Below are 144,179 nucleotides of genomic sequence, written 5' to 3' on the forward strand. Positions count from 1 at the left end.
CGACGCTACTTCCTGCTGCTCGTCGACGATCTCTCCCGTTACATGTGGGTGATGATCCTCGGCAGTAAGGGAGAGGCGGCGGACGCCATCAGGCGCGCGCAGGTTGGTGTGGAGGTGGAGAGCGGCCGCAAATTGCGCGTGTTGCGCACTGACAACGGCGGCGAATTCACGGCGGCTGAATTCGCGTCGTACTGCGCTGATGAGGGCATCCAGCGCCACTACTCCGCGCCGTACAGCCCGCAGCAAAACGGCGTCGTCGAGCGGCGCAACCAGACGGTTGTGGGGATGGCTCGGGCTCTCCTCAAGCAGAGAGGGATGCCGGCTGTCTTCTGGGGAGAGGCGGTGCTAACAGCCATCTACATCCTCAACCGCTCGCCTACCAAGGCACTCGACGGCAGGACACCGTACGAGGCCTGGCATGGGCGGAAGCCGGCGGTCTCCCACTTGCGGGTCTTTGGCTGCCTGCGTTCGCCAAGGAGCTCGGCCACATCGGCAAGCTCGACGACAGGAGCACTCCGGGAGTCTTCATCGGCTACGCGGAGGGCTCAAAGGCCTACCGCATCCTCGACCCAAAGACACAGCGTGTGCGCACGGCGCGAGACGTCGTGTTCAACGAAGGGCGAGGGTGGCAATGGGACAAGGCGGTGGACGACGGCTCGACGCCGACGTATGACGACTTCATTGTCGAGTACGCCCACTTCAAGGAAGCCGGGGGAGCAACCAGCTCCTCTTCGCCGGGCACGCCTACTGAAAGATCGTGGATGTCGCCTAGAGGGGGGGTGAATAAGCGCTTTAAAATAATTACGGTTTAGGCTTGAACAAATGCGGAATAAACCTAGCGGTTAATTTGACAAGCACAAAACCTACAACAACTAGGCTCACCTATGTGCACCAACAACTTATGCTAAGCAAGATAAACAACTAAGTGATAGCAAGATATATGACAAGAAACAACATGGCTATCACAAAGTAAAGTGCATAAGTAAAGGGTTCGGGTAAGAGATAACCGAGGCACGCGGAGACGACAATGTATCCCGAAGTTCACACCCTTGCGGATGCTAATCTCCGTTTGGAGCGGTGTGGAGGCACAATGCTCCCCAAGAAGCCACTAGGGCCACCGTAATCTCCTCACGCCCTCGCACAATGCAAGATGCCGTGATTCCACTAAGGGACCCTTGAGGGCGGTCACCGAACCCGTACAAATGGCAACCCTTGGGAGCGGTCACCGAACCCGTACACTTTGGCAACCCTTGGGGGCGGTCACTGGAACCCGTCAAATTGCTCGGGGCGATCTCCACAACCTAATTGGAGACCCCGACGCTTGCCCGGAGCTTTACACCACAATGATTGAGCTCCGAACACCACCAACCGTCTAGGGTGCCCAAGCACCCAAGAGGAACAAGCTCAAAGGTACCAAGCACCCAAGAGTAATAAGCTTCTCAACTTGTAACTTCCACGTATCACCGTGGAGAACTCAAACCGATGCACCAAATGCAATGGCAAGGGCACACGGAGTGCCCAAGTCCTTCTCTCTCAAATCCCACCGAAGCAACTAATGCTAGGGAGGAAAATGAGAGGAAGAACAAGGAGAACACCAAGAACTCCAAGATCTAGATCCAATGGGTTCCCCTCACATAGAGGAGAAAGTGATTGGTGGAAAATGTGGATCTAGATCTCCTCTCTCTTTTCCCTCAAAAACTAGCAAGAATCCATGGAGGGATTGAGAGTTAGCAAGCTCGAAGAAGGTCAACAATGGGGGAAGAACACGAGCTCAAAGGATAAGGTTCATTGGGGAAGAAGACCTCCTTATATAGTGGGGGGAACAATCCAACCGTTACCCCCCACACCAGCCCCGCAGAGAGCGGTACTACCGCTTGGCCAGCGGTACTACCGCTCCCCCCCCCTCGCGGTACTGCCGCTGGGGCCAGAGCGGTACTACCGCGGTGGTCAGGGCGGTACTACCGCATACGAGCGGTACTACGGCCCCCACTGCCGCGGCTAGTACCATAAAACCCGACACGAAAAAGACCCCTCGAATCGAGGCGGTACTAGCACGAGACCGCAGCGGTACTACGGCTGGGGGCTACCAGCAGTACTACCGCTCTGGAGCGGTACTACCGCTTGTAGCACCCAAGCGGTACTACCGCTCCGGCCCGCGGTACTACCGCTGGGACCAAAACTGCCATAACTTCTGCATGTGAGCTCCGAATTGAGCAAACTCAAGCTTGTTGGTTATAGTAAGAAGAGGCAAGGAAGGTATGCCAACAAATAGAGGAGTGAAACCTCCAACCGAGAAGAACCGGCATAACCTTCCAACATCGAAAACATCATAGAAGATGCGAGTGAACTCCGTTTTCGATGAACTCGAGCTTGTCATCAAGATGACCATAAGCTCCAAAACTCACAAAGAGAAAAACCAAACAAGAACCAAGAAAGATGATGCAAGGATGCAATGGTTTGAGCTCTCTATGAACGATACGATCAAGCTACTCATCGAGAGCCCCCCTTGATAGTACGGCAATCGATCCTATAACCCGGTCTCCCAACTACCATCATGAGACCGGTAAAATAGAAAACCTATCAAGAGCAAACCTTTGCCTTGCACATGGTCCACTTGAGCTAGATCATGACGATCTTGACTCCCTAAAGATGGACCACCTTTCTTGATTGCGTTGGCTCGATGAAGACTAGTTGATTGCTCCCCCATACTCCACTATGGGTGAGCCACCCGTCCACACATCTTCACAAATCCATTGTCACCACAATGGCTTCAAGCATTTGATCTCTTCGTGATGCTTTACTTGAACTTGCCCGCTTCACTTGAACTTGCACACCGCAACCTAACCCCACAAAGAACTCTCACAAGGGCCATGGGTTAGTACACAAAGCGTAATTGACAATGCTTACCATACCATGGGATCGCTTGATCCCTCGGTACATCTTGTGCGCTTTGTGTGTTGATCAACTTGATTCACTCTTGACTTAGTCTTGATCAACCTTGACTCTTTCCAACTCTCTTCATTTGGATGATGTCTTGAAGGTAAACATGAATGATCACACAATCTTCTTCTTCAAGACATGCTTGCAATAAGCTCAACTCTCACATGACCTATCTTTGGATAATTCCTTAATAACACCTTGGTCACCACATAAACTCCTTGAAACCAACACATGGACTTCAAGAAATGCCTATGGACAAATCCTTCAAATATAACTCAAGGCAACCATTAGTCCATAGAGATTGTCATCAATTACCAAAACCAAACATGGAGGCACCGCATGTTCTTTCACCTAACCCGGCCGCCAAAACCACATCGACTCCGGTGCCTGCTACGCCGACGGCACCACAACCGGCGAGGCCGCACACTCCAGCCCGGCAGTCACCACCCCGGGCTCATCTTCATCAACACCAGCTCACGCAGAGCACAACCCGACGAAGTTCGCTTCTCCGCTCACTCACGACGAGGAGCGGATCGACGCGTATTATGGCGGCGAACCGCTGCGGTATCGTACGATGGAAGATCTACTCGGCGACCAGCCGGTGCCGAGACTGGTGCCACGTGACCTGGAGGCGCAGCTACAACTCGCGTGTGAAGACGGCGAACCACGGTCTTTTGCAGAGGCCGAGAGAGACGCGGCATGGCGCGCCGCGATGCAGTTGGAGATGGATGCGGTCGAACAAAACCGCACCTGGGAGCTCGCTGACCTCCCTCGTGGTCACCGCGCAATCACCCTTAAGTGGGTGTTCAAGCTGAAGAGGGATGGAGCCGGCGCCATCATCAAGCACAAGGATCGCTTGGTGGCCTGAGGCTTCTTGCAGCAGGAAGGAGTCGACTTCGACGACGCCTTCGCTCCCGTGGCACGGATGGAGTCCGTGCGACTTCTCGCGCTGGCTGCCCAGGAGGGCTGGCATGTCCATCATATGGATGTCAAGTCGGCATTCCTCAACGGCGACTTGAAGGAGGAAGTCTACGTGCATCAGCCACCGGGATTTGCGATCCCTGGCCAGGAGGGCAAGGTACTCCGCCTGCGCAAGGCTCTCTATGGCCTACGGCAGGCACCTAGGGCGTGGAACGCCAAGCTGGACTCCACGCTAAAGAAGATGGGATTCGAGCAAAGCCCGCATGAGGCGGCCGTCTACCGACGGGGCAGTGGAGGAAACGCCCTGCTGGTGGGCGTCTATGTTGACGACTTGGTGATTACCGACACCAAAGATGCAGAGGTGGCAGCGTTCAAGGAAGACATGAAGGCCACCTTCCAGATGAGTGATCTGGGGCTCCTCTCCTTCTATCTTGGGATTGAGGTGCACCAGGATCACTCCGGGATCGCGCTTCGACAGTCCGCCTACGCCAAGCGCATCGTTGAGCTAGCTGGGCTCACCGACTGTCACCCAGCTCTCACTCCGATGGAGGAGAGGCTGAAACTGAGCCGTGACAGCAAGGCGGAGGAAGTGGATGCTACGCAGTACCGACGCCTTGTGGGGAGCCTTCGCTACCTCGCCCACACACGGCCGAACTTGGCATTCTCCGTCGGCTATGTCAGTCGGTTCATGGAGCGACCGACGACGAAGCACCAGCAGGCAGTGAAGAGGATCGTCCGCTACGTAGCAGGGACCCTCGACCACGGCCTCCACTACCCTAGGTGTCCGGGGGCGGCACACTTCGTCGGATACAGCGACAGCGACCACGCCGGCGACATCGACACCAGCAAGAGCACGAGCGGGATCCTCTTCTTCCTCGGCAAGTGTCTCGTGAGCTGGCAATCAGTCAAGCAGCAGGTGGTGGCCCTGTCCAGCTGTGAGGCTGAGTACATAGCGGCCTCCACCGCCTGCACTCAGGCGCTCTGGCTCGCTCGACTGCTTGGTGATCTCCTCGTCCGAGACACCAGAACGGTGCAGCTCCTGGTGGACAGCAAGTCCGCCCTGGCCCTGGCAAAGAACCCCGTTTTCCACAAACGGAGCAAGCACATCCGACTGAGGTACCACTTCATCCGCAGCTGTGTGGAAGAAGGGAGCATCGAGGCGAGCTACATCAACACCACGGACCAGCTCGCAGACCTGCTCACCAAGCCTCTTGGGAGGATCAAGTTCCTCGAACTCTGCTCCAGGATCGGGATGATTCAACCCTCCCACAAAACGACGTGGGGAGAATGATGGATAAGTCTATGTACTAAGGTCTTTGTGGGGCTGCAGCACATGGTCCTTTGGCTGCAGCACATGGTCCTTGTGGCAGTTAGGATAGAATCCCTGACCATCAAGGACTGGCAGTTAGGATAGCATCTTAGACTAGCATCTTAGCATATGCTTGGCTGGCTAGCAGCCTATAAGTATGAGAAATAAACCAACGAAAATTGCCCCAACTCTCCTAGTGTCATCCACAACTATGAAATGCTCAGGCTGAAAGGTCTAACACTTCTCAACCAGTAGAATATGGTTCTGCTGACAGTATCACCAAGAACTGCAGAAATTAGTGTCTCCATCGTAAACTGCAAGCAAACAGGAACCCATCCCAGCCTCTCACCATAACTTGAAGGAGTTAGCAAGTTGCTGACTCCATGACTTTGAATGGTCAGCTAAAGCTTCAGAAAGCAATTATGCTGTAGCTTCCAGAAAATAGGCCTTCTTATTGACCCATTCAACAAAGGCGATGTTGCTCTGACAGAAGAAGAAAAGTACCTGTTATTGATTTAGAGGTTAACATGGTGGAAACTTGACGCTGCATGTTTGCACCATTTGAATCAATAGCCAGATCATGTTTTTTTCTTCCTCCGTCATTTCTAATACCTGCACAATCAAGAAGCGGTTGTTCCTTCTCAGCGTGTTCTTTCAATTGTTATCCAGCACAAGCACTGAGCAGTGCGGCCGTTCACTGGAAACAAGGTACCAGCAAAATATATCAGCTTGGCCCAAAAGTGAAAATAAAGTCCGCAGAAATATCAACTAGATTTTATTCCAAGGCTTTGGTTACTGAGATGAAGAGTATACAGGTGATTACAGACACATCTCTACATGATGACCGATCAGTCTAGAACCAGATCACATAAATGAAACACCAACATTTATAACAGCAAGCAAGGAAGTCTAATACATACCAATCTGGTAGGTCAAACATAATAGATCGAGTATACAAGAAGTCAAGAACAGAACTACGGTGTGGTGTTCTTGTGCTGCACAAACTCGCAAGCATATATGTAGTTATAGTATGGTGGTATGAGAGACCTCCAGCACAAGACCTCAAATTTACCCCGCGGCACAGTGCTCCATCTCCTGAATAGAACATCTGCCACTATTATCCTCGGAACTTCGCCCTGAGCAGCAGGCCCATTTTGGTAACTATGATGTACAAGAAATAGCTTAAGATCCTCAGAAACTCGCTGTGTTTCAGAAATGCGCAAAGCATACTGAGACTTACCACATCATAATATTCACCGAGCGATAATGCATTCTTCTGCATGTACTTCCTATTGGTTCTGAGAACCCTGCACCAGAACCAGGCACTGAGATTTTCCCTCAGTAAGGTAGCAACAAGATATACGGAGCTGAAAGATCCATCCATCTCGAGGGCCAGCTCCATGGCTATGGAGGTTAACCTTGGGTGCTCCTCCGGGTCAGTGCTTCCAAACACGAGCATCTTGAAGAAATACCGGTAAGCTTCTTTAGACAAACAATTTCGCTTGATGGCTTCGGTTGTTCCAAAACTGCCTAGCTAGATGGTACTCTGAGCTCGATGGAGTTAGGAAGTTGCTGACTTGGTGACTTTTAACAGTCAGTAGCAAGCTTCAGAAAGCAATTGTGCAAAATATTCAGAGAATAGGCATCTGACCCAGCCAACGAAGGTGACACTGTTATGACAGAAGAAAAGTAATGTTTCTGATTAAATAAAGGTCAGTGTGGTGGAAACTTGAAGCTGCAAGTTTCCCCTGTTGGGATCAACAGTGAAATCACTTTTTTCTTCTGTTCTTTTCAAAACCTGCACAATGGCAGTGGTTGTGTTCGTTCAGTCTGTTCTTTCAGCTGTTGTTTCATCTTGTTAGCTCCAGCTATCTGTGTTGCTTTTCACTTGTGGTACTGATCTTTGTAGCAAGGCATGCAGGTTGCCTAACCTGAACTCCGCAGACTCGTGTGCGTGATGTCTTCTTTGACAAGACACCGTTAACCAGCATCATGGCTGAAAAGTGCCAAACTTCACGGCAGGATCTGCAGAGGTTGCACCAGCTGCTTCTGAGGATCTGTGCCGATGTTGAGGACGCCCAGGTTACTTGTCCTTCGTCGCCCTCTCTGAGTGGTGCCGTCGTTCGTGTAACCGAATCAGGCTTCTCGAGTGGTTGGAAACAACGCTAGATGTTAGTACTAGCAAGATATGTCAACCTTATACAGTAAGTGAAAAGAGAGTCAGAAGAAATATCAGCTACTTAGTCATGGGCTTGTTTATTCAGATGAAGAGTACACAAGTTATTACGGGATATTCCCTTTTGCTCCTACGTGCACAATCAGTATTTAAGGAGCCCTATGTACTGGGTATCAGTTACAATACTCCATAAAGGATCGAGTGAAGACTCAAGAACCAGATCAACTTTTAGACCAGCAAGCAGTCTCATCTACCAATCTGGTGAGCCTTGGTTTGTAGACAAGAAGATAACCCACCAGTAACTCGAAGCAATGTCACCACGGTGCCAAAGAGTGCTTCCCTTATTCGTCTATGCTGTGGTACTTCTCGTGCCGGACAAACTCGCAGACAGTTGTGTAGCTGTAGTACGGTGGTATGAGAGACCTCCAGGACAATACCTCAAATTTTCCCCGTGGTATAGCGCTCCAGGTGCCGGATAGAAGATCCATCACTTTTATCCTCGGAATCCCACTGTGAGAAGCAGGCCCATTTTGGTAGTCACTACATCGCAGAAGGAAGTTAACATACTCAGAACCTCGCCACCGTTTGGCCAAGCTGCAAATATAACGAGGCTGATCTTCCTCAGCAGGATATTCACCTAATAACAAGATATTCTTCTGCCTGTGCTCCCTAAGATGTCTGAGAACCCTGCACCAGAACCGAGCGCTAAAATTTTCTCTCAGTAAGGCAGCAACAACATATGCGTATATGAAAGATTCACGCATCTCTAGGGCTATCTCCATGGCTATGGATGTTAGCTTTGGTTGCTCCTCCGGATCCGTGCTACCAAACACGAGCATCCTGAAGAAATACCAGTAAGCTTCTTTAGACAAATAATTTAGCCTGACGGCTTCCGTTGTTCCAAGACTGGCCACCTTCTCTGATCGGCTAGTGATTATGATCTTGCTCCCATGTGGCATGCATCGTTCAGAAGAGTGCAGCAGCTTCTTCCATACTCCTTTGTCCACGTCCCCTAAGAGCTCAATGACTACCAACGACTTCTCTTCATCCAAGGAAATATTTTGATGCTTGATCACGCAATGATCTCTAAAAGTTGTCATCGTTTCATCTTGAAGGTTGTTTCCAGTGTAGAGCAAGATCAAGGAGAAGTGATTCCGTACACGCTCATCGTTGCAAACATGGTCCACAAGAGTGCTCTTTCCAACACGTGCAGGACCGACAATTGTAAGAACACCCACATTTCCATTCCCTGGAGGCTCAGCTTGTAGCAAAACGCTAATGGATTGTTCCCTCTCCATTTGGCGGCCAAACATATACTTGTCCACAAATAAATATGCGCCATAGGGTTGGCGGTACATGCGAGGGTAGCTCATCAGAAACATAGCAAACTCTTTCATATCAGCAACCATGTTTTCTAGGCCAATAACAACCTGTTTCAACTTCTGACTGCTTTCTCTACCAATTACCGTGCTCTCAATCTGAGTGTTGCTAGAAAGAAGGCGAAAACGCTTAGCTGGATTGAAATCGGATTGAGCAAACAAGAAGCGACTCGCCTCCTCATCATTGGTCTTCCTCTCTCTGCACCTGAAGGCATCGAGAAGGTAGTACCCTCTGAACATTTGCTGTCTCATCGTGCTAGCCTGATCTATCATCCCTCAGTTTGTGACACACCGCCCCTCAGCCTCCTCGACAACAGCACTTATCCTCAGAAGCAGCTGGCGCAGCCTCTGCAGATCCTCCTCAGCAGTTGTCTGCTCACGGCGCTTCTTGATCACGAAGGATATAGCTCTGCCGACAAGATCACCAAGAACCGCAGAAATGACTGCCTCCATTGTGAAGTGAGAATGAACAGGAACCCCTCCCAGCACGTCACTGTATGTATGGTGCTCTTAGCTCGAAAGACTTTCGAATTTGTTGACTCGATGACTTGGAACAGTCAGGCGGAAGCTTCAGAAGGCAATTGTGCTATAAATTTCAGAAAATAAGTGTTTTTGTCTCCTAGTCTTCATTGACCCATTCAACGAAGGCGACATTGTTTTGACAGAAGAAAAGTATTTTTTTTATTCAGTAGATATCAAAATGGTGGATATATATATACAGCATGTGGGAGCTCAGTGATTGTGAAATCACACAGCCATATGTCCTACAACTACAAAGAGATGAATAAATAAATAAACATACAGAATAAATGAGCATGAACTTCAACCAGATTCATAATGCTAGAACAAGATACTTTTTACTTAAATTTTTGGGGAAATGCTTTCATAAACTTTGTCAAGTGACACTGGCAAATTATAAAGGTTCAGAAAAACAGATACTAGACCGGCATTTATCACCCCGTTCCAGAACTTAAGAATGGATTATTACCTAAGAGCTCTAATACAGTTCATTTGATTTGATGTAGAGAAAAATGACGAAAGTGGGATCTGAAAACATGTCTGGAATTTAGTATGTGGCATCATCATCGGTTCACACACTATAATCATGTGATCTAATATGCCCTTGAAGCTTGATCAATCCATGACCTATGTTCTCAGAAAAGCATGATTAATCCGGAAAACGATTAAAGTACAACCAAATCCACCATGGATTACAAAATCATTCATTCATCAATCATCTGCTATCAGTATCCGAGCATGGTTGCTCAGCTGAAGAAACAATTGGTCATACACACTAGACTACAGTTGATGTTCATCCACAAGCCAACAATACCAAAACAAAATCACTATGTATTTGGTAGCACAACACGGTTACTGATACAGAGGATGAGTAATAGACCTTGGACAATGGCTCTCTCAGATGGTGTAGTCGGACCACTGCCTTATGAAGGAGGTGTGATCCATGGACTCTCCGGGCATGTCCTCGTCCTTGTCGGAATCGCCCTTCCTCCCTCCAATCAGCCTGGCAGGGTTGCCCACCGCCGTGCTCCTCGCCGGCACATCTATCAGCACCACGGAGCCAGCCCCAATCTTGGCCCCGGCTCCAATCATGACGTTGCCGAGGATGGTAGCGCCGGCGCCTATGAGCACACCGTCCCCAATCTTGGGGTGGCGGTCGCCGACCGCCTTGCCGGTCCCGCCCAGGGTGACGTGGTGGAGGATGGAGACGTTGTCGCCGACGACGGCGGTCTCGCCGATGACGACGCCGGTGGCGTGGTCGAGGAGGATGGCCTTGCCGACGACGGCGGCGGGGTGGATGTCGACGGCGAAGACATCGGCGACGCGGGACTGGAGGGCGAGCGCGAGGGGGCGGCGGTTCTGCGCCCAGAGCACGTGCGCGACGCGGTGCGCCTGGATGGCGAGGAAGCCCTTGTAGTTGAGGAGGCAGTGGGAGAATCCGACGCAGGCGGGGTCGCGGGCGCGCGCGGCGAGGAGGTCGGCGACGACGGCGGCGCGGAGGGAGGGGTGCGCGGTGAGGGAGGCGAGGAAGAGGTCGTAGAGGAGCGTGGAGAGGAGGGTGGAGGAGCAGAGCTTGTTGGCGAGGTGGAAGGAGAGGGAGCGGGGCAGGGAGGGGTGGGAGAGCACCGTGGCGTAGAGGAAGGAGGCGAGCGCCGGCTCGGCGTCCGCGTCGCGCCGGGCCTCCGCCTTGATCTGCGTCCACACCCAGGACTCGTCGTCCTCCGACTCCGGCGGCGGGTAGGCCGGCACCACCTCGGACGGGAGCGCGGGCGTGGGGGGCGGCGGGTGCGGGTGCTGGGGGCCGCCGTCGGGCTCGCGCGCCTGCGGCTGCTGGCCCGCCGGCATCGCCGCCGGCCGGAGCTGCGAGGGATGGATGGATGGATTGCTGGTGGGCGAGTGGGTGGGTGAGGGTTGCGGGCCGCCTGCGGATCAGATTGCGGGGGCAGAAAAGGCCGAGGCCCAACGGAGCGCACGAGACGGGCGAGTGGGGCCCCGAAAAAATAGGAACGGGTCTGGTCAGGTGGAGTAGAATAGAACCTTTGGCGACGAGGAGATGGGATTCGGAGTGCAGCCGTCGGAGACTTTTTCTGGTTCCATTTGCCTCCAGCCGCCGTGCTGTCAGCGTGATTTGTACGATCTTCTCCGGCGACGTTTTCACAAAGGATGCGATGAGAATAAGCCTCTCTTTGATTCTTTGATTCTTTGATTCGTAGGATTCTTAAAAACACAGGATAGGAAAAATAACGGATTGGAGTGGCATGCCCATTAGCTTCAAAAAAAAAAGAGTGGCATGCCCATTTAAATCTCATAGGATTAACAAAGTGTTTGATGTCAAAAAACAAAGAAAGTGAAAACAGAGGTTGGAGTGGGTGCTAGATTTCCAATGAAATCCAGTACACATGATTCCATATAAAAAATTCCTATAGGATTCAATCATATGAATCAAGCGACCAATGTAGGAAAAATATACTAAGGATTCTAATCCTTCAAAAATCGTATGGAATTCCTTTGAATCAAAGGAGCCCTAAAGGGATTCTGATTCTTCAACCGCGTTGGCGGTGTCTCATCGGGCGTTGTCATGAAACCAGGGAGCTTGTGTTTTTTAAGATTTGGTGTGTCCGACCTTGCAGGTTTCAGGTTTATGTCCTTGCAGATTCGTTCCCATGGATCCGATGAGTCTGTGTTAGCCTTTTTTTTTTTCTTTTTGCCTTTGTTGGTATAATCCCTTTCTTTGGCGTTTTGGTGAACATCTTTTGGTTTCTTCTAGAGATCGTCCCAAGCCTAAGTGCATTCAACATTTATGGCTTCCCATCCTTTTAGATGGACAATTTAAGAGGGTTTCTAAATATATATGTAGTCAAGTTTGTGCAGATGTTGCCGCTTCGATATGATTCTGGCATCTTCACTGTAGTCGTGTTATTATTTCTTGTTGCAAAGATTGATACTATGAAGAAGATGTTTCTAAAAAAATCCCGGCATTGCCGCCGGAGCTGGTGGGAGTACTTCAAAAGTGCTCATAGGGGTAGAACGTAAGAGGTGAGTGTATATGCGTGTTTATTATCATATGCGATTGGTGTTGTATTAAAAAGACATATGTATAAGAGAGAAAACGAACAATTCGTGGCGAGGAATAGGGTTCCAAGGGCAGCCGCTGGAGACTTTGCTCTTCTCGCCTTCGGCCGCCGTGCTGTAAGGTGAAAGGAACCCTCAATCTCTCTTTGAGTATGGAGAATTTCTATGAGCGTTAATTTTATAATCTTCCTCGGCAATGTCTTGACAAAGGGTGCAGTTTCGTCGAGAATGAAGGTATTCTGATTCTTCTTCTGTTGTGGCAGTGTATCATCGGGCGTTGTCGTGAACCCAGAAAGTAATTTATATGTCCACAGATTTCATGTGTCCAACCCTGCATGTCTTTAGGCTTATGTCCTTGCAGATTTTGTTTTTCTGGATCTGATGAATCTGTGTTAGCACTTTTTTGGTTGCTTTGTTCATATACTTGTTGTGACTTCGGAATCCTTCTTTGACGTTATGGTGAAGTCCTTATTTGGAGCTTCAGTCTGATTATGGTATCTTCAAAAGTCTTGTTAGTTTTTTTTTTTGCAAAGGTTGATACCACGAAGAAGATGCTTCTAACAAATTTTCTTGTAGTTCTTAATAATAAGAGACTTTGTAGTCATTTTTTAATCTGCATCATCTGTTGGAGCACCGTTTTGGGGCATTTCTGATGTAAAAAATCAGTTATTATTTATAGATCATATACGGGAGATGCTCTAATTACAATCCAAATCAATTGACTACAATCTACCCCTAATACTGCTGGTGGCACCCTGTACCAAGTTTTCTGTTTTTTCTTTATAGGGTACCGACTTTTCTGTTGCAGCCGTGCTCACCGGTCTCTCTCCTATCGAGCCGGCACGGGCGCACCCTGTACCTGACAAACAAATCAAGCTCCACCGTCCGTTCCCTTCACACACACCTCCGCTGGCCGTCTGCCCGACGAATGGCACCGTGCCACGGCCGGCCGCGCGGCGGGGCCCAGGCGGCCAGATAGCCCAATTCATTCGCTCGGCCCTCCTCCGCCTCCGCCTTGCCCGCGCACGGAGCACGAGACACGCCACGCGCTGTCCCCCGGTCACCGCCACTGCCACCGCCACCAGTCCACCACCACTCTTCAGCCCCATTCCACTCCCCGCCGCTTTCCAGCCTTCAAGCTCCCCCCACCCCACCACTCGCCCCGCCTCTCCCCACTCCCCATGGCGTGCTCCGCGACGGCGGGCGTCGAGGCGACCGCCCTCCTGTCCCCGCGCTGCCCCGCCCCTTCTCCGCCTGACGGCCGCTCCCGCCGCCACCTCGCCCTCGCCTCCCGGACCCGCCACCGCAGCCTCAGGTACGTCTCGCCCCCCTAATTCGGCGGCTTCACTCGTGAGATGTATATACAACACTCAAAGGGGCTGACTTGGATCCACATATTTCATGCTATGGTTAGATTTTATCTTAATTCTCCTTTCGTAGTTGTGGATGCTTGCGAGAGGGGTTAATCATAAGCGGGAGGCTTGTCCAAGTAAGGACAGCACCCAAGCACCGTTCCACCCACATATCAAATTATCAAAGTAACGAACGTGAATCATATGAGCATGATGAAAACTGACTTGACAATAATTCCCATGTGTCCTCGGGAGCGCTTTGCTTTATATAAGAGTTTGTCCAGGCTTGCCCTTTGCTATAAAAAGGATTGGGCCACCTTGCTGCACCTTTTTTACACTTATTACTTGTTACCCGTTATGAATTATCTTATCACAAAACTATCTGTTACCGATAATTTCAGTGCTTGCAGAAAATACCTTGCTGAAAACCGCTTGTCATTTCCTTGTGCTCCTCGTTGGGTTCGACACTCTTACTTATCGAAAGGACTACGATAGATCCCCTATACTTGTGGGTCATCAAGAACTTAAGTTTCCTCGCAAGCTTTGTCTGGTAGAACTCACTCCATTTCGTCCTAAGTTTTGGCTTCCGTGACTGAGCAACGATCCTTCGAGTTAGTACATCAGTGGTGCTAAGATTACTTTGTTTTCGCTGCAATTTTAGTCCACAAGTGCATGCTAATTTTCAACAATATTGACTATCATTGAAAGAACAATCTACATTAATCAAATCTGAGGTGTGATCCCTGACAGGTAACCCAACCCCCAATACTGGTAATGGTCTTCTTCACGATCTATGTGGTGGTGGTGTTGCGGCATGCAACGACTTCGACGGCGGAAGGCCTAGCCTTGGGTATTGGGGTAAAGTCCCCTAGTCTTTTTTGTGGCAACGACAAGGTTGTGGCCTCCCTTTCTCTCCTTGGGTGTCTTCCTGGCGTGACAAATTGCTATCAGACTAGTGGTTGGGGCGCCACCCGGTGGCGCCGTTTGACAGGAAATTATGCACACGTTTTCATCTATAATTTATAATATCTAAATAGTTCATCCCCACTACCTTATTTCTCTAAACATGCAAGGTATCCACATCAACATCTAGCCACGTCATCAGTTCTCCACCAAGCAATGCGTCTACATGCATCCGTGAGACATGCATCCTTTGGGCCATCATAACTGCCATGCAAAAAATGCAAAAGAAATGGATTCCAGACTTATTTATACTGCACAACGAAGCCCAATCGTCTCATTAGCAAATTATTCTGAAAAAAAAGGAAGCCCAATCGTCTCATCTAAGCCTGATCTAAAAAATATCTAGCCCTGATCTGAAACAAAGTAAGCCCAACCGTCTAATGTTTTTTCCACGCCCTGCTTCCGTTTCCATCTTTCTCTTCTCAATAAAGAAAGATCAATCTTTTACCTTGGCTGGTTTTGTGGGTGAATTTGTCAGAGTAAAAGTGGAGCTCAATGTTCCGAAGAAACTAATCAGGTTTGTTGGAATAACAAAGAATGAACAGAATATCTAAATAGTTCATCCCCACTACCTTATTTCTCTAAACATGTAAGGTGTCCACATCAGCATCTAGCCACGTCATCAATTCTCCACCAAGCAATGCGTCTACATGCAGCCGTGAGACATGCATCCTTTGGGCCATCATAACTGCCATGCAAAAAATGCAAAAGAAATGGATTCCAGCCTTATTTATACTGCACAACGAAGCCCAATCGTCTCATTAGCAAATTATTCTGAAAAAAAGGAAGCCCAATTGTCTCATTTAAGCCTGATCTAAAAAATATCTAGCCCTGATCTGAAACAAAGTAAGCCCAACCGTCTAATGTTTTTTCCACGCCCTGCTTCCGTTTCCATCTTTCTCTTCTCAATAAAGAAAGATCAATCTTTTACCTTGGCTGGTTTTGTGGGTGAATTTGTCAGAGTAAAAGTGGAGCTCAATGTTCTGAAGAAACTAATCAGGTTTGTTGGAATAACAAAGAATGAACAGAATATCTAAATAGTTCATCCCCACTACCTTATTTCTCTAAACATGCAAGGTGTTGTTGGGCATAAGCCACCGCAGGACGCGTCGGGTGCGAGCCAAGGCGCGCCGGGTCCGTGGCCGTGTGTGTGTGTTAGTTAGACGAATGCGTCGGGGTGTGGCCGCGCAGGGCGCTGGACCCGGTCGCGTCCCGTTAGGCATATGTGCGCGGCGGGCGCGGGAGGCCGTGGAGCGCGGGGTGTGGGCAAGTGGGCAGCGGGGCTGCAGCGGGAGCGGACGCGGGCGTTGGTGCGTGCGCGTGTATAAACCCCGTTCCCTGCGTGTTGTAGCAAGTGCTTGAGTTTGTGGCTTGAGTGAAAAAGTGGCTGTTCGTGCAGCCGGGCGCGCGTTCGTGCGCCGGATATATCTGCTGTGTGCGCCTCGTTCTTCTTCCTCCTTTCCTCTAGTCCTGAGCGAGAGAGAGTGAGAGCTCCGGTGAGAGGCACAGTGAGGCTACGGTAACAACATTTGGTATTAGAGCCACTGGTTCGGGGGGCGGCCGTGGCGCGCGGCGGCGTCCGCGGCGCGCGCGGCGCGCTCCGGACATGAAGGTCTCGGCAACGCGCGGCGAGTCCACGGCGGTGTGGCGTGATGCCGAGCGCGCGGCGAGCGTGTGGCGTCGGCAACGCGCGGCGAGTCCACAGCGGTGTGGCGTGATGCCGTGCGCGCGGCGAGCAGCGGCGGTCGCGGAGACGAGGAGGTCGTGGAGGACCTGCGTGGTGTCGCAGAGGCCGCGGCGGCTCGGCGCGACGACCGTGGAGGCGCTGCGCTGCGGTTGAGGGCGCAGCGATGCAGGGCAATAAGCGCGGCGGCGAGCCGGGCGCGACGACCGTGGAGGCGCTGCGCTGCGGTTGAGGGCGCAGCGATGCAGGGCAATAAGCGCGGCGGCGAGCCGGGCGCGACCGGTGCGTGTTATGGGTGCGCACCGGACGCGTCGGGCGCGTCGGGACCGCGGGAGTGGACCGCGTCGAGGCGCTGGACCTGGTTGCGCAGACCGCGTACGTGCGCGGCGGGAGCGCGGGCCAGGAGCGCAGGGACGTGTGCAGTGCACGCGAAGGGCACGGTGGCAGGCGTGGCAGCGACGTCAGGGCGGCGGCGGCTACAACGACGTCGACGGCACGGCGGAGGCCGCAGCGGTGCGGTGCGACGTCCATGGCGACATCGACGACGATGGACTCACCTGCTGTAGTTCGTGGCTTAGGGGGGTGAGTGTTGGGCATAAGCCACCGCAGGACGCGTCGGGTGCGAGCCAGGGCGCGCCGGGTCTGTGGCCGTGTGTGTGTGTTAGTTAGACGAATGCGTCGGGGTGTGGCCGCGCAGGGCGCTGGACCCGGTCGCGTCCCGTTAGGCGTATGTGCACGGCGGGCGCGGGAGGCCGTGGAGCGCGGGGTGTGGGCAAGTGGGCAGCGGGGCTGCAGCGGGAGCGGACGCGGGCGTTGGTGCGTGCGCGTGTATAAACCCCGTTCCCTGCGTGTTGTAGCAAGTGCTTGAGTTTGTGGCTTGAGTGAAAAAGTGGCTGTTCGTGCAGCCGGGCGCGCGTTCGGGCGCCGGATATATCTGCTGTGTGCGCCTCGTTCTTCTTCCTCCTTTCCTCTAGTCCTGAGCGAGAGAGAGTGAGAGCTCCGGTGAGAGGCACAGTGAGGCTACGGTAACAACAGGTGTCCACATCAGCATCTAGCCACGTCATCAATTCTCCACCAAGCAATGCGTCTACATGCAGCCGTGAGACATGCATCCTTTGGGCCATCATAACTACCATGCAAAAAATGCAAAAGAAATGGATTCCAGCCTTATTTATACTGCACAACGAAGCCCAATCGTCTCATTAGCAAATTATTCTGAAAAAAAGGAAGCCCAATCGTCTCATCTAAGCCTGATCTAAAAAATATCTAGCCCTGATCTGAAACAAAGTAAGCCCAGCCGTCTAATGTTTTTTCCACGCCCTGCTTCCGTTTCCATCTTTCTCTTCTCAATAAAGAAAGATCAATCTTTTACCTTGGCTGGTTTTGTGGGTGAATTTGTCAGAGTAAAAGTGGAGCTCAATGTTCTGAAGAAACTAATCAGGTTTGTTGGAATAACAAAGAATGAACAGACTGAATTCTATCAAGTCCAGTATGAAAAAATACCAGAGTTTTGTGGCAACTGCGGACTGATGGGGCATTGGTATCAGGAATGCGGTACAGGAGAACATGATTTAACCAAACTTGAATGGGGCGATTTTCTGCTTGCTGATGGAGGCAGAGGCAGAGGTAGAGGCCGCGGGGCTGGTAGAAATCCTGGACGTGGAAGAGGTGAGGCTGGACGGGGGGACCCTGCTTTTGGTCCTGGCCGCGGACGTGGGGCTCCTCCTTCTGTGTTTGCCGGAAGGGGAGCAACACAAAGCTGGCGACACAATGCACTCTTCAATCCGGATGATACAGAGATGGAGACAGATCAAGATGTGCAGAATGGTATGAATAGCATGGAGGCTAGAAATAATAACATGTTGGGAAAACGCACGGCGGCTGATACCCTACAGTCAGCGCCGGAACCAGTTAATGCACTAGCATTAGTTCCTGGAGCGACTAAATCTTCAAAGGTCGCTGCTATGGTGGGTCAACTAGAGGGTGATATTCTGCCAGGGATTACATCAGTGGCTGCTAAGTGCTAACACACCTCAGAAAAATGCTAATAAAAAGAAATTCAAAGCAGTAGATGGGGGTGCAGTGGAAAACCTGAAAGGTCAGCAAAATAATGAGATATCGGCGTCCTCCCGTGAGGGGGATGACCGGACGCAATGAAAATACTGGCTTGGAACTGTCGGGGTCTCGGGAATGCCCCGGCAGTACGTGCTTTGCTGGATGTCCAGCGAAGATGCAACCCCGAGGTGATGTTTTTCTCGAAGACGCACCTTGATAGCTATCCGGCATAGTGTCTTCGAAAGAGATTGAAGATGGACCAAAAACTAGTTTGTCCGATTAATGGTAGAAGTGGAGGTTTAGTTCTTTTTTGGAATAATAGTGTCAATGTTCATAGATTAGCTCTTGATCCTATGTTCATTGATGTAACGATTGAGGATAATAATAATTCTGTTTGGCGTTTGACTGGGATGTATGGAGATTTTAGATGGGAGAACAAACACTTGACGTGGTCTCGTATGCGACGACTACACCAAGCTCATAACCTACCATGGCTCCTGGTGGGTGACCTTAATGAAATCATGTACCTTCATGAGAAAGAAGGAGGCAATCCGTGCCCGCCTCCAATACATGCAAGCATTCCATGAAGTTGTTGAGGACTGTGAGCTGCATGATCTTGGGTACCTCGGTGATCCATATACATGGCGTCGAGGTCGGATCAGGGAACGTCTTGATAGAGGGCTTGTGAATGATTTGTGGTCTGCCCGTTTCCTCCACGCGGCACTACAGAATATGGAGTTCAATCACTCAGACCACAGACCGCTCCTTGTGGATACTGAGTACTATGTACAACCACCGAGTGGAACGAACAATATTCATGCCAAAAGATTCGAAGCTCGGTGGCTGAGGGAAAAGAAATTTGATGAAAAAGTGATGAATGCATGGAACGAGGCAGGGATAGATCCCAATGTCACGAACATACATGAAAAACTCAATAAAATGCATGCTAGCTTCCATGACTGGTGTTAAGGCATATCTCTCTAGATGTAGTTTTGGTGATTGATGACAACAAGTTTGCGGACTAATCGTGTGCTTTGAGCATTTCAGAGATTCATCATTTGGCACGAGACGATTTCTTTCCCCTCGGAGTGTCATTCAAGACGGTGTAGCTCTTTCGCTTCTTTTGGTGGATTAGTTTCGTAGGAGTCACCGTACTATCAAGAGGGGGTCCGCTTTGGTAAGGCTAGGGTGGAATCAACACGTGCACATCCTCTTTACACCCTCTGAGCCTTTCCGCTTCATTGGAGATATCTTTCCTCTCTCTTTGGGCTGAGTCTGGTCCCAGCGGTAGTACCGCGGTACCCAGCGGTAGTACCGCTTAGGGGTCACAGGCGGCAGTACCGCTCCGGAGTGGTAGTACCGCCGGTGGGTCCTCAGCAGTAGTACCGCTACGGTACCAGGCCCCTACCGCGTCGACTCGAGGGGTCATTTTTCGTGTCGGATAGTGCGGTACTTCACAGCGGCAGTAGGGCAGCAGTACCGCTCACGAGCGGTAGTACCGCCCAACCACCGCGGTAGTACCGCTCGGGTCTGTAACTCTCCTGCCCTCCAGACTCCATGGTAGTACCGCCCGGGGGAGCGGTAGTACCGCTGTGATCAGCGGTAGTACCGCTGCCTCCTACGGTAGTACCGCCCTCTGCGGGGCTGTTGTGGGGGTAACGGTTGGATTGTTCCCCCCACTATATAAGGAGGTCTTCTTCCCCAAAGTTGACCTACCTCTTCCCCCAAAAGCTCCATTGTTGCTCCAAGCTTCATTTTCGCCCGATCTCTCTCCCTAGCCAATCAAATTTGTTGATTTGCTCGGGATTGGTTGAGAAGGCCCCGATCTACACTTCCACTAAGAGAAATTTGATTCCCCCCACTTATCCCTAGCGGATCTTGTTACTCTTGGGTGTTTGAGCACCCTAGACGGTTGAGGTCATCGCGGAGCCATAGTCCATTGTGGTGAAGCTTTGTGGTGTCGTTGGGAGCCTCCAATTAAGTTGTGGAGATTGCCCCAACCTTGTTTGTAAAGGTCCGGTCGCCGCCTTCAAGGGCACCAATAGTGGAATCACGGCATCTCGCATTGTCTGAGGGCGTGAGGAGAATACGGTGGCCCTAGTGGCTTCTTGGGGAGCATTGTGCCTCCACACCGCTCGAACGGAGACGTACTTCCCCTCAAAAGGAAGGAACTTCGGTAACACATCCTCGTTTTCACCGGCTCCACTCTTGGTTATCTCGTCCCTTTACTTTCGCAAGCTTACTTGTGTTAAATCCCTTGCTTGCTTGTGTGCGTGTTGTCATTGCATCATATAGGTTGCTCACTTAGTTGCATATCTAGACAACCTACTTTGATGCAAAGTTTAAATTGGTAAAGAAAAGCTAAAAATTGTTAGTTGCCTATTCACCCCCCCTCTAGTCAACTATATCGATCCTTTCAATTGGTATCAGAGCCTCGTCTCTTTATTAAGGACTTTACCGTCCGAAGAGTATGGTTGACGTCGTAGATGGTGTGGAGGAGCACTCCGGTGTGAATCCGGTCTCGTCTACGGGAGATGGGGGAACCGCGGTCTCTGGTGAGGAATTAAATGTGGCGTTGGACACATTGAAAACCTCCATGACTACCGAGGTCGAAATCGTGTTTAATAAATACTTAGAAGGGCTTAAACTTTCCACCGCACCGTTGAAAGTGGGTGATCCCGCCAACAAGGTGACGGATGCTACCTCCGACAAAGGGGAAGCTACTAGCGAGAAAACTCCTTCTAGTGGTAAAAATGGCACCGGCATCTTTGCCCATGTGGAACCTCCACCTGTCTATGGTGGACCTGTAACATCCCAAATTTTCAATTTGGAATGTTATACATTAGATCATCATTGCATAGCATATTTTATTGCATTTTGGCAAATCCTCGAAATCCTAAGCAACTCAAGGACCCTAGGAGAGAGTTGGGGATTTTCCCGGTTTTCATATTTGATTTTTTTATCAAATAATGAAACGAGGATTTTGGTTTTAATTATTTTTCTCTCCGGAAAATATTTCATATTAAAAAAATGAGAGGAGAAAATATGACTTCTCCGAAATAATTGAAATATTGGAGGAAAAATATTAAAATCAAATATTTGATTTTATTCGGATTTTATTTGCAATTTTATTTGCATTAGAAAAATTTCACGTTTTCAAAACTGCATTTTGGGCTAAGAAAATGTTCATCTCGTTCTAATTATTTTAATTAGACGGTGAAAATTTATTTTGGCATTTTTAGATTTTATTTATTTTTCTAGGATTTTTTTTAGGTTCGGCGGAATTATTATTAAAAAAAAATCCCGCGAGCGCCGACTGGGCCGAAGCCCAGCCGAGCGGCCCAACCCAGCTCCCCGTCGTCTTCGAGCTAGAGACGTCCGCGCCGCCGCCCGAGTCCCGATCGACGCCGCCTCCCGCCGCCTTGCCCCCTCCCCCACGGCAGCCGCCCCACCTATATATACCCCGCACCCCGCCGCCTCCCTCACCCCGTCCCACCCCGACCGAAGCCCGCCGGAGCCGCCCGACGCCGGAGCCCGAAGCCGCCGACGCTAGAGACGCCGAACGTCGCCCCTCGTCGCCTCCCGTCGCCACTCGCCGCCTCCCGTCGCCACCCGCCGCCTCCCCGCACCCCGCCGCACCCCGAAGCCCCGCCGGAGCCCGTCCCGCCCGCCGGAGTAACCTCGCCGGAGGTAACCGAAGCCGCCGCCGCCGAGTCCGGTTTTTTTAAAACCGTTTCGGTTTATTTATTTTTTTAGAAACCCTAGGTTTATTTTTTTTCTTTGGTTTAGTTAGTTAGTGAACGTTCGCCGGTCCGTTCGTTTTAACGAACGTGTTCACCGTTTAGTTGCTGTTAACGAACGTCCGTTCGATTAACTGTTCGTCAGTTTTCTTTTTCGTCGGATTATTCGCGATTATTCCAGATCGCGATTTCCGATCTGTTTTTCGTTTTAGTTTAACTTTTCGCTCGTTTATCGGAATCAGGCGATTCAAGCGCCTAGAGTTTTGTTTCGAAATTCTCTTTCCGTTTAACCAACTCAAACAAGTTTTTCTACTGTAAAATTTGACTTAGATCCAGATTAGTAAACAAAGCCTGTTTCTTTTGCCGTTTGACTTTCGTTGCTTCGTTCGATTTGATTCTTTTTGCAAACCAGAGTTCTTAAGTTGAACTTTCTGGTTAGATCTTTTACTTTAGTTTTACCTGTGCATTAGTTGAGTGCTTATTGTATGCTTGTTTGTTATCGATAGAGTAGCCGGAGTGCGCCGCTTGCTACTTCGAATCTCTAACTTTCACGGATCATCAGCAAGGCAAGTAACACTTTGATCATACCTCTTTTACTACCCAGTTTTATTGCATTAGACCAATCCTCAAACATTGCATGATTAGGATCTAATTAAATTGTGGGTATTGGGAAGTAGATGAGGTAGTACCTATTGCCCTGTTTATTATCAAACCCTTGGGAGTTACTTCTACGTTTGCTCATGTTGCTATGCTATGCTCGTAGACGTGGATTGGGTTTGAGAGTATTCATGACAGATGTGAGATTGTTAATTAATGGTTCAACTTAAGGTGGCAACTTGAACACACATCTGGGTGGATTGAGGTACCTGGGTATTCCAGGATTGCCTGTTTTTCTTTGGACCGCCACCCAGGCTCAAAGGGATCATGAGATTATTCATGCTAGAAACTTCCGTGTGCAGCCGCAAGCTATTATGGGCTCTAGCATAGTTGAATAGGTTGTGTGAGCTCTTGAAGAGGTAGACTAGCAGAAGGGGATGTAGGTGGTACTGTCTACCCGGAGTAGAGAGTTAACGCTTCTGAAAGATTGTGTCTCGGTCATCCGTTTCTCAAACACCATGAAGTGCGAGAATCCCAACGGAGGAGATCGAGTCTTGTGGGGAAAAGTGCACATACCTCTGCAGAGTGTATAAACTAATCATGGTTAGCCATGTCCCCGGTTATGGACATCTTGAGTATCTAGTACTTGGATTATCATGTGAATCTCATCATGTTACTTTAATTAATTTTGTTGGGTTAATGATGATACTTAATTGGGATTGAGATGCTGTCAACCATCTCAATGTTTAACAACCACCATGATAGTTAAATAAAATTTATTCCTTTGCAGTAGGGAAAAATTGGCTTTTTGCAAAACTGTAACCATAGAGCTTAACACCAGCCATATATGCATGTAGTATAGCATTATTCTGTTCATTACTCTCTATGTGTTATTTTGCCAGCATATTCCATGTGCTGACCCGTTTTCGGGCTGCAACGTTTCATGTTGCAGACTTTTCAGACGACGAGTAAGGTGCCTTAGGTTGTGGTCTTATACTCAGTGATGCCATTGGAGTTGATGGACTCACTTATCTTCCAAGTCTTCTGCTGTTATCGTTTTAGATGGCCTTAAGCCATATTTGTCATATTTATTTCTCTCTTGAGATACTCGTTGTAATAAGTGTGTGATTGCTACTCTGTTATAAATCCTCCAGGTACTGTGTGTGTCAGCATTACTGATCCAGGGATGACACTGGTGCACGGTAGATCAGACTGTTTGAGGTCTGGTCGCTACAAAGATGGTATCAGAGCACACGTTGACTGTAGGACACGACCACTAAGCTTAAACCCTAGAACACTACTCTCTTCTCATTTCTGACTCCTCTCCACTTTCTACTCTTTTAGGAATGGCGGATGCAAGGAACAAGTTCATGCAACCGGATGAAGATACACCTTTTGGACGACACTTGAAGGAAGTCACTAAGTACCTGAACATCGGAATACCAAGCTTCACCGGGACCTACAACGCCACACTACCAGAAGAGGAGCGCTGGAAGATTCAAGTTCAAGTTCCAGGAAGGACGTTTACGCCAGTCACTGAGCCTATAGAGTTTTCCTTTGATGCACCAACCTGGAGTTTAGGGAAGAGCATGGCAGCCCACATCACTATGGGACGCATTGGAGAAGTCTACCACAGGGAGCTTAAGGATACTACTTATCAGATTTGTGGACGCCGAGATGAGCAATGGGAGATGATCAGCACCAAGAAGGATGGATCAATTGCAGCTTTCATCCAGGAGCAAAAACAACACATTCGTCGCCAGGAGAACCAGATGTGCGCAGACATGATAGATCTGAAGAAGGCATTGACCAAGATCACGGAGTTGGAGGAAGAGCTCAAGTCTACAGGCGAAGATTATATGGAGGAAATCGTCGCACTGGTGGAGAAGAATGACGACCTGATAAAGAAGATCGAAGTATTCATGGGAGACCCAGCACCAGGAGGAGATGATGATTGCACTTGCCCGGATAACTACATCATCATCGACGACACCGACTCAGACCCCAATGAAGATGATTTTGTTGATGAAGCTGGAGCAGATATCATGGAGTCTTCGACCGATCAAAATTTCTAGTAGACCACCATAATCAGTAGTAGTATTCCCCCATGTATATAGTATAGTCCGAGCACTTTGTAACGATAGTTAGATCGATTGTATGCCTTGTTTGAATTGATTGAGTGATATTGATTGTGTTTGTCTCATGAGCATATGGGTAGTGTTTTCTCTCTAGACCTCATTCTATTCTAAATTCTCATCTTTTCTAAACCTATCAGATGCCTCCGAGACGCGACACCGGATTTGTTTTCCCACCGGAGATCACTCAGTTGATTCGGCAGCAGAATGCCCTGATGCAAGTGTTAGTACAGAGCCAAGGCAACAAAAACAAAAACAACAACCCACCACCACCACCTGTTGATCACTTAGCCCGTTTCTTGAGGCTAAATCCGCCGGTGTTTTCCAGCAGCACCGAGCCGATTGTTGCAGATGATTGGCTCCGCAAAGTTGGAAGGGAGTTGACCACTGCAGGATGCACAGATGTGGAGAGAGTGCATTTTGCCGCACATCAGCTTGATGGACCCGCAGCATCATGGTGGGAGAATTACACAGCCACACACCCTATTGACACTGTCACATGGGACCAGTTTCAGCAAGCTTTCCGTACTGCCCATGTCTCAGCAGGAGCTATGGCTATGAAGAAGCATGAGTTTCGCAACCTACGCCAAGGAGGACGCACCGTAGGCCAGTATGTGGAGGACTTTAGTAAGTTAGCACGTTATGCTCCAGATGACGTTGCTACAGATGCAGCCAAGGAGGAGAAGTTTCTGGAAGGACTGAATGATGAGCTGAGCATGCAGTTGATGGTAGCAAACTTCAACAACTACCAGGAGTTGGTAGATAGAGCTCTCATGATTGAAGGGAAGCAGCAGCAGATTGAAAACCGTAAAAGGAAGTATGGACAAGGGAAGTACAATTCTGGAGCTCAGCAGAAGCCACGTTTTACCTCGAAATCGGGAGGACCATTTCAGCATACCCATGGAGGAGGTTCGCACAACCATAATGGCCCCAAGAATGGTAATGGGAATGGAGGAAGCAACGGCCAGAACCGTACCAACCCTTCAACCCCAGCTAAGAGAGACCTGAGCCAAGTCACTTGCTTTAAGTGTCAGAAGACTGGACATTATGCCAATGACTGTCCTGAAGCCCAGAATGGAAATGGCAATGGAATCTCTGGGAAGAAGCCGAACCCTTTCAACAAAGGACATGTGAACCACGTTAGCGTGGAGGAGGTTGAAGCTCAGCCAGATGCAGTAATAGGTAAGTTTTTGGTTAAGTCATTTACTGCACTCGTTCTTTTTGATACTGGTGCATCGCATTCATACATATCAAGGGGATTTGTGGATAAGTATAAACTGCCAACCCAAGCCCTTAGGTCACCCATGTTAGTAACCTCGCCAGGAGCAGAGTATATGGCTAGTTTATGGTGTGATCGGTTACCATTAAGGATTGGTAACTACGTGTTTCCCTCGGAGCTAATAGTACTGGAATCGCAAGGATTGGATGTGATATTAGGCATGGATTGGTTATCGAAGTATGGAGGGAACATTGAGTGCGCCAGTAAGTCGATTTTGCTTACCACCCCAGAAGGAAGAAGGATTAAGTATGTATCCCGGCATATGCCAAAGAGGACTCAGGTGAATTCCTTATCAGGAGTTGTACAGGAGGAAGTACCAGTGGTGAAGGATTACCCGGATGTATTTCCAGAAGAGTTGCCAGGCATGCCACCGGATAGAGACATTGAGTTTTTGATTGAGCTTTTGCCAGGCACAGGGCCAATATCTAAGAGACCGTACAGAATGCCCGCAAAAGATTTGGAGGAGATTAAGAAGCAGATTAAGGAGTTACTGGATAAAGGCTATATTCGCCCAAGTTCTTCACCTTGGGGATCACCCGTACTTCTAGTGGAGAAGAAAGATGGATCGTTGAGGATGGTTGTTGATTATCGTGGATTGAATGAAGTGACCATCAAAAATAAGTACCCACTGCCGATGATCAATGATCAGTTTGACCGATTACAAGGAGCTAACGTATTTTCCAAGATCGATCTACGATCAGGATACCATCAGTTGAAGATTCGAGAGCAGGATATACCTAAGACGACTTTTACCACCATGTATGGGCTGTACGAGTATACCGTTATGTCATTTGGTCTGATTAACGCACCTGCCTATTTCATGAACCTGATGAACAAAGTGTTTATGGAGTTTCTGGATAAGTTCATCGTAGTGTTCATTGATGACATTTTGGTTTACTCCAAGAATGAAAAGGAGCATAAGGAACATTTGCGTTTGGTACTTGAGAAGCTCAGAGAACATCAGTTATATGCCAAGTTCAGCAAATGTGAGTTTTGGTTGAAGGAAGTTGGATTCCTCGGACATGTTATATCCGGAGAAGGAATAGCAGTAGACCCCGCCAAAGTCGACACTGTGACAAACTGGGAATCACCCACATCAGTTGGAGAGATCCGGAGTTTTCTTGGACTTGCAGGATACTACCGGAGGTTCATTGAGAATTTCTCGAGGATAGCTAAGCCCATGACAGAGCTGTTAAAGAAGGACACCAAATTCAATTGGACTGGGGAATGTGAAGCTAGTTTCCAAGAGTTGAAGAAACGTTTGGTTACATCACCAGTGTTGATTCTGCCAGATCAGCGCAAGGATTATGAAGTATATTGCGACGCTTCACGTCGAGGTCTTGGAGCAGTGCTAATGCAGGAGGGAAGAGTTGTTTCATATGCTTCACGACAACTTAAACCCCATGAGAAGAATTATGCCATGCATGATCTGGAGTTAGCAGCCGTAGTACATGCGTTGAAGACGTGGAGACATTTTCTCATCGGAAATCACTGTGAGGTGTACACGGATCACAAGAGTTTGAAGTACATTTTCACGTAGAAGGAGTTGAATCTCAGGCAAAGGAGATGGTTGGAGCTCATTAAGGATTATGATATGAGATTGCATTATCACCCAGGGAAGGCTAACGTAGTAGCTGATGCGTTGAGCCGCAAAAGTCATGTCAACACATTCATGATCGGAGAATTACCCAAGAAGTTAGCCGAGGATCTTCGCGAACTACGTTTGGAAATAGTTCCAAGAGGCTATGTAGCAGCGTTGGAGATTCAGTCTACCTTGATGGAAAAGATCAGGGAAGCTCAGAAGACAGACAAGGAGATTGCAGAAATAAGGAAAAGGATGAGTAAAGGAAAAGCCAAGGGATTTCGTGAGGATGAGCACGATACCTTATGGTTTGAGGACCGCGTTTATGTGCCCAATGATCCGGAGATCAGGAAGTTGATCTTGCAAGAGGCCCATGATTCGCCTTATTCGATTCACCCAGGAAATACCAAGATGTATTTGGATTTGAAGGATACTTTCTGGTGGACCGGAATGAAGAAGGATATTGCGGAGTATGTAGCAGTTTGTGATGTATGTCAGAGAGTGAAGGCAGAGCATTAGAAGCCAGCAGGATTGCTACAGCCATTGCCGATACCCGAATGGAAGTGGGATAAACTAGGCATGGATTTTATCACGGGATTGCTCAGGACTCGTTCAGGCTATGACTTGATATGGGTTGTAGTCAATCGTTTGACGAAGGTAGCTCATTTCATCCCAGTAAAGACCACTTACACCAGTGCTAAGTTGGCAAAGATATACATGACTAAGATCGTATGTCTGCATGGAGTTCCGAGGACCATTGTATCAGATAGAGGAACCCAGTTTACTTCAAAGTTTTGGAATCAGTTACATGAAACTTTGGGTACCAGGCTAGAGTTCAGTACAACCTTTCACCCACAGACAAACGGACAGACCGAGAGAGTCAATCAGATTTTGGAAGATATGCTGAGAGCTTGTGCGCTAGATTATGGATCTAGTTGGGACGACAATTTGCCGTATGCAGAATTCTCTTACAACAACAGTTATCAAACCAGTTTGAAGATGGCCCCTTTCGAAGCTTTATACGGAAGGAGGTGTAGAACACCATTGTTATAGGACGAAGTTGGAGACCGCCAGTTGTTTGGACCAGATTTGATTAAAGAGTCCGAACAGAAAGTGAAGTTGATTCGCGATAGGCTCAAGGTAGCCCAGTCGAGGCAGAAGAGTTATGCGGATTCTAAACGCAAGGAGACAGTTTACGAAGTCGGAGATAGAGTTTACCTACGAGTATCACCACTTCGAGGAGTGAAGCGCTTTGGAGTTAAGGGAAAGTTAGTGCCACGTTTTGTAGGACCATACAAAGTTTTGGAGCATATGGGAGAAGTTGCCTACAAGCTGGAATTGCCTGAAGGATTGTCAGGAGTTCATGATGTATTTCATGTTTCCCAGTTGAAGAAGTGCCACGCAGATATGGCTGATATACCACTGAGAGATACGGTGCCATTGGAAGCGATTCAGTTGGATAGTGACTTGACCTATGAGGAGAAACCAGTTAAGATTGTGGAGTATGCCAGCCGAGTCACCCGCAGCAAGGTTATCAAGTTTTGCAAAGTTCAGTGGAGTCACCATACCGAGGACGAAGCCACCTGGGAACGAGAGGAAGATCTACGGAAGGACCACTCTCACCTATTTTCTAGCCAACCCGAATCTCGAGGGCGAGATTCCTCTTAAGGGGGTAGGTTTGTAACATCCCAAATTTTCAATTTGGAATGTTATACATTAGATCATCATTGCATAGCATATTTTATTGCATTTTGGCAAATCCTCGAAATCCTAAGCAACTCAAGGACCCTAGGAGAGAGTTGGGGATTTTCCCGGTTTTCATATTTGATTGTTTTATCAAATAATGAAACGAGGATTTTGGTTTTAATTATTTTTCTCTCCGGAAAATATTTCATATTAAAAAAAATGAGAGGAGAAAATATGACTTCTCCGAAATAATTGAAATATTGGAGGAAAAATATTAAAATCAAATATTTGATTTTATTCGGATTTTATTTGCATTAGAAAAATTTCACGTTTTCAAAACTGCATTTTGGGCCAAGAAAATGTTCATCTCGTTCTAATTATTTTAATTAGACGGTGAAAATTTATTTTGGCATTTTTAGATTTTATTTATTTTTCTAGGATTTTTTTTAGGTTCGGCGGAATTATTATTAAAAAAATCCCGCGAGCGCCGACTGGGCCGAAGCCCAGCCCAGCGGCCCAGCCCAGCTCCCCGTCGTCTCCGAGCTGGAGACGTCCGCGCCGCCGCCCGAGTCCCGATCGACGCCGCCTCCCGCCGCCTTGCCCCCTCCCCCACGGCAGCCCCCCACCTATATATACCCCGCACCCCGCCGCCTCCCTCACCCCGTCCCACATCGACCGAAGCCCGCCGGAGCCGCCCGACGCCGGAGCCCGAAGCCGCCGACGGCGGAGACGCCGAACGCCGCCACACGCCGCCTCCCCGCACCCCGCCGCACCCCGAAGCCCCACCGGAGCCCGTCCCGCCCGCCGGAGTAACCTCGCCGGAGGTAACCGAAGCCGCCGCCGCCGAGTTCGGTTTTTTTAAACCGTTTCGGTTTATTTTTTTAGAAACCCTAGGTTTATTTTTTTAGACCGGTTTATTTTTTTCTTTGGTTTAGTTAGTTAGTGAACGTTCGCCGGTCCGTTCGTTTTAACGAACGTGTTCACCGTTTAGTTGCTGTTAACGAACGTCCGTTCGATTAACTGTTCGTCAGTTTTCTTTTTCGTCGGATTATTCGCGATTATTCCAGATCGCGATTTCCGATCTGTTTTTCGTTTTAGTTTAACTTTTCGCTCGTTTATCGGAATCAGGCGATTCAAGCGCCTAGAGTTTTGTTTCGAAATTCTCTTTCCGTTTAACCAACTCAAACAAGTTTTTCTACTGTAAAATTTGACTTAGATCCAGATTAGTAAACAAAGCCTGTTTCTTTTGCCGTTTGACTTTCGTTGCTTCGTTCGATTTGATTCTTTTTGCAAACCAGAGTTCTTAAGTTGAACTTTCTGGTTAGATCTTTTACTTTAGTTTTACCTGTGCATTAGTTGAGTGCTTATTGTATGCTTGTTTGTTATCGATAGAGTAGCCGGAGTGCGCCGCTTGCTACTTCGAATCTCTAACTTTCACGGATCATCAGCAAGGCAAGTAACACTTTGATCATACCTCTTTTACTACCCAGTTTTATTGCATTAGACCAATCCTCAAACATTGCATGATTAGGATCTAATTAAATTGTGGGTATTGGGAAGTAGATGAGGTAGTACCTATTGCCCTGTTTATTATCAAACCCTTGGGAGTTACTTCTACGTTTGCTCATGTTGCTATGCTATGCTCGTAGACGTGGATTGGGTTTGAGAGTATTCATGACAGATGTGAGATTGTTAATTAATGGTTCAACTTAAGGTGGCAACTTGAACACACATCTGGGTGGATTGAGGTACCTGGGTATTCCAGGATTGCCTGTTTTTCTTTGGACCGCCACCCAGGCTCAAAGGGATCATGAGATTATTCATGCTAGAAACTTCCGTGTGCAGCCGCAAGCTATTATGGGCTCTAGCATAGTTGAATAGGTTGTGTGAGCTCTTGAAGAGGTAGACTAGCAGAAGGGGATGTAGGTGGTACTGTCTACCCGGAGTAGAGAGTTAACGCTTCTGAAAGATTGTGTCTCGGTCATCCGTTTCTCAAACACCATGAAGTGCGAGAATCCCAACGGAGGAGATCGAGTCTTGTGGGGAAAAGTGCACATACCTCTGCAGAGTGTATAAACTAATCATGGTTAGCCATGTCCCCGGTTATGGACATCTTGAGTATCTAGTACTTGGATTATCATGTGAATCTCATCATGTTACTTTAATTAATTTTGTTGGGTTAATGATGATACTTAATTGGGATTGAGATGCTGTCAACCATCTCAATGTTTAACAACCACCATGATAGTTAAATAAAATTTATTCCTTTGCAGTAGGGAAAAATTGGCTTTTTGCAAAACTGTAACCATAGAGCTTAACACCAGCCATATATGCATGTAGTATAGCATTATTCTGTTCATTACTCTCTATGTGTTATTTTGCCAGCATATTCCATGTGCTGACCCGTTTTCGGGCTGCAACGTTTCATGTTGCAGACTTTTCAGACGACGAGTAAGGTGCCTTAGGTCGTGGTCTTATACTCAGTGATGCCATTGGAGTTGATGGACTCACTTATCTTCCAAGTCTTCCGCTGTTATCGCTTTAGATGGCCTTAAGCCATATTTGTCATACTTATTTCTCTGTTGAGATACTTGTTGTAATAAGTGTGTGATTGCTACTCTGTTATAAATCCTCCAAGTACTGTGCGTGTTAGCATTACTGATCCAGGGATGACACTGGTGCACGGTAGATCAGACTGTTTGAGGTCTGGTCGCTACAAAGATGGTATCAGAGCACACGTTGACTGTAGGACACGACCACTAAGCTTAAACCCTAGAACACTACTCTCTTCTCATTTCTGACTCCTCTCCACTTTCTACTCTTTTAGGAATGGCGGATTCAAGGAACAAGTTCATGCAACCGGATGAAGATACACCTTTTGGACGACACTTCAAGGAAGTCACTAAGTACCTGAACATCGGAATACCAAGCTTCGTCAAAGGCCGGACTTCCACACCTTGTCCTCAAGTGAAGTGTTGGATGAGTTCGTTGCTATGAGCATCTTGGACAAGACCGCCGACAATGCTGTTCTTCGCTCTCAAAGAGTAAAGAAGCCCAACCTTGCTCTAAAGGCCAAGGTTAGTATGGAGGAAGGGGATGAAGAGGAAGAAGAAGAGAGCAACCTCGAAGATACGAAGTATGCCTATCATGAACATATGGCTCTTGCTTCAAGGCAATTTTGGAGCAAGAAGAACACATGGCCAAACTTCAACAAGAACAATTCAAGTGGCGCAAAGGGCAAGCAACGAGTAAGGACTTGTTTCAATTGTGGCAATGTGAGCCACTTTGTTGCGGAGTTCCCTTACGAGAAGAGGGAAGACAATGGTGGCAAGCTCATTCGACAGGACAAGGCCAAGTCGTTCCGCAACAAGAGCAACTTCACCAAGAAGACTCCTCCCAAGGAATTGGTGGTACAAGAAGAGTACAATGAGGATGATGACGATGATGATGATGGTGAGTCGGTTGCCATGGCCTCCGTTGCCATTGCGATGACTCCACGGATGTCTCTCTTCGACTCACCCAATGAGAACATCACCGCCAAGTGCCTCATGGCTAAAGCCACCAACAAGGTAACCCCCAACATCAAAACTACCATCATTAATCATCCTTCTTCGACGGATAGCATTGATGAACATGAGGGGACAAATGTGGAGGAAAATGAGTTTGAGACATTTATGGGTAAACTCAAGGGTAAATCCAAGAAGCACTGCGTTGCTCTCTTGGAACAACTTGGTGAAGCCAATGACATGATCGAGGCTCACGAAGACACCATCTCTAAGATGGAGGGGCATAGTCGTGACTATGCCGATGAGATTTCGGATCTTTCCAATGCTCTTGACGAAGAGCGTGGTCTTCGTTTGGCTCTTGAGGAGTCATACAACGATGATTATGCTAAGTTAAAGAAAGATCTTGATCATGCTCTTGTTGTCTCGTGTGCTAAACTCCGAGAAGGCAAAGCTTGGGGTTGATCTTGCTAGACTCAAAGAGGAGTTTGACATTCTCGACAAGGCTCACAAAGTCTTGAAGGGTGTTCATGCTAGCCTCAAGGAGTCTCATGATCAACTCCAAGTGAAGCTAACTAAGGAGAAAGCCACCTTTCCTCATATGGTGTTAATTGATAATGCAAATGCTACTAACCCTTGTTGTGAGCATGTGCATCTTGTTGAGGAGAATGCGAAGTTGAAGGAGCAACTTGAGAAAGGCCTTGTGTCATGCATACAAGGTGAGAATAACCTCAACGACCTTTTGAGAAATCAAAAGGAAGTTGTGGCCAAGGAGGGGATTGGGTTCGCACCCAAGCCCAAGAACAAGAAGAAGAATGACAAGACCAAACGACCTCCTCCTCTCAAGCAAACTTTTGTGAAGGAGGGAGAGGGTGCTTCCAAGGAGAATAAGAATAATGCGAAGGGTGGCGGTGTCAAGAAGGGCAATGCCACCTCTTCCAACAAAGCCGGCGACTTTAATCCTTCTTATGTGCTATGCCGTGCTAGTGATGGGCATGTTTATGCCAAATTTGTTGGTTCTCCTCATGAGTATATTGAATGGTCTATTTGGGTTCCAAAGACCCTTGTTACTAACATCAAAGGACCCATTACAAAATGGGTACCTAAAACCAAGCATTGATCTCTTGTAGGTGTTTGCTTCCGGTGGGGGATCATGGTTGCTCGATAGTGGAGCTACAAATCATATGACCGGAAGCAAGGACTTGGTGGTGGACGTGCACAAGATTCCATCTATGTGACGCCCGGATAGTTAAGCTACAGTAATTCCCTGCTAATGATGCCACGTCACCACGGTTACTGTTGTCGATCTCGCGATGGTAAATTTAAATTTAAAATAGAGGCAAACAATAAAAGTTTTCAAATAAAGAAAACTAAACTAAAAACTGAAAACTAAAATGTTTAAAATTTAGAAAATAAATCATGGATGATTGTGGTGGAGAAACCACATTTTGATAAAATGTTTAGATGCAAGAAATTAATTAAAACAGGGGCTAAACAATTACTTAAATGCTTTTAAAAAGAATAAACTATTACAAACCATTTTAGTTTGAAGAGCTAAATTAATAGTGGCAAAGGCACAATTTGTAACACTAAGTTAGGTGCCACTTTTGTATTTTATTAAAACAAAAATAAATAGAAACTATAATAGATCAAAAAAGATAAATAAGAACAAAAACTTAAACAAAAGAAAAGAAAAGAAGAGAAACCCCCCTCCCACTTGGCTTTGGCCCAGCAGGCCACCAGCCCAACTGGGCAAAGGCCCAACCAGCCAAAGGCCCAACCGGCCAACCCCACTCCTCCCCTTATCCCCTCACCCCCCGAAACCCTAACCCGTAACCCTCGCTCGCCCCCCACTACTCTCTCTTTCCCCCCGATCCGATCTGGATCGGGGCATCCCTCGCGCCCGATCCCGCCTGTCGCCGTCCTCCACCGCCCCCAACCGCTCGCCCGTTCGTCCCACTCGCCACTACCCGCGTCGCCCACGTGCTCACCGCGTGCCGGCGCGCCCGCCTGCAGCCGTGGCCCTCCTCCGCCTCCCTGACCTCCGCCGCGGTCACCCCTCTGCCGCCTCCCCTAGCCCTGGCCGCCGGCGCCGGCGTGCGCCGTGCGTGCCCAGCGCCCCTCGGGCATGCGCCCGTTCGGGCTATGCCCGTTAACCGCACGCCCGAACCCACTATGGCCCTTAGGGCCTATGACAGCTGGGCCCCGCCCCCTATGACAATGACATGTGGGGCCCATGCCCAGAACGTTTTAAATAAAAAAAGGAATTAATAATAATAATAAATAAATAAAATATCAATTAATTAATGAAATAATTAACTTAATTAATTCTGTTTAAATTAACTAATTAAGATTAATTAACCTAATAACTAGTTAACCTAATTAACTACTGTTAATTAGCTAAGCAGTCCCTAACAGGTGGGACCCACCAGTCAGGTTAACCAGGTCAACGGTCAACGTTGACTGCTGACATCATGCTGACGTCATAATTACCTTTTTCTAATTAAATTAATTCTGTTAATTCTAGAAAAAGATAGAATCCTTTTTAAATTAATATAAAATGAACCGTAGCTCGGATGGAAAAACTTTGTACATGAAAGTTGCTCAGAACGACGAGACGAATCCGGATACGCAGCCCGTTCGTCCGCCACACATCCCTAGCATAGCAAACACGCAACTTTCCCCCTCCGGTTCATCTGTCCAAAAACGCGAAACCCCGGGAATACTTTCCCGGATGTTTTCCCCCTTCGCTAGTACCACCTCCTACCGCGTTAGGGCACACCTAGCACCGCGTATTGTCATGTCTTCCATCGTCATGCTTATGTTTGCATTATATTTATTGTTTCTTCCCCCTCTTCTCTCGTTAGACAACGAGACCGATGCCGCTGCTACCCAGTACAACTACGGTGTTGACGTACCCTTCTTGCTAGAGCAACCAGGCAAGCCCCCCCCCCTTGATCACCAGATATCGCATATTCTTCTCTATACTGCTTGCATTAGAGTAGTGTAGCATGTTACTGCTTTCGGTTATTCCTATACTGATGCATAGCCTGTCATTGTTGCTACAGTTGTTACCCTACCTGATATCCTACTGCTTAGTATAGGATGCTAGTGTTCCATCAGTGGCCCTACACTCTTGTCCGTCTGCCATGCTATACTACTGGGCCGTGATCACTTCGGGAGGTGATCACGGGTATATACTATATACTTTATATACATGACACATGTGGTGACTAAAGTCGGGTCGGCTCGTTGAGTACCCGCAAGTGATTCTGATGAGGGGGCTGAAAGGATAGGTGGCTCCATCCCGGTAGAGGTGGGCCTGGGTTCCTGACGGCCCCTGACTGTTACTTTGTGGCGGAGCGACGGGGCAGGTTGAGACCACCTAGGAGAGAGGTGGGCCTGGCCCTGGTCGGCGTTCGCGGATACTTAACACGCTTAACGAGATCTTGGTATTTGATCTGAGTCTGGCCATTTGGTCTATACGCACTAACCAACTACGCGGGAACAGTTATGGGCACTCGGTGTCGTGGTATCAGCCGAAGCTCTTTTTGACGTCAGCGACGGAGCGGCGCGCGCCGGATTGGACTGGAACGCCTGCTAGGCTAGGTCTGCTTCCGGCCGCCCTCGCAACGTGCAGGTGTGCAATGGGCGATGGGCCCAGACCCCTGCGCGCATAGGATTTAGACCGGCGTGGTGACCTCTCTGTTGAGCCTAGGTGGGGCTGCGACGTGTTGATCTTCCGAGGTCGGGCATGACCCAGGAAAGTGTGTCCGGCCAAATGGGATCAAGCGTGTTGGGTTATGTGGTGCACCCCTGCAGGGAAGTTTATCTATTCGAATAGCCGTGTCCCTCGGTAAAAGGACGACCCGGAGTTGTACCTTGACCTTATGACAACTAGAACTGGATACTTAATAAAACACACCCTTCCAAGTGCTAGATATAACCCGGTGATCGCTCTCTAACAGGGCGACGAGGAGGGGATCACCGGGTAGGATTATGCTATGCGATGCTACTTGGGGAACTTACCATCTACTCTCTTCTACATGCTGCAAGATGGAGGTGGCCAGAAGCGTAGTCTTCGACAGGATTAGCTATCCCCCTCTTATTCTGGCATTCTGCAGTTCAGTCCACCGATATGGCCCTTTACACATATACCCATGCATATGTAGTGTAGCTCCTTGCTTGCGAGTACTTTGGATGAGTACTCACGGTTGCTTTCCTTCCTCTTTTTCCCCTTTCCTTTCTACCTGGTTGTCGCAACCAGATGTTGGAGCCCAGGAGCCAGACGCCACCGTCGACGACGACTCCTACTACACCGAAGGTGCCTACTACTATGTGCAGCCCGCTGATGACGACCAGGAGTAGTTAGGAGGTCCCAGGCAGGAGGCCTTGCCTTTTCGATCGTTGCTACTTTTGTGCTAGCCTTCTTAAGGCAAACTTGTTTAACTTATGTTTGTACTCAGATATTGTTGCTTCCGCTGACTCGTCTATGATCGCGCACTTGTATTCGAGCCCTCGAGGCCCCTGGCTTGTATTATGATGCTTGTATGACTTATTTATGTTGTAGAGTTGTGTTGTGATATCTTCCCGTGAGTCCCTGATCTTGATCGTACACATTTGCGTGCATGATTAGTGTACGATTGAATCGGGGGCGTCACAATCTATGCCCACCAATGTCGAATGGGGTGATGCCTCGTCTTCTAAGGTATTGGGACTCGGCAAAGTAGTCATTTCTCATGATCTCATGATCGAGAAAGTCATGCTTGTTGAGTCCCTTGCATACAATTTACTTTCCGTTCGTCAACTTGCAATTATGGGTTTTTCCACCTTCTTTGATATTGATACCGTGGCCCTCTTGTGGAGCAAGACTCTTAAAGTAGCCTTTGTTGGGCATGTCGAGAACGGTCTCTATGTGATTAACTTTTCGGAGCGACCCACTAAGACCGCGACATGCCTAATGGCTAAAGTTGACGTGGGATGGCTTTGGCATCGCCGTTTAGCCCATGTCAATATGAGATCTTTGCAAAGTCTTCTCAAGGGGGACCATGTCCGTGGACTAACGAATGTTAGTTTTGCTAAAGATCGTGCTTGTAGTGCTTGTATCGAAGGCTCACCCTCCCATGACTCTCATTTACTCGAAGAGGCCTTTGGAGCTCCTTCATTTGGATCTCTTTGGGCCTCCATCCTTTGATAGTCTTGGGGGTAGAAAGTATTGCTTGGTGATTGTGGATGACTATTCAAGATACACTTGGGTGTATTTCTTCAAGAGGAAATGAAGCCCAACGTGAACACAATGCAAAGATCTTGACAATAAGAAGTGACAACGGCACCGAGTTCAAGAACTACACCTTGGATGAGTTTCTTAGTGATGAGGGGATCAAGCATCAATATTCCGCACCTTACACCCCTCAACAAAACGGTGTTGCGGAGAGGAAGAACCGGACGTTGATGGATGCCGCAAGGACCATGATGGCGAAGTTCAAGTCTCCATACAACTTTTGGGCCGAAGCCATCAACACCGCGTGTCATGCATCCAATCGGCTCTACCTCCGCAAGGGTTTGAACAAGACTCCATATGAGATACTCACCGGTAACAAGCCCAACCTCAAGTACTTTCGGGTGTTCGGGTGTAAGTGTTTCATTCTCAAGAAAGGTGTTCGGTTGTCTAAATTTGAGGCTAGAGCATATGAGGGCATATTTGTTGGTTATGCTACAAACTCTCATGCTTACCATGTCCTCAGTAAATCGACGGAACTTATTGAGGAGACGTGTAACGTGGAGTTTGATGAGAATAACGGCTCCCAAGTGGAGCAAAGTGGCACTTGTGATGTAGGTGATGAAATTCCTCCTCAAGCCATAAGAAGAATTGGTGTTGGTTTTATCCTACCCATTTAGGAACCCCTTGTGGCCGAAGGAGAAGGACAATGCTCCACTCAAGTGGAGCCATCACCAACCCAAGGCCCACACGCTTCCGAAGAACAAAGTGAAGGCCCTCAACCTCATGAACAAGACCAAGGGCAAGATCATGCTCAAGACGGTGGAGACACACCAAGTGATGCCCAAGGTCAAGTTCTCTCCTCCGAGCGAGTTCAAGATCAAGAACAAGCTCAAGACGGCGCTCAAGATGATCAAGTGACCGCTCCTCAACTCACCTCTGAGGAGGAATTGGAGCGTCGTGCCGCCAAGATTGCTTCCAAGCTCTCCGCCAAGGGTCATCTCATGAAGAATGTGCTTGGAAGCATTCAAAAGGGGGTAAGCACTCGTAGACAATTGGCAAACTATTGTGAACATCACGCGTTTGTCTCTTGTGTGGAACCCCAAAAGGTATATGAAGCTCTCAAAGATCCGGATTGGCTCAATGCCATGCATGAAGAACTCAACAACTTCGAGTACAACAAGGTGTGGAGATTAGTGCCAAGGCCAACGGGGAACCACAATGTCATTGGAACCAAGCGGATATTCAAGAACAAGCAAGATGCTCATGGGACCATCATCCGCAACAAGGCACGATTGGTGGCACAAGGCTACTCCCAAGTCGAGGGTATCGACTACGGTGAAACCTTTGCTCCCGTTGCTCGCCTTGAATCTATTCGTTTGTTGATTGCTTATGCTTCTCATCACAACTTTAAGTTGCAACAAATGGATGTGAAGAGTGCTTTTCTTAATGGTCCTATTAATGAGTTTGTGTATGTCAAGCAACCCCCCGGGTTCGAGGATCCCTACTTTCCCGATCATGTGTATCAACTCGATAAGGCACTCTATGGCCTTAAACAAGCCCCACGTGCATGGTATGACCACCTTACCGAGTTGGTACAAGATCGTGGGTTTGAAGTTGGGCTAATCGACCCCACTCTTTTTACTAAGAAGGTCAAAGGGGAGTTGTTTGTGTGCCAACTATATGTTGATGACATTATCTTTGGTTCCCCTAACAAAGCTTTCAATGAGGAATTTGCCGCACTCATGACCTCAAAGTTCAAGATGTCTTCCATGGGAGAGTTGAAGTTCTTTCTCGGTTTCGAAGTAAAGCAAAGAAGAGAAGGAACCTTCATCAACCAAGCCAAATACACTCAAGACATGCTCAAGAGATTCAAGCTAAGTGATGTCAAGCCGGTGTCCACTCCAATGCCCACCAAGTGCCAACTTGACATCGATCCCAATGGTAAAGCGGTGGATCAAAAGGTATATCGCTCCATGATTGGTTCATTACTTTACCTTTGTGCATCTAGACCGGATATCATGTTGAGTGTGGGAATTTGTGCATGTTTTCAAGCCGCACCTAAGGAAAGCCACTTTGTGGCGGTCAAGCGAATCTTTCGATATTTGGCTCATACCCCAAACTTTGGCTTATCATACCCAAGAGGAGCAAACTTCAAGCTTGTAGGGTATTCGGACTCGGATTGGGCGAGAGACAAAGTGGATAGGAAGTCCACTTCCGGAGGGTGCCAATTCCTTGGTTGCTCTTTGGTAAGTTGGTCTTCTAAAAAGCAAAGTTGTGTGTCTCTCTCGTCCACCGAAGCGGAGTATGTGGCGGCCGGGAGTTGTTGTGCACAACTCTTATGGATGAGGGAAACTTTAAAGGATTACGGTGTCATTTGTGACAAAGTGCCTCTTTGGTGTGACAATGAAAGTGCCATCAAGATTTCTCTCAACCCGGTGCAACACTTCAAGACGAAGCATATTGAGATTCGGTATCACTTCATCCGGGATCATATTAGGCGAGGGGAGATCGAGCTCAACTATGTCAACACTCATGATAACCTTGCAGATATTTTCACGAAGCCGTTGGATGAAGCAACATTTCGCGAGTTAAGGCATGAGCTAAATATCATTGATTCGAGCAATGTTGCTTGAACACTTGCACTCCCCACCATACTCACCTTGTTATCTTGTTTAGGTGTAGGCATGGACATAGGGGGAGTGTTGTTCTCTTAATGAACTCTCCCTCCCCTTATTATGCATAAATTGATCAACTCTTTCACATTAGCCATTTTCGATGGTACTTGTGCTTCAAAGATGAGTTTTGGTCATGGGCCCAAGGATAATTCTTCGTGGTGCCATACCAATTGACTCAAACATAGGTGGCTCCGGCCACCGCCCTCTCCTTTGGAGAGGCTGTGTCTTGTGGTTGGTCCTCGTTGTCTCTTGCTTCTCTTTCTCTCTGCCTTGTCTTAGTCTCCTTTTCTTGCCTTTTTGTTTTTCCTTTCTCTTTGAGCTAAGCCTTTTGTGTCTAGTCTTTGGGGTATTGGCTGGGCGGTACTACCGCTGGTGGTGCGTGGTACTACCGCTTATGTTGACAAGTGGTACTACCGCCCACCCGAGCGGTACTACCGCTGGGGGCGGGATCAGGGGGTTATGTCGGGGCAGGGGGAGGTTTCTCCTCCCCCATACCCATTCGCACGCCCCCTCGTCCCTCTTCCTCTCTCCAGCGACTCCTCGCCGCGGGAGGGCTCCGGCGGGCCGCCATCTCCGGGCCATCCCTCTCCATTCCCTTCGGTGGAGTCGATCCCCACCTCGTCCTCTTGCCATGGATGCCGGTATTGCCCTCGTTCCTTCTCTCTTTTTGTCTAGTTCTCAGATCTAGCATTTTTGGGGCAATAGTGGTTGCATCTCTAGATTTTTGGCTAAATCTCGGCTTGAGTAGTTTGGAGAAGGCGTCTAGACTGTGTGGATTAAGTTTTGGTAGGATTATTTTTGAATTTGGCAGTCCGGTAGTGCCGGATCTGACCATGGCAGTAAGAACCGCCGGTTCCCAGTCTTGCGCGGTACTACCGCTCCCGCTGGAGCGGTACTACCGCTTGCGCGGTACTGCCGCCTATGGCCAGCGGTACTACCGCTGCCTGCTAGATTCCATCATTCCTCTACCACTGTTTGATCCATGTTGTTTTGTTTGGAGGCTTACGCTTTTTCTTTCGTGTTGGTTTTTCTGTTCGTGTGTTTGGTTCCAGGTGGTGAACGTCCTGAGGAGCAAGTCCGCCGTGTCAACCCCGGTCATGCAACATCAAAGCGCTACCGCACCTCTGAGTCAGTAGGTGCTTCCTCAAGTGCGGCACCTCCGCCTCCACACCAGAAGAAACTTGCCAACAGGCCGAAGCCAAGGGGCAAGACTGTGACTAAGTTGTCTGCTAAGGAGTTCTGGGAAAGGCGTCGCCGCAACCCCTATGCGGAAGACCAAGAACCCAATTTTGTCAACCGCCCGTTCTGGAACCGCTTTCAGTTTGCCATCTACTTTGATGTGATCAAGGCCAAGAAGAATCTCTATGTTGATGTTCACTCCATCGACACGGATGCCATGGAAAAGGATCCTGAATACTTTGGTGAAGCTCTTCAGATGTGTGCTCAGCTAAGCATTCTCAGAATCATGCAGTTCAACAAGGACTTTGATGCAGATTTGGTGGCTCAATTCTATGCTACTGTCCATCTTGGCACTGATGAAGAAAGGACTCTGACCTGGATGAAAAATGGCAAGTTACTGTCTGTCAAGTGGAAGGCCTTCATGGAGTTACTTCAGGTGGAAGATCGCGGTCTTGAGACTCCTGTCGGCTTACGCCCTCACCGCAACGTCAACTCCACTCACAAGCAAGCTCTCTGGCCCTACTGCACTGTGAAGGTTCACCCTGTGACTAAGAAGGAAACCTATGAGTTGTCTACCTACCTGGACATCCTTCATCGTGTCTTTCGAGAGACCCTCTTTCCTTGCATCGGGAATCTGGATATGGTCCACTCCTATCTCATGGATATGCTTCTCTTCTGCCAGCATGAGAAGGAAGCAAACACTGGCGAGTCCCTGGACATTTCTCATGTTATGTGGTCTGAACTTCTCACTGCCATTTCTGAGCGCAAGTGCCCGATCTATGGTCCATTCATCATGCTGCTCATTGAGAAGGCCTGGGCACGTGTCCATCCCTAGGTGATGCTGGAAAGTGGAGAATTGGTTTCTCGTGAGATCAAGCGTCTGAGGAAGAAGGACAGTTGGGGCGTCCCAGCCCCTAAATCCGGGGGTCCATCTACTGCTGCTGACATGGAGACCGAGGACGGGGCTGAGGTCGATGATGACGATGAGGATTATGAGCCTTCTGGAACAGAGCCCTCTTGGGCAAAGAAGATCAAGCGCAAGATGAAGAAGCTCTTCTGCATGGAGTCTCGTGGTCAATACATGACTCATGTGGCTGAGAAGAAGGCCAGGGGCGTCACAAGGAGCTCATGCGTCAGCTAGGTGCGACCGTTGTCAGTGGGTCTGAGGGCCAGATCACTGAGGAAGAGGAGTGTATTCAGCAGCATTGTCCGTGGACCGATTCCGACACCGAGAAGTTTCCGACTGAGGATGGCAGTGCAGATGACCCTGCCGGGATGTGATGAGAGAGCTCCTCAGTTTGCCTTCACCTGGAGCCGTAGCGTCACTCTTTGCCCTTTTGGTGTCTCGATGCCAAAGGGGGAGAGAGCTTAGGGATTTGCTTTATGGTGTCCTCGTTTTCTTTGTTGTGTCGTTGTGTTTTCTCGCGATTTGCCTTGTTTGGTTGTGTGCCAGTGAGACCTAAGTTCCAGACATATGGTGTAAGACATATGCTACCTTATCTTTATCTATGTCTTTCTAGTACTTTGGTATCTTATGAGTTGCTTGTCTATCCTGTTATATTACCTGCTCTCATGTATCCTATGCTTAGGTTGTTGGACTATAAAATATAGGGGGAGTGTTGATCCTAATGTATGTGTCCTACATTCCAAAGGCACTACTAACTAGGTGCACACATTCAGGGGGAGCCCGTCTATATTTTGTAGTTCTAAGTATCTGTACTTTCATGATATATCCTTGTGCAAATCCCTGGTTGTCATCAATCCACCAAAAAGGGGGAGATTGTTAAGGCATATCTCTCTAGATGTAGTTTTGGTGATTGATGACAACATGTTTGCGGACTATCGTGTGCTTTGAGCATTTCAGAGATTCATCATTTGGCACGAGACGATTTCTTTCCCCTCGGAGTGTCATTCAAGACGGTGTAGCTCTTTCGCTTCTTTTGGTGGATTAGTTTCATAGGAGTCACCGTACTATCAAGAGGGGGTCCGGTTTGGTAAGGCTAGGGTGGAATCAACACATACACATCCTCTTTACACCCTCTGAGCCTTTCCGCTTCATTGGAGATATCTTTCCTCTCTCTTTGGGCTGAGTCTGGTCCCAGCGGTAGTACCGCGGTACCCAGCGGTAGTACCGCTTAGGGGTCACAGGCGGCAGTACCGCTCCGCAGCGGTAGTACCGCCGGTGGGTCCTCAGCAGTAGTACCGCTACGGTACCAGGCCCCTACCACGTCGACTCGAGGGGTCATTTTTCGTGTCGGATAGTGCGGTACTTCGCAGCGGCAGTAGGGCGGCAGTACCGCCCAACCACCGCGGCAGTACCGCTCGGGTCTATCACTCTCCTGCCCTCCAGACTCCACGGTAGTACCGCCCGGGGGAACGGTAGTACCACTGTGATCAGCGGTAGTACCGCTGCCTCCTACGGTAGTACCGCCCTCTGCGGGGCTATTGTGGGGGGTAACGGTTGGATTGTTCCCCCCACTATATAACGAGGTCTTCTTCCCCAAAGTTGACCTACCTCTTCCCCCAAAAGCTCCATTGTTGCTCCAAGCTCCATTTTCGCCCGATCTCTCTCCCTAGCCAATCAAACTTGTTGATTTGCTCGGGATTGGTTGAGAAGGCCCCGATCTACACTTCCACCAAGAGAAATTTGATTCCCCCCACTTATCCCTAGCGGATCTTGTTACTCTTGGGTGTTTGAGCACCCTAGATGGTTGGGGTCACCGCGGAGCCATAGTCCATTGTGGTGAAGCTTTGTGGTGTCGTTGGGAGCCTCCAATTAAGTTGTGGAGATTGCCCCAACCTTGTTTGTAAAGGTCCGGTCGCCGCCTTCAAGGGCACCAATAGTGGAATCACGGCATCTCGCATTGTGTGAGGGCGTGAGGAGAATACGGTGGCCCTAGTGGCTTCTTAGGGAGCATTGTGCCTCCACACCGCTCCAACGGAGACGTACTTCCCCTCAAAAGGAAGGAACTTCGGTAACACATCCTCGTCTTCACCGGCTCCACTCTTGGTTATCTCGTCCCTTTACTTTCACAAGCTTACTTGTGTTAAATCCCTTGCTTGCTTGTGTGCGTGTTGTCATTGCATCATATAGGTTGCTCACTTAGTTGCATATCTAGACAACCTACTTTGATGCAAAGTTTAAATTGGTAAAGAAAAGCTAAAAAATGTTAGTTGCCTATTCACCCCCCTAGTCAACTATATCGATCCTTTCAACTGGGATCAGAGGGTCCTTAAGAAGCCAAAAAAGCACCTTCGTAAAGCACAAAGGGAGCTTGAGAAGGCTATGGCAGGCCCTATGAATGATGAAAATGATGTACAAAGGAAAGAGTTAGCTGAGTTAATCGAATACTTGCTAGAGCTAGAAGAAATACAGGAAACGCAAAGATCCCGAGCAACCTGGCTAACAAGTGGTGATCGCAACACTAGTTTTTTCCAGGCTTATGCTTCAGCGAGAAGGAAAAGGAATTTTATAAAGAGACTGAAAGATGTTGGAGGCAATTGGCTTGAAGGTATGCCAGAACTGAACTCGCATGTATTGAACTGCTTTACACATCTATTCACGTCAAAAGTGCAGCACACAGACCCAGAGATTTTACACAAGGTACAACACAAAGTCACTGACCAGATGAACAATTTTTTGATGGCACCTTATACTGCTGATGATGTTAAAAAAGCTGTGTTCAGTATTGGGGATATTAAGGCTCCCGGTCCAGATGGTCTCCATGCAATATTCTTTAAAAAGTTTTGGCATATTTTGGGAGATGAAATAACAGAGGAGGCACTTCTTGCAATCAATTCCAGAATAATTCCGGCGGACTGGAATGAGACTACAATTGTGATGATCCCCAAAACTGACGCACCCGAACTGGTAACACAATTCCGCCCTATAAGTCTTTGTAATGTTTTATACAAGATAATCTCTAAGATGCTAGCTTTCCGTCTGAAAAACATTCTGCCTGAGATTATTTCTGCCACCCAAAGTGCCTTCATCCCTGGGAGGATGATCACGGATAACATCCTGATAGCGTATGAATGTGTGCATAAAATAAAGAATAAAAGGGCCGGCCAAACAGGTTTATGTGCGGTAAAGTTGGACATGCATAAAGCTTATGACAGGGTGGAATGGTCGTTTTTGCATGACATGATGGTTGCTCTGGGTTTTCATAGTCAGTGGATTGAACTCATGATGGCTTGTGTTAGCTCTGTTTCCTACAGAGTAAGATTCAATTCCCAAGAGACAGATAAGTTTACCCCTACTAGGGGTATACGACAAGGGGATCCTCTCTCCCCATACCTATTCCTTCTCTGCGCGAAAGGTATTTCCAGTCTATTACAGTATGAAGAAGAAGCTGGTGGCATAGAAGGAGTTAGAGTGTGCAAAAATGCACCGTCAGTATCACACCTCTTATTTGCTGACGATTCTCTAATTCTTATGAAAGCAGATGTTTTAAATGCAGCTTCCTTATAGCATGTTCTGGAAACCTACTGCCAGAGTTCGGGCCAGTTGGTGAGTTTGACAAAGTCAAGTGTTTTCTTCAGTCCTAACACTTCTGTGGTGGTAAGGGCTGAAATATGCCAGGAACTACATATTGATACTGAAGCATTGTCTGATAAATATCTTGGGCTACCAACAATGGTGGGGGCGGATAGAAGTGACTGCTTCAAACATTTTGGTGAAAGAATTAAAGAAAGACTGGAAGGATGGATGGAGAAGGTATTATCTATTGGTGGCAAAGAGATTCTCATAAAAGCGGTAGCGCAGGCTATCCCGGTCTTTGCCATGTCTATTTTCAGTATACCCAAAGGTGTTTGTAAGGATATCACGGACTTAATTTCCCAGTATTGGTGGGGTGATGATGAGGAACATAAGGAAATGCATTGGTTTTCTTGGTGGAAACTATGCTACCCCAAGAGTGAAGGGGGCATGGGATTTAGAGATTTATACTCCTTCAACTTGGCAATGCTATCAAAACAGTGGTGGAGGTTGATCACTTGTCCTGAATCTTTGTGTGCTAGAGTGCTCAAAGCAAAATATTTCCCAAATGGTAGTCTACTCTAAGCTAGCTTAAAAAATGGAGCATCGGTTACTTGGCAAAGTATCATGAAAGGATTAGAGACCTTCAAGCTGGGATACATATGGAGAATTGGGACAGGAGAGCATGTGAACATTTGGAGGGACCCGTGGATCCCAGCTAGCCCGGACAGGAAGGTGATATCATTGAGAGGCCACTCTATTCTTTCCACTGTTCAAGAGCTCATCGACCCCAACACCGGATTATGGGATGAAGACTTGCTTCGGTCGATCCTAAATCCGGTAGATGTTAACAGGATCTTACAAATCCCGTTAAACTACAATTCTTTTGATGACTTTATAGCATGGCACCCTGATCGGAAAGGGGATTTTTCTGTTCGCACAGCGTACCGTATTCAGTGGATTCGAACTTTTGGGGCTCATGCAACTGCACCGACACATCCAAACAGATCGAATACACCGGCAGTGTGGAGTGTACTCTGGAAGCTTTGCATCCCACGTAAAATCCAAATTTTTTGCTGGAGAGTGCTGCACGGGATATTGCCGCTTAAATCCATCCTTACTAACAGACATATAGGTACAAATGGTGCATGCCCGATCTGTCATCATGGTGCGGAGGATATTAAGCATTTGCTATTTGATTGTATTCACGCAAGGGAACTCTGGAGCAGATTAGGCATCTCGGAAACAATTGCCGAAGCCCGGTCGGTGAATCGTTCGGGTTCTATCATACTGGAACATTTACTCCTCGGTGGACCTAGCCCGGCTCCTTTGAAACCTAATTTGGATGTCAAACAAGTCATAGTGGTGGGAAGCTGGTATCTATGGTGGATCCGTCGGGAATTCACTCACGATGGATCGCCTCCTCCTACTTTTAAATGGCCGATGTCCGTATTGGCGATAGCAAATAATTACCATCAGGCTAATGAAAAGATGATGAATACTACCGTAGAAAAATGGAGGATACCAGAACCCAGGTTTGTCAAACTAAATGTTGATGCCGCCTTTTTTGTTGATGAAGGCTTGGGTGCTACAGCAGCTGTGATCAGGGATGAGAAGGGAACATTCCTAGCGGCGCAGTGTAAATTTATACCCCATGCAGCTAATGTAGTTACCACCGAGGCCCTTGCGATGAGAGATGGATTGGCTTTTGCAAATTCACTTGGTTTCCCCGTATTGAAGCAGAATCGGACTCCACAACGGTGATAGAATCATGTGATGGCCAAGCTAGATGGTGGGATGAAGCAGCAGCTATTTTTGCCGAGTGTGTGGATCTCTCTTCGTTGATCGGGAAGGTCAAATTTCAGTACTGCCCACGTTCTTGTAACCAAGCAACGCATGTGCTAGCTAACTACAGTTATTGTAATAAGATTTCTCTTAGTTGGACGGATGAGCCTCCGGGCTTTCTCGTTTCGAACCTTGTGGATCATGTAATCCCTATTTTCAATCAATAAATCTAATCATGATGGCCTTTCCTAAAAAAAAAATCTTTTACCTTGGCTAAGTAGGGCACGACGGCTAGGAGGCGATCCCCGCGTGTGGTATGTTCTTGTGGCACGGACGCCGCTCCCCGTCGCTTCCGGCCGATCTGTATGTTTTGTCAAGGTTATAGTCTTGCCGGTGAAAATTGGCATGGTCCCTGACTACCCCTGTAGCATCGCCGACATGGCAGCTGTGCTGTTGCTTTCACTTTGGTCTTCCACTCCTCTCTCTATGCTCAGTCGAACCTAGCTCCGGCGCCGTTGAGGAAATAGTGGACGTTCGTTCCAGTAGTATCCAGTGGGATTTGTACAAGAGTCATGTGATGGCTTCCTTTTGGGTCTGGGGGGACGAGTAGGTGGAGAGGCTGGCCAGCCAGCCAAGGCCTCAGCCGTGGCATGAAGAGTCACAGAAACTGCTTCGTGGAGCGTTTATCATTCAACAGGGTGTGGCCGCACCGGATGGGTCTTCCTTCTTCGGCCATAGGTTTGTCTCGGTGACACAACGGCAACATAGTTTATATCAGGATTCAGGATCCCTTGAATGGAATTCACATTGAAAACTTGCTGAAGGATTTCTGTGCTCTGATTGACAGTGTCATCATAAGGTATCGTACAGTAGACAAAGATGCCCACTGTCCTCTAGCCTCTGCCACTCTTCCTTCCTATTGTCATGGTGATATTATCTATTACTTTGGATTGTTCTTAACCTACCTTTTAATTTGATTTCTGTCAGATGTGTGTAGTTAGATTGGAGTGGGTACGTTAATTACTAGGTGTGCATGTTCATGCCCCATAGGTGTTCTTTTCCATTGGTGCTTTCCTCCCATTGATTTTTTTTGCCATGCTCCGTGTATCCTTCAAGTCAGTGGATCCTTTTTTATTCTTGATTCCTGCACACTCGGTTGTTGCACTTAAGTTCTTATTTTAGCTTTTCACTAATCTTTGTTGTTCAGTAATCTAAAAGGAGAACTTCTCGAAGGCAGAAAAATTGTATTTGTTGCCATGATTGGGGATAATGACACATGCAAAATATGGCTGTACGATGAGTAACGGTTTCCACTTGCTTGCATAGTGCAGTATTTTCATAACAATTAATCTTCAAGGTCGGTGAAATTTTCAATTTATACGCATTATTATCTCAACCAACCTGTTTAGCACATTGCACATATTTACCTCAATTTACAGAAAGGCAAGCTAGACAGGTTTTCATCATGGTGTGTTCAAACGTTCTAATATTTATTGGGACAATCATATTATTACATATTAATCGGCTGTAATCCCAGTCAACTTTTAATTGGATAATGTGATTTCTAGGATAACATGTTAGGAATTTAGGTGTAAAAAATAAAGATTGTGAATGACCCATACAATTGTTTATGACCAATTGTCAAATTTTTACATTGTTTTGCTCCATGCGCATCTCTTCAATTGGTATTTTGGAACAAATGTTCCGCAGCAACGCGCGGGGAATTAGCTAGTTTAAAGAAATACATGTAGTCCTCACCTCCATCTAGAAAAAAATTTAAAAAAAATCCTCCCCTCCATCTAGAAAAAGAAGTAAAAAGGAAAAAAAAACACTCATCAACGCGGCCTACCAGCGAGCGCCAGTTTGCGTATCCCTCCATCTAAAAAGAAAAAAAAATATTTTAAAAATTTTCTCACCTTCATCTAAAAATAATATCCTAAAAGCTTTTCACCGCAGCCAACCAGCTTGCGCCACGTGGCATAGCTGGTTGGCCTCCCTTCACGCGTAGCTTAATGAGTTTATTGGTTGTTACTCCTCAATCGCAGCGGCGTGCTCTCTGCCTTGTGTATATTATACACAAGCTTGTATGATCTTGGCTTTTTCTCTGAGGCTTGGCCCAACTAGACCTTAATACGACTACATCCTTACCACATAATATAATGTCAAGACCTTAATTGAGATGTCTTGTACTGTTGAAAGTTTTTAACATAAATCCAAAGCCTTATTTGTAAAAAATACTCAAACTTCCCACTTGCACGGTTGTACCCTAAGAACATCTCCAATAGATGTTGTATTTTACATCATCAAATTATGGTTCGAGTAAAATATACATCATCTAAAAGTGCATCTTTTTTATATCACCAAAGACTTCCAACTTCGATAGATGATGTAAAATAGCTAGTTCTCGGGTAGGCGATGTAAAATACATTAGCCGCACAACAGCTGCTCCACAATTCTGTTGTTTTGGGCGACACCCGCGACAAAGCTAGTGCACATGGAGCAGCAGGCCGGCGACACTGCTGATGAAGATGAAGCAGCAACAGCAGCAGCAACCGCCGTGGTGTCCTTCGTCTTCTTTGCCGGGGATGAAGCCGTGGCGGGGTCGTGCGGTGGTTTTGTCGTGGCTGCCTTCTTCCTCGCCGGCGGTTCCAGTCCGACAATGGCAGCGGGGCGAGGGGCTGCAAATATTTGCGCAATTTGGGGGAGGCATGGTGGTGACGGCGACGCCTGGACCGGCGACAGATGCAGAGGCGACCATCGCCGAAGTGGCTCTGGCGGCCGCGGGGTCGGAGGAGGTGTCCATGGGGACCGGCGGAGGCGGGCGACGGCAGGAGGGTGCTCAGGCATGGCGCGGGAAAGTTCGGCGGGGCAGCTACGCATGCGACCGCTTGGATTTTACTCGAGAGGCACAAGTGATGCAAACAAGCGCCCTATTTTACATTTAGAGCAAATATGAAGTGAACTTTTTTAATCAACATCATCTGTTAAAGCACCGTTTTAGTCCATCCACGATGTAAAATAATTAATTATTTATACATTATCTGTTGGAGATGCTCTAATTACAATCGATGGACTATAACCTCTGGTGGCACCCTGTACCGACTTTTCTGTTGCGGCCGTGCTCACCGGTCTCTCTCCTCTCGAGCCGGCACGGGCCGCACCCTGTACCAAACAAATCAAGCTCCACCGTCCGTTCCCTTCACTTCCACACATCACACACACCTCCGCTGGCCGTCTGCCCGACGACGAATGGCACCGTGCCACGGCCTGCTGCGCGGCGGGGCCCAGGCGGCCAGATAGCCCAATTCGTTTGGCCCTCCTCCTCCGCCCCGCCTTGCCCGCGCGCGGAGCACGAGACGCGTTGACCCCCGGGCACCGCCACCGCCACTCTTCAGCCCCACTCCACTCTCCGCCACTTTCCAGCCCGCCGCCCCAAGCTCCCCCAGCCCACCAGTCGCCCCCGCCTCTTCCTCTTCCTGTTCCTGTTCCCCATGGCGTGCTCGGCGGCGGCGGGCGTCGAGGCGACGGCCCTCCTGTCCCCCCGCTGCCCCGCCCCTTCCCCGCCCGACGGCCGCTCCCGCCGCCGCCTCGCCCTCGCCTCCCGGACGCGCCACCGCAGCCTCAGGTACGTCTCCAGCCCCCTAATTCGGCGGCTTCGCTCGTGAGATGCATACATACTGAAAATCTGAAACCAAGGGGTTGGGGTTCTAATTATTAGCAGCTAGTATTACCTGGTTACCCTTCTCTTGCTCGGTGCGTGTCATGGTCCGTCCGTGTGCGCGAAATGCTATGGCCATGCCTGCTCGGCTCAGCCATTGTGGAGATCACAACTGTGAACGCTCAAATGTGTGCTGGTGCATGCTAGGTGACATTGTCGTGTCTTCGACCATGGTCAGATCCATCGTGTACATGCCGCTGGCATTCCTTATGTCTGGATTCTGCGAGTATGTCAAGGAATCGGAATCTGACTTTTGTTGTCTTGTCCAGGGCGGCCGCGCAGCGTCCTCACAAGAGCACAACCGGCGCCGACCCCCTTAACAACAGGGCAAATCCAAGGAGCGACGAGGCAGCGGTTTCCGCCGAAAAAGAACGGCAAAGGGTATGTGCATCATGCATTTTAGCAATCTACTATATGTTTCCAAATATGTTTGTCGCACGCGGAGTGACGCGACAGTAGATGCCGATTCTTCTTTTCCAGAAAGCAAATCTGGGGCTTGGCTGCCACTGAAAGGCAATAACTTGCTCATATGAATTTCCACCTTGTTTTAACATAGATGCATGAATTTAAATCATTTTCTGAATCTACTACATGCATCACTTGCATCTACTGGCTTCCAAGTGAATTTCTCTTGTAACTCAAGATGGCCAAGATAATCTAATTTTAAGCTATACTGCCAGCCAATCATGGGTCGTATAATGTTCTATTCATATGAGTGAAAACAATCTTTTTTGCTGTCGTAAGGTATTTCCCCTCAAATACTTCCTCATATCATGTGTATTTGTTTGACGGTTCCATAATTAGTGCTGTATTCCGTGTTGCAACACGTTAATTGGGATGTGGAGGCCGTCAAAGTAGAGTTGGGACACTACTATTGTATTGCTCTATATAAACTGATGTATGAGTTAAACCAATGCCCTTGTAAAAATGTAAATAACATTGAAAATGTCATATGCTTATTTTAATATGCACTTTCAATGTACAGCAAAGGTAAACCCTGTAGGTGTAGCAATTACTTGTGAATCATTGGTTACAAGTTACAACTGTTCATCATGAGATAGTTCTATCGTGTTATCGTGTAGGTCCAGTAGTTTATCTGCTAGATCTATCAGGCTGAGAGGTTACTTGGTGTGAACATGTATAAAAAATCAATGTTGCATATATTTTGCCATTTTAAAAAGATCTTAAATTCTGTTTTTGTTAAGCTGAAGCGAAATGCATCATCATTTTATTACTTCAATAATCAATAGTTATTTGATAAAGGTACAAAGTTGGCATTGACATCTATATTTTAAACCAAATGGCAGCCAAGCCCTATTTCTTTGAGAAATACAGCATACAACAGTTAAACAAAGTTAACATTCGATCAATTTTACTCTGAAATATAATCACTTTTAAATTTGCTCATATTAGTTACTGTTGTTACTTTTAAGAGTTTCTAGGTTTTGTGATTTTCCCCACAGAAATACAACGATGGAGATGGCATATCAAACCTTCAGCTGGAAGATTTGGTAGGACTGATACAGAACACCGAGAAGAGTAGGGGATTCCTTCTTTTTGAATATCCGTACAGTTTCCTAAAATGCATAGAGTTGTAAGTATGTGCATAACAAACACTGAATTGCAAATTGATTTTTTTTAGATATACTTCTTTTGAATCAAGCTCGTCTTCAGGCAATGGAACACGCTGATAAAATTCTTAAAGAAAAGGAAGCCTTGCAGAGGAAGATAAACATTTTAGAGACGAGGTTGTCAGAAACAAATGCACAACATAAGCTTTCAAGTGAAGGGAATGTCAGTGACTCTCCACTATTATTGGAGTTTGATGTTCTAAAGGAAGATAATATTCTACTGAAGGAGGACATAGAATTTTTCAAAACAAAGCTTATAGAGATTGCCGAGACAGAGGAGGGCATATTCAAATTGGAGAAAGAGCGTGCTCTTTTAGATGCTTCCCTTAGGGAGCTGGAGTCCAGATTTATAGCTGCCCAAGCAAATATGATGAAACTTGGTCCTAGGGATGCCTGGTGGGAGAAAGTAGAAAAATTGGAAGACTTGCTTGAGACCACAGCAAACCAAGTAGAGCATGCTGCTGTGATATTGGACCACAATCATGATCTGCAGGATAGGCTTGACAATTTAGAGGCATCACTGCAAGCAGCAAATATTTCAAAGTTCTCTTGTTCTCTTGTTGATCTTTTGCAGCAAAAGGTCAAATTGGTAGAAGACCGCTTCCAAGCATGTAACAGCGAAATGCATTCTCAGATTGAACTGTACGAGCATTCAATAGTGGAATTTCATGATACTCTTAGCAAACTAATAGAGGAAAGTGAGAAAAGATCACTGGAGAATTTTACAGGAAACATGCCTTCAGAATTATGGAGCAAAATTTCCCTTCTAATTGATGGATGGTTACTGGAGAAGAAAATAGCTTACAATGACGCAAGTATGTTACGAGAAATGGTTCGGAAAAGGGACAGTCGCCTTCGGGAAGCGTACTTGTCATACAGAGGTACCGAAAACAGGGATGTTATGGACAGTTTTCTTAAGATGGCATTACCAGGAACCAGGTACACTTTCTTCTTTGCTAAAATGTTTATGGGAATCAGTTGGTCTGTAATCTGTATTGATTAATGCAGTTCTGGTTTGCACATCGCCCACATAGCAGCAGAGATGGCTCCTGTCGCAAAGGTGGGTTTTAGTATTAATACAGCCTTTCATACGTGCATTTGAAATCTTCTACACCCTCTGTTCCTAAATGTAAGACGTTTTGGCAGTTTAAACCAAAACGTCTTACACTTAGGAACAGAGGGTGTATTTGATATTTGGACAAGTCACTGCGTAGTATAACTACTATTTAGGGACGCTTAGAGAGAACATTGTTTTTAAGTACTAATATTCTGTAAATTAACAAAGTATTAAGTTTTCCAGCGTTTCACATAAATTCGAGCCTATCCACATAGCTTACATGTAAACAGTGAAGCACTATTTTAAGATATTATGGTTCTCCTCAGTTGTGCTCAGTTAGGCCATGATGATCCAAGGGCTAATTCAAACAGAGGTAAAACTGACAATGTTGAATGTGTGCTCTCATGCTTTTCTGTAAATGGATGTAGCCTTTTACTGTTAAAAAAACTGTATGGATGCCCTTTTTTAGCTTATAAATTTTGATTGTGGAGTCATGAATAGTGAATAAAGCTTGGTTGTACCAAAGGTGGTGAAATATCGACTTTCATGTTTCAACAAAGTTACAATCTGCAAAAAATTGTCTAAAAGCTACAGATATCTGTCTGTCGATTATATGCATACAAGTTGTAGATTGATGTCCTCCAAGTGCTTATATTTTAAGTTGTTTCTTGAGAAATTTATCGAACTACTGATGCTGATGCAATGGCTAGTTCATTTGGATTCTGATTTTTTGTCCATTCTGATTAATTTGATTTCTATTAGCCATCTGTAATATTTCTTATATGCTTGTTTAGGTTGGTGGCCTGGCAGATGTGATATCTGGTCTTGGGAAGGCACTTCAGAAAAAAGGGCATCTAGTAGAGATTATTCTTCCCAAATACGACTGCATGCAGGTTGACCAAGTTAGCAATCTAAAGGTATTGTTGCAATGCTGCTTAACGATGTTTCGGTGGGTTCTTCTGTTAGGGTAAGATTGATATCATGTGATTGTGCAGGTTTTAGATGTTCTTGTGCAGTCCTACTTTGAAGGAAATATGTTCAACAACAAAATCTGGACCGGGACTGTTGAAGGTTACAAGCAACTCTCAGTTGTATCACTGTATAAAATTTAAATCTGCATTGACCTAATTAAATTAGCATATGCAGGCCTACCCGTGTACTTTATTGAGCCACAGCATCCAGCGATGTTCTTTTCGAGGGCTCAGTACTATGGAGAGCATGATGACTTCAAACGTTTTGCATACTTCAGCCGTGCGGCACTAGAATTACTTTACCAATCTGGGAAGAAAGTTGATATAATCCACTGCCATGACTGGCAAACTGCATTTGTTGTAAGCGCCAAAGATCATTTGGCAGCATTGACTCTGCCTACTGAACATTGATCTGTTTTCTTGGTTAATTTACAAAGTTGATTGCACCAAGTTACCCTTTTACATTTAAACTCCAGGCACCTCTTTATTGGGATGTATATGCAAATCTAGGCTTCAACTCAGCTAGAATTTGCTTCACCTGTCATAATTTTGAATATCAAGGAACTGCTCCAGCTCGTGATTTAGCATGGTGTGGCCTTGATGTTGAGCACCTAGACAGACCAGACAGGATGCGGGACAATTCACATGGAAGAATAAATGCTGTTAAGGTATCAGTTATGGCAAAATGTAGCAATATATTTTGGAACTCAAACTAATAGCTATGGTATCAAATATGCTGATCTGGATTCATATTATTCAGGGCGCAATTGTGTATTCAAACATCGTAACCACTGTCTCGCCAACATATGCACTAGAGGTTCGCTCAGAGGTAATATTTCTTATGATTTTTATGGACGTAGACTTTTTTGGCTACTTTTTAATCGTCCTTCATAGTCTCACTAGTAGCCTTCAACTTATAAGATTCATCTGCGAAAGTAGATAATTTCAAAGCATGTTGCTCAAAATGGCTATTTTGGAGGCAACCATTTCTGGAAGATGGCAGCAAGAAATTGCACAAGCTGTAGGAAACAAACATGCATATTGCTGTTACCTTTGTTTGATCACTACTGCTAGACATATTCATGTTTCTACATGGATTGGGCACTAAAGAGATGCTACATGAAGTTTAAATACTTGAGAATACCCTAAATCAAGATATATTGACATGCATATCCATATAGGGCTCTAATGGTCATAGTGTTTCTAGTTACCATTAGTTTAACGTGTCTTAATCTGCCTCTCAACTGCAATTTCATTTTAATAGTTTCAATTTGCAAGTAAATCGTTTCCATTTCTTTTGTGTGCTGATAATGCTCTTATGGTTCCCAGGGTGGGCGTGGACTCCAAGATACACTTAAAGTACATTCCAGGAAATTTCTTGGGATACTTAATGGAATCGACACAGATACATGGAACCCTTCCACAGATAGGTATCTCAAGGTCCAGTACAATGCTAAGGATCTCCAGGGAAAGGCAGCCAACAAAGCAGCCCTCAGAGAGCAACTAAACCTGGCTTCTGCATATCCTTCACAACCACTGGTACGATTATCAATGCTGTTAAGCTCAGTTCCCAATTACTGGTAAACTGGATATATGAAGGTTCACCCTGTGCTTGAATTTGAACATTTTCCATCTCTTTATTCTCGTCAATTTTCTTCGTGGAGTAGTCTGTTAGCTATATGGTTCTATTGTTTGTCATTACATTTATCGGGGCATGGCCCATGTAGTCTGAAATGAATTACAGCAGTTCTGTTTTTCGATTGTTTTGTTCAGTTAGCTAGTATCATTTTCTGATCCCCTGCTGTATGTATTCACCTCCTTCCATTTGTCTTGGAACTTGATATTGAATGTTAAACTAAATAACTGAAATTTTCTCAAGCAGGTTGGTTGCATTACCAGGCTAGTTGCTCAGAAGGGTGTACATCTTATCAGGCATGCAATATACAAAACAGCTGAATTAGGAGGACAATTTGTCCTTCTGGGTTCAAGTCCAGTACCAGAAATTCAGGTGCGTTTATGTCATAGTATATACCTGTGCAGATATTTTGATCAGACATGAATCTCCAAAGTAACAGAAGAAAACCACACATCAGTACCTCATGAACAGTTTATTTATGACCGAAGGAACATGAGTCTGAAATAGTGTATTTTTGTCTGTGTTTTATATTAAGCACCTTTTTTTTGCCTATTTCTGGAACAGTGAACATACTTGCTTCTTGTTTTGTGTACAGAGAGAGTTTGAAGGTATTGCAGACCATTTTCAGAATAACAACAATATCCGGCTGATTTTGAAGTATGATGATGCGCTATCTCATTGCATATATGCTGCGTCTGACATGTTCATTGTCCCCTCTATATTTGAGCCATGTGGCCTCACTCAGGTGTGGCTTCTTTCCATACTTTGATGATAAATGCATATCACGTATAGTTTATACTAGGCACACATGTAGGAAGCCGACATCGTTCAGTATGATGCGTAATTTGTATCACTTGCTGAAATATATGCTTCAGTTGCCGTGATCATTTGGCACTTCCCTAGAAGTAATTAAACAAGTGCAAGTCTGACCTCTTTTGCTCCTATCTGATATTTGATGTGCGGCCTTCTGATGCGCAATTTTGACATGCTTTCTTATGCTTAGATGATAGCCATGAGATATGGTTCTGTGCCGATTGTTCGGAAAACTGGTGGGCTGAACGACAGGTAAATATTGAACCAACCAAGTGTTCCTCCAAACATAGTCGTCACATCCAATCAAAGCAAGAAGTGTAATGGCATGATTTGTGGTTTCAGTGTCTTTGACTTCGACGACGAAACAATACCCATGGAGGTGCGGAACGGCTTTACATTTGTCAAGGCCGACGAGCAGGTAGGTCCTGTTTGCGCGCACAGCCCGAGAAGGGGAAAATCGTAGTCGATGGTTTCTGGCGGGCAAAACACAACTCATCTGGATGTTTCATTTTGGCAGGGCCTAAGCAGCGCGATGGAAAGGGCGTTCAACTGCTACACGAGGAAGCCCGAGGTGTGGAAACAGCTTGTGCAGAAAGACATGACGATCGATTTCAGCTGGGACACCTCGGCTTCGCAATATGAAGACATCTACCAGAAGGCGGTGGCTCGAGCGAGGGCGGTGGCGTGAGCACACACACACGCTAGTTGGTTCCCTGATGCCTCTCTCCCGGGCCCTGCCCTCATGATGCAAACGGCACTAGACGAAATCGGGGAATCATGAAAACAGAGTCATATAGGAAGCTCCATGCTCTCAGCACGCATCTCCGGTAAGGGCGCGACGGTGTGTCGTTGGTTATATCGCTGTTTCTTGAAGGAAGGCAGAACGCGAGCGAAAAATAGAGTAGCTACTGTGAACTGTCAAGATCTTAGTACGTGCACTGTTGTTGGCATAATATTGGTGTAAATTGTAGTGGGCTGTATATTTTCTTGAGGGGTTGCAACGGAGCTGTGTATGTGCAGTGCAGGCTGCAGAGTCGTATGTATTATGCAGAAATCTTTATGGTCCGTGAGATGGGAGGAGCGAGAATTTCAGACACCTGGACCGTAAGCATCTGTTAGAAAATACGTTGACTTTCTTTTCTTTGCAAAAAGATATTAAAAAAATCCTTGAAAACGTTACAGCATTTTCTGGCCATTAACTCGCCACTATTCCACTGATTTTTTTCCCTAAAGAAGTTGTCAGTGGCAGATGGAGCCAGTGGCTGGGCTCCTTCCCATGGGCCCGTTAGGCGGAGAGGCTCAAGGCTCTAGCGAAAGTGATGATGGTGCTTGAGGGTGTTTTTCTCTTTCTTTGAGGCATTGTCGAAGAGTGATTCCTCTGTTGGGTTGTATCGGTAGGGGCGTAGGGCAGGGCACGGCTCCAAACCAAACAGCCCCTAGTCTTCAAGGGAGTGATGATGGGGCTTGAGGGTGTTTTTCTCTTTTTTTTTAGGCATTGTCGAAGAGTGATTCCTCTCTGTTGGGTTGTGTCTGCTCGGAGCCGTGGATGTCATGGCGGCTTTTTTTGTGTGGCCGGACTCTTCCTCAAGGTTTGGCAGGATAGTTGTTTGTAGCTTTTGGCGGAAGGTTGGTCTTCAACAGGGTCAATATTGATGACGACAATGTTTGCTGACGCCATCTTTCTCCTTGGAGGCGTTTTCAAAAGATTTTGCTCACTACTCCCCGGTCGGCGATCATGTTGGTGGTGATCTAGGTAGATGTTTCTCTTTCTCCTTCTTGGGTTTTTGCCTTAGTTTTCCTCATAAAAATCGGCCCACTTCGTATTTATTTGCATTTTCTCCATCTATCTATATGAAATCGGCATTTATTTGCATTTTCTCCATCTATCTGTATGAAATCAGCATCGGCAGGACGCCTACCTTGGATCATAACAAAAAAGTTGCCCACTTTAAAAACAAACTTTGTCCGAATACTCAGTACACAAATGTTGTTCTAGTGCGATCGTAACTAGGTAACTAACGCATTCCAGTATGTAATGCACAACGAACTTAGCGAATCTCGCAGAGAGTGGGGTGGGGTATTTGCAACAAGATGATGTCTTGGCATTTCTTCACCCGTCGATCGGCAGCCAGATTTTTTTTTTCTTTAGAAACACAATGCAGACGCAGACGCTCACAACACGCGCACACACCTTCTACGAGAGCACCCATGTCAAGTTTAGGACTTGAACCTGGATGGGGAACCTAGTCGTCTAGGCTAGCCATATTGATGTTGTACTCAGGTTTCCCCGTCGGCGTCTCCTTGGGCCCCAGGCGGCAGCGGAAGGTCCGGAACATGGGGTCGTTGGGGCACACCGGCAGCTGCTGTTGCAGGATGTCCTGGGGCTCGAGCACCGGCGCCGGAGGGGGCGCCGGAGGGACCGAGTTTCTGTCAGCCAGCTGGAGCAAGCCGCCGGGTTCGGCGGGGTTGATCGTGAAGGGAAGGTCCTTTCTTTCGTAGTTGGAGCATGGGCTCCCTGAAATCCATCCGCCAAAGAGATCGAGTCAGACTATATATTTCATTCATTGTGCGTCAGGAAGAAGAAGATTTAACCAAGCGTCCATGCTGTCCATCAAGCAAAGCAGATACTGCTACTTACTGAAGTATGAAGCTGCAGTGGCAGGGAACTCGGTCACGATCCCATCGGCGCCCACCGACAACGTGTCCGTGGCGATCTCCACCAAGGGGTCGGCCCAGTAGTCGAACGCGAGGTTCATGAACTCATTCTTGAGGACGCCGACATACACGTGCAAATTGCCCGCATGCAGCCTGTCGACCAAGGAATTGGTGAACCCCTCCAGGAAGAAGCCGTTGACGCGCGCGGCAGAGCTGCGCCTGAGCTTCACCGCGTTTGCAAACTCTAATATCTCATCCACCGAAGGCTTGGAGGCGTCGCTTATGTCGAACTCGATCGTCAGCACCCGCTGGAACTTGGGGAACGTCTTGAACGCCGCAAGCACCGGGGCGTCCTCTGACTGTATGAGCACGCGCTGCTTACAGGTCTCCTTGTCATACCCGGACTTGACAAGCGCTTTGGAGACCGCATCCACCACGTCAAGGCTTCTGGCTATAAGGTACGTAGCATGCTGCACTCGGTAGGTACAAGACCTCTCTTGATCAGTTGGACAGAATAACAACATAGGTAACAGGAGCGAGCGAGAATGAATCATGTCAAAAGTAGGATGCTATATATGCTGTCTACCTCTATGCCGATCAGTATGCCAGTGATGTTGCTGGCTTTTGCAAAATCAAGGAACTCAGCCAGTGTCATAAATTTGCCAGCGTTCTTCGCCGCAGGATTTCTCTCCAGGCGTGCGTCTGCGAATGGACCGACAAGGTTGGCTGCTCCGGTGAACAAAAAACATGTGACATCAATGTTAGTGTATGCAAATCTTTGGCAGAACAAAATAAGGAGTATGTCTTGCTTCGCACGTTTTAAGGTTTGGATCTCGCTCCATAAGAGATCAAACGAGAAAATGCCCGACTTGTTCTGTATCTCATTGACAGTTGTCATTTTTTCCAAGAAAGTTGTGGCTGCTGTCGTGCTGCTGTTGAGATCTGTAGAGCCCAGGCAGAAGGCGACCCCGTCTTTCGACATCCGGACCCAGCAATCTATTATGTCCGCGCCATCTTTCACCGCTTGTTGGTAGGCAAGGTCCGTGCTGTCTGAGAAGACGCCACTCGCACCATTGTGGGTTATGATCAGTGGCCTGGTGTTTTCTCCTCCTCCTGCTTGAGTGGAGGGATCAGTATATTGTGTTACAAGATGATGATAAGTTAGCAAAGCAACACCATGGATCAAGAGAAGATTGCCAGCTTACCTGGAGGAGCTCCAGCTTTAGCAATAGGAAAAACAAATGCATTGCCCTTGGTATGTGCCATGCACACTGCAATTAAAGGATCCTCATGAAGATGTTGTCAAGGAATCAAAAACGAAGAGCTAAATTGTACGGGTACGTTCCTATCATGTATAAAGTAACATTTCAAAATTTTCATCAACATCCATTTCAGCTATAGCTTCTTCCAGCATGGCACACATGTTTCTTTGTTCTTACCTATGGCTCCTGATGCGGTAGGTGGATTGTCTGTTAAAACGCCGTCGACCGAGAAGTCTGAATTATCTATGTACTGCAAGATTTCCGCGCTGGGATCATAGCTGTAGTTGTAACTCATACAGGGATCATCATTGGCAAATCCAGATGCGTACACTTCCAGCCCTAGGGCATGTGCATCTTTGACCAAACTGGTAGACGGCTCCAAGTACATATCCTTGTTCTGTGGCCAAATAAATTGCTTGGGAACAAGAATCCCCGATGCAAAGGCCTTGATAGCTTTCAGGTCTTTCAGAAGTTCTCCATATGTTCTCTTTGTCGTAGGCTCAACAAGGTCTTCACGGAGAAACCGGAAAATCAACTTTATATCGCTTCTGACCTTTCCACTGAGACTTTTTAAGAATGCAAATTCTGGTGAGGAGACGCGGGTGACAGGAAATTCTTTTGGTAGTCCCAATATGTAATCTTCGCCACTTAATCCGTGCTCCAGAAAAAACGAGTTGTACTAAAGAAAATATGAACTTCTATTAGATAGAGAACATGGTACAGTACAAAGAGATCCTTGGTGAATCTTTGAATGTTAGTGAAACCACATCTACCTCTATGTTGACCCAAATTACATGAAGCTCGCCTTTTTGAGCCAAGACGCTTTGAACCACATTGTCAAGCGACAACAGTTCCTGTGTTCTGTCAAATGTATTTGAGCGAGACAAAACATTCTGAAGCACTGAGGGATAATCAAACCACGTGACAAGTCAATACTTTGCAACAGGAAGAAAGAAGAAGAATTAAAAACAGAACCTAAATGGAAAATCAGAAATGACTTCAAAGGATCAACCATTTGGAAGAAAAAAAAATTCAAGGATCCATTTGAACCTTATTCACTCCAAATATGAAAAAATATATGTGATTTTAACACGTTTGCAATTGCTAACTTGATCATGGAGCATGGATAAAGTACTTTGATTTTACGGTTACGATTTTCAAGATAACCAAGATTATTTTTTCTGCTTACATAGGACTCTATGTAGCTCCTCTGATTTGAAATCCAGAGAAAACCATCCTTGAACATCTCGTCCATTCACTTGATAAGTCGAGCCCCTGTCAGCGAACATCTCAGCAATATTTGACGAATTGTCAAGTCTCAAGCTGCCATGGCAGAAGCCCACACCATCGCTGGAGAATTGCAGGTCGCAGAACAGAACCACCTCACACAAGCTACCTCCCATTGCCATGCTGTATGCAAGCTGGCTTGACTCAGGCACTACTCCAGACAACCCCCCACGAGCAATGACTAGAGGACGATGACCTGTAGGACAGTACTAGAAAGATTAGCAGCACGACAGACAAACCATAATGTAGGCTGAAAGAACATACTTTCTAGCTCACATTCTTCTATACAAAATACGCGCTTTTCATTTGTCGCATGCTAAACAAAAAAAAATCCCAATTCATAACTCAGCAATGGGCTAGATGCTTACCACTCAGAGTCAGCCATCCCGGTACTGGAGGATCAGGAGCAGCCTTGGTTCCATGAAGAATTAGGAGGATCAAGAAAACGAGAGGATATCTTGCTCCCATTCGGGTTAGAGACGAGCACCCTGCTGCATCACACAAATTTCACAACAGATGCAACATACGTAAGTACCATGCGTTCACAAGAGATGCAAGATAGACAAATCTGTGTCTCTTGACGAATCAATTCAGACAATAATCACAGAGGCGCAAGCAAAACAGTTGCAGAATTAAGGGAAAGGACGACAGCATCTCACCAGACCTTGTGGGGAAATTCAGGCTTCAAATGTGCTAGCGCGACGGAGTGGGTTTGGGGAAAGGGATCTAGCACCCACAAAACTAGAGGAACTAAATTGTGGATAGGAGGCAGGCAAGGCATGCATGCAAGGTCTCTAAATCAGACTGTGGAGAGGAGGCAAAGGAGGAGGCAGAAGACGAGGCGAAAGGCTTCTAAAAATAGGGGCCTCCCGGACGATGGACAGGGTTTTGACATGGCATGGATGATCATCTCTCACTCACTTGTATGGCGAGTCTCTGCTCCACCTCAACAGCCAGAAAAACCTCCCCTTATATATATAAAAATGTAAAAGGGAAAGAAACAGAGAGATGGTTTTCTTTTCGTGCCATTGCTGGAGTCAGAGGAACTCCATCCAAGGACCTTAGACTAATATCCTGGACGTGTTCGGTGCCTTCTCTACGCTCCCTTGCTGAATCTACATGCATATGTTCAGAATTCAGATAAATTACATGGGACCAGAGGCAACATATATGAGATGAAAATTGCACAATGCAGTGGTTAATTCAAGAAATCTAGCAAAATTTACAGAAATAATTGGTCATGAGAACATAAAAGGCCAGCATTGGATCTGAGGCTTTGACCTCTGTATGCTTTTTCCCATTTCCCCAATTAGAGACGGCCGCGAAATCTCACCACGAACGGAACGGACTACGGAGGCTGTGCGCAGGAGACGGGTCGAGCACGACGGAGGGGAGGAATAACGACGAGGATATAGAGTTTTCTCCGACGGAAGTAATGGATGGACGGGGAGGCGGCGGCGCTACGGAGCCCTGCATGCCCTAGGCGCCGAGAGGAGGAGCGCGGGGAGACGGCGGCCCTCGCCATCCGCCGCGCGCCGGTGGGAGCGGCGGGGATGGGTGGTGGAAGTGGCTGGAGTTAGAGGGAGAAGGCGGCACGGCGCCATTGGATTCCGGCCGCCGGCAGACGGGACGAAGGCGAGGCGGCTGCTGAGCGGCGGAGCGTGCATCGAGTACAATGAAAACCAGCCGGGTTAATATTATTTTTAAAATGATGAAAACCGATGGATTTCTTGAACCGGAAATCCACATATACAATGAAAATCCGAATTGACAAATAGGAGTAAATGATATGATAAAAGATCATATTATATTTATCTAATATGAAGTATATATTTTTTTGAAATGGAGGGAGCATTTTTAGGTGTCGTGCATAGAGAGAAAGGCGACCAGGGAGTGAAGCCGCGTTTCCACTCCTCCCGTCGGAGGGGGCGTGGATCCCTGCTTCCTCCCGTCGCTCCGGCAGCGTGGGGAGGTGGGGATCTCGTTCTTCTCATCACATTGTGTAGATAAGGTTAGCTTAGTCCCCGACGCCGTTGATTGGAAGGGATCGACATCGTCTAGGGTAAATTATCCAACACCTCCCTTCAGATCGGTGTTGCTTCAGGCGGCGCTGAGATGAGAGTGGCATGTCCTCCTGTCAATCCGCGGATCCGGCGGTTTGTATGCTCCTGCGATGGCTGACGTCTTGGTGTTGGCTGCTGTTCTCCAGTTCTGGGCCCTCTCAGGCGCTTCGTGGTTGCTCTAGTCTGTGATTTGTCGGTGGCAGCAGCAAATCGGGTGCAACCGGTGAAGCTCGATTTTGCTCCACATGGATCCATGGATCCCACGAGTTTGTGTTCTCTGATTTCTTCAGATATTTGTACGGTGTCGACTTCAACGACTTAAGCTCATGCTCGAGCATGTTGGTCCTCAGGACTGTAGCACGGAGACTTCCCATCCGTGTTTACAAATAAAGTTTGGTCGACCGAGTCTGGGGAGCAACGATGGCGGCGCGTCTGCGGCTCGTGATGGAGCTTCGAGCTGATGTGCATCTCAGGGACATCCTTGTAATTTTCTATTTATGTGAGGTGCTTTGTGTTGATGTTTATTCTCTATAATAGATCTGATGCTTATTCGCAAAAACGGAGGGAGCATTTTTGTTTGTAAGTACGGGCTGATAACGAGATGTTCGGCTCTTGTTATCCTAATGAGACAAAATTTAAACTCAATTTGGATCATTAAAAAGCTTATGAGCGCTCGCGAACGCTGGTTACCGCACCTCATACGTCCAACACTAGTGCCATCGTGCCATGAGTGTGTTTCATGACGACAACTCGCCTAATCAGCTTTGCAACTATTCAACTGCGAGGCATACCAACACAAGATTGGTGTCGTGTGATGCGGGCTAGCCAATTGTAATCAAATGGTCTAGACTCGAGCTATTAAGATACTCTCTTCGTCTTAAATTAAGTGTCACAAATTTAGTATAAAAAAAATTAACAAGCTACTCATGAATCTCAATTGCTAGGAACTTTAGATAAGCTGAAAACAAAGACAGACTCGACAAGTAGAAGCGAGCCGACTGAACGAGCGCTCCTTAAAACTCGTGATGCTTCGAGCTATATGTCCACTCGTGTTTGTAAATATCTACGTGCAACAACTTGTTACTTGTGCGATTTTTGAGTCTAGTTTTCTTTATAAATTGGGCCACTCTATTAGTTTTTGATCCTACTATTTCCCTTATAAACTGGATCAACTCTTTTCTTCTATAATGCAATGCTAGAACACCTGGCCACCTGACGAGGTTCCATAAAAAAATAACTCGTTACTTGTTTTCACCGGGGACCTGAGCTTTGAGTTCCTTATCAAGCACATGCATGCTGATTGGATGAACGTAAATTTCAGCGACCGACAACAGTAAAAAGGAGCTCGAAACCAAACCAATATCATCACAGTTATCTACTGCACCTAGTGTATGCACCACTCTATATATTGATCTTTGCAACAATATGTGACTTTTTTGCTCCTAGGTGCATATGCATCCATTGTCGAAAACACACATTTTGAAAAGTTGAAAAATTCGGAACAAAAATCCCGCGTGTATATCCGGATATTTTATGTCCGTTCACAAGGTTTCGGTGAAAAACGACGTTTTTTGTGGCTTGTGTAAAAAAGATAAAGAAATGCCTCGTGAATAGTTAGAATGAAGCATCAGAAATTGTCTTTTTTACACAAGCCACAAAAAACGTCGTTTTTCACCGAAACCTTGTGAACGGACATAAAATGTCCGGATATACACGCGGTATTTTTGTTCCGAATTTTTCAACTTTTCGAAATGTGTATTTCGACAATGGGTGCATATGCACGTAGGAGCAAAAGGGAATATCCGATGCTGGTACCTCCTACTGTAATCTCTAAACGTAGGTATGATCCCGGTTCCAGGTCTGGTGTGTTGTGCTTTGAATTAGTTGCAACCTCTAGCTAGCTCTACTATATACGGGCTCTTGAATTTTGTGGTAGATGAACTAGCTAGTAGGCAGATGACCTTGCTAGCACTGTAGATGTATAGCAGCAGAGGTGATCACGTACGATTTTCTTATTTGTCTCCTGTTTCACCCGATCTGGGGACTGGGGTACTATCTTTAATGCTGTGCTGCACGCTTAGTGGTAGCTTGAACAAAGGTATTTTGCATGATTTAAAGTCCATCCCAGAGAAATTGTTAAAATTTCACCCGACTCAAAAGGCCTCCTCAAAACCCCTTCTTGTAGTAGGACATTTTTTTTGAGAATCAACCGGGGGCGGGGGGGGGGGGGGGGGGGGGGGGGGGGGTTCCCCACCTGAATATATTGCTCAAAACGGTTGTAGAGACAGCAGGTCCAGATTACATAGGCACGATGCATCGTGCAGAGAGGTAGGAACGCCACGAGGAAACGTCCTCCTTGTCCCCCGTATCAACAAGACGGTGTGACCAGAGATCCAAGTCCGATAGAATGTTCCTAGTTGTTATTACAGAACATTGATCGACATTCTTAAAGAGCATGTCATTTCGCGCTGCCCAAATATTTGAGAGTAGCGCGAGGAGGACTAGGGGCCATGCATTTTTGGGCAGGTGTTGAGGTAGTGGAGCATCCCAAAGTTCATTAAGGTCAGCTTCGTGTGGCAGAACACCCATTCGTTGCCAAATTCTGTTGGCAAGGGGGCATGTGATGAAGAGGTGAGTGGAGTCTTCGGGTAGCATAGCACACCGTGTGCATAAGTCGGAGGAGATTATATTCTTGTGGGCAAGATTGACGGCGGTGCTTAGGCGATCTTTGAAAAGAAGCCAAGCGAAGATTTTTGTCTTACGAGGAGCCTTGGTGTTCCAGATGAGTGGAGCATTGAGGTCCGTTTCTGGCCTAGCCATGATGGTGCCGTAGGCCTGCTTGGTGGAGAAGGCATGACCCCGAAGGAAGAACCGTTGATCTTCTTCTAGCGACGGCACGAAGTCCTGCAAAACAGCCAAAAGCGAAACCAGCTCTGTTTCTGCTGTGAGAGAGAGACGATTACGGAGGTTTGTTTCAATGCCGAAACGCAAGATGTTAGCCACTTTTACCAGCTTTTGTGTTGAGTGTGAGAAGAGGTGTGGGTAGGTGGTAGCTAGGGGTTTTGGGGTGAGCCAGGTATCTAACCAGAAATATGTATGTGTTCCACTGTTTGTCAAAACGAAGGAGATTGATTGTAGGGTTGGGATTTGTTGCGAAATCGTGTGGCATAGAAAGGATGTTTGGGTTCCCGAAGAAACTAGGGCATTGGGATGTTGTAGTTCTAGCCAGCCTAGCCATGGTGATTCTGTGGATGATAGAGCTTTGATAGCAAACTTCATTAGTAGACAGTTATTTTGAACCAGTAGGTTCTTCAGCCCTAAACCACCGAATTTTTTTGGCGTACACACATTTTTCCACGCAATCAGGCATTTAGCTCCCGAGCAAGCGTCCTCACCAGCCCAAAAAAAAGATCTTCTCAGGGAATCAATAAGCTTTAGGGTTTTCTTGGGGACTCGAAAGACAGACATAAAGTACGTAAGAATGGAGTCGAGGACTGCGGAGATGAGTATGAGGCGATCACCCCTGTCTAGTAGCTTTGCTCGCCAGCCGGTGAGAAGTTTGCGAGTACGTTCAATCAGCGGGGCGAATGCATTGGATGGTGGCTTGGTCGGGGCGAGGGGGAGGCCGAGGTAGGTTTGAGGAAGGGAGGCACGCGTGCAATCCATGGCAAGGGCAATGCTGGCAGCTAGGGTTCCATTTGTATGCAGGGTTGCTAGGGTGGTTTTTGAGAAGTTTATGGTGAGGCCAGTAGCCTGGGCAAAGTGCTGGAGTATATTCTTGAGTGTGGCAACAGCGTTGGGTGAGGCAGCAGCAACGATCAACGTGTCGTCAGCGTATTGAAGAATGGTAGGGGGCAGGTGGGTGAAGATGGGATGGTGAAGATTAGGATCAGGGTTTTGAAGGATAAGTTGTTGGAGCAGATCGGCAACAATTAGGAAAAGGTAGGGGGAGGCCGGGTCTCCCTGGCGCAGTCCATTCTTACATGGAATCCATCGACCTGAGATGCCGTTTAGGAGGATGGCAGTCTTGCCAGTGTTGAGCATATTCTGAATCCAGTTACGAAAAGTTTGGGAGAAGCCACGGACAGCCAGGATTTTGTCTAGGGCGTTCCAGGCAACCGAGTCGAAGGCTTTCCTGCAGTCAAGTTTGAAGATCATGGTGGGGCGTTTGCGAGAGTGGCAAGAGCTGATGAGATCTGCTGCAAAGACATAGTTTTCGGCAATGTTCCTCCCAGGAATGAATCCAGTTTGATTACCGTGTACTAGAAGTGGGATGAAGGGTTGAAGTCGCGATGTGAGAACCTTGGCAATGGCTTTGACCGGGCAGTTTTGCAAGGATATGGGCCTGAAGGCATCAGGTGAGGTTGCAGAGGTAGATTTTGGGAGGAGGGCAATGTGGGCACGGTTTAGACGCTCCGTATCTGCAACACCCTGGTGGAACTGTGCGAAGAAGGAGAAAATTTCCTGTTTGATAGAGGGCCAGCAAGATTTATAGAAGGACGGGCCAAAACCATCGGGGCCAGGGCTTGCTTGTGTTTTCATTTGAAAGAAGACCTGTTTGATCTCGTCTTCAGTGAAATGTGCATCAAGAGCATGGAGCCCAGGCACGGGGTGAGGATAGATCGATTCTAGGTCAAATGGGCAGGTTGTGGAGGTAGTAGAGCCGATTAACGTAACAAAGAACTCTCGCAAGATGTTAGCTTTTTGTTGGTGTGAGGTAAAAACCGAGCCGTCTCGGGTGAGGGAAAAGATCTTATTCTTACGCATCCGTTGTGAGGCAGACATGTGGAAGAATCTGGAGTTTCACCGCCATGAATCGCACGTGACACTTTAGCACGCCATTTCCAGTAGGAAACTTTTTCTAAGATGGTGCTTTTTAGGAGAGAAACGATGATCTTTCGGTGAGTTGTTCTGGGCTGGAGAGGGGCCTAGATTCTTCTACGTGGTCTAGAGCAGAGATGGCTGTTTTGCAACGTGACTCACGGAGGGGGGCGGGAACGCGCGAACGAGCCCATTTTTTGAGTGCGGCTCGGGTTTGTTTGAGCCGTGAGGTGAGGGAAGCGACGGCGTTAGGTGGTGAAGTGGGCTGAATTGCGGCCCAAACCGATGAGACTATATCGCGGCAGGGTTGTAGTTTGGCCCAATCAGGTTCAAATTTAAAAAAGTTTGAGCGCGGGATTGTTGTGGTGACGTTGATGATGAGGGGAACGTGATCTGACATGAAACGCGTGAGAGATGTGAGGGAGGAGTTGGGGAAGGCATTTGCCCAAGCTAGATTGAAGAAGGCGCGGTCAATGCGTTCGAGGGTGGGGGTGTTTCTATTGTTTGACCCTGTGAATTGTCGGTCGAGAAGCAGTAGTTCGATGAGTGCCAGATCATCAATAGTTTGGTTAAAGGCGTTGGCCTCTGTCTGTCTAAAAGCCGCGTTGTTTTTGTCTGAGGGGAACCGAAGGAGGTTGAAGTCACCAACGAGAAGCCAGGGTGAGTCATCTGGTTGGGCAATAAGTAATAATTCATCGAGGAATTGTTGCTTGAGAGCGCGTGAGGAGGGAGCGTAAATGTTAGTGATGGCTATGTTACGGTCGTTTATCGTTGATCGCAAGATCAGGGTTGAGGAGAAGGAGAGGTGTGAGAAGGAGATTACTTGAAAGAAGGCAGGGTTAACGGCAGAGATGGTGCCGCCCGCAGAGGCTACAGCTGGTAAGGAGAAAACTTGATCAAGGTGGCGGGGCATGAATGACCATAGCTTTTGGTCGGGTAGCGTTTCAAGTTTGGATTTTTGAAGAAGGGCGATATGTGGGTTGATTGAGATTAGTTCCGAGAGGATGTCGGAGCATTTGTCCTGATCACCGAGACCGCGTACATTCCACGAGCATATAGAGAAGGTTGCGTTACTCATGAGAAAGTTTCGTACACCAGAGATGTTGTTAAGACCGGACTACAGCAGTTGCACGTAAGCAAAAGGTACACCGCGGCAAGGGGGCAGTACATGGTTGGGCGATCACACGCGAGGGTCCAAAAGTAGAATGACACGACTGACATAAGTAGAGCACGGGGTACTGCCGGCGGCGGTAAGGCACACCCATCCGAGCGTAATGGAGGCGTGCTGATCATGGAGAATCTTCAGCACCAAAGGCCGAATCGTCGGCCTCGAGGATGGCATCAACGTGGTCATCATCTGCTCCGCAGAGCAGGGCAATGGCGGCGAGGTCTTGGGCTGAGGCAGGAGGGCCGTCAGCGGCGTCAAGGCGAGCCTCATGGATGCCTCGGTCGATAGCCGTGCCCACGCCAGTAGCGGAGAAGCGAGCTGCCTTGGCCTTGACCGCCTTGGCAAGCATGGGCGAGTACTTGGCCTCCTTGCCAGCAATCCGCGAGGTGCGGCGCAGCTTGTCCTTGGAGCAGGACTGATCACGGGCCGTCTTACGGCGTGCCTTGCGGATGATACTCTCATGGGTGTCCATATCATGGAGGGGCAGCGCTGCATCAGATTTTTCATGGGTGAGGGCAGGTGTGGTAGTATGTATAGGAGTAGATTCAGCAGGAGACTGGGGGGTTGAGACTTTACTAGCAGTACGCGACGATTCACCGACCGAAAAGGTGAAGTTGGGGTTGATTGCCTTGTCGGGATCCGCCGGCGCGACCGCCGAAAAAGCGGAGGTGTCGGAGGGAGTGAGCAGGCGGTCAGTGGAGCCAGCGTTCGCCAGCAGCGAGGGCGGGGGGGGGGGGGGGGACGACGGGCCCAACCCTAGCAGTTGGCCGGATAGCAAGTGCGCCCGGTGCATGCACCGCGGGTGCATGCACCACGTTCATGGACGTGGGCTGGCCGCCATGCAGAAGCGGCGCATGCATGTCCTCAGAGCCGGCAGATTCGTTGTCGGAGATGATAAGGGGCTGACGCATTGAGCCAAGTGTAGGCGATGGAAGGAACAGGGCAGATCCGCCCGAGTCATAACCCGAAGAGGCCGGAGTCGCTTGCGCGAGACCTCCGGCAGCCACAGGCCGTGTGCCACCGTACGTTGGGTGTGATGACTGGGGTTAGGTGATCTGGGGAGGCGGGCCGAGGAGAGCCACGTTGAGAGAGAGGGGCGGAGTCTCCGTCAGAGGAGTCGCTCCCAAAAGGGTTGGCGCCCTCGCCGTGGTGCCAGCGTGAGATCTCTACCACTTTGGTGATCTTGATTTCGTTAATGGGAGGGAGCTGAATGACGATGCCGGGCGGAGCTGGCTTGCCTGACTGGAGTAGGACTAAGGCACGGACAGAGGTGTAGTCAATGCCGTACAGGCAGAAATCATCGACATCACATACATCACCGAGGAAAGCCAAGGCGAAACGAATGCCGCCGTTGTGCCATAGTTCGCGCGGAAACTCGGAAACCTCGATTTCTGCGAGGTCAGTGAAGATAGCAATGGAGCGGTCGACGTGCTCGACCGGCTCGATGGTGATGGAGTTACCTTCAAACTCTATGGGGCTACGGCGTACCACATCATTGCGGGTAGCGGGGGTGTGGAAAGTGAGGCATGCAACTCCACGCCATGAGCCGCCCATGATGAAGGATGGGTTGCCGCACGTAAGCTGAATAGCACGGCGGATGAGCGGAGTGGGGTTATGGTCTGGTGTGCGGAGGTGGGCAAAGGCGAAGCGGCGTGGGCAGTGCACTAGGCAGGGTGGAGCGGCGACGAGCGGCATGTCCCCGTAGGGTGGCAACGGCCCGGCCTCATGGAACGGACGAGGCAGGTCCTCATCTGATGTGGAATCAGATACATATGATGTGTCTGTGTTGTGCTGTGAGGCGCCGAGCACGTCAGCGAGGCGAGCTCGCAGTTCATGGGTGTCGAAAGGAGTGGAGTGAGTGTGCATGGGATCATGGGGTGGGGTGGTGGGGGTGGAGGGTGGTGCTACGGTGTGTGGCGGCGAGGAGGGAGGGAGGGGTACGCCGTTGGCACCAACAGGTACGCCGTGGAGGATGAAAGGGGATGGCACACATACAACCGGGAAGGGTTCGGAGAGGAGGACGGGGATCTGTCCGATCATGAGGGTGCGCGGGTCCGCAGTCGCCGCGGACGAAGAGCTGCCGGACGCCATTCTGTGGATGCAGAAGGCTGGATTAGGGACGGAAAAAGTATCTGGGAGGGAAGAAAGGCCAGATTCGTCGGTACCTGCAGTCGCGGCTCCGGTGGCCGTTCCGCCAGCAGCGGGCGCAGCGGACGGGATCCCGACAGGCCTCCACACAGTGGTCTAACGCAAGACAACGAAAGTAGCGGCGCCGCTTCTTGGTGGATGGAGTAGGGAGGGAATGGAGATGAGGAGGGAGGAGTCGTCGTGGAGTTATATAGGGGGTGTGTGGGAGCGTGTCACTGTGGCTAGGTGGAGCTGCGAGCAGGGCGTCTTGATATGTGTTCGTCGCGGGGCTGTTGGACCGAGCATGCAGCGTATCCGTCGTCAGTGTGGTGAGATCGTTTGCGTGTGTCAGTGATTGAGGCGACGGGGAGGTGAGGCGTGGTGTTGAGGGGTTTTGGTAGGGTTTAGAGGCGATGATTATGGCTAGATGCTGGCCAGGGGTAGAGGGGGGGTGCGGCAGCGGAGAGGAGTGGGCTGACAGCGCGTGTGGCCGCGCGATTTTGTTGGTTCCCGATGCTGGATTCTCTCCTGGAGCGGTTACCGTGGCGGCGAGTGGGGAGATAGGAGACGGCGCGTTGGTGGCCAGATTAGACGCGGGTGGGTCAGGTGGGGTGTCCAATTTTGGCACAGACAGAGAGACCGATGGGGGGGGGGGGAGGGTGTTGGATACTGCGCTGTCCATGCCCGCGTGCGCGGCGTCCAGTGTCACGTACGGATCTTTTGGAGGATCTTGGTTGTCGGTGGATGCAATGGCTTCATCATTGTGCATGTTGGGGGCCCGCAAGGCATGCAGGGTTGACCGTCCGTGCAGCAATGCCGTGGAGGCAAGGGGCGGTCGTGTGGGTGCATGGAGTGGCTGACGGTGGTGAGAGTATGGCCCAAGGATGGACCCAGGACGTGGGGGCAGCGAGGAGAAGGAGTAGGAAAAATAAGATTTGGGGTATTGGTCGCAGTGGGCAACGGCCATGTCGAGTTGGTCAAAAAGAAAAAGGCGGAACCCCACAAAGTCAAGTGACCCCATTTTGAGAATTTCAAATTTTGCAGGTCTGGAGGAGATGCCAGATTTAAAAATCAGCTCATGTACCTTAATTGCATGAAAATCTTGTTGAACGGAAAAACAGTGGTTTAGGGCTGATTCAACTAGTAGTTCATTAGGTCTAACAGAGATTGGCATGAAAGTAATCCAAAGGGGATGTGTGTGGTGGGTGTAGTGCACATGAGGTTGAGGCTGAGAAAAGCAACTAACATTTAGCATACGGTAAAAGAAACTAATACCGGGCCGTTTTCGTCTCACCTTAGGCAAATCCAGAGTTGATGACGGTGTTGGCAGTGTTGCAAAAGCAAACGGCGACGAAGAGGAAGACACGGGACCAAGCGACGGGATCTTGACCGCAGCACGAAGAGGGCGTTGGGCACCACCCATGAGCTGAGGCCATGGGAAGCGGATCGGCATGCCCCGCTTGTGGAAATCACCCATGGAGGCGATCAGCTTGGCGATGGCGGGTGAAGCAACGGTGAAGGAGAAGCATGAGTCGCCATCGTCGGTGGTGTTGAAATGCAGGTAGGAGCCGCCAAACAGATGAGCAAGGACGAGGGCCATGGTGACGGCATTGAGAGTGAATGGGAATTGGATGACACGTGCGTACATTCGGCAGCCATGGGATTGGCAGCCCGAACGGACGGTAACCTGGGAACGTAGCTGCGACCAGGCGACAGCTTCAAATTGGAACCCCAGGTCGTCGGGGATTTGGAGCAGCTGGGCAAGCGTCATGCATGTGGCGGCAGAGTGCGGTGGATGCGGGAAGGAGGGCAGTTTCCTAACGAAAGAGAAGGAGTAGTGGCGGCAACGTATAGTGGTTTGAGCAAGGATGATTTCTGCAACACGCGCCGAAGCAACGTGGAAGCGGAAGACGAGAGGAGAGCATTGTGCGACGAAGAAGTGAGCGACAGAGCCGCCCAGAACGGCCTGTAGCAACGCGGCGACCACAAGGGCGTCGAGGCTGCGGTTTGAGTAGTCGAAGGCGATGTAGAGCGGCGAGGCGAGGTGGAGGGCCGGAGTGGTGATGTCGAGTCGTAGGTAGTAGGAACAATCATCTTCGAACTCCAAGCCCATGGCGTTGCCACAGCCCAGGAAGCATCGGAGCGCTACCTGCCCGGCCTTGACGTAGGGTAGGTCGAAGAATGGCGAGGGTGGTGGAGCCGCGGACAGTATGAGCTCGTCCAGGGGGTTAGTGGCGAGCGTGAGGTCCGCGGCGTGGACGACGGGGGGTTGTGTGGTGGCTAGGGGGCGGCCGGAGGCCGGGGCGACCGGCGAGGACGGCGGAGCGAGGGCAGGAGAGGGAGCGGGAGCGGGAGCGGGTGCCATCAGCCTTGTAGTGGGACATTCAAACTTAATTTCAAGACAATATGAATGCATTTTCTCTCTCAGTGTTTCCATTGAGGGATATTTGGTGAAAAGTCTCATTGTTGGCCCGCTCAGATAATGGGATTTCACATTTAACCCTTCCTTTCGTCGCACTCTCGAGATTTGCCCCCTCCAATCTAAGTGACCTAGCTTCTCGCACCCATACCCCCCATAAACCTCTATTGGAGTTCCTTTTCGTCTTTGATATAAGTGTCGGTGTGCTATGCTCGTTTGTAAGAGGCGAGTGTGGTCAGTTACGACCCTTTGCCGCTGTGCCCAATTCATAGTGGCCATGTGACCCACCCCCAGGGTCGGTGATAAGTTTTTTAGAAAAAGAGGATGACCTCCGGCCTCTGCATCTGGTAGATGCATGCGGCCACTTTATTGATTATTCTCGAGGACCTTACAAAGTATTACAACAATATACCTGAATCCGCCATCTTGGCAACATATGCCACTACTCCTATCCATATGATGAAGGGATGCTAGCTGGGCCAAATACCCAGACCACTCACCTAAACCTATCATCAAAAGCCGGAAGCCCCAGCCGAGCCACATACCGGGTCTGGGGCACAAACCGGTCTGATGCACTCACATGTGTCGTTGCCGTCAGCTTCCACAAGTCCGTCTTCAGAGCAGATATTGAGACTTCTACCTTTCCAGGTCACTCTGTCATCGACGCCACCATGACGCCAGACAGCCACCTCCTCCTGCGCGAGTCCATCTACACGCATCGGGCGCCGAGTCTCCGCTGCGCCACGCCGTCGAGATCCGCCGTCTTCGATGCGGAGGAGGAAACACCGCTCCACCTCTGGGCGCATCGCCGGCCACCTGCCGCGATGTCGTGCAAGTCCAGCTCTGGGAAAGCACCCAGGGAATCACGATCTTCAAGACGACGCCCTCGGGAGGGGAAGCGACGTATCACGCCATCGTTTGGTCCTGCACCGCAGGTCCTGGGCTTTCACCCGAATAAAGTGACCCGAGAGCGGAGGAGGTCGGAGAACTCCACAACGGCCCCCAGGAGGAGAGCGACATCCGCAGACACCGCGCCGTCGGCTGTCGCCCGGAGCAACCCTACCTCCGCACCCTCATGCTGCCGGACGAGGATGGGGGAACCCCAGCGCCGCCAGCATGCGAACCCACTGGCCCAAGCACCTCTTGCGCGGCGGCGGCGCCCTCACCACGCACGACCACCAACCTCACCGCCGGCCGAAGCTAACGGGCCAGATCGGCCGAGCCCGCCACGGCCAGATCTGAAACCTCGGGACGCCGTCGCGTCGAGGCAGCCACGAGCAGCCGGCAGCCCATCACCTGCGAGAGGACGAGGACGCCGCGCCGGGCAGCCGCCCCACCGGCCGGAGACGCCGAGGACGAGACTCCCACCACCCCGGGCTCACGCCGGCAACCTAGGCCGCCGATCGCGCGGAGATCCCCGCCGCCACCGTCCTCCGGCGCGGGCTTCGCCCGGCGGACTCATCCGGCGGTGGCGGGAGGGGGGACGTGCTGTAGAGGGGAGCGACGGCGGCGTACCTAGGGTTCCCCCGAGCTGCCCTGGGGACGACACGGGGGTCGCGGTCTGAGAGAAAACCTAAAAGTCCGCCATAAGTACAACCTGTTTGGTAACCTTCTGGGTAGAAGGGGAGTGGGAGTTTGCATCACGGAGTTTGTGGAGGGATTAGGCGTGAGAAATAGATTTTTACTCATGTTTCCTTATTTGGCACATGATAGGAATTAGTCCGCGATGGAGCCCTGCCCACGAATTAACAAGGACCTCATGGGAAGACATTGGTGGGAGTTGGCTCCCTCACTCTCATACCTTTTCCACTTAAACTTTCATTCCATCTAGACTCCAAATCCCACAAACCAAACACTTCGGAAAAGAAAGAATGAGCCCATTTTAGTGCCGGGCCAAGGTGACAGATGTAAATGATCAAGGAGCGAGGGAAAGAAATCACTGCTCATAAGAAAGGGCAAACGGAACATGAATGCGCTCCACTCCAGTGTGTTTGTGGCTTGTTCATCTTTGTATGCAAGATCTTGTGGGCTCCGGCCGGCTGACTAGCGACTAGCGAGCGACGGAGCGAGGGTGCCAGACAGACCATGCGCGTCCGGGGCGCCATTGATTGACTCACTCGAGATCTCTTCTTGCCAGCTGCGCGCATTACATTTGCCTGCGCACCCCGCCGGCCGGCCTCCATAAATCCCTGTCTCGAACTCCAGTGGCATCGACGTACGCCACCATTCCCCTCGCCTCTTCCTCCCGCTGAATCCGTCCAAGCCCTTCACTGAGCCGCACACGTTCTTCTCTCTTAGCTACTCTGTTCCTTTTGCATCCAACTTTCAGTTCATCCATCCATCCATGGCGCCTCGCCCTGCAGCAGCAACCGGCATCGCCAAGACCACCGTTGCAGCACTGCTCGTGGTCGTCGTCGTGGCCTGCCAGCTGCCGCGCGCCACCGGCGGCGGCGTGACCACGACCCAGGCCTTCGACGGGACGGCGGCCCTGGGCCTGGAGCAGTGCGCGGCGGACGAGCAGGAGCTGGCCCGGGGGAACCCCAGGTACATCAGCTACGCCGCGCTGCGGGCCGACGCGATCCCGTGCGACAAGCGCGGGCAGTCCTACTACACCAACTGCGGGTCGATGCAGCAGGCCAACCCCTACAGGCGCGGCTGCTCCGCCATCACGCGCTGCGCCCGCAACATGAACTGATCCGTCCACCCGTCGGCCGTCGACATGGGCATGCATTGTGGTAGATCGATCGACCGATCCGTGTGGGTGTGGTGTGGACGGACGCGCGTGCGTGAGTGTCCGATCTCGAGCATGCATTATTAGTAGCAGTACGTACGTAACTTGGTAGTAGTGTAGCTTCCGTCGTGCAGTGTGGTTACGTATTTTTGTACGTCGTGTATGCTCATGCGTGGAGTAGTGATTTCTGGCTGGATCTGTGCCTGCATGTCTGTGTAGTGAAAATGTATGTCTGCATGTCTGTGTAGTGAAAATGTATGTCTGTTTGGTGATTATAATCAGCTGATTTTATGTTTGGTCACTTGAGTCTAACACCAGCCATTATGCAGCCTCCACTTTTTTCATAATTGGACGAGTTAATTTGGTCTCTACTTTTAGTCAAAGCAGTAGTACAACCGAACGATAGCAGTGTATACCAACTGTTCGCACGCATGCAGCTTTAGTAAGATAGAAGACGGATAGACCAGGAAAGAAATATCAAATCTGAGGTTTTTTTTTGAAAACAGGAAAACTGAAAATGTAAAGAAATCTGTCAGAATAACTTCTTTGGGGAAGTTACCAAAAGGGTGCAAATTAATTAAAAAACTGCATTCCTATTTTCTAAAAATACGAAACAAAATCACACACACATTATGGAAAAAAAAACTAAGGATTCTAGGAAAATCGTAATAAAATAAGCTATGAACATTCACGTTTTATGTATTTTTCCCGTGTTAATCCTAACTTTTTTTTTGCGTGAAAACTTTTGATCTATTCATCAACTGTCAAGGTAGTACAAAGAACACTAGAAGTAAATTTTACATCCAGGTCCGTAGACCACCTAGCGACGACTACAATCACTGGAGCGAGCCGAAGGCGCGCCACCGTCATCGCCCCTCCCTCGTCGGAGCCGGGCAAACATTGTTGTAGTAGACAGTCGGGAAGTCGTCGTGCTAAGGCCCCATAGGACCAGCACACCAGAACAGCAACCGCCGCCAATGAAGAGAAGCATAGATCGGAAGGATCCAACCTACAGGCACACAGACGTAGACGAACGAAGACCGGATCCAGTTGGATCCACCGAAGACAAACGCCGACCGGACCCCACGAGATCCGCCGGAGACAAACCTCCACACGCCTTTGGACGATGCTTGAAACATCACCGGGACGGGGGCTAGGCGGGGAGGACCTTATTCCATCTTCAAGAAGACGCCGCCGCCTCATCTTCTTGAGCATGGCACAAACCCTAATAAAACTCAGAAAAGCATCTAAAGCCGGAGCCCTCCCGCCGGCAAGGGCCAGGATCCACCGTGCCTCCATGATCCGAGGACCATAGAAGATAAGGCGGACCGGCGGCGCCAGCGAGAGGCAAGGAAACCCTAGATGGGAGTTCGGGCATGGGCAGGAGGAGCGAAGGGTTTTTAGTGTTAATCCTAACTTATCTGTAGCTTTACCTAATTTCCATTTAAAAATATCTACAATTTACCCTTTTTGAACAAGTTCTAATTACAATCAAGTTCATTTTCAATACTTTTATTCCAAGTTATAATTATATACCATGAATTTTAACGGAATTTGTTTGTTTCAATAATTAATTACTTTGAGTTTCCCTTTTTTGCGTGTAACCTATTTTTTCTAAATTTATGGGGTTCTCCTTTTCTGTGGTGAGTACTGAGTAGGTTACCGTACATCATTGCCATCTTGCGTATGGCCATGATACAATATTGTCTGATGTTGAAAGTTTATAAAATCCTTCCTCGCAAAAAAAAGTTCGTAAAATCCAAAGATATTTGGTGTTGGAGTTCACGGACCAAAATCTGGTTTACAAAATGATAAAGAAAATGCCAGAGAATTGCAGCACAATTGTAAATCCAGGCCACAGGATGAAACAGGATGAAACAACAACTAAAACCATGCCATTGTTGTGGCGGTAAAAGCGTAATAAAACAGAACAATACAACTCATACACTCTCTTTTATAGAATCCATGAATTCCGTAACTCAAGACATTTTGTGTAAAAAATACAAACAAATGTTCTCTAGGCTAACCGCTAAAGCTCTATTGTATGATGTTCTCTAGTTGCAGCCTTGCAGAATAAGATCAACAAGCGCATGGATTTCCTTCACTGGTTGGAGAAGTGAATCAACGCCTCAAACCCTGGGTTCATGCTTGCTGAGTATCTCTGAGATCTGTTGTGTTTTCCCCCCTTTTGTTCTTTCTTTTCTATTTGGTGAAACAAGTGAAGCACGTGCTTCCTGTTCAGCAAACATGCCGTGGTAATTGGTAAGTAGGCGTGTGTTGGCTATTGGGTGCCTACCATGCTTAATTTACAGGCCATGAACATGCTACGTAGATGCATATGGTGTACCCCAATTTGTACTTGTATTTTGTATCTGTACTGCACATGTGATAGAAAAACACAATAGCTACATGTCAATGGCCCGACTTTTGAATTTGGTGTCAGTCAATTTTCAGTTGAACGGAGAAACAAACGAAGGGTGAGAAAGAACTCGCCTGAGGGGGAGGAAGAACCTCGCTAGGCAGGCTACCCCACCATCTATCTTAGGGTGGGGAGTGGGGGAGGCAGCATGGCGGTTGTGTGGGAGGGGGGGGAGGGGTGGCAGCGGGCGGTGGTGAAGGTTTGCCGGAGAAAAAACCGGCGAGGCCCGGGCCTAGAGGGATGGCCGGGGCGGTGGCGGCACGGCGGTGAGAGGAGGTTCCGTGGAGGGCGGGGTGGTGAGGCTGCGCGGTAGCACCGCTGGCTATGGGCGGTGGTGGCCGATAGTCCGTGGGGTGGTTGAAAGAAGATTTGTTGGGAGGTTGAAGACGAACTTACAGCCGTTAGATAGGAGATCGAGGATGGAGACCAGTCGACTGACCCAAATCGGGAATTCAGTCGACTGGCACCCAACCAGTCCCATAGAAAATATGAATGGGTACCCGTGGGTAAAAACACACATGTTTGAACAACATTAATTTGAGCATCACATAATTATAAACAACAACATAGAATCATATTTTATAAACAACAACACATAGTAACATAAATACATACTTATAAACAACAACACATTCTATAAAAAAATCAACACTTCCTTGTTACCCTGTCGGGTGACGGGTATGGGAAAAAATTGTACCCACTAGTGGGTATAGGTACGGGTGATGGGTTAGCTCAAATGGGACGGGGAAGGGTATGGGGTGGCTCCACCCATACCCACCAAACCCTGCGGGTGCCATCCCTACTTCCTTGTAAACAACTACACATCAAAACATCAACACATAGTCATAAATAGTAGCACATAGTCATGAATTTTAAGTTGAAAAACTCACGACAAAGTGTAGAGGTAATTTGTCCATATTTGTTAGATTTTATAAGGGTACATGGGTATGCGGGTATGGGTTATGTGATCTCATACCCGTACCCGCTCTACCCGATGGGTTTGAGATTTTTCCTATTTATATACCCATGGGTAACATTTTGTCTCATACCCCTTACCCTAATAGGATTTTTACCCGCAGGGTACATGGGTAATGGGATCACAACCAACATGACGGCGTGATGGTGATGGTGGTGGTGGAGCACCGACAGCGCTTCGCTAAGCGTCGTCTAGACGAGGCGGTGGAACTACGGAGTATCGGGAGAGAGAGGGGCGCCAAGGGCTTTGTGTATCCTCTTGGGGCGCCCCTCCCATCTATATATAGGTGGAGGGGCATGGGAACAGCACCCCCAAACCCTAGGGCGCAGCTAAGGGGGAGAGGACTTGGACTCCAAGTCCAATCCTATTCCTACTAGGACTCCTTCCTTTTTTGCCTTCCCTAGCCACATGGGCTTTTGAGGACTTGGTGCGCCTAGCCAAATAAGGCCACGGCGCCTCCCCGCAGCCCATGCTAGCCCTTGGGTCGTGGTGAACCCACTTTTGGACTTCCGGACGCCTCCGGAATCCTCCGGAACCTTTTAGAAGCTTCCCGGTACAATACCGAAAAAACTGCAACTTTTTCCGAAACCCAAAATATGACTTCCCATATATAAATCTTTACCCCTCGACCATTCCGAGACTCCTCGTGACGTTCGGGATCTCATCCGGGACTCCGAGCAACATTTGGTTACCACTCATCAAATATCCCAATACTACTCCAGCGTCAACGAACGTTAAGCGTGCGACCCTACGGGTTCGGGAATTATGTAGTCATGACCGAGACACCTCTCCGGTCAATAACCAATAGCGGGACCTGGGTGCCCATATTGATTCCAACATATTCCACGAAGATATTTTATCGGTTGAACCTTTATGATAACATACGTAATTCCCTTTGTCTATCGGTATGTTACTTGCCGAGATTCGATCGTCGGTATCTCTATAACTAGTTCAATCTCGTTACCAGCATGTCTCTTTACTCGTTACGTAATACATCACCTCTTGACTAGCTCCTTAGTCATTTTCTTGCAAGCTTATGATGTGTATTACCGAGAGGGCCCAGAGATACCTCTCTGATACTCGGAGTGACAAATCCTAATATCGATCTATGCTAACTCAACAAACACCTTCAGAGATACCTGTAGAGCATCTTTATGATCTCCTAGTTATGTTGTGACGTTTGATAGCACACAAGGTATTCCTCCGGTATCCGGGAGTTGCATAATCTCATAGTCGAAGAAATAAGTATTTGACATGAAGAAAGCAGTAGCAATAAACTGAACAATCATTACGCTAAGCTAACAGATGGGTCTTGTCCATCACATCATTCTCCTAATGATATGATCCCGTTATCAAACGACAACACATGTCTATGGTTAGGAAACCTTAACCATCTTTGATCAATGAGCTAGTCTAGTAGAGGCTTACTAGGGACACAGTATTTGTGTATGTATTCACACATGTGTTTAAGTTTCCGATCAATACAATTCTAGCATGAATAATAAACCTTTATCATGATTTAGGAAATAAAATAATAACCATTTTATTATTGCCTCTAGGGCATATTTCCATCAGTCTCTCGCACTAGAGTCAATAATCTAGTTCACATCACCATGTGATTTAACACCCATAGTTCACATCGCCATGTAACCAACACCCAAAGAGTTTCCTAGAGTCAATAATCTAGTTCATATCGCCATGTGATTAACATCCAAAGAGTACTAAGGTGTGATCATGTTTTGCTTGTGAGAGAGGTTTAATCAACGGGTCTGACACCTTCAGATCCGTATGTATTTTGCAAATTTCTATGTCTATAATGCTCTGCATGGAGTTACTCTAGCTAATTGCTCCCACTTTCAATATGTATCCAGATCGAGACTCAGAGTCACCCGGATTGGGGTCAAAGCTTGCATCGACGTAACTCTTTACGACGAACTCTTTATCACCTCCATAACCGAGAAACATTTCCTTAGTCCTCTTTAGGTACCTAAGGATAATTTTGACCTTTGTCCAGTGATCTACTCCTGGATCACTATTGTACCCCCTTCCCAAACTCATGGCAAGGCACACAACAGGTCTGGTACACAGCATGGCATACTTTATAGAACCTATGACTGAGGCATAGGGAATGACTTTCATTCTCTCTATATTCTACCGTGGTCGGGTTTTGAGTCTTACTCAACTTCACACCTTGTAACACATGCAAGAACCCTTTCTTTGACTGATCCATTTTTGAACTTCTTCAAAACTTTATCAAGGTATGTGCTTTGTGAAAGTCCTATCAAGCGTCTTGTTCTTTCTCTATTGATCTTGATGCCCAATATATAAGCAGCTTCACCGAGGTCTTTCATTGAAAAATTCTTATTCAAGTATCCTTTTATGCTATCCAGAAATTCTATATCATTCCCGATCAACAATATGTCATCCACATATAATATCAGAAATGATACAGAGCTCCCACTCACTTTCTTGTAAATACAGGCTTCACCATAAGTCTGTATAAAACCATATGCTTTGATCACCTCATCAAAGCATATATTCCAACTCCGAGATGCTTGCACCAGTCCATAGATGGATCACTGGAGCTTGCACACTTTGTTAGCACCTTTAGGATCGACAAAACCTTCTGGTTGCGTCATATACAACTCTTCTTTAAGAAATCCATTAAGGAATGCAGTTTTGACATCCATTTTCCCGATTTCATAATTATAAAATGCGGCAATTGCTAACATGATTCGGACTGACTTAAGCATCGCTACGGGTGAGAAGGTCTCATCGTAGTCAACTCCTTGAACTTGTCGGAAACCTTTCGCAACAAGTCGAGCTTTGTAGATGTTGAAATTACCATCAGTGTCTGTCTTCTTCTTGAAGATCCATTTATTCTCAATGGCTTGCCGATCATCGGGGAAGTCCACCAAAGTCCATACTTTATTCTCATACATGGATCCTATCTCAGATTTCATGGCCCCCTCAAGCCATTTATCTGAATCTGGGCTCATCATAGCTTCTTCGTAGTTCATAGGTTAGCCTTGGTCTAGTAACATGACTTCCAGAACAGGATTACCGTAACACTCTGGTGCAGATCGTGCTCTGATTGACCTACGAGGTTCAGTAGTAACTTGATCTGAAGTTTCATGATCATCATCATTAGCTTCCTCTCTAGTTGGTGTAGGCATCACGGGAACGGATTTCTCTCATGTGCTACTTTCTAAATTGAGAGAAGGTAAAATTACCTCATCAAGTTCTACTTTCCTCCCACTCACTTCTTTCGAGAGAAACTCCTTCTCTAGAAAGGTTCCATTCTTGGCAACAAAGATCTTGCCTTCGGATCTGTGGTAGAAGGTGTACCCAATTGTTTCCTTCGGGTATTCCATGAAGACACACTTCTCCGATTTGGGTTTGAGCTTATCAGGCTGAAGCCTTTTGACATAAGTGCCGCAACCCCAAACTTTAAGAAACGACAGCTTTGGTTTCTTGCCAAACCCCAGTTCATACGGTATCATTCAACAGATTTAGACGGTGCCCTATTTAACATTAATGCGGCTGTCTCTAATGCATAACCCCAAAACGATAGTGGTAAATCGGTAAGAGACATCATAGATCGCACCATATCTAATAAAGTGTGATTACGACGTTCGGACACACCATTACGCTGTGGTGTTCCAGGTGGCGTGAGTTGTGAAAAAATTCCACATTGTTTTAAATGAAGGCCGAACTCGTAACTCAAATATTCGCCTCCGCGATCAGATCGTAGAAACTTTATTTTCTTGTTACGATGATTCTCCACTTCACTCTAAAATTCTTTGGACTTTTCAATTGTTTCAGACTTGTGTTTCGTCAAGTAGATATACCCATACGTACTCAAATCATCTGTGAAGGTCAGAAAATAATGATACCCGCTGCGTGCCTCAACACTCATCGGACCGCATACATCGGTATGTATTATTTCCAATAAGTCATTAGATCGCTCCATTGTTCCGGAGAACAGAGTTTGAGTCATCTTGCCCATGAGGCATGGTTCGCAAGTATCAAATGATTCCAAAATTCCATCCGCATGGAGTTTCTTCATGCGCTTTACACCAATGACCTAAATGGCAGTGCCACAAGTATGTTGCACTATCATTATCAACTTTGCATCTTTTGGGATCAATATTATGAATATGTGTATCATTACGATCGAGATTCAATAAAACATTCACATTGGGTGTATGACCATAGAAGGTTTTATTCATGTAAACAGAACAACAATTATTCTCTAACTTAAATGAATAAACGTATTGCAATAAACATGATCTAATCATATTCATGCTCAACGCAGACACCAAATAACATTTATTTAGGTTCAACACTAATATCGAAGGTAGAGGGAGTGTGCGATGGTGATCATATCAACCTTGGAATCATTTCCAACACACATCGTCACCTCGCTTTTAACTAGTCTCTGCAACTCCTGTTCCGAGTTACTAATCTTAGCAACTGAACCGGTATCAACTACCCAGGGGTTAGTACGAACACTAGTAAAATACACATCAATAACATGTATATCAAATATACCTTTGTTCACTTTGCCACATCCTTCTTATCCGCCAAGTATTTGGGGCAGTTCCACTTCCAATAACCATTTTCTTCGCAGTAGAAGCACTCAACTTCAGGCTTGGGTCCAACTTTGGGCTTCTTCATGGGAGTGGCAACTTGCTTTCCATTCTTCTTGAAGTTCCCTTTCTTTCCCACGCCCTTTTTCTTAAAACTAGTGGTCTTGTTAACCATCAACACTTGACATTCTTTCTTGATTTCTACCTTCGCCCATTTCAGCATCGCGAAGAGCTTGGGAATCATTTTTGTCATCCCTTGCATATTATAGTTCATCACGAAGTTCTAGTAGCTTGGTGATAGTGACTAGAGAACTCAGTCAATCACTATCTTATCTGGAAGATTAACTCCCACTTGATTCAAGTAATTGTAGTACCCAGACATTCTGAGTACATGCTCACTGGCTGAGCTATTCTCCTCCATCTTGTTGGCAAAGTACTTGTGAGAGGTCTCATACCTCTTGACACGGGCATGAATCTGAAATACCAATTTTCAGCTCTTGGAACATCTCATATGCTCCGTGTGAGGGAGTCCTGGACTAAGGGGTCCTCGGGCGTCCGGCCTGTCAGACATGGGCCAGACTAATGGGCTGTGAAGATACAAGACCAAAGACTCTCTCCCGTGTCCGGATGGGACTCTCCTTGGCGTGGAAGGCAAGCTTGGAGTACAAATATGAAGATTCCTTTCTTTGTAACCGACTTTGTACAACCCTAATCCCCTCCGGTGTCTATATAAACCGGAGGGCTTAGTCCGAAGGGGCGATCATAGTCATACAGGCTAGACTTCTATGGTTTTAGCCATTATGGTCTCGTGGTAGATCAACTCTTGTAATACTCATATTCATCAAGATCAATCAAGCAGGAAGTAGGGTATTACCTCCATAGAGAGGGCCCGAACCTGGGTAAACATTGTGTCCCCTGTCTCCTGTTACCATCGACCTTAGACGTACAGTTCGGGACCCCCTACCCGAGATCCGCCAGTTTTGACACCGACATTGGTGCTTTCATTGAGAGTTCCACTATGCCGTCCTCAAAAGGTCTGATGGCTCCTTCAATCATCTACAACAATGCTGTCCAAGGGGAAGTCTTCCTCCCTGGACAGATCTTCGTATTTGGCGGCTTCGCACTGCGGGCCAACTCGCTTGGCCATCTGGAGTAGATCGACAGCTACGCCCCTGGCCATCAGGTCAGATCTGGAAGCTTGAATTATGTCGCGGATATCCGCGGAGACTTGATCTTCGACGGATTCGAGACCACGGTAGCCGCTCCCTGTCACCACGATGAACATGACTTAAATCTGTCATTGGACCATACCCAGGAGATAGCACCTGTAACTGCTCTGGCCTTAGATCAGGAGCAGATCGCGCCATCCGAGGACGGGAAGCTCAGCCCCGCCACGGAAGCCGTAGACTCAGCGGCGTTGGAGCCACACACAGACCCAACCTCGAGTGAAATCTGTGTCACCAGAACCTCGGACTTGTTTCCGGCTATAGGTTCCGAACCATGTGCGTCCGCGTACGTCGAGCTTGATCAGTCATCGATCGTTGAATTTAGCTCCGCGGACATCTTCCGGCACTCGCCTTTAGGCGACATGCTAAACTCATTAAAAACTCTATCCTTAGTAGGAACTCACAGCCGAATTATATCCGGTTCGAACTAGAGGCTGATGACGGAGAATTTCGCTTCCCACCAACCGCCCTTCATAGCCACTGTCGAAGACTTAACCGACATGCTCGATTACGGCTCCGAAGACATCGACGGCATGGACGACGATGCCGATGAGGAGCAAGGCCAAAACCCACCGTTTACCGGACGTTGGACGGCCACTTCTTCGTACGACGTGTACATGGTGGATACACCTAAAGAAACTAACGACGATGACAAAGAAGATCCAGCCGAGGATAAACCTCCCGAGACACAGCCAAAACGCCGGCGTCAGCGGTGCCGCTCTAAGTCACGTCGTGGAAAAGACAACAATACCGGCACGGGAGAAAACAATACCCCGGACGATGCCGAAGACAACGAAGACCCTGTTGAGGCAACTTCCGAACAGGACGAACGGGAAAACGGGCAGGTTAGCCCTGATGAACAGGCCATATACGACGACTCGGAGGACAGTAATTATCTTCCGCTCTCCGAGGATGAGGTGAGCCTCGGCAACGAGGATTTTATCGTACCTGAGGAACCTCTCGAGCAGGAGCGCTTTAAGCGCCGGCTAATAGCCAATGCAAGGAGCCTGAAAAAGAAGTAGCAGCAGCTTCAAGCTGACCAAGATCTGCTCAACGATAGATGGACTAATGTCCTGGCAGCCGACGCCCAGCCAAAAGTTACCCAAAGCGCAAATTACTACCTCAGTTCGACGATGAGGCGCTGAAGCCCGTACCATCATCGCGCAATGCGGCTGACCGACCACCACGTGGTCGGGACAAAGCGGCAACTCAAGCCGAACACCAGCCCGCCCCACCTCACCGTAAAGGCAGAGATAAAACAGCTCGGGGTTATACATACGACCTTCGACAGGACCTGGACAGTAGAGCAGGACATACCAGATCGATCTAAAGATCGCGAGGGCATACCCCGACACGCGACGACAGCTATCTATTCGGACGTGACAAGCCTAGTCACGCCCGAGCCGAAAACCGCAGATGGACTCCATCCGAGCTACGTCGTGATGTGGCCCGATATAGAGGCGCCACACACCCCCTTTGCTTCACCGACGAGGTAATGGAGCATGAATTACCAGAAGGGTTTAAACCCATGAATATCGAATAATACGATGGAACAACAGACCCCGCGGTATGGATCGAGGATTTTCTTCTCCATATCCATATGGCCCGCGGTGATGATCTCCATGCCATCAAATACCTCCCACTAAAACTTAAAGGACCAGCTCGACACTGGTTAAACAGTCTGCCCGAAAACTCTGTTGACACCTGGGAGGACCTAGAAGACGCCTTCCGCGATAACTTCCAAGGTACATATGTCCGGCCACCAGATGCCGATGACTTAAGTCACATCATCCAGCAGCCCGGAGAGTCAGCCAGGAAGCTCTGGACTAGGTTCTTAGTTAAAAAGAACCAAATCGTCGACTGTCCGGACGCGGAAGCCCTTGCGGCCTTCAAACACAGCGTCCGAGACGAGTGGCGGAAGCCCTTGCAGCCTTCAAACACAGCGTCCGAGACGAGTGGCTCGCCCGCCACCTCGGTCAAGAAAAAGCAAAATCCATGTCAGCCCTTACCGCTTTGATGACCCGCTTTTGCGCGGGAGAAGACAACTGGCTCGCTCGTAGAAGCAACAGCGCCGGCGATCCGGGCACTTCCGAAGTCCGAGACGGCAATGGCATGCCACGACGCAGTAAGCACAAGAGTCGCAATAATAATGAAGGAATGCATGACACGGCGGTCAACGTCGGATGCAGCGGCCCCAAACCCGGTCAACGGAAAAAGCCATTCAAGGCAAGCAGAGAGGGACCATCCAATTTAGACAAGATACTGGATCGGTCCTGCCAGATTCATGGCAATCCCGATAGACCAGCCAATCACACCAACAGAAGCTGTTGGGTCTTCAAACAGGCCGACAAGCTTAATGCCAAACACAAGGGGAAGAGGCCGCCCAGTGACAGCAACAACGAAGAGACTCACCAACCAAACACCGGGGGTCAGAAGCAATTCCCCCCCCGAAGTAAAAACAGTGAACATGGTATACGTGACACACACCCCTACAGGGGAGCGCAAGCGTGCACTACAGGATGCCCACGCCGTAAAGCTGGTCCTCCCAAAATTTAATCAGTGGGCAGCCTGCCCGATCACTTCTGACCACAAGGACCACCCTGTTAGTATTCGTCACGCAGGTTCAGCACCTCTAGTCCTCGACCCAATAATCGATGGGTTCCATCTCACGAAAGTCATGGATGACAGCAGTAGCCTTAATATACTCTACCAAGACACTGCCCGCAAAATGGGCATTGATCCTTCGAGAATCAAGCCCACCACAATTACCCCCAAGGGAACAGTACCCGGCATAGAAGCTCACTGCACGGGCTCTATCACATTGGAAGTCGTCTTCGGTTTGCCGAAAAACTTCCGAAGCGAAGGCTTGGCTTTCAATATCGCCCCATTCTGCAGTCGCTACCATGCACTTTTGGGCTGCACCGCTTTTGCTCGATTCAATGCGGTCGCACACTACCCCCACGCGAAACTTCAGATGCCCGTTCCTCACGGGGTCATAACAATAAATGGACATACGGAACACTCCCTCCATATAGAGGATCATACTACGGCTACTTCAGCTGAAGTACAAAGCGGCCTCGTCAAACCGCGTACCTCGTCGGCCATTAAGCCGCCGGTCTCCATTAAGCAGGACCGATCAATTCCAGAGCTGGACTAGCAGTTCGGCCTCCGCCGTCCGCCTCATATACCTGCGAAGTTTGTACCGCGCATACATAATTATGCACTTAAAGTACCCTGGGCATCGGCGGAAGCACAATACGGACGGGTCTACAAGCACTCCTATAACCTCCTTTTTTCTAACTACTCTTTCTTTTTCATTATCCTTTACCACAGGTGGCTCAAAAGGCTGGTCATCTCATGGACTCTATTGGAGTTCGGGTTCGTACACTCACCCAAAGGCTATTCCTATTAAGGAGTCACTTCACCGAGGAAAGGCGCCGCAAACGTGCGACAGGAGGTCCAAAATAATTTTTTGTAGACCGCACTCTCTATTTCGAGCCTGTAAAGTGCCTTTTCCCTCAGCCTTCGACCCCTGGCATGTCAAATAGCCTGGGTCGTTGCGTTATTATCTGTAAAATGATGATTGGCATATCAATCAGGTTCCAGCGGACATAATCCGTACTCAGTATTCGCTTTTTTCTAAAGAACTGAATTTTGCTCCTTCGGTTGTTTCACACACGCACCCCGACATAACTTGCCAGGGGCTCGGTATGGGAACAAATGAGTTGCCAACAAGTCCGAACAGCTTTATAGCACACTTCGGCGTCGCGAGTTTGGCCTTATATGCATCGGCTCTGAATCATGTCTTGGGTCAGTAGTTGGGTTGCCCGGTTCCTGTGCTTACTACCTTACGTTCCGCTCTATTGGCTAGGGTAGTAAAGGGAGAACTACTGCGATTGTGTTTCCGGTTCATCTGGTCAAGCACCTCAGTAGAGAAAGCCGAAAACTGACTGTCATGATGCGGCGAGAGCTGGTCAACCACTCGATGACTTATCGGAATCTTTCGCGATTCCCGCCGTATTACACGAAGGACCTTTCTTCAGGTCATATATGTAACACACCGTATTGGAATAGCCGCGTACATACCAGGGGCTATATCGTAGACCCACCGTAAAACTCCTATGGCTAAGTGAAAGTGTTAACGCCCTATAGTCTGATTGCCTAGTTCGCCGCATTGACACCTCCTTCACGGACCAAGACGTTGGGTCAAGAGTGATCAAATGTTTTTTCGAACACCCCCGTATTTTCTACGAGGGGGCTGAAGCCGACGACTGGAAAACTTTCAGATTATACAAAAACGGCCGCACAGGAGGAACCAAAGCTTTTAAGCAAAACTATAAAAACATAGCTTTATTATAATATTGTCTTTTACAATCTCGGTACATTCACTCGAAGATCATATCCTTTAAGCACCGACCCTCTATCAAGCGGGTGCCCTCTAGGACATCTTCGAAATAATGCTCCGGCGGGTGTTTGTCCTTGCCCCCGGGTGGACTCTTCGCTGCAATATCGACGGCCTTCGTCTTCGCCCAATACGTCTTGACACTGGCAAAGGCCATCCGTGCACCTTCAATGCATGCTGATCGCTTCATAGCGTCAATACGCGGCACCACCTCCATAAGTCGCCGCACCAAACCGAAATAACTATTCGACACCGGCTCAGTCGGCCACAGCCGGACCACAACATCCTTCATGGCAGAACCGGATATCCTGTGGAGCTCGGCCCATTGGGTCACCTGTTCGTTCAGCAATAGCGGGCACTTTGGCATGCCGAATTGTGACCAGAAAAGCTTCTCCGTTGCATACCCTTCTTGTGTTTGGTAAAACTGCGCCGCATCGGAGGCACTCTTGAGCAAGTCCAATAACGCGTCTGGAGAGCTCCACATTTGATTAAGCGGGGCATACTTTGGATCGCCGAATTTAGTCTGAAATAGGAATGGCTTACCGGCCGCTATCTCTCCGGCTTGCCGGATCTCCTCCCAAGCCGCTCTCGACTCGGATCGTGCTTCTCTTGCCTCTCGTAAGGCTTTCTCAAGTTCGGCTAGTTTGGCCTTGTTCTCCTCCTCGAGTGCTTGGCATTTGCTGGTGGCATCCTTTAGATGTTGCTCTATGGAAGATATTCTCTCCTCGCACTGACGCCGTGCAGCCTGTTCGGCCTTTAACTCCTCAGCTGCCCTCTTTGCAACCACATTACTCATCCGAGCTTGCCCCTTAGCTCGGGCAAGCTTTGCTCGCAGGGCCTCAACGGCGGCAGCTCCGTTTGCAGTTGTGCATGTCTCAGTATATAATTCTCAGCTTTTGTGCTCATGTTATCATACACACATACGCCGCAGACTCAGAACATACCTTGCGCCTCGTCAAGCCACCTGTTAATAAGCATGACATCTCCACCGCATGAAGTTTCTACTTCAGATCGGCAGCCTCTGTAGTGTGGGCAGTCGCCAGGGATGTAGCAACCTGTGTTCCAATTAGTTAGACTATTTCCTGGGCAGGTCTTTTTTTCGATCCTCTGATCGCCTCTCTTTGACGCCAACCAGAGTCTCAGGGGCTACTATGTATACACAGGTGCATTTTGCGAATAAAGCACAATTGAAAATATTACATTACGAACCTCGAAGCCTCTTAGCAAGCCCGTGAAGGCTTCATTCAATCCGCTTTTCGCGGACAGAATCCTCTCAACCACCGTACCTATCAAGGTACGATGTTCCTCTGAGGATGCATGTCTCAGCATGTTCGTCAATATATCCGGCACCTACGGATCCCTGGAAGCAGCTGTAGGAGTACGGCCTCGCTTCAAAGGGATCCATTTACTCGATCCTAGAGTCGTCTCTGGCTGTAAACCGGATAGTCCGGGACCTTTATTGTCGGTCCCTGTTGGGACCGCACACCCCGGACCCTGGGCGACCGAAGTGTCACCTTCGGGCAATGACTTCATCATCCCTCGCACCACTTGTTGATCGGGATAGGCCCTCCGGGACGACACCTCAAAGTCGTCCGCCCTATTGGGCGAGGAGGCTGGTAGAGGCGTCTCGCTTTCCATCATCTCCGGAAGAAGATCCCCCGAGGAAGAGGATTGTTGAAGAAGACTGTGTGCCGGACTGCAAAACATATATTCTAGATGTTACCCTTGTAACAGGAAAGGAAGGGGATATGTTTAAAACACCCTTGTTCACTTATGATTTGGCTAAAAGCTTGTCCTCACGGTGGAACTGTGCGACAATGTCGTCCTCCAAGCCCAAGCCGCCTGACAGGGGCATCTTACCTCGCTTAGGAGCCTTTTCCTCCCAACCTTTGGAGGCAGCCCTTTTCTTACCATGGGGAGAAAGGATGTTGGCTTCTCCTCGTCTTTTGTCTTCGGGCGAGGGAGCTCTAATCTCCCTGGACACAGTGCTGATGTACCTTCGGAATAAAGGCCACCTTTGGTCTTCCCGCTCTCCGCCTTATCCTCCTTCACGGGCACCTGGTACGGTGCCGGGGCCAGCATCCTTGTTAGCACGGGATCCGCTGAGCCTTCGGGAAGGGGGGCCGAACACCTAATTCGCTCCGCTTTCTTTATCCAGCCCTGGAAGAAGATGGTTTGCTCAGTATCTTATTGTGGGATACTTAACTAAAAGGTGTTCGGAAGTCGAGTGCTTACCGAGGTATCCGGATGGTTGCAGTCGAGGCCGATGTCCTCGGTGGTGTCCGGCCACTGTTTTCATGTCCCAAAAACAACTTCCACATTCCTTTGTGCGTCGTGTCGAAGAAGTGTTGAAATGTCCGTGGCCCTTCCGGATTAAACTCCCACATATGTGGAGGCCGTCGCTGGCACGACAGGGCCCGGCAGACTAGCATTACTTGAATCACGTTGATAAGATCGGTGTCCTTCTCAAGGAGGCTCCGGATGCGGCTATGTAGAGTCTGCACTTCGTCAATTGATCCCCAGTCCAACCCCTTATTGATCCATGATGCAAGCTGAATCGGAGGGCTAGATTGGAACGCAGTTGCAGCTGCCCACCTGGTACGACGGGGTTCGGTGATGTAGAACCACTCCCGCTGCCATAAGTTGGAGGATTCTGTGAAGGATCCTTTTAGCCAAAGAGCGTTGGTGAGCTTGCTCACCGTGGCACCACCACACTCTGCTTGTTTCCCCTCGATCACCTGCGGATTCACATTAGAGGTCTTGAGCCACAGCCGAAGTGTGGAGGGATTCAGAGGAAGGCCTCACACGTGATGATGAACGCCGAGATGAGAAGAAAGGAGTCCGGGGCCAGATCGTGAAAATCTAGCCCGTAATAGAACATGAGCCCACAGACAAAAGGATGGAGAGCGAACCCTAACCCTCGGAGGAAGTGGGAGATGAACACGACCCTCTCGCCGGATCTAGGGGTAGGGATAACCTGCCCTTTAGCAGGGAGCCGGTGGAGGATTTCCGTGGTCAGATATCTCGCCGCCCGGAGCTTCGTGATATCCTCCTCTGTGATAGAAGAGGCCACCCACTGGCCTTGAAGGCTGGATCCGGACATGACTGAGAGGCTCGTGGCGATTAAAACCTGAGTGTTGGAACTCGAGGTGGGAAAGGTTGAGGAAGAAGCAAACGTAGAGGAGAAAGATGGGTCTGTACCCCTCTATAAAGGCTGTGAATATCAAACGCCTCCTCCTGGGCCTTAAAACTTGCCTATTCCCAAGGAATCATACCAAAGAGACGGTTGGGTTACCCACGTTCGTGTTGATGAGAATCCCGTAATAAGAGGACACGATCTCTGCTTTGACAAGACGTGGCGATAAAACTTCACCTCAAAACATGGAGCGGTAGGCCAAAAAACAGTTCAAAATAATGACTGGGTGGCGACGTGGCATCAGGTTGCAAAAAGTTGCAGCAGATTGGACTCGTGAATTATTATATTCTCTCCGGTTGTGTGTGGTACTTGTGTTGCAGAGCCGGTCACGTTCATTACGTTCGACTATTTTGGAGTATTCGGAGGAGGAACCCGCCTTGCAATGCCGAAGAAAATCTGCGCACCGGACACCTCGTCATTGAAGCCTGGTTCAGGGGCTACTGAGGGAGTCCTGGACTAAGGGGTCCTCGGGCGTCCGGCCTGTCAGACATGGGCCGGACTAATGGGCTGTGAAGATAAAAGACCAAAGACTCTCTCCTGTGTCCGGATGGGACTCTCCTTGGTGTGGAAGGCAAGCTTGGCGTCCAAATATGAAGATTCCTTTTTTTGTATCCGACTTTGTACAACCCTAATCCCCTCCGGTGTCTATATAAACCGGAGGGCTTAGTCTGAAGGGACGATCATGGTCATACATGCTAGACTTCTAGGGTTTTAGCCATTACGATCTCGTGGTAGATCAACTCTTGTAATACTCATATTCATTAAGATCAATCAAGCAGGAAGTAGGGTATTACCTCCATAGAGAGGGCCCGAACCTGGGTAAACATTGTGTCCCATGTCTCCTGTTACCATCGACCTTAGACACACAGTTCGGGACCCCCTACTCGAGATCCGCCGGTTTTGACACCGACACCGTGGCGTTCAAAACGTTTTTGAAGTCCCGGTTCTAAGCCGTAAAGCATGGTGCACTAAACTATCAAGTAGTCATCATATCGAGCTTGCAAAACATCCATAACGTCTGCATCTGCTCCTGCAACAGGTTTGTCACCTAGCGGTGCATCAAGGACATAATTCTTCTGTGCAGTGTCGTGGGAGTAAGTCTGACAGTAGAATAGGGGGTACGTAGGAGGAGGCAAGATCCTAGCTACGGTGAGATTGTGCACGCAAGATTTACGAGTTCAGGCCCTTCTCGGAGGAAGTAACAACCCTACGTCTTGGTGCCCGGAGGCTTGGTCGACTGGATTATGCGTGAAGTTATAGGGGTTGTGATACGTCTCCAACATATCTATAATTTATGAAGTATTCATGCCATGTTTACAATAGTTTTATATGATTTTGGTATGATTTGATTAGAACTAACCCGGACTGACGCTGTTTTCAGCAGAACTACCGTGGTGTTGTTTTTGTGCAGAAATAAAAGTTCTCGGAATGTGTCGTGGAATTGTCACGGCAGATGTCCTAGTGTGAGGACTTAGTCGTGGAGCCATCGCGACGGGTTTGCTTAAAGGGGTTAATCGGGACAAAGGACACGAGGAGTTTATACTGGTTCGGCACCTTGCGGTGAAGGTAAAGGCCTAATCCAGTTTGATGTGGTATTGCTAGGGTTTCGATGACCAGGGAGCGAATATGCTTGACCTGGCTCTCAATCTGTTGTTTCTTGTCCCTAAACCGCCGCCGGGTCGTCCCTTTATATGCACAGGTTGACGCCCGTCGGTTCACAGAATCCCGGCCGGCTCATAAACGTGTCCGGCTCGGTCTCTACTCTTTCCTATGTTAGAACACAAGTCATACATCTTATGGCGGTTTATATCTTTGGGCCCTAACCCGCCTTTGGGCTTGGTGTTACTAAGTCTCCTTCGTAAAGCGCCATCTTCCATGTCTTCATGGGCTTCAAATACGGGTAAATCACTATAAGCATAACCCGGCCCCTCCTGGGCGGTTTATACTTAATAGTTATATTCCCAACATTAGGCCCCAGGTTGATTTGAACTTGTTCATGTCAATCTTCAACACTTAGGAAAATTCCTTCTTCAACACTTTCGCGAAAGCCTGGTAACTTGTCATGACGTCATCTTCCAAGATCATGGTAAACCGCCATGACATCACCTGTTTATTAAAGAACCATACATACCTCACCTTTTTTAATGAGTCTCTGAAAACCGAGGCGACAGCCCTGTCACATATTCAATTTAGGGATCCTCGATTCTTGCGCATGTCACTTATCTATTCACCTTATAAATAGGGCCGAGGGTCTCTTTTCATTCCCCCCGTGCCTCTTCGCTTCGTCTCCTTCCTCGCGTCGACCTAGCGCTCAAGCTCCGCCGCTGCCGCCAAGTCTCGTCTTCGACCTCAACTCCGGCCGCTGCATCACCCTGAACGCACCAGAGAGTTGCGGTGCCTCTCCGCTGTTCCATCAGCATCGTTAAGCCTTCTTCCCTTCCCCCATGGATCTGTCATTAGGGTTTCAGTGTTCATCGACATTCGTCGGAGTTCGTCGCTGTGCAATAGCTCTTTGATTCAAACCTTACTACTTATCATGTACGGCGATGGCCATAATCCTTCTTTTCTATCAGTGCATCTCCTTTAAGTAGAAAAAACCCATCTGAACCTTCATCAACTGCTCCGGCGTGAATATTTAAGTCTGAATATTTTTTGATTTTCTGACACGCAGTAGATCTAAAATTATCATACCAATCTGTGAAACTTGTTTTTCATCACTTAGTCATTTTTCAACCTCAGATCTATACCTTCAACACCTGTATAGGCAGTTTAACTTTAGAAAAAATGATAACCCGCCAGGTACTATTAGTCCCCGCTTAAACCGCCAATTGCTCATCCTTGTAACCTTGACAATGTCAACCTTCGGTTTAACATTTATTCATGTTTCAATGCTTTCTGCCTCTTAACTTGTGACGCTTTATGCTTGCCAGTCATGAACCTTAAACCGACATAAATCTTTTTTCAGTTTATCATAGAAATGGCCAAGACCTTTTATTCCTGCAATTGGGTTTCGTCCCGAGTTATCGAAGAAGAACTGAATGGATGTGTGGCAACTGGCGCTTTAGCAAAAAAGGATGACATCCATTGGAGAGCCCCTGGCCCAGAAAACCCTCATGAGCCCAAGGATGATGAAGTGGTTATGTTTGCTGACCATCTGAGCCGAGGGTTTAAACCGCCCGGATCGAAATTTTTCCGTGATGTGCTTCATTTCTTCCAACTCCACCCTCAAGATATTGGACCCAACTCTGTGTCCAATATTTGCAATTTTCAAGTCTTTTGTGAAGCTTACTTACAAGAAGAGCCCACAATCGAATTGTTTAGAGACTTTTTCTATTTAAACCGCCGCACCGAGTTTACTGATGGGCCCAATACTGAACTTGGCGGGGTGGCTATTCAAAAAAGAAAAGACGTCAGCTTCCCTCACGCCAAGCACCACAATCACCCCAAGGACTGGAATCAAACTTGGTTCTACTGCCAAGACACATCTCCAGCTGGTGAGAACCCTCTGCCGGGTTACCGTGCCCACCGTCTGGCCGGTACACATCCGCTCCCTGCAAGACTCAGTGCAAAGGAACGGGCTAAATATGCACCACAGCTATCAAAGCTCAGGGCCTTTGTAGCAAACGGTTTGACAGGCATTGACTTCGTCCGCTGCTGGGTCTCTTGGAGCATACTGCCTTTAAGCCGTCGTTCTGGTTTAATGTGTGAGTACTCGGGGGATGTCAAAGATCCTCAACGGCACACTGACATTCAACTGACTGATGTTGAGATTACTGAATGTGTCAAGAAGATGCTGGATGAACCGGTTGCTGACTGCAGCAAAACATGACTTAGTCCTTTCTATGCTCAGAATAAACCGCCAGCTGTAAGAATTGCTCATCTGCTGCTTTAACATGTATTTTAATAATCTCTTATAACCTTTTCAACCTTTAATAGGGTGATAATCCATTCTGGAATAGGAAACCGCAGGATAAACCGGCGAAAACACCCCGCTTCAAGACCAAGGTCACCAAGAAACCGGCCAAGAAGAAAACCACCGAATCTTCCGGTTTAAACATTGATGATGATAATCCAGAGTCAGAGGTAGAACTTGATTCACTTGGCTCATTTTTCATACACCTTATTGACAATGATTGTTATCAGGACGACGCGGAAGCTAGCCACGCAAGTGACGCAGAGGTAATTATTCTCTCATCCGGTTCAAACCCTCTGCCCACACAGAAAACCCGACAAGCAAGCCGAAAAATAAGATTTTCTCACCCCCTAGCTTACTTGGATCCAAACTTTCTTTTGAAGAAACAGCAACATGAAGCTCGCCGCACAACCCGACATAGTGGCCATGTGGTCACTTCGTCCGGTTTACCGAACATGCCGGTTCATAAACGCCGCCCTGAGGTCTCTCATACTTGTGACACATCTTATCCCAAGGCGGGTTATTTCCGACAACCTCTTAATCCGTCTGATTCAAACTATCAGGGAACACCTCATTCATCTGCTGGCGAGTCCACAGGGACACAACTTCCACCCCTCAAAACTGTTCCTGGGTGAGCATATTAAACTGATCCTTAATACCTTGTGTTTGCTTACTGTACTAACCTTTATGTTCGTCCCTTTCAGAGCTAAGGCCAGACCCAGCAAAAAGGCCAAGTTGAATAAACCGGCTGACGACAACACGACCACTGTACCGGAGAAGACCCCAGAACCGTTTGAACCCAATGCTGACGCTATTCTGAATGATCCGCCGCCTCAAGATGATGACACTTTTGTTGAACAAATGGTACTTGATCCGATGGGTCATGCCAATAAACCGCCAAGCCCAGTCAAAGCTGCTTAGAAAACACCAAGTCTAGTCAAAGCTGCTGATGACAAGACAGATGATGTTGTAGTTACTGGCTTTGGCTACACAACCTCTGGCAACCCCATTGCCCTGTCAAAACACAGTGCTAAAGAAGAAATCTCTGCTGTTGACAAGGGCAAGTGGAAAGCAGACTTGGAAAGCTATGCCCATCTCAGCGCCCAGATATCCATTCTGGTTTTTTAAACCGTTTGTACACAAGCCGTGACTATGAAGCCGGTTTAGTGAACATGATGAAGGAGCGATATGAGGTAAATACTGTTAACTCTGCATAATTATTCTTCCCTTATATCCAATTTATAATATCAACTCCAGTAGCCCCCAAGGGCCGGTTTATAATACCGATATAAACCGGGACTTATAAAATATCAATACCTCAACTTTGCCTGTGTAGCCATCAAGGGCCGGTTTATCTTTCCAAGTTGAACCGGGACTTTTTAGAATAACACCACTTCAATTTCACCTGTGTAGTCCCCAAGGGCCGGTTTAGACCTTTAGGATGAACCGGTACTTTTCTGTCTAAGGCTCAAAAATCCTTGTTGAACACTTTTGTAATGCGACTGATGAAAGAAAAATCCATAGTTTTGACTTGAGCAAATATGCATTAGCTCCCAAGTGCCAAGTGTATAACTTGTTATGTGCTTGGGACTTGTAATAATGTTTGATAAAAAGCAATAGACATTAGCCCCCAAGTGCCAAGTGTATGACTTGTCATGTGCTAGGGACTTTAAATATATACTCACAAATTGCATGTCTCTTGCAGGCTGAGCTGAGCAAAAAAGAATCCCAAATCACCGATCTTCAAGTGAATATTAAATCTCAACAAGGAGAAACTTCCAAAGCCAAGGAGGAGCTGACCAGCGCTTTAACAGCCATGGAGAAGCTGAAGGAGAGCTTCAAAAGCGAACAGGCAGGCTAGGACACAGAGAAAGCAGCTCTGCTAAAGAGAGTTGAGGACGCTAAAGCGGCTCTTAATCCGGTAGTATAGGAGCTGACTGTCTTGAAATGGCAAATTAATGCCATGACCACTATTGTTTTTGGTAAATATCCTCTTCACAAGCTTTAAATAAGTCGTATCTATGAAACTGCCAGTTTACCAATATTTTGGACAATGCAGGAAGTCGCATTGCTCATCTTGGCTCGGACATGCGTCAAAAGCTGAAAGCTGCCTAGACACTGATAGAGCAATTATATACCGGTGTTCAACGGGTCATCTGCACAGCCTCACATAATAAACCGCCCCCAACTTTGATCAAGGAAACGTTGGAAAGGCTGTCTATGATGCCTGCCCGGTTTGAAGAATTGAAGAAATCAGCTGCCAGGGCCGGCGCTCTTACTGCCTTAACTCAGGCCAAAGCATGGATATCTGACCTTCATCTGGCCGATGTTGAAAAGGGATATCCGAGCATAAAAGAGGACGGGTCAGATTTGATAATGACGACCTCAGAGCCATAACGAGGGAAATGCGTCCATTGGCTAGCAAATTGGCTGACGAGACTGATCTTTCATATTATCAGTCGATTTATGACGCCAACAACAAACGGGTTAATGCGCCAACTTATGATGTGCAAAATCTTATTCCGCCAATCCGCAAGCATACCTATGCCCCTGATGTTGACCCCTCCACACTTATAAGTTATGAAGCTATACTCAAAGCCTTAACTGGGATCGATTGGTCAACCATTGACTTCCAGCAACTGGGTAGAGAAGAGGAGGATGAACCGGCGCAGGATGATCCGCAAGCTGCAAGCCAGCCCGACCAAGATTCATAAACCGGGCGCCGGTTTAATTTCTGCCTTGTGCAAGACTTGTTGAAAACAATTATTCGTTTGGGCATCAACCGCCTTGTAATAGGCTAGTTTAAACTCTTAATCTGGTATGCCATCGTGCATATTTACTTTGCATGACACTGTTAATCCGCCATAATGAGATATGCTGCGTATGCTCATGAGATTGCCAGTTTATTGACTCTGTTCCTTCATAAAACAGTTTCAAGTGTCCTGGCGGTTTACCTCTGGACGGGTCATAACGCCCAATACTCAACCATGGAAACTAATATAGTTTATAACCAAGGCTGGATGTAAAAATAACCAAATATGAGACATATCATACCTGTGACATTGAATCACATTGTTTGGTTTACCAAAACAGTGTAGTAAGGGTGATAACCCACAACTTGGGCACTGATAATGATCATACGTTTGCCGGTTTATGAACAAAACCGGACCGGTTTAATAAACACCGGATATCTGTATCTCATACTGGCGACTTATAGTCAAAAACCAGGCCGGGTTAACGAACACTGGTGCATTATAATTATAGAGCATGATAAGCCGCATTAAATAAACCTAAAATTAATAGGGTTTAATCTTATGGTTCGGATACAACCAGAACCCCTAAGTAGTCATAATTGTGGCATTGCACCGATCAAGAGGGTTTAAGCTATGGTTCGGATAGGACCAGAGCCCCCAAGTGATCATCCTGTTGGCCTTATGCCAATCAAGAGGGTATAAGCTATGGTTCGGATACGACCAAGACCCCAAATGATTATCCCGGTGGCCTTACGCCAATCAAGAGGGTATAAGCTATGGTTCGGATACGAACAAGCCCCCAAATGATTATCCTGGTGGCCTTATGACAATCAAGAAGGTATAAGCTATGGTTCGGATACGACCAAGCCCCCAAATGATTGTCCTGGTGGCCTTCACTACAAAAAAATACACTTCCGTGATGATACGTGTTTGTCACAGTAGGTCGCGTTTTTTGACCATGAAAAATTTATGACAGAATCAAGATAGTCATACCTGTGCTGTCGTAGAAGTGTTCCATGACATTACCAAAATTATCATCACGGAAGTGTCCACTTCCATGACGATAAATCACGCGTCACAGAAGTGCTTTTGTAAAGGGTGACCGACATGTGGCATCCACCGTGACGGAACGCCGTTAAGCTATAGGGTCCGGTTTTGGATCCGATAACCCGTTAACAACCACGACCAATGGGGATTTTCCACGTGTAAAATCATCATTGGCTGGAGGAAACACGTGTCGGCTCACCGTTGGGACAGATGTCATCCACTCATTGGACACAAAGCACCTATGATACGTCGACACTTGGAACGGCCCAACAGAGGCCCATTCCTATGGAAAGGCCGACCCGTTTGACTTGGTCAAAAGGTGGCGGGCCGGCCCACGGCAAGCCTGTTAACGGCCTGTTCGCATATAGCCCATTTACAGCCCGCTAACCCAGGGCCCGTTTACGGCCTAACCGAATTAGGCCCAGTAGCATCATCGGCCGTCCAATATAATTCCAGCCCGTTTTAACTTCCGGCCCATGTATGGCCCATGACGTCTTTCGGCCCATATGAGGCCCTTATTACTCTCGGCCCATTAACGACCCGTGGTAAAACTGGCCCGTAATGAACAATGTATCACTTTATACCCATTAACAGCCCGTGGTGAAACTGGCCCGTAATGAACAGTGTATCACTTTATACCCATTAACGGCCCATTATTCCGTTGGGCCGTTTCCAGCCCATGTTATCTTTCGGCCTTCTCGGGGCCCATTTATTCTTGGGCTCATTTCCAGCATTCGGTTACTTACGGCCTGTTACTGTCATTTTCTGCTTGTGGGCCAAATTCAGCCCGTGCTTATAGTCGGCCCGTTTGTGGCCCGTTAATACGTTGGGCCGTTTTCATAGCGTCATCAAATACGGTCGATTAACGATGACCCATTATGGTCGGCCCATGAACGGACGATTCCAACTCTAGCCCGTTTACGGCCATAAAGCGGTATGTTATTGGCCCATGTTTGGGCAATCGATCATACGGCCCGTAGAAGGCCCATTGATAATACGGGCCGTAGAAGGCCCATTGATGATACGACCTGTAGAAGGCCCATTATTTCTACGCCCCGTAGAAGGCCCATTGTTTCCACGGCCCGTAGAAGGCCCAGTGTCACGACAGTAAATATGTAGCCCATGGTTATTGTGGCCTAGTTTAAAAAAAAGGTCATTGCGGCCACTAGCAAACCACGGAAAAAGAACAGCACTGACTACAAGCAAACAAATAAACAAGACAACAAGGAAATAAATAAGCAAGCAACTTACGCTAGGCTATCACGGCTATTACACATATTACATGCACTGGGCATCAAAGTTTGCCACCAGTGCAAATATAGGGAACAAAGCAGCATATCATATACACTGGTTGTCAAAGTTGGCGACCAGTGCAAATAAACGCCGCAACAAAACATGTCCAAAACTAAAACAACTTCAGAAATCTCAAGAAAAAATATCCTAGGTACCCATAAGATGCTTAGCAATCTTATTAACTTTCTCTTGTTTGGTGTTTAAATCCTCCAGCGCTTGCTGTTGCACCAGAAAGTATGCATCTGAATTCTGCAGGGACTTCCTCAGTCCTTCAGCTTCCTGTCGCAACACATCTGATCGATGTCTTTCAACTTGAAGCTGAGACTCAAGAAGACGAACTGATTCAGGCAGCGAGTTCGAAGAGCTTGTGCTCGCAATAGTGGCCAGTAACTCGAACACTACATCAAGACAGGACTTCTGGGTTCTCTCACTGTCGTCAAGGTAGTTTTTATCAGCTTTCCTTGAGACCAACAGGGATGTCTCACTATCTTGAACCTTATCTGCATTACTTCCTTCACCATTGCATAACGGGGTATTGTTCTCCAATATTTTGTCCGCATTCTAAAAGAGAAACAAGAAGACACATCACAGGTTTACCATGTTGTATATGAAACTCATTTTGGTAAATCAGTTCAGTAGTAAAGTGCACAGGATAACAACATGAAACAAACATATATCTATGTACCATGGTCACTTTATGGTCTATATCATTCTAGTTTTTGTTGCCAAATCAAGATAGAGACACAGTTCAAATAATATTTGTTCAAGACAAAGCAGAATAGATAGAATATAAGTGTGGGAAACTATAGAGACACTTGTAATGTGCATGACATGAGAACATAACTGTTTATTCAATTGAAACTGAAATCAATATAGAGCAAGTTACAACAGCAAACCAGTTAAAGAAACAAGTTTAAAACATACCTGTTGCACCATTGGAGTTTCAATTCCATCCTTCAAATTTGAAAATAGTTGGTCTGAGTAAATACAGTGATGCAAGAGCAAAGGAGTTTGAACCATAGCTACAGAACCTGACCTGAGAACAATTCTTATTTTCCTTTAAGGGTTGAGTTGGGATTCGGAGTGGTGGTCCTCGTGCTTTGGGCACTGCAGTTCCCTTACTAACTGCTCGTGTTTGGGTGCTCTATGGTGGAGACGGTGCCGTGTCAACTGGAACTGGGTTACTATCTACTGGGGTTGGGGTTAGAAGGGGTGTAGCTGGTTCTCTGTCCAACTGGGTAGGGGTACAATCTGCGAGAGTTTGGGTTATGTGTGGTGGGGCTGGTTCTTGGGCAAGTACAACCGTGGTTCTATCTGCATCAACTGGTAGCACTATGTTTTCTGAAGACCGTGTTGTTACTCCCTTAGATACTGCCATCACCCTCTCTAATTCAAATGTCTGATAAACAAGAAAAGTAATTGAATGTACAGACATTGTATGATAGACAGGTACAATGGATAGTGGGGAATAAAAGAGGGCATGAAATAATTCACATTTATGTTGTCTAACCAAACAGGATAGCATGACACAATTTCACATATATGATGGTTAACTAAGTAGGATAACATGATACAATTTCACATTATGATGGCTAACTAAAAAGATGGAAAGACATAGTTCAAAATATGATGACTATGTAAACAGGATGACATGATATAACTATATAATGTGTTTATTAAATAGGTTGGCATGCCATAATTCACATACATGCCGCCTATGGAAACATGATAGCATGATATAATTCCCGGATAGAATGACATAATTCAAAATATGATGACTGTACACACTATACAGGATGAGATGATATAACTATATGATGTCTTTATTAAATGGGTTGCCATGCCATAACTCAAATAGATGTTGTGTATGTAAACATGATGGCATGATATAATTCAAATATATGATTTATATAGTAAGCAAGTAAGCAGATGACAATCCATATATGATGTAAAAACTAAGCAATGCAAGACAACATGCATGACATGGGTAATATAACCCTGCCAAGTTTGAGCATAGACCTCAGGGGGGAAATAGGACTGGTCATCAGTCTCTGAATCCTCCTCTGAGGAGCTCTGTGCATCCAGCAAGATGTCTGCTTCAGCAGGTAGCATTGTCTGCTCTGAATACCTTGTTTTCACTCCAGATACTTCCATCACCGGTTCAAATGGCTGATGCACAGGAAGAGTAGTTGAATATACAAACGTTGTCGACAAATGGAACACGTAATACAAAAAAAATGATAGCATGATATAATTCACATACATGATGATTGGCTCAACAGCATGGCATTGCATAATTCACATATATAATGCCTTTGCAACAAGATAGCATTGCATAATTCACATATATAATGTCTTGCAACAAGATGGCAATGCATAATTCACATATATGGTAATTAGACACTAAACAGGCGGCATTCACACAAAGCATGTTTAAACTAATCAAATGACATCGCAATGCAAGACACCATACGCACGATATGAGCAACATAACCCTGCCAAGTTAATTAGAGCATACACCTCGGGGTTGGGGGATAGGACTGGTCATCTATCTCTGAATCCTCCTCTGAGGAGCTATCCATAACCAGCGAGATATGCGCTTCGTCAGATAGCATAGTCTGCTCTGAAGACCTTGTTTTCACTCCAGAATTTTCCATCACCGTGTCAAATGGCTGATGCACACGATGAGTAGTTGAATGTACTAACATTGTTGACAAATGTAATACGTAACGAAAAAAAGGATGGCCTGATATAATTCACATATAAGATGACTGGCTAAGCAGGATGGCATTGCAAAATTCACATATATGATGCCTGGCTAAACAAGATGGCATTGCATAATTCACATAAACTAAACAGATGGCATTCACACAAAGCATGTCTAAACTAAGCAGTTGACATATTTGATGTATAAAGTAAGAAATGCAAGGCACCATATGCATGATATAACCAACATCAGCATGCCATGTTAGAGCGAAGACCTCATGGGGTAAATAGGAGTGGTCTTCTGCTTCTGAATCCCCCTCAGAACAGTTATCTTCCTCTTGATTACGATCCGAAATGGGTGGAGGGGGGGCTACCTTTGCGCCCACCATGGAGCGATGTCTGCATGAAATTTTATTGCCACGCAAGGCTCGTCTCTTTTGCTCTACATGTTCAGTTCCATTGTGTACAATAACAGACATGCATAGGAATAAAACATAGTGAGATTATGTAAGGAGTGCATGCACAAATCCAGAGTGATGGTAGCAAACTGTGGATAGACCCAAAACCAATGATAGCAGGCAGATAATAGCTTTAGTTAAAAAATACAGATAATGGCTCCTTTAATGTTTGTTTGCACCCAACATGAAACTCATAGTAGACACCCGAGATTAACCAGATAGTAGACAGATAGTACTGATTGCTGCCCCAATATGTACCCCACAACCATTTAAAAACTCAAGTTTCAGCATAAGTTTGGACCTGAGTCGGAGTCTAATAGGTGAACACGACGATAAAGTAGCATGCCATCATATTAAGCGATGCATAAACATAAGCAGACACGGAAGAGTGCGACCTCTCTTGCGGACCCATGTAGTCCTCAAGGTCATCTGCTTAGTTGATGATGGTAATGCAGTTGTCGTGGCTGCCGGCGGCGGGGAAAAAGATAGTCTGGAGAGTGGATCCCTGCTGTGGTGAACCCTTCCGTCGTTGGAGCAGCTGAGCTGGGGTGGAACACATCACCGCAGGAGCAGGACAAACCACACAAGGTTTTCTTTGACACATATATGTAACAGAAGTAATTGTGTAAGGGCTTGTTTGAATTTGAGGATTCTAACAATGCAGGGATAGGAAATAGACAGGAATAGGATAGGAATGCACGTGCAAAACAGAGAATTTAAAAACACAGGATTTCTGCCAATCTGGGTGTTTGGTTCACAAGAATTGGAAGATCACAGGATGCAAAGAAGCATGGTGAGATTAAGTCAAACCACAAGAAGTGTACAACCTCTTTGGCGAAGCCATGTCGATCTCAGCGTGATTGGGTTGGCCGATGAGGATGTTCCGGCTGACTTGGCTGTCAGAGGAGGGGAAGAAGATCTTAGGCGTCTGGAGATGGAGCCCGAGGTACTGCTCCGCTGTGATGGAGGGTTTTGTTGTTGGAGCAGCTCTGGTGAGTTGTACGACGCCGAGGCTGAAGCAGGACAAGAGAGACAACGTTAACCTGAGTGGAATTCTAATAGCATCTCCAATAGATGACGTAAAATACATAACCACAAAGTGCTAGATGTATACATCAGCCGCTCATCTCTGAACTTAACTGTCGAAACTGAATTTAACTGTCGAAACTGAACTTAACTGTCGAAACTGAATTTTGCTGTCGAAACTGAATTTTATTGTCAAAACTGAACGCACTAGAGGTGAGGCTACACGTCAGTCGACTGACTTTTTCATCTCTGGTCAGTCGATTTTGCAGCCGTTGGATACGAAATCAAGGGCCTGCAGTTCATCTTCAACCTCCACCCCCCTGAGCCGCCAGCCACCACCGGCCAAACAGCCGCCCCCCGCCGCCCGCGGCCGGCGTTGCGCCGCCCCGCCCGCCCCGAAAACACTCCCCACCGTCGGTCCGCCGCCGCCCCGGCCATCCCTCTAGGCCCCCCATGCCGAGCTTTTTCTCCGGCGATCCCCACGCCACCGCCCCACCACCGCCGGCGACCACCGCCCCCACCCTGAACCCTAAGATAGATAGTGGGGTACCTCTCCGGTGAGCCCCCCTCCCCGCTGCGGCTGGTTATTCCTTAACTCCGGCGAGCCCCCCCACCCCTTGGATATCGACTGACCCAAAAGTCGATTCATTCGACTGAAGTGTAGGTAAATCGGAGCAGCATCGCAAGCAAGAGCAAGAGCGAGAGCAGCAGCGCGAGCAAGAGCAAGAGCAAGAGCAGACCAGGCAAGGGACCGAGAGCAAGAGCAGAGCAGCAGCGCGAGCGAGAGCTAAAGCAGTAGCAGCTCCTACTGATGTGGACGTCGCCGCCGAGGGAGTGACGCCATGGAAGAAGTGGCCAGCGACACCGCGGTGGATGGAGCCGCACCGTGTCGGCTCGGGACCGAGCGCCGGCAGCACCGTGAGATCGAATCAAGAAGAAAATGCGGTGATTAGTGTACAACCTCTTTGGTGGCGCCGATTAGGCCGCTGCTTCATCCGAGGAAACGGTGATGCTGATGCTCTTCCGGTGGTGCAGGTGAAGACGGTGGTGTGGGAATGGAGGTGGCGCGAAAGACGAGGGGAACGTCGGGGCAGCTCCTTGGAGGTGGAGAACGGGGTGGCTGAACCGGCGGGACGACCAGATCAACGACGGATCCTCATCCGATACGGTGGATGAGGGATGTCGAGGTGTTGCTGTGGACGACATCGTCGGGGAAGAGGCTCCGGCTGGGTGGCGGACGGAGGAGGGTGTGGGGTTTCGCGGGTTTTCCCGGCCTCGGTGTACGAATGGGTGGGCGGATGGGATGGGAGTGGGGAACCATGGCTTAGGGACGCGCTTGTCCGAAATGTGGGGTAAGTTACGAAAGTACCCCCACCGATTTGAGGCGGTTCTTTCGGTTCAGGGGTATCACGGGCATTTCGCGTGTCGGGATTTCACAGGAGGTGGGAGTTTTCGCGCGCGTTGTAATTTTGGAATAGCAAGGCGCGGGTTGAGATGGAGGGAGTTGTCGGAGGACAACGAGACAAAGATATATCTTAAATATTTCGGGCTAACAAGGCGCGGGTTGGAGAGGCGGGAGTTTCGCAACACGATAGACAGAGACGCTAGCTTGAAATTTCGGCATAACAAGGTGCGGCTTGAAATTTCGGGAGAACAAGCTTAACGTGTACCCAAAAGAAAAAGAAGATAATTTAGACTAGTATGATATACTACGTACAATGTGTTTAACACGCACAACACACACACAGACACCATTTAGACTAGTAAGGTACACGTGCATTGCACGCATGAGATTTGGCAACCAAATTATGAATAAATACCACATTATAGCATGTAAGCTTTGAGTCATATATGCATGATGTAGATGTTCGTTTAATTCTTATAGTTCATTTTATTCAAAATCATCTAGTTTTTATAAGAAAGCTAATCTATTTTAAGATTCATGGAATTGTGCGTTGTAAGGCACAAAGTAAAGACAAATCATGTAGAAAAACATTTGGGAAATACGGAAGATTCTAGAACAAAGAAGAAGTGCTTGTGTTTTGAGGTTTGTGCATTTTGCTTAAGTTCAACCATAGAGTCTTCTAGATTGTACATGTGGCAAAATCTAGTGGAATCTAGATGATATCCAACGGCCAGTAGTGCTCAAATTCGCCAGCTCTGCACCATCGGATTGGCCTCATCCAACAACCATCTTTCAAAGTTAAAGTTATCCGCACACTATATAAAAAATATAATATATATATATATATATATATATATATATATATATATATATATATATATATGGGTATAGATATAGATATGTGATGCGAAAGCCACCCATCATCTCCAATTAGAATAGTGTGTCCATGCACGGATGCAATGTGGCCAAACGATGTCTGCCATCGGTATATCAAATTCAAACCAGTTTGACCTTGTTCAATGTGTATACATTACAACATGCTCATTTCCAAACCACACCACGCAGATCTCCGTTATATTCATGCATGCATGGGTTTCAAACATCATGATCTCTTATTCAAATATTTGAATTCAACTTTACATTGATTATGACCTCACCTAGTATTTTACACCCACACATTGGTCTTCTCTTTATAATTGTACCACTAACTTTCTCTTGTGCATGCATGCACACACACTGCCAGTCGGCATTATCCATCGCACACATGCAATCTTTTTCTTCAGGTCGGTCTCCCATGAAGGTACACACACACACATCCCCCTCTCCATCATATCGGTTATTCTTTATCTCTCACGTGCATGCGCAACGATCGATGTTCTATGTGTGTGTGTATATAGCTAGGTCTTTCATAGTTTTCCACATAAACCAATCAATCTATATATCTAGTGAGGTCTCACCCTCTTTCCCACGTCCACATCGATCAATCTATACCTCTCTATATAGGATTACATATATAGCTAATACACCCACATTAATTATATATCCAACGCCCCCCTCTCATCATCCATGCCTTCCGCTTCATCTCTCAGACGCGCGCACAATGGCGAAGACAGGGGGCAGCAAGGGCCCTGCCCCCCTAACATCACTATATATCGAGGCTAATATGAATGTGATCATTAGACAATTGCTGGTAAAAATGGTTTAAGTTGATGAATTGGCCCTCCTCGTAAATGATTAGCAATGCTTGGCCCCCTAGCTCATGGGACATTTTTCATGGCTCCGCCACTGCGCGCAACAGCGCACGTTCTCGCCCCCTCTCTCTAAATATCGATCTCGCAGTTGTGCACTCCTTCATAGTCTCCCTCCACTCGGCCCCTCGCACCATCTTCTAGCCCCCCACCGGATTTTGCCACATGTACAATCTAGCAGACTCCATGGTTGAACTTAAGCACAATGCACAAATCTCAAAACAACAGTGGTTCTCCTTTGTTCTAGAATCTTCCGTATCATAACTGCCCAAACTGTTTTTCTAGTTGAATTGCCATTATTTGTTTTTACTTTATGCTTTACAATGCACAATTCCATGAATCATAAAATAGATTAAGGGCTTGTTTGATTCAAAGGATTCTTGAAGGAATTTTGGAGGATTCTAATCCTTAGGAATTTTTCCTATCTTGGTTGTTTGATTCGTAGGATTGTAAACCATAGGAATTTTTCCATATGATTCATTTGCACTAGATTTCATCGGAAACATCCCATCCACTCAAACCTCTTTGAAAGAATTCTGCGTTTTTTCTATGCACAATCAAACACTCGTACCATCCTTTAGGATTTAAGACGACATTCCAATCTAATCCCATGTTCTTCCTATTCCCGCGTTTTGGAAATCCTACGAATCAAAGAGGCCCTAGGTTTTTTTATAAAAACTAATTGATTTTGAATGAGACGAACTATAAGAATTAAACGAAGGTCTACATCAGGCATATATGACTCAGAGCTTACATGCTACAGTGTGGTATTTATTCATAATTTGGTTGCAAAATCTGACGCGTGCAATGCACGTGTACCTTACTAGTACTTCGAGTATGTGCAAAACACAATGGCACGCTACACAGTGTCTCTCTTACAGTTCATGAAGCCACGTGGCACATGTGGAGGAGTTGTCGCGACATCCTTGTGTGGATTGATCACAGTGACGTGCTGCTGGTTCCAGAAGAATGTACTCGTCCTCCCTGAGCCGCACTGGCGGTACATGCAGGAAGCGAAGATGTGCACGCACGCCACACACACACTCATTCCCTCGCACACACACGTGGGTACACGGGCGGACGCAATTTTGTACCAAGATCCACCCCATGTGATAATTTGACGCATGTAAAGTCCTTTACTTCATTGATGGTCAATTAATACAGCACATGCAAATTGAGTGGATGTGAGGGCGGAAGAAAGACATTACTACTCCACTACGCGCATGCGAGTAGTTAAATCATGGGTTGCTAGTAGTACTTCCATTGGTCTCCTTCGTATTTTGTGCCAATTTTTGACAATAACATAATATTTACGCATCTGAGCAGTGTAGTCTACTTGAAATTTATGTTCCACTAAACTCATCGGGGGCTGTTTCGGGCCTCGAAACCAAAAACCATCACTTAATCTTTACCTTGTTCCCATCACATTCGAAAGTACTAGTGCTACAATTAAGTGCAAGCCTGCTCACACCTACCAGTACATACCAAACCTGAACGTGTTCCCACTATGCATGTTTTAGTACTAGTGCTAGTACTTAGGTTATAAAAAGGGGAACTACCTAACTGAAAATTACTCTACCTTCCTCCTCATAAGTCCTCCTTCTTCGTCCGTCCTTGCCATGGCCGGTGTGCAGAGCTCTAGGTCGAGAACTAGTCGTAACAAGGGAGGGGCAACCAAGGCGGCGGAAAAAAAGAGGGCTCGCCGCCACGCAGACCTCGAAAGATCTCTCATGGGCAGGCGATGGCTCCCAGGAGCGCCCTAGACGCGGAGGTGAACATGCCGAGCTGGTGGCGCTGGAGTCGTTATCCCTCGACGGCATGCCCGATCAGCTCAATAAGCACCTCAATAAGCAGAAGGAGTTCATCCACGGCTTGGTGGAGCTGCTGAAGGAGAGCCTCGACGACATGCCCGCTGAGCTCAGTGAGTAGGGGGAGTTGACCGCCAACTTGGTGATGTTGCTGAAGAAGAGCATTGCCTCGGAGAAGAAGGCGACCGGCGAAATCCTGCAACTTCAGGAGGACAAGGCGAAGCTCTGCCACGAGCTCGACCTGCTGAAGGAGGAGAACGCCGGCTGGAAGAAGCTGCATGAGAATAGTAGTTCCTCGATGAAGATGTTGCAGGCCCTCGTCATGGAACAGAAGGAGGAGTTGGCGAAGCTCCGCATCGAGCACCCGGCTGCTGTGAAGGTACGTAATGCGGCCGTGGAACAGATGATGAAGGCTCGCGTCGAGAAATCCCGCGTCATGGACACAATGATGAAGATGGCGGAGGAGATGGAGGTCGTGGAGGTGATGAAGAAGCAGTTACAACTCCGCGGCCAGCAACCCTTCATGTAGTGAGAGCAGCGCCCCAGACTTGTGTGTGCGTCTTCCTTCTTTTTTTGGGGTGATAATCCTCCTTCTTTTGCTCTTGTGTTTCTTATTTTGCTTCGGGTGTTTCGCCGCACGTGTCACCTTCTCTGCGAGGCATGAATAGAACAATGCTAAAAATGAGATGACTAGCAAATTAGATCATTCTTTATCGCCAATAGAACAATGCCTCTTGCTAGTAATATATAATAAGAGTAGAGAGTAGAGGATATGGCACTGGGCTGCCGTGTTTCGTGCTCCTCCATCCTACTCCAGTGGAAAACTTGAGTATACCGCACGGTTCTTTGCTCCTCCTCAGGTCGTCGACACATTTATACGAGCAGTCAAATCACAAGGCCCCGACTTCCAGCAGTAATGAGTCGTCAAATCACAAAGGCCCTCGCCTCTCGTGAAAAGGACCAAGCTAGACTGCCCCGCCCTCTAGCCTTTTAAAAAATGTATACATTTGTACAGTAGTAGTATCGATGGATTGCGCCATGGAGCAAAACTAACAAGGTGTAATTAAAGAAAAATGTGGTACATATAGAGAGCGCTCGTCGCCAAATTATGCATATACTATATGACACTACCCACTATGAAGGTACTAGTAACATAGACTAGTAACTAGTCTATGCTACTCTCCACTATGACCAGCCAAAGTCGAGGCGCGGATACCAACGAGGGCCTGGTTGTGTCTATACTTGGACAACTCACCCGACTGCATGCGCACCAGGCAGACGAAGCTCGTGTCGTGTTGGTGCCGTGTGCGGCCCGCACATTAACCAAAACCTCGTGCCTCCATCTTAGCCTCCGCGTTTTAAACTTCTCAATCTCAAGGCCAAGGAGCAATGTGAAACCTATGATAGAGCCAATCGGATGGTTGAGAACACTACAATTCGTAGCTACAGATGCGTGTGTGAGAGAGGACGAATTCGTGCGTGCACCTCTTCTCAGAGTACAAGTGTATGTGAGTGGCATCGACCTAGGGAGCAGTGATGGTGCGTGCGAGAAGTCCCGAGAGATAGGTGTAATGCGTTTGAAAAAAAGACTAGTCTATAGCTCGCCACGAGGCTATTCCCGTCGAACGCCAAGCGTAAGATATGTATCCGACGGTGCCAGTTTTTGCACGTACACAGCAGTAGAAAAACAACTAGTACCATGGCATATGCTACACCACGGCCGAGAAAACGTGCCGACGTTACGCCATCCGGGAATAGTGCCGCACTTCGAAACTAGAACCGTCAATAAATTTTGAGCGCGTCTCGTCACATTCCAAATTACTACTACTACCACGCTATATTTAATTGCAAACCTGATCACACCGATCACAAACTAAACGGTTTCCCACTTAGGAGCGTACTAGTAGTACTCGGTTATAAATACTACTATGCTAAGATGACTGCACATTCCTCCTCAACTCCTCATCCACAAAAAACAATCAAGTCAATCAAGCTATGGCCAGCGTGAGTTCTGGGTCGAGAGATTTCCACCAGGAAGAGGTGAGCATGGAAGAGGAAGCACGAGAGATGTCCCGCCTCGCCGTGAAAGCAGCCGACATGTCCAGCCGCGCAGCAGTAGCAGCACAGAGGTCCCGCCATGCCGCCAAAGCAGCACGGAGGTCCCGCCGCGCCGTCGATGTAGCAGACTGGTCCGGCCACGCCACGGAAGCAGCAGAGATGTCCCGCCGCGCCGCCGAAGCAGCACGGAGGTCCCGCCGCACCGCGGCGGCCTGGGAAAATTTCTCGCGGGTAGGCGAGGACTCTTACAGGCGCATGCGTGCGATGGTCCATTGCCAGATGGATCAGATCTCCAGCTGGGCGAGGTTGCAGGACGAGGCTACCGGCGTCATCCGGCAACTAGGGGAGGGCAATGCGAAGCTCCGGGGCGAGCGCGACCTGCTGAGGGCGAAGATTACCGGAAGGGCGAAGCAGGCGGAGGAGACCGCTGCCTTGTTGCAGAGGACGGGCGTCATCGTCAAGAAACTTATGGACGAGAATGCCATGCTCCGCATCGAGCGCAACAGGCTGGTGGAGGAATTCGTGGATGCTGCCAAGCAGCTTATTAAGGACATGAAACTAATGAAAGAGATCATCGCCCGCCGCGAGAACTAGTCTCCGCGACCTGCAGCGCATAAAGTAGAGATCAGAGAGCCAGATCGTTGTATGCGTCTTCCTTCTTCTTTTGCCCTTGTGTATTTCGGGCGTAGCCGCATGTGGATTTTTTAATTATCTTCGTAATTATGTAAGACAATTATTATCCACTCTCGTCGTCCTTATATATATTCATCAGTCTTGCTATAAGTCACAGTAGATGCTATATAGGTCCGTCGGATCTTACATCAAGATCCGTGAATTTTTTTTTTCAGATTTTCTTTTTTCTCTCGTAAATCTCAGTCGAGTGAGACATTGCTGAGGGAGTCCTGGATTAGGGGGTCCTCGGACAGCTGGACTATATACTTTAGCCGGACTGTTGGACTATGAAGATGCAAGATTGAAGACTTCGTCCCGTGTCCGGATGGGACTCTCCTTGGCGTGGAAGGCAAGCTTGGCAATACAGATATGTAGATCTCCTCCCTTGTAACCGACTCTGTGTAACCCTAGCCCCCTCCGGTGTCTATATAAACCGGAGGGTTTAGTCCGTAGGACAACAACAATCATGCCATAGGCTAGCTTCTAGGGTTTAGCCTCTACGATCTCGTGGTAGATCAACTCTTGTAATACTCATATCATCAAGATCAATCAAGCAGGAAGTAGGGTATTACCTCCATCGAGAGGGCCCGAACCTGGGTAAGCATCGTGTCCTCGCCTCCTGTTACCATACGCCCTAGACGCACAGTTCGGGACCCCCTACCCGAGATCCGCCGGTTTTGACACCGACATTGGTGCTTTCATTGAGAGTTCTACTGTGCCGTCACCGTAAGGCTAGATGGCTCCTTCGATCATCGGCAACGATGCGATCCGGGGTGAGGTTTTCCTCCCCGGACAGATCTTCGTATTCAGAGGCTTCGTACTGCGGGCCAACTCACTTGGCCATCTGGAGCAGATCGAGAGCTACGCCCCTGGCCATCAGGTCAGGTTTGGAAGCTTGAACTACACTGCCGACATCCGCGGAGACTTGATCTTCGACGGATTCAAGCGCATGTCAGGTGCGCCGCACAGTCACGACGAGCACGGCTTGCCTCTGCCGTCGAACAGTGTTCGGGAGATCGCCCCTGCAACTACTCCGGCCCTCGATCTGGAACAAATTGCGCCATCTGAGGACGGGTGGATAGACCCCGCCCCGGAGGCCGCACACTCAGCGGCGATAGAGCCGAATACTGAGTTCACCTCCCACGAGACCCGTGTTGCCGAACCGTTGGATTCGTCCCCGGCCATGGGATCCGATCCGCCTGCGTCCGTGCCTATCGAATCCGATTGGGCACCGATCATGGAGTTTACCTCCGCGGATATCTTCCAGCACTCGCCTTTTGGCAACGTGCTAAACTCTTTGAGGTCTCCCTCTCTGTCAGGAGACCCTTGGCCGAACTATGTCCGGCTAGAATGGGATGCCGACGAAGAAATTCGCTCCCCCCACCACCCACTTAGTAGCCACTGTCGACGATTTAACCGACATGCTCAATTTCGCCTCCGAAGACATCGACGGTATGGACGACGATGCAGGAGACGAACAGGAACCATCGCCCACAGGGCGCTGGACAGCCACCTCATCACATGATATATACATGGTGGATACATCCAAAGAAGACAATGATGAAGAACGGGAGGAGGCAGCGAAGGATAAACCCGTCGAGAAGCAACCAAAGCGGCGACGCAGACGCCGCTCCAAATCCCACGTCGGCAAGAACAGCGATAACATCGCAAGAAAAAATAACACCCCGGTCGACTCCAGAGGAAACGACGACCACATTGACCCAGCAACAGAGCAGGACGAGCCAGCGGACGGCAAACATAGTGCAGAGCTACTGTCCGATCACGGCGACGCCGAGGGGAGAAATCATCAATCCGTCTCCGGAGAGGAGAATAGTCCGGATGACGATACACACATCATCCCGGAAAGGCACTTGGAACAAGAGAACCTCCGTAGAAGGCTTATTGCCACCGCGAGGAGCCTAAAGAAGCAGAAGCAAAGGCTTAAGGCCGCGCAGAATACGCTCAACAGTAGATGGAATAAAGTGCTCGACACTGAAGAAAAGTATGGTGGCAGTCGCCACACAAAGAGCTATCCAAAGCGCAAGCTGCTGCCTGAATTCGATGATGAGACCGTAGAGCCTACACATCTGAAAAATAAAATGGCCGATCAGCCGGATCGATCACCTCGTGGCCGCGATAGGGCGGCTAACAATGCCGAACATAAGTCAGCACACGATTTACGTCAGGACTTGCGCCAAAAATCCGGTATGACCAGGTCCATCTATGGATCTAGGAAGCGCGCTCCGGCACAAAATCAAAACCGAACACTACAACCGTCTGAACGCCATGATACATCCAAATACAGGGGTGCCGCACACCCCCTATGCTTCACCGATGAGGTACTGGATCACGAATTTCCAGAAGGATTCAAACCCGTAAACATAGAGGCGTACGACGGGACGACAGACCCTGGGGTCTGGATTGAGGACTTCATCCTCCATATCCATATGGCTCGCGGAGACGATCTCCACACCATCAAATACTTGCCCCTCAAGTTGAAAGGACCAGCTCGGCACTGGCTGAAGAGCCTCCCCGAAAATTCAATTGGAAGTTGGGAGGAGCTTGAGGATGCTTTTAGGGCCAACTTTCAAGGGACCTATGTCCGACCTCCGGACGCAGACGATTTAAGTCATATAATTCAATAGCCCGGAGAGTCAGCCCGAAAGCTTTGGAACAGATTTCTCACTAAGAAGAATCAAATCGTCGATTGCCCGGACACCGAAGCCTTAGCAGCTTTCAAACACAGCGTCCGAGACGAATGGCTCGCCAGACACCTCGGCCAAGAAAAGCCAAGGACAATGGCAGCCCTAACAAGCCTCATGACCCGCTTTTGCGCGGGCGAAGATAGCTGGCTGGCCCGTAGTAGCACCAGCGACCCAGGCACATCCGAAGTCAGGGATGGCAATGGAAAACCACGACGCATTAAAAGCAAGCGTCAAAATAACGAAGACAGCCCAGACAAAACGCCGGTAAACGCCGGATTTAGGGGCTCTCGACCCAGTCAGCGGAAAAAGCCTTTCAAAGGCAACAGAGATGGACCGTCCAGCCTAAACAAGATTCTAGACAAATTATGTCAGATCCATGGCACCTCCGATAAACCTGCAAATCACACCCACAGAGAATGCTGGGTCTTCAAGCAGGCCGGCAAGTTAAACGGCGAACATAAGGGGAGGGAGACACCAAGTGAAGACGAGGATGAGCCTCGCCAGCAAAGCACTGGGGGACAGAAAAAATTCCCACCAGAGGTCAAAACAGTGAACATGATTCACGTAACAAAAAGAAGGAGCAAACATGCACTCCAAGACATATGCGCCGTAGAGCCCGTCACCCCTAAGTTCAACCCTTGGTCGGCCTGCCCGATCACTTTTGATCGCAGGGATCACCTGACGAGTATCCGGCACGGAGGATTGCCTGCCTTGGTGTTAGACCCAATTATCGACGGATACCATCTCACCAAAGTCCTTATGGACGGCAGCAGTAGTCTTAATCTGATATATCAAGACACAGTCCGCAAAATGGGGATATACCCGACAAGAATCAGCCAAAGTAATACTACCTTTAAAGGAGTAATACCAGGCCCAGAGGCCCGCTGTACGGGCTCTCTAGTACTAGAGGTTGTATTCGGTTCTCCCGACAACTTCCGAAGTGAGAAATTAACCTTCGACATCGCTCCATTCCGAAGCGGCTATCAAGCACTACTCGGAAGAACAGCTTTCGCTCGTTTTAATGCAGTACCGCGTTATGCTTCTCTTAAGCTTAAGATGACCGGTTCACGTGGCATCATTACAGTTAGCGGAAATGTTGAGCGTTCCTTACGCGCGGAAGAAGGTGTGGCAGCTTTAGCAGCCGAACACTGAAAAGCCTCTCCAACCATCATAAATGATCGGTCGTCAAGACCGCGGACACGGTTAGACGAGTCTGGCGCATCACTAGCTGTAACAGCTTAGATAAACGCGAGTTTGGTTTGACGGATATACCCCTATAGGCGGTACCAGGGGCTTCCCGCATGTAAAAAGGACTACCGTTCGGCTCGACCTTACTGATCTTGAATGGTTTATTAAGAATAACCAATTTTCTGCACGACAACTTTCACCCAAGTTCTTCTCTTTTACAGATGATAATCGTGGTACACCCTTCCAGGACACGGCACAACGGAGACACAGGCGCAGACGTGCAGCAGGGCCCACTCAAAGGTTTCTTTTTAGATTAAGACCCTGTGTAAACCTTTTTTACTGTCTCTTGTTGTTTCACATCCTCTGGATACTCAGTATAACCGAGAGGGATGCTGATGTTATTGGCATTTCGCCACGTCAGAATAATGCACGTACCTGGAAACTCGGGGTTCATTATCAAGGGCGTTACTCAGCCCGGTATATGTTATAAAGACCGAATACCTTAGGGAGTGTTCGGCGTCGCGAGTTTGGCCTTATATGCATCAGCTCCGAATCATGTCTTTGGTCAAATGTTGGGTTTGCCCGGCTCCCGCGTTTTGCTACCTTACGTTCCGCTCTATTGGCTAAGGTGGCACCGGGAGAACTACTGCGATTGTGCCCTGGTTCATCCGGATGAGCACCTCAGTAGAGAAAGCCGAAAACTGACTGTCATGATAAAGCGTGAGACTGGTCAACCACTCGATGACTTATTGGTATCTTCAGGGTTCCTCCGCATTAACGAAGGACCGGTTTCCCCGGTCATGTACGTACGCGCACGTTATTCGGATAGCCGCGGAAATACCAGTGGCTATACTGTAGCCCCACTGTCAAACTCGTATGGTTAAGTGAAAGTGTTAAAGCAATATAGTCCGATTGCCTTGTTCGTCGCGCTACCACCTCCTTAATGGACCAAGACGTTGGATCAAGTGTGAAGACGCGCTTTTGCGAACACCCCCGCATTATATGCGTGGGGGCTGAAGCCGACGACTGCAAACTTTCAGGTTATATACATATATACATAAACGACCGCACATGAGGCATAATAATACTTTCAGGCAAAAGTATAAACACAGCCTTTATAATTAAAATAACATTGTTCTTACAATTGGGATACATGTCACTAGAGCATGATACTCTTCGAGCACTGAGCCTCTATTAAACGAGCGCCTTCTATCCAAGACCATGTCTGTACATGCTAGGCTTGTCAAGTTTAACCCAAGTATTCTGCACGTGCAAAACTATCTTACACCCGTTGTATGTGAACGTAGAGTCTATCACACCCGATCATCGCGTGGTGTCTCGAAACGACGAACTGTGGGAATGGTGCATACTTAGGGAGAACACTTTTATCTTGAAATAAAGTGAAGGGATCGTCTTATAATGCTACCGCCGTTCTAAGCAAAATAAGATGCATAAAAGATAAACATCACATGCAATCAAAATATGTGACATGATATGGCCATCATCATCTTGTGCTTTTGATCTCCATCTCCAAAGCATCGCCATGATCTCCATCATCACTGGCTTGACACCTTGACTCCATCGTAGCCTCATTGCGTCGAGGTCGTCACGCCAACTATTGCTTCTACAACTATCGCTAACGCATAGTGATAAAGTAAAGCAATTACATGGCACTTGCACTTCATACAATAAAGAGACAACCCAAAGGCTCCTGCCGGTTGTTGATATTACAAAACATGATCATCTCATACATCAACATATATCACATCATATCTTGACCATATCACATCACAACATGCCCTGCAAAAACAAGTTAGACGTCTTCTACTTTGTTGTTGCAAGTTTTACGTGGCTGCTGTGGGCTTCTAGCAAGAACCGTTCTTACCTACGCAAAAACCACAACGGTGTTTCATCAAGTTTGCTGTTTTAACCTTCTTCAAGGATCGACCATAGTCAAATTCGATTCAACTAAAGTAGGAGAAACAGACACCCGCCAGCCACCTTTATGCAAAACTAGTTGCATGTCTGTCTGGAACCGGTCTCATGTGCGTGGACATGTAAGGTTGGTCCGGGCCGCTTCATCCCACAATACCGCCGAATCAAAATAAGATGTTGGTGGTAAGCAGTATGACTATCACCGCCCAAACTCTTTGTGTTCTACTCATTCATATCATCTACGCATAGACCTGGCTCGGATGCCTGACACGTCCATTTTGCATCATGCTTTTATATGGATATTTATTGCAATATGGGCTGTTATTACACATTATGTCACAATACTTATGCCTATTCTCTCTTATTTTACAAGGTTTACATGAAGAGGGAGAATGCCGGCAACTGGAATTCTGGGCTAGAAAAGGAGCAAATATTAGAGACCTATTCTGCACAACTCCAAAAGTCCTGAAACTCCACGGAAGTCATTTTTGGAATTAATAAAAAATACTGAGCAAAGAAACTACCAGAGGGGGGCCACCCACCATCCACAAGGGTGGGGGGGCGCCCTACCCCCTGGGCCCGCCCCCCTGCCTTGTGGCCCCCCTGGCAGGCCTCCGGTGCCCATCTTTGGCTATATGGTGTCTTCTACCCTGGAAAAAATCATAAGAAGGCTTTTGGGATGAAACACCGCCGCCACGAGGCGGAACCTTGGCGGAACCAATCTAGGGCCCCGGCAGAGCTATTCTGCCGGGGAAACTTCCCTCCGAGAGGAGCAAATCATCACCACCGTCATCACCAACGATCCTCTCATCGGGAGGGGGTCAATCTTCATCAACATCTTCACCAGCACCATCTCCTCTCAAACCCTAGTTCATCTCTTGTGTTCAATCTTTGTCCCAAAACCTCAGATTGGTACCTGTATGTTGGTAGTAGTGTTGATTACTCCTTGTAGTTGATGCTAGTTGGTTTACTTGGTGAAAGATCATATGTTCAGATCCATTATGCATATTAATACTCCTCTGATTATGAACATGAACATGCTTTGTGAGTAGTTACGTTTGTTCCTGAGGACATGGGAGAAGTCTTGCTCTAAGTAGTCATGTGAATTTGGTATTCGTTCGATATTTTGATGAGATGTATGTTGTCTCTCCTCTAGTGGTGCCATGTGAACGTCGACTACATGACACTTCACCATTGTTTGGGCCTAGAGGAAGGCATTGGGAAGTAATAAGTAGATGATGGGTTGCTAGAGTGACATAAGCTTAAACCCTAGTTTATGCGTTGCTTCGTAAGGGGCTGATTTGGATCCATATGTTTCATGCTATGGTTAGGTTTACCTTAATACTTCTTTTGTAGTTACGGATGCTTGCACTAGGAGTTAATCATAAGTGGGATGCTTGTCCAAGTAAGGACAGCGCCTAAGCACCGGTCCACCCACATATCAAATTATCAAAGTACCGAACGGGAATCATATGAGCGTGATGAAAACTAGCTTGACGATAATTCCCATGTGTCCTCGGGAGCGTTTTCCTTTATATAAGAAATTGTCCAGGCTTGTCCTTTGCTACAAAAAGGATTGGGCCATCTTGCTGCACTTTATTTACACTTGTTACTTGTTACCCGTTACAAATTACCTCATCACAAAACTATCTGTTACTGATAATTTCAGTGCTTGCAGAGAATACCTTGCTGAAAACCGCTTGTCATTTCCTTCTGCTCCTCGTTGGGTTCGACACTCTTACTTATCGAAAGGACTACGATAGATCCCCTATACTTGTGGGTCATCAAGACTCTTTTCTGGCGCCGTTGCCGGGGAGTGAAGCGCCTTTGGTATTTGAATTTGGTAAGGAAAAAATTTATATAGTGTGCTGAAATTTACTGTCACTTGTTACTATGGAAAGTAATCCTTTGAGGGGCTTGTTCGGGGTATCTTCACCCTGACGAGTAGAGCCGAGAGCTGCTCCTCAACCTGCTGAACCTAGTGAAAATGTTTACTTTGAAATTCCTTCGGGTATGGTAGAGAAACTGCTAGCTAACCCTTTTACAGGAGATGGAACATTGCATCCTGATTTACACCTAATCTATGTGGATGAAGTTTGTGGATTATTTAAGCTCTCAGGTATACCCGATGATGTTATCAAGAAGAAGGTTTTCCCTTTATCTTTGAAGGGAGAGGCATTGACATGGTTTAGGCTATGTGATGACATGGGATCATGGAACCACAACCGATTGAAATTGGAATTTCATCAGAAATTTTATCCTATGGATCTTGTTCATCGTGATCGTAATTATATATATAATTTTTGGCCTCGCGAAGGAGAAAGCAGCGCTCAAGCTTGGGGGAGGCTTAAGTCAATGTTATATTCATGCCCCAATCATGAGCTTTCAAGAGAAATGATTATTCAAAAATTTTATGCTCGGCTTTCTCTCAATAATCGCTCCATGCCCGATACTTTTTGTACTGGTTCTTTTATGATGAAGACTATTAAATTCAAATGGGATCTATTGGAAAGAATTAAACACAACTCTGAAGATTGGGATCTCGACGAAGGTAAAGAGTCAGGTATAACACCTAAGTTTGATTGTGTTAAATCTTTTGTGGATACCGATGCTTTTCGTGAATTTAGCACTAAATATGGACTTGACTCTGAGATAGTAGCTTCTTTCTGTGAATCCTTTGCTACTCATGTTGATCTCCCTAAGGACAAGTGGTTTAAATATAATCCTCCCATTGAAGTAAAAGTAGTTGCACCTATTAAAGTTGAAGAAAAGACTATCACTTATAATGATCCTATTGTTCCTACTAATTATATTGAGAAACCACCTTTTCCTGTTAGAATAAAGGATCATGCTAAAGCTTCAACTGTAGTCAACAAAAGTAATATTAGGACACCCAAACCCCCTGAGCAAATTAAAGTTAAACCTAGTATTGCTATGGTTAAGGATCTCTTGGCTGATAATATTGATGGGCATGTCATTTACTTCTGTGATGAAGTGCTAGAATTGCTAAACCTGGTGCTAAAGATAAACATAGACTTGTGGTAGGCATGACTGTTATCTCTGTTAAAATAGGAGATCATTGTTATCATGGCTTGTGTGATATGGGTGCTAGTGCAAGTACAATAGCTCATTCTTTATACGAAGAAATTATGCATGATATTGCACCCGCTGAGTTAGAAGGTATTGATGTTACAATTAATCTTGCCAATAGAGATACTATTTCACCAGTCAGGATTGTTAGAGATGTTGAAGTCTTGTGTGGGAAAGTTAAATATCCTGCTGATTTTCTTGTTCTTGGTTCCCCACAAGATAACTTTTGTCCCATCATATTTGGTAGACCCTACTTGAATACTGTTAATGCTAGGATAGACTGCCAAAAGGATGTTGTCACTATTGGTCTGGGAGATATGTCTCATGAATTGAACATTGCTAAATTTTGTAGACAACCCCGTGATGAGGAATTGCCTAGTAAAGATGAAATTATTGGTCTTGCTTCTATTGCCGTGCCTCCTAGTGATCCTTTAGAACAATATTTGCTTGACCATGAAAATGATATGTTTATGAATGAAAGAAGGGAAATAGATGAAGTATTCTTTAAACAGGGACCCATTTTGAAACACAACTTGCCTGTTGAAATACTAGGGGATCCTCCTCCACCCAAGGGTGATCCCGTGTTTGAGCTTAAACCATTACCTGATACTCTTAAATATGCTTATCTTGATGAAAAGAAGATATATCCTGTTATTATTAGTGCTAACCTTTCAGAGCATGAAGAAAAGAAATTATTGAAAACTCTGAAGAAGCACCGTGCTGCTATTGGATATACTCTTGATGATCTTAAGGGCATTAGTCCCACTCTATGCCAGCACAAAATTAAATTGGAGAAAGACGCTAAGCCGGTTGTTGATCACCAATGACGGTTAAATCCTAAGATGAAAGAAGTGGTAAGAAAAAGAAATACTAAAGCTTCTGGAGGCAGGTATAATTTATCCCGTTGCTGATAGTCAGTGGGTAAGCCCTGTCCATTGTGTCCCTAAGAAGGGAGGTATTACTGTTGTCCCTAATGATAAAGATGAATTGATCCCACAAAGAATTGTTACATGTTATAGGATGGTAATTGATTTCCGCAAATTAAATAAAGCCACTTAAAAGGATCATTACCCTTTACCTTTTATTGATCAAATGCTAGAACGATTATCCAAACATACACACTTTTGCTTTCTAGATGGTTACTCTGGCTTCTCTCAAATACCTGTATCAAAAGAGGACCAAGAAAAGTCCACTTTTACTTGTTGTCAGTGTCAAAACTGGCGCATCTCGGGTAGGGGGTCCTCGGACAGCCGGACTATGTACTTTGGCCGGACTGTTGGACTATGAAGATACAAGATTGAAAACTTCGTCCCGTGTACGGGTGGGACTCTCCTTTGCGTGGAAGGCAAGCTTGGCAATTCTGATATGTAGATCTCCTCCCTTGTAACCGACTCTGTGTAACCCTAGCCCCCTCCGGTGTCTATATAAACCGGAGGGTTTAGTCCGTAGGACAACAACAATCATAATCATAGGCTAGCTTCTAGGGTTTAGCCTCTACGATCTCGTGGTAGATCAACTCTTGTAATACTCATATCTTCAAGATCAATCAAGCAGGAAGTAGGGTATTACCTCCATTGAGATGGCCCGAACCTGGGTAAACATTGTGTCCCCCGCCTCCTGTTACCATCCGCCTTAGACACACAGTTCGGGACCCCCTATCTGAGATCCGCCGGTTTTGACACCGACATTGGTGCTTTCATTGAGAGTTCCACTGTGCCGTCACTATAAGGCTTGATGGCTCCTTCGATCATCGGCAACGATGCGACACAGGGTGAGGTTTTTCTCCCCGGACAGATCTTCGTATTCGGCGGCTTCGTACTGCGGGCCAACTCGCTTGGCCATCTGGAGCAGATCGAGAGCTACGCCCGTGGCCATCAGGTTAGGTTTGGAAGCTTGAACTATATTGCCGACATCCGCGGAGACTTGATCTTCGACGGATTCGAGCCCATGTCAGGTGCGCCGCACAGTCACGGCGAGCATGACTTAGCTCTGCCGCCGGACAGTGTTCGGGAGATCACACCTGCGGCTACTCTGGCCCTTAATCCGGAGCAGATCGTGCCGTCCGAGGAAGGGTGGATAGACCCCGCCACGGAGGCCGTGCGCTCAGCGGCGATGGAGCCGAATGCTGACTTCACCCCCTATGAGACCTGTGCTGCCGGACACTTGGATTCATCCCCGGCCACGGGCTCTGAACCGCCTGCGTCCGTGCCTATCGAATCCGATTGGGCACCAATCATGGAGTTTTCCTCCGCGGATATCTTTCAGCACTCACCCCTGGGCGACGTGCTAAATTCATTAAGGTCTCTCTCCTTGTCAGGAGACCCTTGGCCGAACTATGTCCGGCTTGAGTGGGAAGCGGACGACGAAGAAATTCGTTCTCCACCCACCACCCACTTAATAGCCACTGTCGACAACTTAACCGACATGCTCGATTTCGGCTCCGAAGACATCGATGGTATGGACGATGATGCAGGAGACGAACAAGAACCACCGCCCACAGGGCGCTGGACTGCCACCTCATCATATGATATATACATGGTGGACACCCCTAAAGAAAGCGATGGCGACAAGGCAACGGAGGATAATCCCCCCGAAAAGCAATCTAAGCACCGGCGTAATCGGCGCCGCTCTAAGCCCCGCCATAGCAAAAGCAGCGATACCGGCACAAGAGACAATAACGCTGCGGATAGTGCCGAAGACGAAGACAATCCCCTCCAGCCAGGTTTCGAGCGGGAGGATGGGCAAGCTAGCCCTAAGGAACAGGCAGCTGGTGGAGAATCAGAGGATGACAATTACATGCCCCTCTCCGAAGACGAGGTGAGCCTTGGCGACGAAGAATTTATCATGCCCGAGGATCCCGTCAAACAGGAGCGCTTCAAGCGCCGGCTTATAGCCACAGCAAAAAGCCTGAAGAAAAAGCAACACCAGCTTCAAGCTGACCAAGATCTGCTAGCGGATAGATGGACCGAGGTCCTGGCGGCCGAGGAATATGAACTCGAGCGCCCAACAAAAAGTTACCCAAAGCGCAGGCTGCTACCCCAACTCGAGGAGGAAGCATTAAAACCTACATTACCAGCGTTTGATGCGGCTGATCGGCCACCTCGTGGCCGAGACAGAGTGGCATATCAGCCCGAAGTCCAGCCCGCACCCCGTCGCCAGTCAAACAAAAATACCAAGGCCTGGGGGTAACATGCAGGACCTGTGAGACGTATTGGAAAACAAAGCAGGACATACAAGATCGATCTACGGATCACGGGGCACGCCCCAACGCGTGACGACGATCTTCACGCCGAATAGACTAAAAGAAAATCCGGCCGGGCCGAATACAGCAGGCAAGACTCGTATGGACTGCGTCGTGACATAGCCCGGCATAGAGGCGCCGCACACCCCCTATGCTTCACTGATGAAGTGATGGATCACGAATTCCCTGAAGGATTTAAACCCGTGAACATTGAGTCATATGATGGTACAACAGACCCCGCGGTATGGATCGAGGATTTCCTCCTCCACATCCACATGGCCCGCGGTGACGATCTACATGCCATCAAGTACCTCCCACTAAAACTCAAAGGACCAGCTCGGCATTGGCTGAATAGCCTGCCAGCAAACTCCATTGGCAGTTGGGAGCATTTGGAAGATGCATTCCTTGACAACTTCCAGGGCACTTATGTGCGACCACTGGATGCTGATGACTTGAGCCACATAACCCAACAACCAGGGGAATCGGCCAGGAAATTCTGGACTCGGTTCCTAACTAAAAAGAACCAAATTGTCGACTGTCTGGATGCCGAGGCCTTAGCGGCATTTAAACATAACATCCGTGACGAGTGGCTCGCCCGACACCTCGGCCAAGAGAAGCCGAAGTCCATGGCAGCCCTCACGACACTCATGACCCGCTTTTGCGCGGGCGAGGACAGCTGGCTGGCTCGCAGCAACAACACATCAAGAAATCCTGGCAATTCAGATGCCAAAGATACTAACGGCAGACCACGTTGCAACAAAAACAAGCGCCGCAACAACGGCGACAACGCCGAAGACACGGCAGTCAATGCTGGATTCAGTGGCTCTAAATCCGGTCAACGGAAAAAGACGTTCAAAAGAAGCAATCCGGGCCCGTCCAGTTTGGACCGCAAACTCGATCGCTCGTGTCAAATTCACGGCACCCCCAATAAGCCAGCCAATCACACCAATAGAGAATGCTGGGTGTTCAAACAGGCCGGCAAGTTGAATACCAAAAACAAGGAAAAGGGGCTGCATAGCGACGAGGAGGAGGAGCCCCGGCCGCCGAATAGGAGGACAGAAGAAATTTCCTCCCCAAGTGAAAACGGTGAACATGATATACGCAACCCATATTCCCAAGAGGGAACGGAAGCGTGCACTAAGGGACGTCTATGCGATGGAGCCAGTCGCCCCAAAGTTCATGGTCTTCTTGTCCGATCACCTTCGATCGTAGGGACCACTCCACTAGTATCCGTCATGGCGGTTCTGCCGCAATGGTTCTTGATCCCATCGTTGACGGATTTCACCTAACTCGAGTCCTTATGGACGGTGGCAGCAGCCTGAACCTGCTCTATCAGGATACAGTGCGCAAAATGGGTATAGACCCCTCGAGGATCAAACCCACAAAAACCACCTTTAAGGGTGTCATACCAGGTGTAGAGGCCTATTGCACGGGCTCAATCACACTGGAAGTGGTCTTCGCATCTCCGGACAACTTCTAGAGCGAGGAGTTAATCTTTGATATCGTCCCCTCCCGCAGTGGCTATCACGCACTACTCGGACGAACCGCATTTGCTAGATTCAATGCGGTACCACATTATGCATACCTCAAGCTCAAAATGCCAGGACCTCGTGGAGTTATAACAGTTAATGGAAACACAGAACGCTCGCTCCACACGGAGGAGCACACTGGGGCCCTCGCAGCGCAAGTACAAAGTAGCCTTCTGAGGCCAACCGCCAATTCGGCGATAACGCCCCCGGACACCTTCAAGCGAGTCCGGAGTAACCTGCAACAGGATCTCCAGGCACGTTCAGAGCTCGGGTAGCAATTCGGTCTCTGTTATAGTCCCAGTCAAGCGATGAAATTTGTGCCGCGCGTACATAACTACGCACTCAAGATACCATGGGCATAGGCGGAGGCACGGCTACGGCACGTCCCACAATGCGGCTCAACCGCCCCAGGGGTCGTATACCTTTATCATTTTCTCTCTTTCAGGACCTTACTCTCTGGAAGCCCTTTCCGGCAGTCTGATTGTTGGACCCATTACAGGAAGGAAATACCAAGGAAGCAAGAAGCTCTGACGTACAAGGGAATTCCCAGGTGGTCTCTGATAACGATCGATGTACCTGTTTTTACATACCCATATGCAACTTGCCCTTGGATAGAAAATGTCAAATAGTCCTATTTTTTGCTTATTGCACTAATTGTATACGTATGCTTTGACGTATTATTTAAATAACAATGTATAGCGTTAGCCTATTATTGCATTTCTTTTTTGTTTTTGTCTGCTTATTTACGGCAAATGGCACTCGTACATTCTGGTACGACCAGTGCGCCGGGGCTTCAGTGTACCCCATAACACGGCACGAAACGTCCGAACACTTTCGACAGTGCGGCACCCCAAACTTATAGCATTATATGCATCAGCTCCGAATCATGTCTTGGGTCAATAGTTGGGTTTGCCCGGCTCCCATGTTTTGGTACCTTACGTTCCGCTATATCGGCTAAGGTAGCACTGGGAGAACTACTGCGATTGTGTCCCGGTTCTTCCGGACGAGCACCTCAGTAGAGAAAGCCGAAAACTGACTGTCATGATGCGGCGAGAGCTGGTCGCTGTTCGAGAGGTCTCAAATCCTTAAAGATTTTTTCCGCTTCGGGCGAGGAGTCGGCCTTGTCCGATTTAGGCGTATATAGCGCCCCAAATTCGGCCTTCCGAATACTAGGGGCTTCGCCAAAATTTAAAATTGTAGACTTCTATGGCTAAGTGAGAGTGATAAAGCTTTATAGTCCGATTGCCTGGTTCGTTGTGCTGAACACCTCCTTCGAAGGACCCAAAAATTGGGATAAAGAGTGAGCAGGTTTATCCCGAACACCTCAGTACTAGTTACATGGGGGCAGAAGCCGACGACTGGCAAACTCTCAGATTTTATAAACGGCCGCACAGAAGGTAATATTTTAAAATAACAAGCGTTGCATAGCGCAGATGAACTCGTTTCATATTACAGGATCACATGAGTATATTCATTCAAATATTACATCCTTAGCACATTCCTCCGCCACAAGGCGAGCACCCTTCAGGACACTGTCATAATACTTTTCGGGGTGGCGATGCTCCTTGCCTTCCGGCGGCCCCTCCTTCACCAGCTTTTCGGCATCCATCTTCGCCCAGTGCACTTTCGCCCGGGCAAAGGCCCTCCGCGCACCCTCAATGCAGACAGACCGCTTGATGACTTCAAGCCGCGGGCAGGCATTCACAAGCTGCCTTACCAGACCGAAGTAGCTGCTAGGCAGGGGCTCGCCAGGCCACATCCGGACTATGAGACCCTTCATGGCCTGTTCGGCCGCCTTGTGAAGCTCGACCAGTTGCTTCAACTGGTCGCTCAAGGGCATCGGATGTTCAGTCCCAGTATACTGTGACCAGAACAACTTCTCCATCGAGCTCCCTTCCTCGGCCCCGTAGAACTCCGCGGCATCCGAAACACTGTTGGGTAGATCTGCGAACGCTCCTGGAGAGCTCCGAACTCGGGTAAGTAAAAGGAAAGTTTACTTCACATGCTTGCTTTGCATAATGAATGCCTTACCCGCCGCTATATTCTTAACCGCCTGAATCTCCTGGAGGGCCTTTTGGGCTTCGGCCTTGGCATTTTGTGCGTTTTCGAGGGCCTTCGCAAGCTCGGACCCTTGCGTCTTAGAGTCAGGCTCCAAGGACTTGCATTTCTCGACGAAAGCCCGGAGCTCTTGCTGAACCTCGCCTACTCGGGCCTCTTGCTTCTCACGCTCGATGCGCTCCTTGGCCGCTTTGTCTTCGGCCTCGGACAGCGCCTTCTTCAGGATCGCCACTTCGGTCGTGGCCCCTAGCAAAATTAATGTGATCCTATGATCTAACAACCACCTTTTTATCAATATACAGACGGGGTATTACTTACCTTTGTTCTCTTCGAGCTGCCTCTTGGTAAGGCCGAGCTCTTCCTTGGACCGCTCAAGGTCCCGCTTCAGTGCGGCGACCTCCGCAGTACGAGCGGCAGCGGCCAGCAGTGAAGCCTGCTTATTCACATAGACATATTGTAATTAGACTCCTGTGATTATTATTTGATCCTCTGTTCGGCCTTTCTTTGCGAACGCTAAATAGAGCATCAGGGGCTACTGTCTATGCTGTAACATTTTCTTATAATTTTATTACTCACCTCAAAGCTTGTTAGGAGGCTGGCACATGCTTCAGTCAGTCCACTTTTGGCGGACTGAACCTTCTTGACCACCGCACTCATAACAGTGCGGTGCTCTTCGTCAATGGAAGCGCCACGAAGCGCTTCCAGCAAGTTGTCCGATGCCTCTGGATGGACAGAGGCCATCGGCATGGACGGCTTGCCCCTCTTAGCGAGGGGTCGCTTGACAGAGTCCGGAACCACTGGAGGTTCCAGCACAGTGTTCGGCTGGGGGCCAAACTTGCTGCCCCCGTCATTAGAACCCATGGGAGTCTTGCCCCCCATGCGCCTAGAGTCCGGGACGTCGCCTTGGGGCGCCTCCAGGACTATCTCCCCTTGGATCAATACCCTTTGAGACAACACCTCGGCGTCGTCCGTAGGGCGGGGAGAGGTGGCAGTCGGGAGTGAATCGTTGTTCACCGCCGACGGGCCCAAAGACCCATCCGAAGAGGATACGTCGATATGGGCTCTGGAGGGACTGCATGATCATGTTCGGCATGATGAGAAGTAGTAAAACAGAACATACCAGGACTATTATGGTATCCAAATACTTACGACATCGCCAGGGGCTTGTCCCTGGGCAACCACTCCTCGTCGCTGAAAGCGGCTGTTGTGGAGCAGTCCGGAAGGAGGGACCTTCCCTTCTTGGACCCTTCGGCCTCCTAGATGGGGCGGCCTTCCTTTTCTTGTCTCCCCCGACTGGGGGGGAGAACTTTCCTCTTCCTCCTCCTCGTTTTCATGGAAGGAGTGCGCCTCGGTGTTTTCGGACGATGAGTCCGATATGACCTTGCGCCGGAGACCTTTACTGGTCCCCGTGGCCTTCTTCTCCGGCGCCTCATAAGGCGCTGGAACCGGCATCTCCTCTAAGAGAGCATCTGCTAGATCTTCGGGCAGGGGGGCTGGACAGTCGATCTGCTCCGCTGTCGCTACCCAGTCCTGTCAAAATGGCATGGAGGCTCAGACCCCTCACACTATTATGCTGGGCAAAGAAACATTTTGTGAGATATAAAAGACTAACCGGATTGGCAGGGTGCTTTGCGCTGAGTCCGCGATCCTCGGTGAGAGGAGGAGGTACCTCGGTGCCCTTGAACAGCACCTTCCAGACGTCTTTGTGCGTCGTGTCAAAAAGCTCTCGCAGCATCTGGTGCTCGGCCGGGTCAAACTCCCACATATTGAATGCCCGTCTTTGGCACGGGAGGATTCGGCGGAAGAGCATGACCTGGACCACGTTGACAAGCTTGATTTTCCTGCCTATCATATTCTTGATACATTTCTGTAGTCCGGTTAGCTCCACCGACGAACCCCAGGACAGGCCCTTCTCTTTCCAGGAGGTGAGCCGCATGGGGATGCCGGATCGAAATTCGAGGGCCGCCACCCAGTTGGTGTCGCGCGACTTGGTGATGTAGAACCACCCCGATTGCCACCCCTTCACGGTCTCCACATAGGAGCCTTCGAGCCAGGTGACGTTGGGCATTTTGCCCACCATGGCGCCTCCGCACTCCGCCTGCTGACCGACTACCACCTTTGGCTTCACGTTGAAGGTCTTCAGCCATAGGCCGAAGTGGGGCTTGATGCGAAGGAAGGCCTCGCACACGACGATAAACGCCGAGATGTTGAGGATGAAGTTAGGGGCCAGATCATGGAAATCCAGCCCATAGTAAAACATGAGCCCGCGGACAAACGGGTGGAGGGGAAATCCCAGTCCGTGGACGAAGTGGGTAAGAAATACCACCCTCTCATGGGGTTCTGGAGTAGGGACGATCTGCCCTGCGTCTGGGAGCCGGTGCGCGATATCTGCGGCTAGGTATCCGGCTCCCCGGAGCTTTGTAATGTCCTCCTCCGTAACGGAGGAGACCATTCACTTGCCCCCCGCTCCAGACATGTTTGGAATGGCTTTGCGGAGAAAAAGCGAACTTGGGCGCTGGAGCTCGAGCGCGTGAGAGTGGATGGGCAGGGGAAGGAGAAGGCGTGGGTGAGAAAGAGGAGTCCTTGTCCCTTTATAAAGGCAGTAGAAACTGTGCGCCTCCCCACTTGCCTGGTAAACCCGCTTATTCCCCAAGCGCCCTAATTGATGGCACGGTTGGGTTACCCACACCCGTATTTATGAGAATCCTGTGATAATGGGACACGATCTCTTCTTCAACAAGAAGTGCCAAGAAAACCGCCTCGCAATATGTGCAGTAGCTGCTTGGGAAAAATGGTTCGAATAATGACCGGGCCGTGGCGTGATGTCACACTTTGAAACTTGTCAGCAGATTAGATTTGTGGAATATTATACTCTCTACGGTGGTATGTGCAATTTATTTTGCAGAGCTGGACACGATCCTTGTGTTCAAAATCTTCTATGGAGTATTCGGAGGAGGAACCCGCGTTGCAATGCCGAAGACAATTTGTGCACCGGACTCATCGTCATTGAAGCCTGGTTCAGGGGCTACTGAGGGAGTCCTGGATTAAGGGGTCCTCGGACAGCCGGACTGTTGGACTATGAAGATACAAGATTGAAGACTTCGTCCCGTGTCCGGGTGGGACTCTCCTTTGCGTGGAAGGCAAGCTTGGCAATTCGGATATGTAGATCTCCTGCCTTGCAACCGACTCTGTGTAACCCTAGCCCCCTCCGGTGTCTATATAAACCGGAGGGTTTAGTCCGTAGGACAACAACAATCATAATCATAGGCTAGCTTCTAGGGTTTAGCCTCTACGATCTCGTGGTAGATCAACTCTTGTAATACTCATATCATCAAGATCAATCAAGCAGGAAGTAGGGTATTACCTCCATCGAGAGGGCCCGAACCTGGGTAAACATTGTGTCCCCCGCCTCCTGTTACCATCCGCCTTAGACGCACAGTTCGGGACCCCCTACCCGAGACCGCCGGTTTTGACAACGACACTTGTCCTTTCGATACCTTTGCTTATAGACGTATGCCTTTTGGTTTATGCAATGCACCTGCTACCTTTCAAAGATGCATGATGACTATATTCTCTGATTTTTGTGAAAAGATTGTGAAGGTTTTCATGGATGATTTTTCCATATACGGAACTTCTTTTGATGATTGCTTGAGCAACCTTGATCGAGTTTTGCAGAGATGTGAAGAAACTAATCTTGTCTTGAATTGGGAAAAGTGCCACTTTATGGTTAATGAAGGTATTGTCTTGGGGCATAAAATTTCTGAAAGAGGTATTGAAGTGGATAAAGCTAAAGTTGATGCTATTGAAAAGATGCCGTGTCCCCAGGACATTAAAGGTATAAGAAGTTTCCTTGGTCATGCCGGTTTTTATAGGAGGTTCATTAAGGACTTCTCAAAAATTTCTCGGCCTCTGACTAATCTCTTACAAAAAGATATCCCTTTTGTGTTTGATGATGATTGTGTAGAAGCATTTGAAATAATTAAGAAAGCTTTGATTTCTGCACCTATCTTTCAGCCACCTGATTGGAATTTACCCTTTGAAATTATGTGCGATGCTAGTGATTATGCTGTAGGTGCTGTTCTAGGACAAAGAGTTGATAAGAAATTAAATGTTATTCAATATGCTAGTAAAACTCTAGATGATGCCCAAAAAAATTATGCTACTACTGAAAAAGAATTTTTGGCACTTGTATTTGCTTGTGATAAGTTCAGACCTTATATTGTTGATTCTAAAGTAACTGTTCACACTGATCATGCTGCTATTAAATATCTCACGGAAAATAAAGATGCTAAACCTAGACTTATTAGATGGGTTCCCTTGCTACAAGAATTTGATTTGCATATTATTGATAGAAAGGGAGCTGAGAACCCCGTTGCAGACAACTTGTCTAGGTTAGAGAATATTCTTGATGACCCACTACCTATTGATGATAGCTTTCCTGATGAACAATTAGCTGTCATAAATGCTTCTCGTACTGCTCCATGGTATGCTGATTATGCTAATTACATTCTTGCTAAATTCATACCACCTAGTTTCACATACCAGCAAAAGAAAAAGTTTTTCTATGATTTAAGACATTACTTCTGGGATGACCCACATCTTTATAAAGAAGGAGTAGATGGTGTTATTAGACATTGTATACCTGAGCATGAATAGGAACAGATCCTATGCAAGTGTCATTCCGAGGCTTATGGAGGGCACCGCGCTGGAGATAGAACTGCACATAAGGTATTGCAATCCGGTTTTTATTGGCCTACTCTCTTCAAGGATGCCCGTAAGTTTGTCTTGTCTTGCGATGAATGTCAAAGAATTGGTAATATTAGTAGACGTCAAGAAATTCCCATGAATTATTCACTTGTTATTGAACCATTTGATGTTTGGGGCTTTGATTATATGGGACCGTTTCCTTCCTCTAATGGGTATACACATATTTTAGTTGTTGTTGATTACGTTACTAAGTGGGTGGAAGCTATTCCAACTAGTAGTGCTGATCATAACACCTCTATTAAGATGCTTAAAGAAGTTATTTTTCCGAGGTTTGGAGTCCCTAGATATCTAATGACAGATGGTGGTTCACATTTTATTCATGGTGCTTTTCGTAAAATGCTTGCTAAGTATGACGTTAATCATAGAATTGCATCCCCATACCATCCACGGTCTAGCGGTCAAGTAGAATTGAGCAATAGAGAGCTTAAATTAATTTTGCGAAAGACTGTTAATAGATCTAGAAAGAATTGGTAAAAGAAACTCGATGATGCATTATGGGCCTATAGAACTGCATATAAAAATCCTATGGGTATGTCTCCGTATAAAACGGTTTATGGAAAAGCATGTCCCTTACCTCTCGAACTAGAACATAAGGCATATTGGGCTCTTAAAGAGCTCAATTATGATTTCAAACTTGCCGGTGAGAAGAGGCTATTTGACATTAGCTCACTTGATGAATGGAGAACTCAAGCCTATGAGAATGCCAAACTGTTTAAGGAAAAAGTTAAAAGATGGCATGACAAAAGGATACAAAGCGTGAGTTTAATGTAGGTGATTATGTGTTGCTATTCAACTCTCATTTAAGATTTTTTGCAGGAAAACTTCTCTCTAAATGGGAAGGTCCTTACGTTATCGAGGAGGTCTATCGCTCCGGTGCCATAAAAATCAACAACTTCGAAGGCACAAATCCGAAGGTGGTAAACGGTCAAAGAATCAAACATTATATCTCAGGTAATCCCATAAATGTTGAAACTAATGTTATCGAGACCGTAACCCCGGAGGAATACATAAGGGACACTTTCCAGACCGTTTCAGACTCCGAAAAGGAATAGGTATGTGGTACGGTATGTAAACCGACTCCAAAACAGTTCTAATGGCAATTTTTCTCCGTTTTGGAATATTTAAGAAAATAGGAAAATAAAAAGTAGTCCGGGAAGGACACGAGGCTTCCATGAGGGTGGAGGGCGCACCCTACCCACCTGGGCGCGCCCCCCTGTCTCGTGGGCACCTCGTGTGCTCTCCGGACTCCGTTTTCTTGCACGATACTTCTTTTGGTCGGTAAAAATTCATTATATAATCTCCCGAAGGTTTTGACTCTCGTATCATGCAATTATCCTCTATTTTTGTTTCGAGTTGTTTCTGCCGCGGATAGAGCAAGATGTCTTCTCAAGTGTCGGCCGGGGAGAGTCGGGTGTCTCATCCGGCACCGGGACCAGGAACAAACAGCGATGCTGACCACTTTGGCCCAGCAACGGAGGAAGAGATGGAGACTGATTTGAAAAGGATATACGCCATGGAGGAGGATCAAGAAGTCACTTCTCGCTTCCGGGCCGGATTCACGATGGGGGGACTACAGAGTTCGGCTATTCCAAACTTGGTTATCCCTTCCAATGTTAGATTTCTTTCTTACGAGAATATGAAAAAGAGTGTTACTTGTTCCCCCGCAGCTATGTAACATCCTTGAGTGAATGGAGCTTTAGCCATCACGGGTAAGCTCCATAAGGAAATAATGGACCTCAAGCAGCAAGTCAATAAGCTCGAGGAGGAGAATCTTATCCTGAGGGGCATCATCGCCAAGAATATCGCTTCACCACCTCCGAAGAAAGAGACATAATCACATGGGTATGTGCACTCCCCTTGGCAACTGCCAAGCTTGGGGGAGGTGCCCCGGTATCGTATCATCATCACACTCCTATCTTTTCCGTCTTTCTTAGTTCGATCCTTTTGGTAATATCTTGATCTAGTAAAATAAAGTTTTAGTGTGATCTAGTTTTGAGTTTTGCTTTATGATCCCTCTATGTAATCGAGTCCGTGAGCTATACAATAAAGATTAGTGTTGAGTCAAGAGCTTGATTATCTTGCTATGATCTTGAGTGAATAAAAGAAAGAGAAAGAAATAAAGAGATCATATTGGTCTTATGGAGAGTAATGACTTCACATATAAAGAGTATGATGATTAAAAGTTGTTGAGAGTTGACAACATAGTTTTGGTCATCGTTGCAATTAATAGGAAGTAATAAAGAAAGAGAGGTTCCACATATAAATATACTATCTTGGTCATCTTTTATGATTGTGAGCACTCATTAAAATATGACATGCTAAAGAGTTGATGTTGGACAAGGAAGACAACGTAATGGGTTATGTTTTCTTATATCCGAAATAAAGTATATTGTCATGGATCATCCAACATGTTGAGCTTGCCTTTCTCCCTCATGCTAGCCAATTCTTTGCACCAAGTAGAGATACTACTTGTGCTTCCAAATACCCTTAAACCTAGTTTTGCCATGAGAGTCCACCATATCTACCTACGAATTGATTAAGATCCTTCAAGTAAGTTGTCATTGTTGCATGCAATAAAAATTTCTCTCTAAATATGTATGATTTATTAGTGTGGAGAAAATAAGCTTTATACGATCTTGTGATGTGGAAGAAATAAAAGCGATGGACTGCATAATAAAGGTCCATATCACAAGTGGCAATATAAAGTGACGTTCTTTCGCATTAAGATTTTGTGCATCCAACCATAAAAGCACATGACAACCTCTACTTCCCTCTGTGAAGGGCCTATCTTTTACTTTTATCTTCTACCCTTATGCAAGAGTCATGGTGATCTTCACCTTTCCTTTTTACATTTTATCCTTTGGCAAGCACATTGTGTTGGAAAGATCCTGATATATATATCCAATTGGATGTAAGTTGCCATGAGCTATTATTGTTGACATTACCCTTGAGGTAAAAGGTTGGGAGGCGAAACTATAAGCCCCTATCTTTCTCTGTGTCCGATTAAAACTCCATAACCACAAGTATTGTGTGAGTGTTAGCAATTGTGAAAGACTAAATGATAGTTGAGTATGTGGGCTTGCTGAAAAGCTCTTATATTGACTCTTTCCGATGTTATGATAAATTGCAATTGCTTCAATGACCGAGATTATAGTTTGTTAGTTTTTAATGAAGTTTCTGATTCATACTTGACATTGTGAATAGATTGTTACTTTATCATAAGAAATCATATGACAATATTTATATATGTTGCTGTTGTAAGAATGATCATGATGCACCATGTCCGTATTTTATTTTATCGACACCTCTATCTCTAAACATGTGGACATATTTATCATTATCGGCTTCCGCTTGAGGACAAGCGAGGTCTAAGCTTGGGGGAGTTGATACGTCCATTTTGCATCATGCTTTTATATCGATATTTATTGCATTATGGGCTGTCATTACACATTATGTCACAATACTTATGCCTATTCTCTCTTATTTTACAAGGTTTACATGAAGAGGGAGAATGCCGGCAGCTGGAATTCTGGCCTGGAAAAGGAGCAAATATTAGAGACCTATTCTGCACAACTCCAAAAGTCCTGAAACTCCACGGAAGTCATTTTTGGAATTAATAAAAAATACTGAGTGAAGAAACTACAAGAGGGGGGGCACCCACCATCCAAGAGGGTGGGGGGCGCGCCCTACCCCATGGGCGCGCTCCCTGCCTCGTGGGCCCCCTGGCAGGCCTCCGGTGCCCATCTTTGGCTATATGGTGTCTTCTACCCTGGAAAAAATCATAAGCAAGCTTTCGGGATGAAGCACCGCCGCCATGAGGCGGAACCAATCTAGGGCTCCGGCAGAGCTGTTCTGCCGGGGAAACTTCCCTCCGGGAGGAGGAAATCATTACCATCGCCATCACCAACGATCCTCTCATCGGGAGGGGGTCAATCTCGTCAACATCTTCACCAGCAACATCTCCTCTCAAACCCTAGTTCATCTCTTGTATTCAATATTTGTCCCAAAACCTCAGATTGGTACCTGTAGGTTGCTAGTAGTGTTGATTACTCCTTGTAGTTGATGCTAGTTGGTTTACTTGGTGGAAGATCACATGTTCAGATCCATTATGCATATTAATACTCCTCTGATTATGAACATGAACATGCTTTGTGGGTAGTTACGTTTGATCCTGAGAACATGGGAGAAGTCTTGCTATAAGTAGTCATGTGAATTTGGTATTCGTTCGATATTTTTATGAGATGTATGTTGTCTCTCCTCTAGTGGTGTCATGTGAACGTCGACTACATGACACTTCACCATTGTTTGGGCCTAGAGGAAGGCATTGGGAAGTAATAAGTAGATGATGGGTTGCTAGAGTGACAGAAGCTTAAACCCTAGTTTATGTGTTGCTTCGTACGGGGCTGATTTGGATCCATATGTTTCATGCTATGGTTAGGTTTACCTTAATATTTCTTTTGTAGTTGCAGATGCTTGCAATAGGAGTTAATCATAAGTGGGATTCTTGTCCAAGTAAGGACAGGGCCCAAGCACCGGTCCACCCACATATCAAATTATCAAAGTATCGAACGTGAATTATATGAGCGTGATGAAAACTAGCTTGACGATAATTCCCATGTGTCCTCGAGAGCATTTTCCTTTATATAAGAAATTGTCCAGGCTTGTCCTTTGCTACAAAAAGGATTGGGCCATCTTGCTGCACTTTATTTACACTTGTTACTTGTTACCCGTTACAAATTACCTCATCACAAAACTATCTGTTACCGATAATTTCAGTGCTTGCAGAGAATACCTTGCTGAAAACCGCTTGTCATTTCCTTCTGCTCCTTGTTGGGTTCGACACTCTTACTTATCGAAAGGACTACGATAGACCCCCTATACTTGTGGGTCATCAATGCCACTGTTGGGAAACGTTGCATGGAAAACAAAAAAAATCTACGCAAACGCAATGATCTATCCATGGAGATGCATAGCTATGAGAGGGGCAGAGCACCTACATACCCTTGTAGGTCTCAAAGCGGAAGCGTTATCACGCGGTTGATGTAGTCGTACTCTTTGCGATCCGATCACGATCCAACCGATCTAGTGCCAAACGAACAACACCTCCGAGTTTAGCACACGTGCGGCTCGATGACATCTCCTCCTTCTTGATCCAGCAAGCGGGACAGGAGAAAATAGATGGTATCACAACCAACATGACAGCGTGATGGTGATGGTGGTGGTGGAGCACCGATAGCGCTTCGCTAAGCGTTGTCGGGCAAGGCGGTGGAACTACGGAGTAACGGGAGAGCGAGGGGCGCCAAGGGCTTTGTGTATCCTCTTGGGGCGCCCCCTCCCATCTATATATAGGTGGAGGGGCATGGGAAACAGCCCCTCCAAACCCTAGGGCGTAGCTAAGGGGGAGAGGACTTGGACTCTGTTGGGGGTATAACTATTAAGTATAAATCGCCCAGAAGGGGCCGGGTTATGCTTATAGTGATTAACCCGTATTTGAAGCCCGTGAAGGCATGGAAGATGGCGCTTTACGAAGGAGACTTAGTAACAAGGCCCAAGCCCAAAGGCGGGTTAGGGACCAAAGATGTAAACCGCCATAAAATGTATGACTTCTGTTCTAAGATAGGAAAGAGTAGAAACCGAGCCGGACACGTTTATGAGCCGGCCGAGATTCTGTGAACCGCCGGGCGTCAACCTGTGTATATAAAGGGACGACCCGGCGGCGGTTTAGGGACAAGAAACAACAGATCGAGAGTCAGGTCAAGCATATTCGCTCCCTGGTCATCGAAACCCTAGCAATACCACATCAAACTGGATTAGGCCTTTACCTTCACCGCAAGGGGCCGAACCAGTATAAACTCCTCGTGTCCTTTGTCCCGATTAACTCCTTTAAGCTAACCCGTTGCGATGGCTCCACGACTAAGTCCTCACACTAGGACATCTGCCATGACAATTCCACGACAGTTGGCGCCCACCGTGGGGCTATCGCACGATGGTTTCAAGTTCTTAGAGTGCAGCTTCGAAGGGATCAGGGGCTACGCTGTGGGCCGGATGACCAAGAGTCGTCGCGGCAAGCTCTACATCGACGACGCAGGCTGGGGCCCCGAGGCCGGCTCAATTGAGTACGGGTACCGGGTCCCCTCGGTGGAATTCACGTCTTCATTGGCAAGATCGGTGAACCGAGCCCTAAGCTGGACATCTGCACCGACATCATCGAGACGGCTCAGCGTGGAAGTCCCGCCTGAGTTCAACCCACCAGGAAGCGTGCCTTCGTGGGATTCATCAATGGTGCGGATTCTGAATCGGTATCTAACAATCAGACGGTCATCTATTCCGATGGCGAGTCATCCACCGGTGAGACCGAGTCATTGTACCAACTGCAAGATGGTCGGTTTGGGGGTTGTTCCGATGGCGATAGTATTCCGGACCCCCGTGAGCTGCCGAACCGGGTTGCGATCTTCATGGCTAGTACACAGCCGGCACAGCATTGTTCAACTGCAGCGGCATTGATTTCCGGATCAGCAGCGGCAACGGCAGCCGGGGCAGGAGGCCCTGTGCATCTGCCAGCTCAGGCCTTAACTGGTTTGTTGGACCAGCTGACAGCGTTGTTGACAGCGATTGTTAACCCGGCGGATCAGGATCAGCACAATGCGGCGGTTGCAAAATTGCGTGATGAGATAGCACAGGCCAAGGAGGAGCTGAACGCAGAAAACACGAGGATGGCTAAGGAGCGAGCCGCTTTGGATGCTCAGGCATAGCGGATTGAGTCAGAGGCTTATCGGCTCATGTTAGATCAGAACGCTTCAAACGACGTCATGAGGAGGAATCATCAGAGTCATATGCCGCCGTTTTATGAGGGAAGGAATCTCTTTAACATGCCAGGGGCCGGGACTAGTAACCCGCCAGTGGTAGATCGGGTTGAAGCACCTGGGACAGGGGCGCCGGTTCAACCGCGCGCCATGGACCCGCCTCGACAGAATAATACCCCGTCGCAACATGTGCCAACACCACCGGGTCATTACTCCAATCCGTTGGATAACATGATCGTTGCAGCATCATGGTTAGCGGCTCTTCCAGTTGAGGGCGAGTCTCCGGTGGCGGTAGAGACGCGGAGGGCTAGAGAGCTCCTTCAGACAGCTTTGGTTCAGCAGCAGGCTTATTCTTACAGTCATGAAAGGATTCATTCCACCCCCCGCCCAAGCCGGAGTTACAGCAGACATATTGATGAACCGGCTGTGTCAAGCAGTGCACGGAACCGTAACCCGCCATGTGAGCATAATCCGGCGGGCAGTGGAGCTGATGCTCAGAACATGGTGAATCAAGGCAGAGCGCGTCGAAAGGGACAAACGAGTTAGCGGCGCAGTATGCGGCCCGTCAACTTTCTCC

At 47.8% G+C, this 144,179-nt stretch overlaps 5 protein-coding genes across 15 annotated transcripts; 1 reads left to right on the forward strand and 4 right to left on the reverse strand.

The window, feature by feature from the left end:
* Window positions 1–5,390: 5,390 nt before the first annotated feature.
* On the reverse strand, window positions 5,391–9,775 carry LOC109787528 (putative disease resistance protein RGA3). The gene has a single exon (XM_073500751.1). It carries the CDS (start codon window positions 8,996–8,998, stop codon window positions 7,688–7,690), a length of 1,311 nt encoding a protein of 436 aa, XP_073356852.1. The 5' UTR covers window positions 8,999–9,775; the 3' UTR covers window positions 5,391–7,687.
* Window positions 9,776–9,876: 101 nt separating this feature from the next.
* Window positions 9,877–11,246, reverse strand: LOC109787543 (probable serine acetyltransferase 5). The gene has a single exon (XM_020346087.4). It carries the CDS (start codon window positions 11,087–11,089, stop codon window positions 10,142–10,144), a length of 948 nt encoding a protein of 315 aa, XP_020201676.1. The 5' UTR covers window positions 11,090–11,246; the 3' UTR covers window positions 9,877–10,141.
* Window positions 11,247–51,393: 40,147 nt separating this feature from the next.
* On the forward strand, window positions 51,394–59,151 carry LOC109787542 (probable starch synthase 4, chloroplastic/amyloplastic). Of its 3 annotated transcripts, none has more exons than XM_020346085.4 (16): window positions 51,394–51,854; window positions 52,217–52,328; window positions 53,411–53,486; window positions 53,590–54,517; window positions 54,587–54,638; window positions 55,430–55,552; window positions 55,631–55,706; window positions 55,782–55,966; window positions 56,083–56,274; window positions 56,367–56,435; window positions 56,936–57,145; window positions 57,489–57,614; window positions 57,838–57,987; window positions 58,246–58,307; window positions 58,398–58,473; window positions 58,573–59,151. In XM_020346085.4, the coding sequence occupies exons 1-16, from the start codon at window positions 51,721–51,723 to the stop codon at window positions 58,741–58,743; spliced, it is 2,742 nt and encodes a 913-aa protein (XP_020201674.1). In that variant the 5' UTR covers window positions 51,394–51,720; the 3' UTR covers window positions 58,744–59,151. The 3 variants fall into 3 exon arrangements, with proteins under 3 accessions (XP_020201674.1, XP_020201675.1, XP_073356859.1); XM_020346086.4 differs by having other exon boundaries at window positions 51,506–51,854; window positions 53,411–53,541; window positions 53,622–54,517; XM_073500758.1 differs by having other exon boundaries at window positions 51,566–52,120.
* Window positions 59,152–59,983: 832 nt separating this feature from the next.
* LOC109787541 (glycerophosphodiester phosphodiesterase GDPDL7) lies at window positions 59,984–64,958 on the reverse strand. Of its 9 annotated transcripts, none has more exons than XM_073500760.1 (11): window positions 64,593–64,958; window positions 63,924–64,374; window positions 63,628–63,747; window positions 63,162–63,455; window positions 62,746–62,873; window positions 62,150–62,651; window positions 61,916–61,981; window positions 61,527–61,823; window positions 61,297–61,436; window positions 60,694–61,180; window positions 59,984–60,570 (listed from the first exon to the last, which is right to left on the reverse strand). In XM_073500760.1, the coding sequence occupies exons 3-11, from the start codon at window positions 63,725–63,727 to the stop codon at window positions 60,299–60,301; spliced, it is 2,286 nt and encodes a 761-aa protein (XP_073356861.1). In that variant the 5' UTR covers window positions 63,728–63,747; window positions 63,924–64,374; window positions 64,593–64,958; the 3' UTR covers window positions 59,984–60,298. The 9 variants fall into 9 exon arrangements, with proteins under 9 accessions (XP_073356861.1, XP_073356864.1, XP_073356866.1 ...); XM_073500763.1 differs by having other exon boundaries at window positions 63,628–63,750; window positions 64,593–64,936; XM_073500765.1 differs by having other exon boundaries at window positions 63,919–64,374; window positions 64,593–64,927.
* Window positions 64,959–74,589: 9,631 nt separating this feature from the next.
* On the reverse strand, window positions 74,590–75,803 carry LOC109787527 (uncharacterized). The gene is made up of 2 exons (XM_020346070.1): window positions 74,733–75,803; window positions 74,590–74,595 (listed from the first exon to the last, which is right to left on the reverse strand). The coding sequence occupies exons 1-2, from the start codon at window positions 75,801–75,803 to the stop codon at window positions 74,590–74,592; spliced, it is 1,077 nt and encodes a 358-aa protein (XP_020201659.1).
* Window positions 75,804–144,179: the final 68,376 nt, after the last annotated feature.

This window comes from Aegilops tauschii, chromosome 1 (genome assembly GCF_002575655.3).
Source record: "Aegilops tauschii subsp. strangulata cultivar AL8/78 chromosome 1, Aet v6.0, whole genome shotgun sequence".
Taxonomy (NCBI): Eukaryota; Viridiplantae; Streptophyta; class Magnoliopsida; order Poales; family Poaceae; genus Aegilops; species Aegilops tauschii.

What these genes read in the sequence shown, in the direction of transcription:
- LOC109787541 (XM_073500760.1), bottom strand. Translation starts at nt 63,727, where the DNA reads ATGGGAGCAAGATATCCTCTCGTTTTCTTGATCCTCCTAATTCTTCAT. An exon ending in TAATTTGGGTCAACATAGAG is followed by an intron (nt 62,652 to 62,745) that starts GTAGATGTGGTT and finishes TATTTTCTTTAG; the next exon opens with TACAACTCGTTTTTTCTGGA. An exon ending in GCATACTGATCGGCATAGAG is followed by an intron (nt 61,181 to 61,296) that starts GTAGACAGCATA and finishes TACCGAGTGCAG; the next exon opens with CATGCTACGTACCTTATAGC.
- LOC109787543 (XM_020346087.4), bottom strand. Translation starts at nt 11,089, where the DNA reads ATGCCGGCGGGCCAGCAGCCGCAGGCGCGCGAGCCCGACGGCGGCCCC.
- LOC109787542 (XM_020346085.4), top strand. Translation starts at nt 51,721, where the DNA reads ATGGCGTGCTCGGCGGCGGCGGGCGTCGAGGCGACGGCCCTCCTGTCC. An exon ending in GAAGAATAAATGCTGTTAAG is followed by an intron (nt 56,275 to 56,366) that starts GTATCAGTTATG and finishes CATATTATTCAG; the next exon opens with GGCGCAATTGTGTATTCAAA. An exon ending in CATATCCTTCACAACCACTG is followed by an intron (nt 57,146 to 57,488) that starts GTACGATTATCA and finishes TTTCTCAAGCAG; the next exon opens with GTTGGTTGCATTACCAGGCT.
- LOC109787528 (XM_073500751.1), bottom strand. Translation starts at nt 8,998, where the DNA reads ATGATAGATCAGGCTAGCACGATGAGACAGCAAATGTTCAGAGGGTAC.
- LOC109787527 (XM_020346070.1), bottom strand. Translation starts at nt 75,803, where the DNA reads ATGGCACCCGCTCCCGCTCCCGCTCCCTCTCCTGCCCTCGCTCCGCCG.